Source organism: Platalea leucorodia (assembly GCF_965183815.1).
Source record: "Platalea leucorodia genome assembly, chromosome: 2".
Classification (NCBI taxonomy): domain Eukaryota; kingdom Metazoa; phylum Chordata; class Aves; order Pelecaniformes; family Threskiornithidae; genus Platalea; species Platalea leucorodia.
Genome location: NC_138824.1, coordinates 36,680,751 through 36,824,929, shown reverse-complemented (window position 1 = coordinate 36,824,929; position 144,179 = coordinate 36,680,751). Strand labels below are relative to the sequence as shown.

General features: G+C 36.6%; 1 protein-coding gene across 1 annotated transcript; it reads right to left on the bottom strand.

The window, feature by feature from the left end:
* Positions 1–37,376: 37,376 nt before the first annotated feature.
* Positions 37,377–124,849, bottom strand: PCDH17 (protocadherin 17; the record flags this gene model as incomplete). Its single annotated transcript, XM_082337622.1, has 4 exons — positions 37,377–38,059; positions 97,098–97,270; positions 97,432–97,490; positions 122,234–124,849. The coding sequence occupies 4 exons, from the start codon at positions 124,847–124,849 to the stop codon at positions 37,377–37,379; spliced, it is 3,531 nt and encodes a 1,176-aa protein (XP_082193748.1).
* Positions 124,850–144,179: the final 19,330 nt, after the last annotated feature.

Below are 144,179 nucleotides of genomic sequence, written 5' to 3'. Positions count from 1 at the left end.
TTTTGTCCTTTGACAATATGAAACTGTCTGAAAATCACTTGACATTCCTACCATTCATCTCTCTTTTTTATATAAAAATAGATACTAATAAACATTTCTTAGCATTGACTTAGAGAATGATTTCATGTCACCTATTGCAAGCTTTAGTTGGTAGTGCTAGAGTGTTGATCTTTTTCCAGCTGTTGCAACTATTCAGAATCTTGGGTACTGGACATAAAAGAGGAAACGTTTCTGGTAAATGTAATAAATAAAGGTAATGGTGCAAAGCTATGAGAGGGTCCTAACATTAGTCTTGAGGAATGTACACCAGCAAAAAACACTTGAAAAAAATCAATAGAAAGGTCTCACCTTTCTTCAGACATCTAAGTGAGCAATACTTTGGAGAGAAAGTACATAATTTGGAAAAGTCACTGTGACAGTCCTGTGGCTCTTTCAAGTGAGGGAATAAAATAACATACCTTATTTTGCAGCAGATTTTTCAAAATCCAAAGGCTTTTTCCTGTTTTCAGTTGCTTGCAGAGTCATGTTTAAGCACTTGCAGCAAATGCTTGATGGATTTTGTAGTCAGAGTCTGCCATCAGCTCATATATTTTTAGTAAAGTACACTAGAGATAGCAAACTATGCATAAACTATTACAAACGAGTTTGCTGCTCTCTGCTAGCGACTCTGCTTTCTCTTGCCTCACAAAATTAAGTTTGGGGTTTTGTTGCATCTTTAATTGTTACAATAAATCAAGGAGTTTATACAGCAATTTAGCCTCATATAATAACCAATTTTATCCCCTTATTTTTTTCTTTTATCATTTTGGTTGTGATTGATTTTTCTTTTTCCCCAAAAATTACACATTTGGTAAAACATTAATGTTTATAATGATACTGGGACTGATGCTACACCACTGAGCAATCAGGCGGCGTGAGACAACTCATATTGTATATGGGCTTCAGCAGGAAAATATCATGCAAAGCGTTTTACAAAAGCAAGTTTGGAAACTCTCAATTTTGAATCTTTAGCCACTTATGGGAGGGAAAAAAAAATTACAGTTATTTCGGCATCTAATTTCCTAAGACATCAAGTGGAATGGAAAGATTATTAGTACTGAACTACCTTTGAGTCTTTGTGCAGAAGTTTTTAAGAAAATCAGTGAACAGGAGGACCATAAAAAGCCAGGAAAAATATTTTCATGATGCCTTACCTCCCAGTTCATTTATCTTGTTAGTTCCATCTTCTGGTTTTCACCCCATTTCTTTCATAGTTTTTTTGTTTTGTTTTGTTTTTGTTTTTGTTTTTGTTTTTTCCAGGAGGAGGTAGTTGGCCTCCTGCCCAACCCCCATGACTTGGAGGGCCAGTGGTTTTTGTGTCAGGGTGGCCTTCCCTTAGGCTGCGTTGGTTCAAAAAAAAAAAAAAAAAAAAAAAAAGTTGCAGAAACGACGAGCATCAGAAATGATGGAGAAAATCGGTAACGAAGTGAGGAGGAGGAGATGGAGTTGGATCGGTCGTGTCCTGAGGGGGAAACCGACGGAAGACTGCGCTGTGGCCCTTGACTCCAGAGCACGCAGCCTCGGACTGATCGAAGTGGAAGAACGATGTTCGCTCCTTGTGTGCCTTCTGGCACTGAGAGAATTCAGATTCAGATCAGATTCTTTCATAATATATCTTAAAATCTTAAACATTATCTTATCTCAAACTTGAAGTATTTATCAGAGATCCTACCAACTAGGCTCCTGTAGGAAATGAGGGTATACCATCTTTAAAGCAGTTTCTTTCACAACACTCTGTTATGGAATAAAGAGTTATTTTACATTTCACACATGGGAAACTAAAGCAATGAGAAGCTAATGAATAGACCAAAATATAATTCAGGCATCTAACTTGGAATACACATGTAATTTAGAAATCAAAATCCCCAAACTGTTATCCTTAGGACTCCCATTCAGCATATCTTAGAAATTCCCAAATACCAATGATCCTTTACTTTGTGACCTTAAAAAAATCTCCCTAGGTAACTGCAGCTGAATTGTAGCACATGTACTTTAGGCGTCTAATCTCTAACAGGTTTGAGCAACTTGGCACCCAGCCATTAAATAAAGCTATTTAGAGACACCAGCCATTCCTTTGCTTAAATTCCCTGGGGGATTTGATCTTACAGACACTCTCAGAGCATGCCAAATGCTCATATTAAAATTCTAGTATAGAGGACAGAACTTGAAAACAAACATAGCTGAAAGACCAAAAGATTAATTTAAACACTGGGAATTTGGATGCCTTAAATTATTGATGCCTAATTCACGAAGATGTATCCAAACACTACCAAAGTGACTGCAGTCAGGTGGAGTGCAATCTTTCTAGCATCTTGCTTGTCTAATATGGTGCCATATGAAAATAGCCAACAGATAAACAACATGATTTGCCGTCCCACCTGTTACAAGGACCTGATCACTTGCATGGCTGTGAGGAGGTGTCTGTCTGTACTGGGGATGCTCAGCCCAGGTTGCTCTTCTGCACACAGATACCTACAACTGTCTTTCAAAAGGGGTTCTGAATCTTGAATCTCAGTGACACACACACCTCTTAGATCAAAACGGATGTGGGATTTCAGACATTCCCTTCTTTCAGTGCCTCCCAGGGTGTACCTCATTCACCCTGCATGCTGGGTATTACGCCTTTCATTCCTTCAAACCTAACCATTTAAATGTTACAGCAAGTTTATGGGTGAAAATGAATTCCTGCTATACTTAGCATTTGGAGCTCTGTAGATGAGGAACAAATATATGGTTGGTTCTGGCATGGGTTTTTTGGGTTTTTTTTTTGGTTTTTTTTTCAGATCTGGTCCTCAGATCTTGTTTTCTGACTTTATTAGTTCGTCTAGTTAGGGAGTAAATAAAAACAAATTATGAAGTGTTCATTTAGACTCATGAGGTTTAAGCACTTACATTTGCCAAGTCTTTTGCTAGTAAGAGCAAGGTGTATCTCAGTATATTTCCAGTTAAATTTTTAAACTGCAGTTTTAATTAGCTCACAGTAACTTTTATTACTTTAAAGGAACATGCCACAAGGTAAGAGTGAAGGGGGTACATTTAACAGTGGAAGATCAGTGATATAAATGGGATTGCAGAGGGCTTTTTCCTCAGTGAGGTAGCATCTATGTATTATTTTCCTACTTTTTTTTTTGCTCTTTCTCTAATATGATCTTCACATGCTATAACACAGTAATTCCCACTTTGGCAATTATCCTTTCAGAATGTGAACATGTTGTTCTGAAAAGTTCATTGTTTTTTTCTAGTACTATTAATTTACAGTTACATAGGCAATAATAACGTTTCTTAAATTTTTCTTCCATATTTTACATATTTCAACAGTTTTTCTGAGTTAATAAGGCTGCACACTTATACCTCATAAAATCTGAATCTCAGTGCTAGAGTATGTGCCTGCATTTGCTGTGCTGAATTTTGCAGTTTTGCTACTGATTTCCACAAGAAAACAGTTTGAGGCCTAGCTGAAGATAAAAGAGATCATTCTTTAGCCAGTACATCTCAACCAGTCCATAATAACCTGTTGGGGTGGGAAAAGTTCAAGCCAAAAGCTGTTGATTTCCCTAGAGCCAATCAAAATGATAGACGCAGTGGTGGAAGATCACAGTTGACTGGGTTTAGTCCTCTCATCACTAGCTGCAGATGGCATGTAATTTAGGGATGCCCATTTGGTAAAATTTACCAGTTTCTCTTGAGATCACACATATGGGTTTACATTTAAAAAACAATTGTACCAGGAATAGCATTTTAAGCAACAGATGTAAGTATTGACAGTGAAAGGATGCCCAAAAAGTGGAATATATCCACACCAGAGAATGGAAAGAACTTGTGTTATGCTTTACAGCACTCCATGTGACATTTTAACTTTACAAAAAAGGACAGAAAATAACTGTAAAATCAATGAATACAACACTTGCCAAACCTCCTAAATTAGATATGAGCTTCTGTCTTTACAGCTTTCAAGTATTTAACATCTTTTTTTTTCCAACTTCATATTTCAAAGCCACAATCTCAAATCCCCACATAGCAAAGAACTGTCTTTAAAAGAATTATGAGCTGGGTTGATCTCTGTGCTTGCTTTGAAATCTAGATTTAGCTAAAAGGAAACACACAACCAGATTATTTGCTGTAATCTGTCCTTAATTCAGAACAGATATTTTTTGTAGTGTTTAGACTTTGACCAAACGACTGGCATAGATTTTCAGCCAGTTGCATGACTAAAATAAAATAAAATAAATGAATAATTTATTCTGCAAAGTTATCATATTAGTAAAACACCTGTCAGGTGTCACAATGGTGAACTAAGACAGTTAAAGGAACAATTATGTTCACAATAAAAATCCACCAAAAAAAAATCTGAATTTGTATAACACAGCACCAAAATTACTTTCACAAGACATTGTAACCTGACTTCCATTTTTCTGTTTAAGTGTAATTATGGACATTTCTTGATGAGAGGAAGCCATGTCTTCAACAATATAGGCTGTTAAGTCTCTCCACTCTAATATTACATATGAGAAGATAACATAACTAGCAGGTTAGGTTTGAACATGTACCTTTCACAGTGATTAGTTCTTCATTGGACACAACTGTATGTTACCTTTTTCTCAGTCTTCTGATTTAAATAACGTGGGCTACGAGACATGTAAATTATGACATGACTAAGCAATATTCTGTTTTTTCTGTTCATAAGTCTCATAGCTTAAAAAAATTCTTATGATTTTTACTGTTTTTATTTGTGAGGTGGAAAGATGGGGAATGAGTGCTCTGCTACAGATCCAGTGAATGTGAAATTGGTTCTACAAAGGAGAAGACAAACTGATCTCAGTGCTGAAATATTTATAACACCATTATGAAAAGAAGAACCAGCAATAGGACATTCAATATTCTATAATACATAGGCAAATCAGTTGGTGTCATCCACTTCTGATATGTTCTTATATGTATTTTTACCTAGAGCATTTTTTACCTTAAGCTTTTACATTGACAAACTGCTAACAAGTTTTGAGTGTGCTACTCTACAAGTTCAGAAGAGTCCTGTACATAGTCATCATGAGTCCAGGCAGAGCGGGCAGCTCTTATGTTGTAAAAAGAAGTGTGTATTAATCTAGGGAAATCAAGAAATAATATTTATGTATTTTACTTTTTTTGTCTGAACAAAGCAAAAATAAGCGTTAGAAGAGATTATGACTCAAATTTCAAAAACATATGGGAATCTTAATCTCACACAAAACCGATTCTGAGGACCGTTAGAAATGCTACAATATAATCTATACAATCAAGGTAAAACAATAAATGATCTGAGAGAACATTATAAAATTAATTTCATCTTTGGTTTCAGTTAGCTTCTTCTGTTGACATTAATTCACTAAATAAATAAATAAGATTATATCATGTTATGCTGTTCTTTTTTTCTTTTTTTCTTCTTTTTTTGCTTTCCTTGATACTTTTGGGTAGAGCTGCAGCTGGCAAGAGCTGGAGGAGACAACCCAACCAATCTTCAGAGCCTGAGTCTGGGTTGCTTAATATTAAGTGACTCTCAGACTGAAATAAACCCAGGTGCTTAAGGCTATGCATACAGTCAGGGATGAGAAAGACAAATAGTGACACTCACTGCAGTCAGTCAAAACTGTTCATAAATATAGACTGCAGGTTTGAATTTAGACTTATAATAATATTTAACGAATTCTATAACTTCTTAATATAGGTACCCTCATAATTGTTTACCTATACTATTAGTGCTTTTCAATAAGCTGCTTAGGATCTTTTGCAAAACATCAAAAGAATTGATGTGCCAATGAACTTCTGAAGCTTTGTTAATGAAGAATGATATAATCAAGGAAAACAAATTTATGATCTTCAAGGCACCAAGCAGTCTGGGAGTTCCTCATAGGTCACACCAAAAGGGGCATACTACAGACAAGGAGGAAGGATTCCTAGGCTTTAGAATCTTGCCTAAAAATGCTTTTTAAGACCTGTTAGAAATATATTCAGTTATGTCTTGTAATATATAATTTCCATGTCAGGTAGGGAGGTAGTTTGCAAAATAATATTGGAGGGAGACCTTGCAGGATAATTGAAGGGAAAGGAAGTGGAAGAACAGTGAGACCCTCTGTAAACCTCCCTCACAGCATTGAGGTCAAATCTTGTTGCTGTAACATGAAAACTAGATTTGCCTGTCTACATTCAGGATGCTTTTGGTGTACTGCTGCTTGTGAAAGGAATAGAATAATGAATCCATAAACTAAAGATTGAGCTTTGAGATGCTAGAAGAACTGGGATTATCTCCATTATCCGGTACAGTTACAGCAATTAATTTCAGTTTACATTTTGTCCTATATTCTCAACTGACCAAATCCAAATTAGAACCCAAGTGCCTAAAATGGGATGTAGATTAAACTCTAGATACTAAAACTGCAATCACAGTTCAGCTCGCATCTGATTTCAGAGGTGACCCAACATCTGTAGATGCTCCACTGTTAGATGCTAAACTCTCTTGTTTATCTAGGGACAGGTTCATCCTGCCTACTTCCAGACACCAAAATTAGGTACCTATTCACCTTAGATACCCTCTTTATAAGCTGGATACATATAGATACCCACAAAAAACAAGGCTCCTAAGCTTTAGCTTCTCTGCATTAAAACAGACCAGTTTTAATGTGGCTGAAAAAATCATCACACGTCAGAGCTGGGATTCAGATATTAGATGTCTTTCCTATTATGTTCCAAAAAAGGTTCAATTCAGAAGCTTTCTACAGAGCACATGTAACATATCCCATCAGGACTGGTTTCATCCCAAAAGATGATGTCAGAGTTCCAATCTTAGTTTATAATGGGCTAAATACTAGTACACCTTTCCCTAGCAAGCAAGAGACGTGAGCTCAAAATCTTTCAAGTCTGTTAGCTTTCTAACACAATTCTGTCATAATCCACCCCAAAGTCCTTAACTAATAGGATATAGTCTATCTGAAATATTGGCACGAACATTTTTACTGTTGACACTGATCAGGAAGAAATTCAAGATTCATTGGCAGAGACAGTATTTATTATATGTCAGTTACACTTACACCACCTCTTTTCACACAATTTTCTCCAACATGAGGCATCAGTAATATGAGGCTGCTTAGCTTCTTTTCATTGATTAGATCAATATCTGCATCTAGACTATTGTAGCTGTTTCTGTTAAACCAGGTGAAAGATGTTTTAATGAGAAAAAAAGAAAAACTTGGAAAATTATAGGTGGCAGGTATAGCACAAATTATTTTTAATATTAAAGATAGACTAAAAGAGAGAAAACTGACAGAACTGACTAAGAAACAGAAAATGGGAGGATTTTAAAAAAATGCCAGTACATTAATACAGAGGTTCTCCAAGGTTTCACATTTAACTCCATACTTTTTAATATATTTTATTAATGACTTGGAAGAGAGGATTGTGCAGTGAGGTGGAAAGATGACACAAAGTTGTCAATCGAGACCAGAAGGTACTGTGAAGAACATTAGGAGAGGAAAACTATCTGCTATTCAGTTTTATAGTTTTTGGATTCACAGATGATAATTGATTCAAAACTACCTATACTAATTGCCAAGTTATTTAGAAGCGGATGGTCTCCTAGAGGGCTCAGATAACATCATGGAAAGGTATGGAAAGACAGAAGCTATATTGGTGGAAATAGGAAGAATGTGCTGCAGCATATTCTGTGGCTTGGGATCTGTTTGGGTCCCAGCTGGAACCCAGGAACTCCTGAGACCTGGGCACCTCTGTGAATAGGTCAATGAAATACTTGATCAAAAAGGTTACCAAGGTGTTTGGAGCAATAGTGTAAAAAAAATTAATATAATGGTAAAAGCTATGAAGCCTTCCCATAAATCAGTAGTGTGGTCTTACCTAGTGAGTGCTGTACAAATTACCAGCCCTCAGAAAGATTATTCCAGAATGAAAGAGTACGGAAGAAAGACAACAATAACCAGAACTCAGAAAAAAATCTCACATAAAGCATAGCTGAAAAAAGTAAGTTTGCTAGAGGGAGGACAAAATCCAAAACAGAGTTATCTTAAATATTAACTTTGTGTCATGTGTGGACTAATAGGTTTTAATGGCCTGGAGCAACCTCTCTTTGTGGCTCTACTGGCACTCTGCCCACAGGCCCAGGAGCCAAATTCCAGCTCAGCCTTGGGCCTTCAGACACTACCTGGGCTACGTTATAGGATTACCTGTCTCCAGCCCTGCCTTCTGGATGGAACTCATCTTTATGCTGTGCGTAGCTTGCCTCGTAGATGGATCCCTTGGACGCATTCTGCAGATTGCCTCAGGCCCTGTCTCTGTCGCTGTGTCTTGCTGAGCCTGATAGGGTCCCCTGGATGTATTCTGGACCTGACCCATTGCTTGCCATGTTCGGAGCTGTTTATGGACCTCGATACCAGCCCCCAGCTCCGCCCACTGTGCTCAGACCTTGTAGGACTGACTGCATCACATCAGTAAGAGCACTGCCTGCTTTGGGGTCACCCCTGGCTGATATCCCCTCAGGGAACAACCTTCTGATGCAGTTCCTTGTTCAGCTGGAAAGCGTATCTTTAGATGTCTAACTTTAAAATAGCAAAAGTAGCTTGAAAGTCCTCATTTCTTCTACAAAACATGCTTATTCACTTGAAGTCCTGCTATGGAAAACATCTAGAACTGCCACTGTCTTGGCTGACCTGAGCATTTAGTAGCTCTCACCTAAACCCATGTGGGATGCATAAATGAAGAGTAAGTATAGATAGGTCTTCCAGATGTGTCCTGAGAATACCTAATGTACATGCATAGTCATGAGATCTGTAAAAAATACAGACATTTTCACTTAAAAATGGACTGATATTTACTGCCTTCTTCACAATAACGTGCTGCTACTTGTGCAGGAAACAGAAAGTTTTGATCAGTAACTCAAGCAGGAGAGAAGAATTTGAACAATTCCTATAGTTTAGGAAAGAGAAAGTTACTTTGTAACTTCTGTTGAAGGTGGACCCTGTGGCACTCAATGAATGGAAAAATTTTAACTTATTAAAGCAACATTTTGAGTAAGAGACATAGATTGTGACATTAGCCTACTTCTGCATTTTACATTACAACCACTGAATAAAACACTGAAATTATCTTGGGAAAACTCAGTCATCCTAAACTGTAGCATCTCTTGCCTCTTTTCTACATATCTAATTCAAGATCTGTGTGTCTGATTTGCAGTAGCACTGGAACCTGTGCTCCGAACACATAAAACCAGTTTAATGCTAAGCACGTTGAATAATCAGATACTAGCTGTCTCAAATTGGGCATTTAACTATAAAATTCTTGTTCTGCTGGTCTTCACCTGTAAAATAGTATCCCATTAACACAGCCTGGCAGGAGTGAAGATGTTGGTTGCTTAGTGTTTGAGACTCTAGAGAAGAAAGAGACTCTGATAAAATTAATAACTCAGTGTCCAGAGCAGGGTCTGAAAAATGTGCACTAAACAAGGCTTTAAATCACACATTTTGAATAATGAGAATAGTAAATGAGCATCCTCGCCAACTGGGGAGGACTAAGTGAGTGACACAGTTGATTATGCCAATGAAGACAGTGTCACAGGATGAGTTCCAGTTGCTGTAAATGACTGACATAGCTCGTGCCTTAGCTTTGGGTGTTTAGTGATTCAGTTCTCTTGAAATGAGTGTTTTATAAATGGATAAATTGAGTGTCCTTGAGAACATCCAGGGAAAGTTTCTTTCCACTTATGTTTAGACACCTAAATATAAAACTGAATTAAAGCAACCTCATTACTAACATTTTATAACTTTGTATTGTTTGATTTTTGCATCCTTAATGATTATCTTTCAGATACTTTTTTTTTTTCCCTACAACATATTCTGTATGCAGATGAACCATTATCTGTTCACATCCTGAATTGTAGTCTAAAAAGTGAAGCAGATTTCTTCTTACTATTATTGTACAGTAAGGAAGAATCCCAGTCATTGCTAATATCCATCGCATAATGCATTAGATAATTTTTTTTTGTTTTCTAGCTTCATATGCTTATCTCTTGATGAAATGTAACACTTCTTGTAAATATGATCCTCCATGGTTGCTTTTTTCTGAATTGCTTACGTTTATAGCAAAACATTAAGGTCATGTGAGGAGTTACAGTGCAGAAAACAATTCATACCTTGTTTGCTCCTGGCTTTTTCTTTTATTTTCAGGCTAGTTTATGTGTCTGACACTCTACAACTTGTTTATTTTACAACTCTGTTGCATCTTTCACAGCTGTCTCCTTGGAAACCACACTTAATTGCAGATTTTAAGGTTAAGTTGCTTCTGTTAAAAGCTGCATCTTTGAGTGCTCATTACTGTGCAGGGTGGGCAATGAATCTCTTTGGGTATCACTCTAGTCATCACCAGATTGGCAGGATTCAACTAGTCACCTTGGCTTTACTATGCTGACTGCAAAACATTCACTTTTTGACTGAGATTAGTTGAGAAAAACAGCAACAACACATTATAAAGGTTGCAGCTATAGGAAAAAAGGAGACATCTTTCTCACAAAAAGTGATGTTTTAAGCTTATGTTTTAATTTATAGAGAAAGAATGAGTATTTTCTTTCTCATTCCTGCAAAGATCTCTCATTTATTTTCAACTCTTTCTGAGTGGGTGAATTAGTTTACCTTAGCCAAAAACTCAAATGTGGTTTGGGCAAAGACCACTCCCAAAATGCAGTGTAGATGATACTGAACCAGTCTGAGTTCCTGTCCCAGTCCTCCAAAATCACAACAATCCCAACATCTTAAAATGAACCTACCCACCAGAGGCGTATCGTCAGATTCAGGGCTATGGGAACACTAGTAGGCTGAAATACAGCCTTCACATTATTTCAGACACTTTCAACTTTAAAAAAAAAAAAAAAAAAAAAATATATATATATATATGCAAAAATGAACCAATACTTATATCTTGGCATGGAGCTCAGAGGAGACACTGAACCAAATGCTGTGCTGTAAGGATACGGCAAATCATATGTAGAAGGAACTAGCTCTGAACAGTTTGGACACAAGTCACTGTACTTGGCCCTGGAGACCAGGAAGCACTCCCTTGCAGTGTGTAGCTACTGCTGTCTTTTAAAACCATCTGCATTAGGCTAAGAGAAATTACCCGAAGTCCAATTTAATGCATTATGCTAAGTTCAAAAAAAGACACAAACATTCATTGTGTTTGACTGAGGACAGAACATGCTTGAGTTTTATACAGACAGATGTATATATCATAAAATTATATATATATATTTATTTAAATAAAACCAGTATTTCATACAAAACATCACAACTGTCGAGGTAGATTTCATTCAAACAATTTACATGGACACTGTGAGACTACATGGTTTATTAGATGATATTTCTTTAAAGAAATTCAATGGTTCAAAATAAATCTAGCTCAAGTGGGAGATGATCAAGTTCAGCATTGAATTCAGTCTATAAGGTGGCATTTGTGAAAATCCTACAGCTCTCCTAAGAACATCAGAGTGTCCATAGCAGAAAACAACAGAGGACTCATTTAACCCAACATCCTGGAGGCTACAATGAATGATTAGGGGAAGATGACAAGTAGGGCAAGGATGAAGTGACACTTTCTCTGGTACCGTGCTTTCCTGTTCCAAGCATCAGCTGCTTGGGGCTTCCTGAACTGGAAGTTTCATCCAGGCCACTGTCTTTAATAACTATAGAAGGATCTTCACTTTCCGAACATTTTTTTGTACTTTCCGAGATTTATCAACTTCCTATGAAAATAAAATTCAGTCTTTAATTACACACTGTCTGAAAAAGGTATTTCTTTTTGATCATTCTAAAGCTACTGCCTGTTCATCTCCTGAGATGCTCTTTAGATGTTGTTATGAAAAATAGTGAATAAAAGTTCCCTATTCATTTACTCAGTATTTTTTATGATTTTAGTGTATTCTTCCTTTTTTTTCTTTTTTTTTGGGGGGCGTGGGTGGGGCTTTGGGTTTTTTTACTGGTTGTCTTCATTTCCTAAATCAGATTTTCTGGATACCCATCAATTTACAATTACTGTGGATGATATTTTTCCCATGTACTTTTAGAGGGGCATTTATAAAACCTAACTTTCAAAACCTGAGTGAGATATTCTACAATAGGTATCTCCAGAGGCTGAACTTTTCTTTGATCTGAACTACCTCTCTCAAGACAGGTGCTTGCTGTCTTGAGACAGCATAACATAAGAATCCATAACAATTAGAGAAACTCAGAGGATCAGTTTCCCATCACTTTTCTGTCTCTTTCCAGATCCCTGGACACACTTTCAGGGTTGCAGTTCTTTTTTTTAAGACTTTCTTCTGCAGCTCAGTAATGCAGCTGTGATGGAGCTTGCAGCTCCCATGGAATTTGCAGTTTCAGAGTTTTTCCCAGAGTCTTGTGGGTATCCTGGAATATAGTTTACCTTTTTGAGGACTTGTGGCTGTTAAAGAAAAAAATGTTTCACAGAAATGAACTTTTTAAAACAAAAATAGTCATCTATGCTCCTTACATTATCAAAGGAAAGCAATGATGGTCAGGTTTCTTCTGAACCCATGTCCATCATCACTAATGAGCACTTTTAGTAGACAGATCAAAGACTTCCATGAGGTAGGGATGGAGAATGCATTCCCTCAAATCTCAAGAATAGAAACCCTTTGATAAGTTTTGTCATATCTGGTCAAGGCAAGGAGAAACACATGCTGCCAATATTGCTTAAGAAGAGTAACCTGACTGACAGCATGACTACTGCAGGTGGCACTAGACATAAGACTAATTATTCACAAGGTGAAATAGAGCATAGTAGCTTGAAAGAATATAATACAACGCTTAACAAATATGCCTTTCAAACTCTAAAGCTGTTTGCTCTGTAAATTGTGTGCCTTCTGGTTTCTGTGAAGCATCTTGTCCTCACAATCCTCTTGCTTCTTATCAGCCTGAATTAAAAAATGTTATGTTCTTGAGCTTCCAGTGTAGGGTATCCTCTAACATGTTACTTCAAACATTTTGAATTAACCCCCCTCTGTTCATAGGCACACACTAATTAATTATATTGCAGGACCCAAAGGGCATAACACAAATTCTAGAGGAAACCCAGGGCTGAGTGGGTTGTGTCCCATGAGACCAGTCTACCCTGGAAAGAGAAAGCTAGCTCTGAAAAATGTGGACATGAGCCAGCCTGTGCCTTAGGGTGCAGGACTGGCCTCAACCTTATTTTATTTAGCAGTATAGACATAGTCTGCATGGTCTGGGTTAGGGTCGTACACACCAGTGCATTTAAAGAGGAACAAATTTTCTATAGTATTAGATGACAGTAGCCTCAAATGGCATCCTTTAGCCACTGTATGATATTATGCCCTTGCACATCATGAGAGAATATTACATGTTAAGGTGAATTTTTAAAGCATCAGAATGGAAAAAAAACCAAACAAACAAACCAAAAAACACCAACACAAAATGCCTAAGCATTCTCTTTGACATTAGTGTGTTTATATAGTCTTTGTACAGCCTTAAACTGTTGGTGATAATAGACGTTCAAAAACAAAATTATTCAAAGACCATGGTACTGTAAAAAGCTTAGCAACGGCAAAAAAATTATCCCTAAGGATTAGTTTAAATAATGATGCATTTGTATTGCATAAGAAAATATAGTTGTCAAATATTTAAGAACAGAGTAAATAAGACCATCCAGAATCTTTGTTAAAACAGCATCAAGAAGCCTTCCATGTAGCATTCATTTTATGAATCTGTGAACCTACTGACATTCTGGATCAGAGCAGGAGTCTGTTCAACATGATGTTCTGTTCTGACATGTCCAGCACCAAATATTTCATTGGAAGTTGCAATAGTTCCCTAGAGTGAAAAGTTATGGAATAAGCTGCTCATTAAAGAGGTTTCCTCTTAACTGTCATCTTTCGGAAATCATGGCATGTTCTGAGGTATGAGGATTTCATAGATTCATCAATGCTGAGGCTGGAAAGCATTACTATAATTCATCTAGTTTGGCCTTCTGTGTATTGCAGAGAATTTTTCTCCCTAATTTCTCTGTCAGGTCAATAAATAGCATAACTAATTTGTCAGTTTTTTGTATTTTTGATGCTATTTAGTAGAAAGGGAAAATCTTCTTTATCTACATAAACGAGTTAAATGGTTTTATTGGAGTTAACTATAGGGTTTTTTTATTTTTAAAGAACAGTGATTAGTATGATTGAATAATCGTGTCATTATTATTATTTTAAATTATAATTTTAATATTGTCTGCTTAATGTTCACGGAATGCTCCCACTGAATGCACATTATGAACACAAATTTTCAAAAGTGACTGATTGTTTTGGAAGCCAAGAAGGTATTTATTTAGGAAAATCTGTGCCATTTACATTTCTGCACAGAAAATTTCCAGAAGCTAATCCATCTCCCCAAAATTATTTTTCAAATGCTGTATTTCTGCAGTCTGCAATATCATCTGTCAGAATGGAAGATTCCTTCTTGAAAGAAGGTGAAAACATCCCATATGGATCTACAACTTGGGTCAGAAGTCTGAAAGGAAGGGCCAAAAATCAGACTCTCTTTCTGATAAAGCCTATGCTGAAAAATTGCTATTCATTTGCTGACAGGATATACTCCGAAAGCACTAGACAAAATGAAAATGCACATTGTGTTGTTGGATATTAAATTTATTTTATTCACAGTCCATTTCTATCTGTAGTAAAATGTTAAAGGAAATAAGGGTTCAGTTCATCCCATGTGTCATATTAGGTCCCATATAGTTCCATACAAAGGAGTTAATATAATTTTGGGGGGGAGATTTGCATCAGGACCAAACATTACCCTGTAGAAACCTATGAAGTGCATATTTAGCCATATTGTAGATCTCATACTAGCCTGGAAGTGATTTAATACAGAAGAAAGGGACTACAGAAAGGAAGAAGAGAACACTATTTCATAGTAGCCGCTTCCATTTATGGCCAAAGAGCAAAACACAATAGGAGGACGAAAGAAAAGGAAGGTAGAATAGATAAAACATCTGAAAGGTTGATAAAAAGTTGCTGAAGGTTTTTCATAGCTTTTGCCTACAGAAGAAAGAAATTTGATGCTTATGAGTTAGGCAGATAGCAGCTGTCAAATTCCTAAGCACTTGAACCCCTTCCTTGGGTGCTAGATGGGAATGTAATTGCACAACTGAAGAGGACAGTCTACATAATTAATACAAATAACACATTTGCAAAATATGCCAATTTCTCCTTCTCTTCTTTTTGCAAGAAATAACTTATTCCCTGGAAAAAATCTGTCATTCTTGAGCATCTTTTTCACCATAATGTTAGCACATCTTTTTGACAGTTTATTAAAGTTTCAAGAAGTAGTCATGCAGATTAGCCTAAATATCTTATTTTGCCTTATCACTACATTTCTGTTAAAACAGAACAAATCATTACATTCATTCATCATCATTTGGCTGTGAGGTTCCAGGATGCCAAAAATAGTAAACACTTGTGGAATCTGCAATAATTGAGAGCAACAGTAAATTACATTTTAAGTGCTCATCAAGGTGAGAACAAGGCACTTCATGACTCTTCGTACATCCTTGTTAGGAATTTTGCCAAGCTAGAAGAATGCACAGTTTCATATAGAAGTTGCTAGCTCTAACCTTCCTATGAGTGCATTTGTGCTGTACAAACACAGTGATTTTTTTGGAGATACCTAACCCAGTTTAAAAAAAAAAAGAAAGGAAAAGTAGATTGCCGTGGTTGGAGAATTGTGTTAAAACCTCTAATATATGCTGTTCTTACACTCTAATTTGATAATTTAAAATGCAGTGTGGATACCTGCTTCGTTTCCTTTAGGCTTCAGGCAGGATGAGATGTTGCATTTATCTGTAGTTTGCTACAAGAAAAGTTCCCTCTGTAAGGCGCAGCATCAATGTCTTAACATTGAATATTGACAATAAAGCAGCTGTTGCTTAGTTTGTCAACATATGCATATGCTATATAGCTAGTAGAAACACCATCAGAGAACAACTGTCTGCTTTAGAAGTTTCACTTTTTTCCCAGTTCTGCCCTTCTGCAATGCAATTTAAGAAGATGAAAAAGTTTGCCTTTGGCACTAACAAGACATATTAGAAAGGTACAATTTTTGGATTGTCTTTTAGCTGGAACACCATCCCTTGGTCTTGCAAAATTCAGTTACCATTCTAGTTATAAAACCTACTTGATCTCCTCTTGCCATAAGAAAGATACCAACTTATCCACACAGTAAATGAATTGTGTGTTGCTCCTTTGTGTATTCAACTGTAAGTTTTGCAAGTATTCCACTATGCCTGGAACTAAATAATTTTGGCCAGTGAATTCCCAAGGGGTCAAAGATGTGCCTTATCTGTCCATTTGTATAGTAATCTAAATGAGAAGGGCTTGGCCACTCATGCCCACACTCCAGTTCCTTCTTTAGTGTCTATGGAACATAAAGAATGAAAGAGAGATATCTTGTTTCTAAAAACTCTTGTTTTTATAGAAAGAAGTATCCTTTTTTTTGTTTTTTTGTTTTTTGTTTTTTGTTGTCTTCTGGTTGCTCATCTCTCTGTATTCTGCTGCAGGTGGCTCCAAAGTAGTACAGCTGAGTGGGGCTAAGAAGCAGATGGTAATAATTACTGAAAGACTTTATATAGGAGGCATCCAGGGAAAACACATGCATTAGAATACGATGATTTGTAAAAATGTGTATGGAACTCTGTGTTACACTGAATGCAAATTGCATTTCTAAGCTGCACAGGTCCTTGTTCAGTGTGGTCATATATTATCAGGTGACTTAGATAAATCTTGAGAAAGCATAATAGACACAGAGATCCACTCTGAGATACTCTGAGTGGAAATTGCTTCCCTTTTCCTTCTCTCAGCAAAGGAGACAAATGGCTTTAGAAAAAATTTTGAAAGGTTTTGTCCTATACAGATAAAAATCCAAGGCCTCCCACATATCTTGTTTCTTCTCTTTGCAGTTGGCATGGTTTGGTAAATTATTAAGTTGGCTGAGTTCTGAAACTATTGAAACTAGAAATATCAGGCAGAAATGTTACCACAATATATTTTTGGGAAAGAAAATCTGCTAGTATCTCCCCTTCTTACTGTCTTCAAAAACTGATGGACATCATGTTGGGAGAAAAAAATGACAGAGAAAAAGATAACCATGAGACAACGCTACAGGACATCTGAGATAGTGCTGGATACTCGTGTATTTAATTAAATCCATGGGTTTCTAAACACCAACTGCATTCAGTGAGACGTTTTAGTAGAAACCAGTGTGTATGCTCAGAGTTCTGACTTAGCAAAGGCACCTTTGGTGTCCTGGAAAACACAGCTAAGCGAGAAAAAGATTAAATTCAGACATGCTAACCATTTTCTTGATCTAATGAATACATTGTTGAGAGTGATGGCTGAATGTAAACCAGAAATAAGTACGTCTAGTCATTTCAGGTTTAGAATAAATCTTCATGTCTAATTTATGTCTGAGTTTTGTTTTGGAGATGAATAGGAAGGATCAGAAAGTTTCTGCTATCAGTTATTCTCTCTCTTTCTTTGTTGACAATGAGACTTTAATGCTGTTGTGCCCAGTTTGCATGTATTGGTTTTTGAAAATGAAATCGGTGACAAAGAAAAAAGGTTGTTATAAAGATACAGAACACCAGAAATAAACCCAGTAGCTGTTTATTTGTTATGATGGGAGACAAACTGTTACAAATTTGTACAAACATTTCCCACAGAGGTATAGGAGAGGGAAGACAGATCCAAAGGCTGTCAAGAGTCCTGTCAAACAGGATGTTACCAGATAGTGATTTTGATGACGAGTAAGTAGAAAGTATATTACCCCTTTGAGCCTTTTGATGCATCTGAGATGGATCCTAAGTACACTCTGTCTCAGTGGGACCTCAGGATCCACAGGGGCTGACAGGGCAGCACATCACCAAACATGGCCCATCTCACTGCCCCCACCAAATGCAAAACTTAGCATGATCTCCAGGCCATAACTATTACCTACCCATATAATACATCTCTAAACTCAAGTCCCAGCTCTAGCTCAGAAGTTTTGCTGGACTCACTTTACCAATACTCACATTTCAGCCAGCTCCTCTTTGTAATGCACAGGAAATTTCATAGAACCACAGAAGTGTTCATCGGAGGGGACCTCAGGTGGCCATCTAGTCCAACCCACTCCTTGGTGCAGGGCTATATTAGGTCAGTCAGCCTTCATTTTGTCTAGCTCAGTCTTGAACACCTCCATGGACACAGATTCCACAACCTCCTTGGACAACCTGACCAAGTACAGCACTACCCTCCTCCAGAATGTTTTCTTCATGCACAATTTTCTTTTCCCAAGCTACAACTTGTGGCCATTGCACCCTTGTTATATCATCTGGCACTACCAAGGAGACTTTGGCTGCATCACCTTTGCATCACCCTTCAAATAAACATAAGCAGAAGCCCTTAGTTTCTTCTTCACCGAGCTATATAACCTCAGTTTCCTCAGATGCCTTTCATCATAAATATTCTGTGGCCCTGATCATCTTTGTAGCCCTCCATTGGATCCTCTCCAATTTCTTCTTAGCTCTCTTAAACTGTGAAGTCCCAAACTGGACGCAATATTTTACATACAACCTCACTGTTGCTAAGTAGAAGGGAAGAATAACCTCCCTTGATCTTGTGGCCAGAGTCTCTTAACATAGCTCGGTATATAGTTTGCCTTATTCAGGAAGAGAGAGCACTGTTGGCTTATCTCCAACCTGCTGTACACCATTACCCTCAAGCTCTTTTCAGCAGGGCGTTAACTCAGCTAGTCGCTTCCTAACCTGTGTTGATGCATGTAATCATTTCTCCCTAGGTCCAGAACTTTTCACTTTTTCTTATGGAACCTCATGAGCTTTCTTTTGGTCTAGTGCTAAAGTTTATTGCAGTTGTGACATTTGTCATGGCTACAGTTACTCCTTCCAGTTTGTTTCATCTGTAAATGTTCTAAGTGCAGTTTGTGTTATTATCCAGGTCATTGAAGATGTTGAACATTATGGGTCCCAGCATGGAATTCTACAGTACTGAACTTCTCACTGCTCTCCTGAGGGACATTTAACCATTGATCATTGCTGTGGCTGAATCCAGTTAATTTTCAACCCACATAACTAACCCACCTAACTGTTTTCCCAGCACATACTTCCTCAGCTCTGGAAGAGTGCAAAAAACGTCACTAAAATCAAGGCAAATTCCATACACCACTTTCTCTTGTCATATACCCAGTCATTAAACTGCACAAAGATAACAGATTTGTTATGCATACTTTACTGTTGGAAAGTCCATGTTGAGTATTCCTGATTACTTCTCTTGTCTTTCACTTGTTTGGAAGCAGATTCTAAGAGCATGTGCTTCTTGATCTTCCCAGGGACTGAGGAGAGACTGACCAGCCAACGGTTTCTTTGATTCGCCTTTTTGCCTCTCTTAAAGATTAATGTTTCATTTTGCTTTGCTTTGTTGTGTTTTGTTTTGTTTCTTCCAGACAACATGATAGGCAGCAGCCTCACAAACACACCAATCAACTCATTCAGCATCCCTTAATAAAACTTATTGGCCCCATGATATGGAGTACACCTAACTTCTACAACCTTTTGTTCTAAAAATGAGAATCCCTTCTCCTGCCCAAACTTTTCTGGTACACACGGAGGTCAGTTGAGTCCTGCAGTATTTTCAGCATTGTCAATGACTACACTGTCTTCCCCCTCCATCAGCTTCCTTTCATTTTCCTGGACATTTTCTTTGCAAATGGCATAGCTATACAATCCCTACCTGTTTACCTTTATGTCTTTCACCAGTCTTAGCTCCACCTGGACTTCTGCTTCCTGATCTTGTCCCTAGATGCCTAAGCAATTCTTCCATACTTCTTCTTTGTTACCTTGTTGCCTTGTTGCCTACTTTGTTTTTTCCAGCTCTTGTGGACTCCCTTTGTTTTATTTAAGTTTATTGGAGAGTTGCACACTTAGCCAAGCAAGTAATTTGCCAAAATTACCAATGTTCCTGCACAGAAGATTGGGGGCAGACTTTTTAGCAGGGCCTGTAGTGGTAGGACAAGGGGTAATAGTTTTAAACTAAAGGAGGGTAGATTCAAACTAGATATAAGGAAGAAATTTTTTACGATGAGTGTGGTGAAACAGTGTAACAGGTTGCCCAGAGAGGTGGTAGATGCCCTATCCCTGGAAACATTCAAGGCCAAGTTGGACGGGGCTCTGAACAACCTGATCTAGTTGAAGATGTCTCTGCTCATTGCAGAAGAGGTTGGACTAGATGACCTTTAAAAGTCCCTTCCAATCTAAACCATTCTATGATTCTATGATTCTATGATTAATTCCTGAGCTTTCCTTAAGCTCTCTTCAAAAATCAGCTAGCTCTCTTTGACTTCCTTCTCCTTCGTGGCAGCTTCCCAAAGAGTTCCCAAGCAACAGCCTGAATAAGATGAAATATGCAGTTGTAAAATCCAGAATCCAAAATTTGCTGCTTGCCTTCCCATTTCACCTCCACGTCCTTAACTTAATCATCTCAGAGACAGTGCAACCCAAGCTGTCGTCTGAGACTGCTACCAGGTCTTCCCTATTTATGAGTAGAGCACTACCGCGGGTCATCCCTGCCAGCAGCTGCAATAGGAATTTGTTACCAGAGTAACCTAAGAACCTCCTGGACTTCCTGCCTAATGCTGTGTTTCCCTCCCAGCAGAAGCCCAGCTCATTGAAATCCCCCATAAGGACAGGAATCTCTGAGTAGGACACCTTTGCTAAGTGGGATGAGGGAGAAAGTCTCATTCACTACGCCCTCGCGGGTGATATCCCCACATTCCCAGTGTTCCTTTCCCCTCTGATCTTGAGATGCTTTCAACAACCAGGCCTGTAGTTTCATACTTGAATTCTGCGTAAAGGAGATCCTTAAGACAGAGTATCACTTCCCCTTCCCCCTGTTGATCCCAAATAGCCTGAATCCACCTGTAAATGTGTTCCAACTGCAGGTGCTGTCCTATGAAATCTCTGCGATCTTTATCACACCAGGGTCCTTTATCACACTCAGGGTCCTAGATTTCAGATGTTTTTAGGCCATGGTGGGGTTTTTCTTTTTAATTATGAGCAATCAAGAGGAAGAGGGATTATTCCACATCAGTTTAGTGCACATCCGTTGTTAGGAAAACATTCAATGAACTAGACTTCTCTTTAGATTGCCTTGGAGTAATTTAAAGTGCAGAACTGTGAATTTGTTAGTTTGTTTGGTTTTTTGAAAAGGTTGTTATTTTACTCTTTTATTACAAAAAATATTAAAAAAAAATACAGATACTGACAGCTTCTTCTTTGAGATACATGATTTACATACATGCCTTGGACATACCTGAGCCAAAGTATTCAAGGCCAAAAGTGGTTTTTTGCCTTTATAGTACCAGTAAATCTGTTTTAGTGACAGAGAGTGTGCTTGACAGCCAAAAGCTGACTTATGGAGAAGCCCTAATACTATTTCTGAGATTAAAATCATCTGATCCCAAGTGTTTGACTACATGATTGCATATAATAAGAAGGTATGGGTAATGGGAGACAAAATTTTACATGGTTATAAACTGCTATTATTCTCTATCCATTACCAGAGTTCCTAGAAATATATTTCATGCCCAAATACAAGGAAACTTTTTACCTACCAATTACATCTGACACAAGCCAGGTTGTGCATTACAGCAATTCTAGAAAAATCTGTGCCTGCTTTGTAATATTCTGTAAATAATTTTCATACATGCAGCAACTGCATAAATATTAATTATAATGAAACTACCTGCATGGACAGAGTTGGTAATTTTTGCTATTATCATATAATTCTGTATTCAAGTAGTTAACTTTTTTTTTTTTTTAACAATGGTAGAAGTGCAATTACACCATTCCTGGAGAGCTTCAACTTTTCTCCGAGGCTATGAAATATTTCCTTGGCTAATGCAACAATCCAAACTGAAGTCTGGTCCAAAAATCCCCACGACTAAATATAGTTTATCTGCAAGAACTGCCATTGAGACAGTAGTGACCAATGCCATATTTTTGACCTTCAATCCAAAAAGAAGCAGCTCAGTGCAAGACAAGCTCTTCATTCTTCCCAAAACCAGGACGGCAGTAGAAATGTGGCTTTGGGCGAGCCCACTTGGAGCACGAGTTTCAGTTTCTGCTACCTCTGGCAGCCATATAATAGATGTTCAGGGCCATGGAATATCACAGGTGATAGGACATTTGGAAATGATCCACATAAACTTTGTACAAAATTTTAAATTTATCATAGGATAAGAAGGGGGACAATGAGAATAGAGCTCCTGCCATAAACTCTGAAAAGGCAGGGAACTTATCAGGTGAAATAATTTAGATTAATATTTATTAGTTTAATGTTGACTTAGAAGAAAAGGACTGTATCACCTGGTAAACAGTCCAGTTTACTTAGTAGATCTTGCTATGTTTTCTTTGGAGATGTCCCAAGAATTCACTAGGGTGAGCTCCACTTAGTTAATTGGATCTGGCACAACTATATACTGTAGTAAAATAGGTTTTGTGTACACTGAAAATTCAGGCTATATCTAAGCTGTGAAGTTCTCGTGGTCATATATAGTTTACAAATTTTCAGTGTCTACCATCAAAGAGATTTCAGTGCCTTAAAGTAAGTAAATTTGTATTTTATCTGCCTTGGGAATGGCGGGAAAGTTATAAGAATGTAATGTGTGCGAATAATTTACAAATTAAATTGAATTAGTAACATGGAAAAAGACAGAAAGTGTTCTGTTATGTGGAAGTGCTCATTATAATCCAGTCTTCATATTTGGTTAAGATAAGGCATTCTAAATACTTATCTAGATTTTACAAGTATTTCTTCAATCTGCAAATATAAGCAGAAAACAATCACAGGGAAATAAATAATGTCTGGATGCCTTTTCAATATTTGTAATTTAATGGACTGCCCAAAATGAAATTACAGATGCACATGAAAATGAAAAACTTTAAATTAGCTAACTGTGTAGTAATATAGAATTACTCCTTTGTTATAAGTGAATACATCTAGGAAAAAGGTTTGGCTCAGAAAGTAGTTTAGCTGAATTTGTGTCGCTCAGTTTTAAATCTTTTACTTTCCTGTGATTCTTCTCCTTTTGTGTGTGTGTATGTGTGTGTGTGTGTATGTGTTTCTAGACTTTTTAAATTTTAATTACCCCATTCCGTTAAAAGATAGTCACCTTTCTCATTATGCCATTTTCCTTACTTGCTTAGAAACCCAGAAGGGAGCGTATTCTCCATTATTATTTAAAACAACTTAAAAACTTTGGCTCCTATAGGGACTTCATTGTCACACTCATTCATGTTCTACTGTAAGTGTCAGGTGCTAGTTTTGGTATGCAACATGAAATAGAAATCAAACATAATCAGACAGCTTTCATACAGCTTTTTCAGTGCAACACAATTATAAATAATCTTGAATATTATACATGGAAAGGTCAATTCATTATCTTAAATCAAGACTAGTAGTTACAGTGATACACTACCTATTTATCTAAAATTCTATTAAAACAATATGCTTTCTGCCAGAAAATATGACTTTGAAAAATCCATAGTTTAAGCAACTATCTGAATCATATAACAAGACTCAATTACACCAGGTGGTATTGACTGATATATTCGGTAATGTAATAAAGATGCCAACCCTCACAAAATTTGTTAGTTTGAAAATAGGGCAAAATGCCATTTAATTGCAAAGCTAATGAAAAAATATTGCTTACGGGATGATGAGACCCATCAAGTAGATTTATAGCGTATGACGTTTGTAAGATCTCAAATATTTCAAAAAGATTGGAAGGCTTATGCAATGGGCGATATGACTATTGTCTCTGCAGCATAATGAACACAAGAAAAAGAAGAGGGGTGAGCTCTGACATTCAGACTTGCATGGTAGAAGGCTAGAAGCTTTTTGTGTAGTAAAACTCTTAAACAGAGCATGCTGCTTCTTGCGCTTATGCAGGCACTGTCATGGCTGGACCGCCACCTGGATGTTTTGCAGGCTCCACAATTCAAAGAGATACTGCTTGGGAAGGTTAAAGACTGAGTCGGATTCAGTGAATCCAAATCCCAGCACAAGTTTGGCAGAGGACTGAGCTGGTTCTTGGGATGCCAGCATTAATGGCTCAGGGCCAGACACTAATCTCAGATGCATGGCACGTGTCGCCTCCTATCTCGATTAAGCCACGTCTGTGGCTTGCGCACACAATGCATAACAGCAGATTTTCTAAGGCATATGCTGCTTCCAATGCCATACGTCTTAGTTTAAAATCTGGTCCGTAAGGTATGACTATTTCTTTTCTTTTTTATTCAGTTGTTTGATGAGGAAATGAAAACAAAGGAAAAGGAAAGTAAAAATTTGTTAACAGCACTCACCCTCTTTTACCCCTCTGGCTTCTTCTTCGTCTCCTATTCCCCTCCTTCAAAAGGATTCAATCTGTACCACACCAAAGAAGCAAAGAAATTAAGCTAATAATAGAAGCAGCATAGGAAGATTATTTTCCTTCATTTGTTCTTCAGTATATGCAAGATATGACAGGATTCTATAAATTCACAAGTATTTACTCTTTAAGCTAATTCTGCAGTGTTGTAAAACAACATGCAAACTGCAGACTAGAGAGAAATAAGAGAGTCAGCATAGCAAAACTTGATTAGAAAGTTTGATTTGATTATCTGTTCCTTATTTGCATCACACTGCTGTTTTGCTCAGAGCTACCTGACTGGAATATTTTCACTGCAGTCTGAGCGTGGAAACTGAAGCTATCGGCAGAATACCAGGCTGCAGAAAACACACCGTTTTATGCTGGAACATTCCGGCATGCTAATTGCTGCTTTGAAAATCATACTCCAAGCATTTTCTTGCTTCATTTCATCTCCTGGTTTCGATGGAAAATGTCCAGAAATTATGTGGTTAACTTTGAAGATGAGAAATGGGAGATTGAGGGGCTGAAAGGTACCATACGAGTGGATTGATGCAGTGTCTTAATGTACTGGCCTTGAACTATATGAACTTGATGGTGAATTCAGCCAGATTAAGGAGAGTGAGAATCAATCAGTTTCTGATGGCTCTAAAAGTCACAATAAAAGGGAAAATGGTTGTGTATTTATTGTCTAAGAGCTACACAGAAGACCCTCTTGTGCAATAATAATTAAAAAGGCTCAACTAGAGAGGTTAGCTTGAAAAACACGGAACAAAAACACCTGACCTTTCCATTCTTAGAAGAAAGCCCATTAGCTGAATGATTGATTTTGTGCTTATCTTTTTTCTTTTTTTCTTTTTTCCTCAGTGTTTATTTTTCCTCTTGGTCTCATTCTCTACATTACATGAAACACCCCAAAGTATTTTTAGCTACTGGATACTTAGCCCAAATTGGGGAGGGGTAAGTGGGAGGTTAATTAAAAAGTCCTGTTGTATTGAATTTCACTTTCAATAAGCTACTTTTAGCCCTTTATGTTCTAGCAGGATAAGCACCAGAAAATATACTGCTTTTGATTATTTTTTAAATTAAAGGAAGAATCTGTATAGATTATGTATCAATTTTTAAAACCATATCCCTATTTCACTGATGCATGACCACCAAAAATAAATAAAAAATTGCAAGAAAATGACACCCCTCTGCTTCTGAAGTGTTGTAACAAAGAATGCTCTTTGCTGTCACTGCCCTGACTTTGCATAAGCTTCTCTCTTGAACACTGTAATCATATATAATAGAGATGAGATTGGTAGCGCCAGAAATCTTAATTTATTTATTGTATAAGTGTAATGCCAGCCACCTCCTGTTTTCATTATACCAATCTAATGCCAGCCATTTCCTGTTTTCATTAGACCATTGTAATGCTAGACTCCTACTGTTCTCATTAGTGCAGGACTGTGTAATGGCAACCACCTCATGTTTTCATTATAACAAAACTGTATGGTGCCAGCTGCCACTTATTTTGCTTTACAGAATAACATTTGAATGTAGTCCATACTCTTTCCAAGAGAATATACACAGAGATGTCAAGAACCTTAGAAGTCTAAGGCCCCTAAGAAAATGTTGGGAAACACCCTTCCTAACTATTTAGTCACTGGAAGAATGGCAGAGAAATTATATATAATATACGGAGAAGACATTAAGGCTGGGGTTAAAATGTTGTGGAACATGGTTAAATTCTAGCAACTGCCTTTCTGATCCATAACCTATCTGGACTTCCAGAAGAAGATAAAAAGGTGGTTGTAGTAGTCCAAGGTCTGGACTAGACTTCTAGGGAAATCCAAGTTATATTCCTGTCTCCACCACATATTGCCTGTGCAGACTGCAACCTATAAATTCTCAGTCTTATTACTCCAGCTGTGATTGATCTGGAGATAATAAGATTTTTTCTGTCCAGAACATTGGATTGTTTTGTTTGCTTTGCTTTGCTTTGCTTCTGTATTATCTATGCAATACAAATTATTTCACTTCTTGTCAGTAGTGCTTAAAAAGAAGCTGTGACTCCTTCTCTGGGGTCTTCAAATTCTATTGTAATGTTATTAAATATTAATAAGAACTGCCTGATGACACAAAAATCTTCCATTGAGAGATCTTAAAAATGCAGCTTCTTTGAAAACTGGAAAGGTTCTCTTACCAAGGTGCAGTTAAGTTGTGGTTACATTTCAAAGGATTATGGCTATTTTAGTTTTTGTAGTAGGTAACAATAAAAAACCCCTCTAATTCTAAAAGAAAGAAAAGTATAAGATGCTGTGAAAATACTGTTACTGATAAGTTTTCTAGTTATTTACTAAAAAGTTTTCATTTAGATGCTCAGGTTTCTGCTGATATTGAACATTATAGATCTCAAAAAGAAACAGTGTCATTGCTCTGTAAGTTTATGTAACTGCTATGTGGATGTCCTGTAATATCATTGCAAATAAATATCTGGTTTATGTAAGGGGGCTGTGGCCTCAGGTCTATAATGAATGAATGAACTGCGGTTTAGTCATGAGGCAGAGCTAGCACATCTACTGGTAGACATACATCTGCTTTCTCAATTCTGAAGCCTTGGGAGCTTGAAGTGCTTGCTATCAGGACCAAAAGAAGCACCACAGTGAAGGCCCTTATTCTGTACCTGACCAAAATTATCAGTTCTGCACAGTGACATTAGTTTTAAGTATTCATGTGATTCCAGCTTGTCATGTTTTATCTGTTGTATGTTTTAATGATTTATATCTTCACTGTAGCTTGTGAGGAGAGGAAAAAAGCTCCATGGACAGGTACCACGAAAACAAAATTTTACTGTTATTATAAATACTGGCACTTATATTCATTTCTCTGGAAGAAAACATCTCTTCAAAAGTATTTTTGTTCTGCTCTTCTAGTCTTGATGGGTAAGTTGTGGTTTCAAGAAAAGGAAAGTGTTCTTTGTCATTCTCAGATTGTTGTATTATTAACATCACTGAATAGAGTAATTGACAGATGTGTATAAGTTTTGTTAAAATGATTAAAAGCTCTGCAAATCATAACCTGTCAGTGTTCCCTGGGAAACAAAGACCTTTCCATCTGTTAGGGGACTCTGTAAATGAATGTAATGAGTCACCTTTAAAATGACAGCTGTCACCCGTAGCATTTGAGCCTTGAAGGAAGTGCAAAAATATAATGAAACACACATAGACCGTCCATCAAAAAATATCCTTAATTTGTTATTATTTTGATCACCTCACTGTGGGCAGGGTATAATAGCTTGTAATTTGTCTGTGATCTCTAGTGTCTGGATTATGTCCAAGTCAATAGGAAGATAGTTATGTTTAGTGATGCTACAATTTGATAAGGCACTATATGCCTGCATATATCTTTGCACATTCTCTGTCACAGTCTTCACAATGAATAAAATTTTACGAGGATAGTGGTATGTGACAGCAGCACATTTGAAAATTACTTCTTTGGAGCTGTGGAAACCCAATAAAATGGAAAATGAGGGATGGAACTGAGGGAGGTGGGGGGGTTGGTGCCCTTTTTATTCACCTGCAAAGATGGTACACCTGTACTCCCTTCCCCTTCAATATTTAAGTTGTTTTAGTAGAGGTAAGTGATTTGTCACTCCTTTGCTTGTACCATTGTTTCCCCTTTCTGATATGTTATCTGAACTAAGGCAGGTGGAGTCATAACATTTTCTGTGAAATAAAATGCAAATTCTGTTATGCAAATGGACCATTAAGAACTGAATTAGATTAAGCAGTGGTGGTAAATCAGCAATTATACTGTTTTTTTTTCTTTTTTCTTTTTAAATAGCAAGATTCCAGCACAAATAAAATCCAACAAGTCTGCAACACATGTTGTAGATCGTAATGCTAGTCACCACTAGAAGAGAAATCCTAGGGCTGCTGATGTGCTTTACTGAATCTAGTATACTTTTTACTACCACTCTGATGCAGTCTTTAAAGCTAAGGATGCTGAGCAAAGTGCTTTGACTTGACTGGTAACACAGTATATTAATTACAGCTCATAATAACTTTCATTTTTACATAATTGTTGTGTAGCTGTGCATGTTATGCCAAATAAAATCCTCAGTCTGGACTGGTGATTGTGATTAATATTTATGCTGCTGTTAAAAATGAGCATGCTTTTAGCTTCATCAATATTGAAGATTTTCTGGATTATTTATAAAATGAAACAAAAATAATTATAATTAAAGAAATCCCCGAATGGAGCAAACAAGTGGTTCTTCAAATTCAATTCTAACTGAATTTTATCTGGCTGCAAAAATGCATTCTGTGATAACCAACACATGCATTGAACAAGGATTGGTCTTTCTCCAGACCACCCTTCAAGGCTTGGAAATGTGGACTAGCATTTTCTAGTATGCCTTACAAACACTCAGGATGAAGGAAATAAAGAAAGTGAATGAGGAGAGCTGGCATCCACTTACAAGAAGCTATGGGATTCAAGATTTGGCAGCAGCACCTGGTGGCTCCCCACAGTTGAGTGTTGTCATTCATTGCCTGTAAAAGCTTGAATTTCTTCCAGGTAGAAGGTGATGTGAACAGCACCTTAGACTAGAGGAATTACTGGTTATCAGCAGACTTGTCTCAGGTTTATGTTCTTGATCCGACAGTAAGCTTGGCAAATCTCCATGAAACCTTTTGAACAAGAGTGCTTGATTCGGATGTCCTCCAATTGTTCCTACTTCTCCTACAGTTGCAGTAATATGGTGGTTCCCTAACATTTCACCTTTGCTAAAGGGATAAGAAGTAACAGGAACTGAGAGTCTGCCCAGAGCATCATATTGTCTTTCTTCCCTTATCTTGATTTCTGCCTCCAACCACAATAACGTTTGCAGTTGCAGTGGGTTTAAGTCTTAGCAGTCCAGAGAAGATTATTAATAAGTGCTGGAGAATGAATTTTTAAAAAGGTGATTTCTTTGGAAATTAAAGCACTGAATGTACTTGTTAGCATTCTACAGGCTTTACCTGGGTTTCTAGATCTTCCATTCCTCTCTCCTATTTTAGTCCACTGGAACAGGTGTATTTAGAAATGAACGGTGGTGTATTTGTAGTCATCAACAGCGTTACTCAACTGAGTTGTGCAGGAAAAAGTGTCCATGAACAAGGTTATATTTGCCATTTTTTCTGTTTTTTTCTTGGGGGGCGGGGGGGACGGGTCTGGATATTACTTTTCAAAGACTCTTACTTTTTCAAAAGGTAATTATTCTTTTCCTTTTAAAGGATTACTGTGTCTTACTTTGACATGTACAAAAAGATTAAATCAACTAAACAAATCCACTTTCTATCCACATTACATCCCTAAATGAGTCAACTACAGACTGTTAAGGTAGCATTGGAGCACTGAGTTGCAGAGAGTTGGTGTATACCAGGGAGCTTGGTTCACTTACTTACACTGGTGCATGGAAATGCAAAAGTTATTATGGAAGCATAATTACCAACCTCTGGAATCTCTTTGAGAAGAAGGTGGCATGAAAGAAGGTCAGAATCTGGACAATGCTCTTATTCTGGAGCATTCCACTACTACAAACTGAACTGAGACAAAGCCTCAATGTTTTTAAGCAGCTTATCTTGTGGTCAATGATAAAGACTTATTAACAGTTGCTAATCTCTATTCTAAATCTCTCATAGCACAACGGTACCATAATGTTATTAAAATAGTTTCACATGTATTCTTTTCTGCTGTATTTACTATATTCGCTTGGTGTTATACAAATCCTTATTCTCAATTTGGAATGAGACACAAGGGAACAGAAAATCATTCTTATAGCTAATATGGCTTTAAGCATAGAAACTCAAAGGGTATTCAGAGTAAATACAAATTCTCATCTGGTATAAGACAGTCCCTAAACATGTACTCATAATGAAATACATTGCTATGAACCATATTATAGTTAGAAGATATTAAATGCATTAGTCAGTTATCCAGAATATACATATCAGATGATTTTTTCTCATAATTTCAGTAAAAAAATCTAAAAAATAATTTCCACTAAAGATGAAATAGCTATATGTTTAGTTATCAAAGAAACATTTTAATTTAGGGCTGAGTAGTTTACTAAGTATGATAGTCCCCTTAACAGGGTTTCCCACTAAACTCACAGTAGTGAATGAAAAATTCGTTCATAAAAAGTGGTTTAATTGGAAAATAAAAATATTGGTTTAGTATATTTTAGCAACTTTAATATGATGAATTTTTAAAACACAGAATTTTAAGAAATAAATGGAGGTCTTATCTACAAATATTATGATTAATATTTTTTTAATTGTGTGGTATGAAGTGTGAAACATCTTTGAAGACAGATGAGGAATCTGCTCTAAATTCTCTACATGAGATAAATTTGCAATATAAAGTATTTTAAATGGACATATGAGAGGACGGAGTGGTGACTAATAAAAGGGGCACTTGCAGAAATCATTATAACATATGGCATCATAAAAGATGCCTGTTGTAAAAGGGTTAAAAAAATAAGATACATGGAACATTTTCCTAAAGACAGTAATAGCAGAAATAGATAAATGTCATTTTCTGATGGTCAGACAGATATGGTGTTTCTATTTTAATGTTGATGTCAGCACAGTAATCCATTTTTTATCACTTTCAAATCAAACCACTGAAAAGAGTTCTGTATGTGATTGCCCCTAAAATGATGGAAAATTTGCAGCTATTGCAAAATGTAATTGCAAATTTGTTAGGGAGTATTTCTTCTTGCAAACATATTACAAATATGTTTTCTGTAGTGCACTAGCAATCAACTGATTTCCAGATGCAACTTCAGTGTTGGTTTTGGCTTGGAAAAAGTTGAGGATAACTGACGGACTGATCCCCTAGTTCTCTGGCAGCAGTTCACTAGGTGCACTTTAATAAGATTTCCATAGAGTTAGTGTTTGAAGCACTAAATACAATAGATTTTCAGAAATAGAATTTTAATTATTCCATTTCTCAGTGGGTCAAAATATAAACTTGTTGTCCAATAATCTATATTTCAAGCCATATCTATACTCTTGCTTCTTACCAAGATAAATCACAGAATGTTTGTGGACATTTTGGAGTCTTGCCCAAATAAAAGGTATTATCTCTAGCCCAAAGAACCAAAATGAAGGAACCATGTCAGAACACTAATTTCATTTTTAAAACTATCAAAGGGCCCACAATTTCACCAGCATGTATTTAAGAAAAAAAAAATTAAAAATATATTTATTAAAAAGGAATTGGTCTCCCAATCAGGTAAAAATGTTTCCCCAAAACTTGAACTAAATGTTTTTGTGAGGCAGGCATTATCAGGAACCATCAGCAATAAATAAGCCAAGATACTGTACTCTCTTCCCTGAATGATAACATATGCATTATGGAATATACATCTCAGAAAATTATTAGATGGCTCATTAATTCCTTGTTCCATTTCTCCATGCACTACTGATACTAAGGTGACCTTTCACAAATCAAGCTATACATACAGCAGAGAGCCGTCCCTTCTTTCTATTGGAGAATTTTCATTTTTAGGGAAACATTACTAACTGAAGAAATAAGCTTTCAGCTGCTTTCATGTCTTAGACTCAATAAAGGATAAGGATAGGGTATTTATCCCATGAGTGAACACCCTGAAGCAGTTATACGTGGTTGGCTTAAAGGAGATCTAAGAATCTCTGTTTGACAGACTGGCCACTTTCTAAATGAGAAATCAATGACTCTGTATTCTGGGTAAAGAAAAGCCAGGATGGTTTATAACTTGTTCTACATATACTGTGGATCCAACCAAGCTCTGAATTACACACAGTTGAAGACAGCAAGACAGCAACATCCCATGTCCAATGAGGCCTTCAGCAGCATAAGGTACATTCTGGCAGGACTCAGCACAGACAGTGGCTCACTAGATTTTGGAATTTAGCCTGTAGAAAGACAAATATATGTAGCAGGAAAAAGGGAAAAAAACAATGGGGGTTTTCTGTGCTTAGGATAGCCAGATAATTAGATGCAGGCTGGTTTTGTTTCTGGCAAGAGACTTGCAGAAAACATGCAATGGGTAAAAGGTAATTCTGCCTGCAGGACTAGCACATATCTTCATAATACCTGTAGTATTCTGAACAAACTAAAATTCTATTTAGCTGTCAAAAGCAATGTCTATTTACTTAATTATTGGTAAAAAACAAACAAACAAACAAACAAAAGAACCCCAAATCAACCCCCCAAGTAAACCCAAAAAATCCAGTGTGGAGGCTTTATGCTATTTGGTAGTCATTGCTACAGTCACACAGGAGCAGACAGAAAGGGACACATACTCTGAGGGATTGATCATGTTGCTCAGAAAGAACAAAAACAAACAAAAAAAAAGAGGTTAATGAAAGTGTTAAATTATAATAACAAACTCAAACAACCAGACATAGAACTTAGTCATATTTTTCCCATCATTTTGTCACGTTGTTTACAGCAACATGAATAAATTATTTACCTCTATTACCTAGGCTTTTAAGAAAGACACATTTAAAAAAAACCAAAAAACAAAAAACAAACAACTCTTTACATTCTTCGGATTTTTTTCTCCACTTGTATACTTAAGCAGTTCTTTGAGAACTTATACCCTCATTTATAATGCTTTTGGTGAACTCACACCAGTGTACTAAACCAAACTATCCTTTATTCAGCTCCATGTTTCTATGAGCAAATAACAGCCTGTAGGGATTCAGCACATCAGCTGCTTAAAAGATAAACCTACCCAGCTTGATGAAAACTCTTCACCACCTTCCTGTTGAGAGAAAACGGTTACACATTTCTAATAAATGAAGCAGGAACTGTCATTTTTTTGGCAAACTGATAACTAGCTGTAACAGCCGCATTGCCACAAGTTGCTTTTCCAAAGTAATTACCATCAGGCTCCCTGTGGTATGCAGTGTTTAACACATTTCTTCTGTGTTAATGAATGCAAAAGCAGGCAACACCACTATTAGTAATTGCTTTTTATTCGTAGTCCTCATTTTCCAGATAGGTCACATTAAACACAGCCATTAAACAATAGCGGTTGAGATAATCCATACAATGTATGCTGCTTTTGTTTGGTTTTTGTGTCATTCACCAGTCATTGGTGCAACTTTGAGCCATATGGGGAGACAGGGGCTGATAAATGTGAATGCCAACCTGTATCACAACTGGGCCAGAGAAGTCAAAACCTTAATCAGGTTTCATTCAATTACACTTCAAATCAACAAATCTTGATAGCTAAAACTCCCATTTGAATTAATGCAATAATAATCACTGCCTGATGTCAAAAGAAAGTAATTAAACAATAATGAGTAGGCGTATATTATGCTAGGCTTCAGAATTGTTCTTGACCTCAGCAATTTCCCTTCCATTGGACAGCAAGCAGCTTGAAACTTTGAATGATGTATCTTGCTCCCCTATGAGCAATGTTTGAGTTCTAGGGGTAACTTGGACTGGGAAACCTATATTCTCAAGTGGCAAATCACAGTTCAGGAAAATCTTTTTCCTGACAAATATGCCAAGAAAAAAAACAGAAAAAAAAGGTCTGATTTTGAGTCCTGATTTGATTGGCCAATTGCTTAAGGAACTCCCAATTGCTGGCTTTCATTAATAAAAAAAGATATAGAATGCCTTATTTGCTATTCACAGTGTACAGTACAATTTTATTAGTTACTTAACTAGCCTCCCTTAACTCCGCCATTCTCTTTATAATCATGTGGCAGGTATTTTCTTTCAGTCTTATAAAACATGTATGTAAGGAATGAGAGAAATAACTCATAAACTTTATCTTTCATTGCTGCCTCTTTCTCCAGTGGTGATAGTAGAGATACCATGGAGAAAAAGTACTCTTAAAATTCTTCTGTGTGTAGTACTTCCTTCACACACAATCATGTTAATTTTGACTGAACCAGCAAAACTCACTTTGTATAAGCTCTGCTGGTTTACTGGTTCATTATGTATCCATTCTAAATTGTGAAACAGATTTTTTAACCTGGGATATCCTTACTGGAAGCAGTATGCCAGAGATCTACAACACAAGGCAGTTGTCAGCCAAATTAAATAAAAGCAAGATTTCCTAAACTCTTCTATAAAGCTGTGAGTCATGAATTCTGAATTACCTCAGAGTGGTAAATAAATAATTACTACTAAATACAGATAATGTGTTAAACAGCTAAAGCTAGTAAATCACTAGTGACAGAGAGCCTTAAGGTAAATTCCTCTTACATTGGCACAGCCCTTTCTCAGAATGTTGTGGGTTTATGTCTTCAGAAACATACAATGAATTGTACAATTGGTTACTCAGTGTTAAAATCATTTATAAAATACACAAATCTCCATCACTTGACTGCATTTACATACTGGCTTAGATTTTGCTGAATAATGGATCTCACTGGCAGAGCTAAAGACTTGGTGCACAGATACTGAAGTGATGGGCACCACGGAAATACGTATAAGAGACTGATCAAACAATAAGAAATCCTCTCCACTATGGAATTTCAAGCTATCAAGCTATCAAGCAAAACCAATCTTGGGTCTCCTGGCCAAAAAAAAAAAATTATATAACACAGACAACACCACATTTTAGATACATAAATTGTCCAAAACATGGAGAGTAGCTTGATAAAACATGTACAAGATCCTTTTTTTACATGTAATTGTAGACTTTTTTAACAGGAGGAGCTAAAAGCAAATTGTCAGAATGGTTGTCTCCCAAAGACAATTCGTTGTAGGACTGGCTAGCTAAAATCACCATTTAACAGCAATCCCAACATCAAAACAGGCTGTTGGGTCAACTTTCTTTTGTGAACTGATAGCTTTGTGGGATTTGAGATTGCCAACCTCTTTTATATATGTTAGTATAGTACAGGTCACATTTAATAAACCCAATACACCATTTTTAAACAATGCACTGTAGTGGTATTTCCAACAGAGTATCTGAAATATATAAGGGACAAATCCTGAGCTAAACATTTTACTCTTCTGCTTATTCTTGTTCTGTGCAAGTTCATTTTGAATGTGGGTTCGTTTTTAACTTTCATCTGAAGGCAATTTTGAATTTTTTAAATGCAATAAAAAACACCTTTAGAAAAAATAATAAAAAGTAGAAACTATATCCCAAGTTTTTCTGCAAATATTTTTCAGAACAAATGAAAACCAAACTAAAAACACCCCCCAAAATAAGCAGTATATATCTAGAACTGCAGTAGGCAATTGCACATTCTAAAGAATCAGATAAAATACTGCCTGTGCCACATTGGCACTGACGTGTTTTTCAGCTCTATGAACTTAAGAGCAAAACTTTGAAAATGGTGGCATCTATTAATAAGTCAATCAAATATCCTACATTAAACAGGCTGGCTGCATGTGTTTGGAAAAAAAACCAAGGAGGTTCCAGATGTTGGTTCGAGTGTAGTTTTTGTTATTAAACATGGGTTTGCAATAGAAGCTTCTACAAGGACTTGCACGTAACCATGACTGATGGATGTATTTGTAGGCCGTTCAGTTAGCTCCATCAGCTCACTCAAACACATTTTGAACAGATTATGTACTGCAGTACTTCGTAGACCATACATTAAACAAGAGACTTTGCTCTGAGGCGCTGCTTCCCACAATCCGTGGGGAAAAGGAAGCAGGAAAAAACAAAACTCATAGAGTTCGACAGCTACCGAGGCAACACTTGCCATTTACAATATAAGCCCAAATATTTTTGCAACACAACTATATATTAATTTAATAAAATACACAATATAGCTCTTATACACTCAACAATTTGGCTCATATGCACTGAATCTGCAATAAATCAATAAAAATATGTCATTTGATGTAAACACACTGAATCTTCTTACATTTGCACATTTAAATGATCATGTGATTTTTGTGGATGTCTAAGACATTTTCACTTTCCTGAGCTATTTTAGTGTCCACAAATGAATAAAAAAGTGTTAATAATGTTAATTTCTTTTGTGTATTACCCTTAAAGGTAACTATTTTTTTTCAAACTTTATTTTACTTCAGTGTTTTTAAAACTTATCACTACCTACTTATAGTTTTGTTGGACACTAAAACGCTAAATAGATATTAAAATCTTTTTTTTCTTTTTTATCAAGTGAATTAGCTTATGTGTGTGCAGGACAAGATGGTTTATATCATTTTACATTTAACCTTAATATGATATGAAGTGTTTTACTAATGATCAGGATATGTTTTGTTGAATAATGATCTGGAATGGGTTTTTTTTGTTTTCTTGTTCTTTTTTTTTTTTTAATATATTTGTGGCAGATAACTTTATACATACATGTTTACCACAAATGAATGTTAATGTTTGGTGTCGCTTGGACTACTACAAGAACTCTTTTTAGGACTTTCAGTAGAAGCCTGTGGTGACTGCTGGAAATCCACCACAGATCAGAATTATTCAACCCTGTTTTTCTTGGGGTTTATACGTAAACAGTAAAGTCATCATCAGCTTTTGAGGACAGTCTTAAAGTACCAGATGTATTTCCATTCCATCTTTCACACACCTTCCTATCAGATTGTCAAAATGCCACCATCTTTCCTTCTTTTGTTTTGTTCTTAGTGTACTTGACTCTGTCCTAATGAAAGTTTGGTCAAAATGAAACCAGTGTTATCTGTCAAAAAGAAAGAGCAGTGAAAAGAACATACTTGTGGGCACTTCAGATGTTCACTAAAAGCCTTAAAGCAGCATTGGTCTTCCTTCATTCCTGTAAATCTGTTACAACCAGGGGATTTACTTATTTATTTACTTTTAATCAGCAGAAGAGGAATGGAACTGCCAGCCTGTCCTTATTTTCCCCCTCACTTTCTGACGGCCACAGGGTCGCTTCCCCGACAGTCCTGCAAGAGCTTGTCTATTTCTCTCACAACTTCCTCGGCATCCACCGACTCCCTGCCTAGATCCCGGGCTGAACGATCTAACTGCTCCAGAACAGAGTCCATCTCACTCGAGTCTCGGCTCACTCGGGAATGCACATCTGCAAAGGCCCTAGCCATCTGATCTGATGCAATGAAGGGAGCGTCTTTTGACTGTTTACTAGGCGATAGATACTGACTGTCAGTTGACAAGTACTGGCTGCTTGGTTCAGCCAAGGCTCCTGATTTCACTTCACAACCATCCAGTGGTCCTTTTGTTGAGGTGCAAGGCTCAATGCATGTCTTGGTTGGGCTGCTCGATGCTGAGGGAACCTCCTGAAGCAGAGGACTCAGGGCACGTTTGGCTTTTAAGTAAGGTTTAACATTGGCAATGAGAATAGTGTGCTCTCTCTTGTCTTTCCCAAATGTACAAAAAGTCTTTTTCCCAGTGGGATTCACAGTTTCGTATGTCTCAGTCTCAACATTAGCTTCAACTGTGGGTACAAAGAGATTTGTGCGATAATCTGCATTCTCAGCCTGAGTGGCTGCAGGGAACTGTGGCATCCAACACCTGTCAGAATGACCAAGCACTCTGCATTCATCTGTGCAGTTAACACATTCTTCTTGCTCTGTAAAACAAAGGAGAAAGAGAAAAAACTCTAATTATAAGTGGATTTCTTTAAACTAATGGGTAGGCTATGATCAACATGTTGATTGGCTTACTTGATATCTGGTTTCTTAATTACGGAGAAAAAGAAGAAGCTATAATTAAAATATTTCAGAAGGATTGCATAAACCTGTTGGTTGAGAAAATAGATTTATTTAACTCTGTTCTTTGTGTATTAAAGCATTCACACAGCCCAATGGAAGTATAAAGGGGTCATTAGAGAATCATTCTCAGTGGAATTGAGCTTCATCTGTAAACTAATCTGTTGTAGAAATCTGTTAGGCTTTGTTCTGTAAAACTCATCCTAGAAAAGAGTGAACAGTACTTAAGGAACTCAAAAGGCATTATCAGGATTAATTTTTCAAATCAAATAACTGAGCAATGACTGCCTTTCTGGAAATACAAACACTTCATAAAAATCAGCAAGCTGGCTTTTCATTTTTGTCACCTCCATTTCGTTTATAATTGTTGTGTTATGTGACAGTCACAAAATAAAAAGGTTTTCGTAAAAAGCCTACTTTTCCTGCTGAGAACAGAGAACTAGAATTTTCCATCATTATGCATTAAATATAAGCTTGTCAAAAAGTGCATATTGCAATTTTATTAGACATAAGTATGGATCATGTAATCAGTTTTCCCCTTTTTTGTTTTGGTGCAAGTAAGCGAAAATGGATTTGCTCAATACATACAATTTGGAAGAATGACAAACCGTGACACATTATTTGAACTCATAATGTTTTCAGATAGGATTTCTATATTCTTATTTCTTTCAAAGAATATAGTTAAATAGGATTTTTTTATTCGCTACATTTTTAGAACATACATTTTGATACTTCCTGTTCTACAATTCAAAGACATAAAGAAAACTTTCTGCTTTAAAAACCTTAGCTTGTCTGTCATTTTACACTAATAGAATATGTTTGGGCCACAATTTACCATTTTATAATTGTGCACATGACTCTAACCCAATATCAGGGATAAGGAAAATTCCAGAAATACCCCCTAAATCTGTTTTTAGAAAACCACATCTCTGAACCAAGTTGCTTTCTTTTTCTTCTCAGTACTCTCTAGTCAATACTGATAGAATAAATCATTTTATCATCTCTATGCTGGTCTTTTGCTATTAAGCATTTTCTTCCACAAAATGGGCAGATGGGTTCAAATATTCATTTTATTTGAGGAATTTAGTATTTACAAAATGCCTGGAATTCCAGTTAGACAAAAAACTATGAGTATACCATTAAATGTAAGGATGAAACACAGACACAGAGACATGCACAACAGGTCTTCAGAAGAGCAGAACAAAATTGTTGACCCAAAGATAGGCAAAATTTAAGTGATCATAATCTTTCCAAATTAGAAAATAAATTCCTAGTAATCTTATAATATCACCACCAGATTCATGGACAGTTGCACTGCAGAAACCTGACGCAGAAGAAACACCAAACGTGATCTATGAGAATCCAATAATGTAAACAGCTTTGTTCACATTTCTAAAAAGACATGAATACATGTGACTTACATTTAAATAAAATTGTGTTATGTCACAAAGATCAGTTAAATCCAGGTGAGATAATTTACTCAGAACTGATAAGTGTTAATGATACGGTTCTGTGAAAAAGTGTCATCCTGTACATGTGCTCCCTTCCTTGAAGAGTTTAAAATCTAAGACTGGTGTAAGCCCTAAAAAAATACCGAAAGCAAGAGAGAATGAGGTACATGGAGAGGAGACCACGGTGATTTTTGAGGAAAAGAATGTAACAGAAAGGCTTTAAATATAAAATTCATAGAGGTGAGTCAGACTCACCTCTGTGCCTGGTAAGATCATGGAACAGATCTTCCTGGAAGATATATTAAAACACATGGAAGACAGGGAGGTGATTAGAGACAGCCAATGTGGCTTCACCAAGGGCAAATTTTGTCTGACTAATCTGGTGGCCTTCTATGATGGAGAGACTTCATCAGTGGACAAAGGAAGAGCTATGGATGTCATCTATGTAGACTTTTGTAAGGCCTTTGTAAGGCCTTTGATATGCCCCCCCCCCCCCCCCCCCGCAATATTTCTGCTGCTAAATTGGAGAGATATGGGTTTGATGGATGGACTATTAGATGGATAAGGAATTGACTGGATGGCCGCATGTCAAGAGTTGCAGTCAATGACTCAGTGTCCAAGTGGAAACCAGTAATGAGTAGTGTCCCTCAGGAGTCCATACTGGGACCAACACTATTCAATATCTGCATCAATGACATAGACAGTGGGATTGAGTGCACCCTCAGCAAGTTTGCAGATCACACCAAGCTGAGCGGTGCAGTTGATTGGCTAGAGGAAAGGGAGCAAGTGCAAGGTCCTGACCATGGGTCAAGTAAATCACCAGTATCAATACAGACTGGAGGATGAAGGGACTGAGAGCAGTCCTATAGAGAAGGACTTAGGGATACTGGTGGATGAAAAACTGGACATGATCCGGCAATGTGCACTCGCATTCCAGAAAGCCAATAGTATCCTGGACCGCATAAACTCAAAGAGGGTAGATTTAGATTGTACATGAGGGAGAAACTCTTTAATATGAGGGTGGTGAGACACTGAAACAGGTTTCCCAAAGAAGTTGTGGATGTCCCATCACTGGAAGATTTCAAAGTCAGGTTGGATGGGGCTTTGAGCAACCTGATCTAGTGAAAGATATTCCTGCCCACCGCAGGGGGGGTTGGACTAGATGATCTTTCAAGGTCCCTTCCAACCCAAACCATTCTGTGATTCTACGACCTCCAAGGAAAAGTAAGTTGCACGCTGGTTTTAGTGTACAATCAAAATTAGCATTATCATAATGAATAGCAACAGTAAAAGACAATCCCAACCCTGGGACTGTAACACAATGATAGAACTGAGAAGAGCTTAAGGAAGAGATTTAAGTTTGTGATGTTTGATTTTACTTCACTTGAATGAGATGGCATTGACATGCATAACCATAGAGACAACATATGTGGTGACAACTGCTTAATGAAAAGGGAGCCGTACAAATAAAGGACATTGCTACACACCTCATTCCACTCATTAGTTCACCTCCAGTAAAGTTCTCTGTATCTAGTTTTCCAGAGTTTCTACAGCATCAAGCAGATGCTGCTTAAAACAACCAAGTGAAACTGCTACTGTCTCTCTCTCAAAAAAAAAAAAAAGGAAAACACAAAATTCCACAAAAAAAAAACCCAAATAAATATATGTTAAAAGTCACATGGGGCAAGAGCATTGGAGAGGAAGGTTCCAAGCTTTAGCATAGAATAGGCAATCGTTAATACTAGCCAGGTTTGATTACATTTTATTACAGAAATCCAACAGAAATAAACAAACAAAAAAATGCCCCAAGCCCAGCCCTTTCAATGTTAGTTGTAGAATTTCAGATTTTGCAAATGCTTGCTATTAATTAATTTTGCTCTTTTTCTCTTCCTCTTAATCCTAAAGACTAGATTCATGGCAAGCTCAGCCTCTAGCTTTAAAATGGACCTATATAGTAAGGAGAAATAATAGGTGTTTTGTTTAAGATTTTCTCTAACCGGATCTAAAATTATTTTTCTCTTACGTGGAATTCATGACAATGCTGAGTAAAAGTTTTCTGGCACTTTTAAAGGTTTCCCTAAGCAATTAATCAGGTTTCCAACTAACAACTGTTTTATTTTGTAAACTTAACTATCCTTTGTATGAATTTTTGTAAATAATTTTGGTCCCTTTTTAACAAAAGATGAAAATTAAAACATGCTGAATGTTAGCTACCATAAAATGCTCAGAACTGCACAATCAACGGACCAGCTCTGCTCCTCTCTCTCTTTTCAATTATTCCATCAAAGCAGGACTCCTCTTTGCTCTTTTTTTTCTCACAGAAAAAAAAATAGCACTTCCTGTAAAACCTCCTAACCATATTTAAAGTGTCAAGAGCTCATAGTGTACTGGGAGGCCATCAGTGAACACAACTGGGAAGATTTCAATAGATTATAGCCTATTTCATTAAACCACAAAAAGGCCATCTGTAGATGGGAAACTCTTCCTGACTTTCAGGTAGTAGTTCTTTGTCATATTATCTTAAAATACATTAAATAAATGTTCATATATTTATATACAATTCTCTGCTACCTACATTGGCAACATATATATATGCATATGAAATATACAACTGGAACATTCTATTTCGACATTGTCTCCTATTCTAAAACTTAACTGAACTTTATTTGTTTAAAAAAAATAATAAAATTATTCCCCTAACTGAAATTGAAATAAACAAACTTTAAATGAAAGGTAAAGACCAGAGTTCTCAACCACTGGGAATAAGTTAACTACACTAGGTATTCAGTACTGTGTCAAAAACTACGCTTTGAGATTTTTCAAGACTGACTAGGTTAATTTTGTTATAACCAAGTTATGTTCTACGATTTTAAATTCTTAGCTCTTATGCATGTTCCTACACATATACTGGATATGAGGATAACTTTCACACAGTGTTTACATTATTCATTACTGTCAATAAAAATACAAAGTTTGCTGGCTATCTCTAAGTAAGAGAGATATATCATATAGCAAATATATATTATATATATTCCATACCATGTCTTCCTTCCCCTTCTCATTTCCTGCATTTGCTAAAGCAGTTTTTATATTTGCATTCATACTCACAGTATCGACTAACTTTCCATTTCTGCTCCCTGGGCATCCTAGCAGTGACTGAATTAAATATGAAGCCAAAAAAGAAGAAGAAACAACTACTGAATGACCTTGAAGTGAAAACCACCTGCATTGCATGAGCTTTGGTGCTCTAGTCCTGAAAATCTGTGTCTTTTCACTTCACTCTTTTATGTCACATCGTAGGAAACGGATTTTGAGTATTGATTATCATACATTATAAGCTGCTTGTCTCACCATTAGCCTGTAATTTTGACTGCTACAGCTAGCAGACAGTGAAGAAAATCGAACAGGCACTTTTGTACTAGCAGCAGAAACTATAAACATGAAGTGAACTATCACCACCAAGGGCCAAATTAGTATATATGAGAAAACAGTATCAATTTAAAGGTAAATATATAAATATATATATGTAAAATAGGTCATACACTGTGCTGTACAGCAAGATGTGCTGGTAGAGTGATATGCACCATCGGTCTTTATCTCTATACTTGTCTCCCTCCTGTTGAAAATAAACTCCTAACAGTGCAAGTGTGTACAATAAACAGAAGCAGCCTAGAGGTTTTCCTAACCCTCTGGAGCTTTAAGGGTAAACAGTCACAAGTGCTTTATGCACTTAGGGGAGAACATACACTAAAATAGAACTGCTAAATTATCAGCTATAGAAAGAGAAGGAAACAAGGTATCTGGAAACAACAGTCACCTAGATAGGAAATGTATACTGGATGTTTTAAGATGGTGTAGGATGAAAGTTATGTTGGCAACATATAAAATGCAATGCAAGGTATGTATTTTGGTGCAACATAAGACATATCTTACATATTCTATATCACTAGAGGAGCTATATTTAACACCTACTTTCTGTGGCAAGCTTAAAGCAAAAGATACTTTTATTATGCTATCTTTAATTTCCTATGCTTTTCTCACAAATATTGTGAACAAAATTAAATATGGGTACTGATTTCACCCTAAATATATTGCACTATAAAGTTAATTAATTAATGCTTTAGATAGCTGTCTCCTTTCAATGGCTAAAACTGAGATATCTTAGTTTGACTCACTAATTATATGAAATGTGCATAATGATAACAAAGAATAAACTCAAGAATTTTTTTTTAAAACAGTGACTCAATGTAGCCAAACTGAGTTAATAAATACAATATTTTTTCTAGTTTAATTGGACCCTAATTATTTAAATTACACATACATACACAAAGCAGAAAAGCAAATGAAAAGTAAACAATCCATGTACATAAAACATCAGCATACAAACATTTTCAATAAATATTTCATGTACTACGTTTATAAGATGAAGAACACTATACTCTGTATCAAAGTACTACACATAATTTAATAGTAAATATCCAGGCTTGTGTATAGGAGAAATCAGACTTTAAATATATGTATATGCACATATACATATATGCTTTTATATATATGTATATATGTATATATGTATGTAAATATATGTATATACACATATATTTAAAATCTGATTTCCTCTGTACACAAGCCTGGACATGTCCCTACACCTAGACAATCATACAAAACCCGTAAATGATGTTATTGAATTGTATTTGACATTAAACAAGGCAGACGGAGTTCAGATCATTTTAATTTATAAGATTTGACCTGGTAAATGATCATTCAAGTGCATTCTTTTCTAAGAACTTTTTACTTACAAAATATAAAAAAATGTAGCTTTGTATTACCATATGTTCATCAATGAAGGCTAAATAAGAATATGGCTAGATAAGTCCATGAATAATACTGAATATTTTCAAATGTCAGTAGCTTTTGTTATTTTTTATTGTCCTAGGAAATGCTAGCCTATCTTTCAGATATCTTACTTATTTACTTTTTTTTTCTGTTTCAACAGATGGCACCTAGTTTTTACTATCGCATAAACACTTCCTTCTAATTGAACTTTTTTTTTCTTCTTTTCTGTAAATATAGAAGCTAAAAAATAATCATTAATTTTCAGGGATGTCTCACTGGCTGACTCAGTTGACTGGAATGCCTATCAACCAACAGCTCAAAATGAAAAATAGACTGGAGGACCCATTCCAAAAATGTATGTCTTCTTCTTTTGAAGAATGCAGTTTCATACTGCTGATACGATCTACCTTCACTCTTGAAATGCTCTATTCTTCATTGCATTACAGAGTGAACAGCAATGCACATGTTTTCTGACCCTTGTTTCACATCACAAAGAAAAAGATCTGCCTTTGAATGCACGCATAGAGTTCACACTGACTTCCCTTGGAAATTGGTTCATTTCACCCTTGATGTTGTGAATTTGTGTTTGTTATTGAAAATATTTCCATTTAGAATTCACTCAATGAAACAAGGTGTAAAATCCTTTGTAGCTTATATTTCTCTGGTCTAACCACAAACATATTATGTAAAAAAAAAAAAAAACACCAGTACTTTCTTTAGACTAATAAAATAAGGTATGAAAAATCTGTATTTTCTGTACATATGTGTAAACAGATGGAAAATAAATGGCATCTAATGTCTAATAGGGAATATAAACAACTCTGCCTTTCAGAACTTCAGTAATTCCTGTAATATGACCAGAAAACCTCCCAGAATTGATACGAAATGGTGTCTTATCTTTTTATTTGAGACAGGCGGTTGCCTTTACTAAAGAACTGAAAAGAATATAAGTAGGTATTTATTAAAAGAGAAAAATCACGGGCTGCTTTGACATGTCCTAAACACTGGGGCTATATGACACTTCTGATGAGAATGATCAGCTAAAGTACTACTTCTGTGGTTGGATTCCTGTTTAATTACAATTGATTTTGACATAAATGAGCAGAGGTAAACAAATACTTCTATACACATGCTTGCTGTTATTAAACAGAGCTGTCTCCAGTCTGAGTATTTATATTAGCTTGCCTGTTTAAAGGCTCCTTTCAGTTAGGCAAAGCAATTATGTAGCTTAGATTAGCAAAATGGCTGGCACTAAAATGAGAAAGGACTTCCACTTTTTAAAATCTCTTGGATCTCGTGGTCTTTTCCGGATATTATAACTACGTGCTTCTAAGATCTATAATCCTTACACAGTTTCCTCGTTGTTGGTTGTTGGGGTTTTGCTTGGGTTTTTTTGTTTGTTTGAATGTTTTCTGGACACAGGATAAAGAGAATATATTTTTTATATTGACATGGCATAAAACACTTCAAAATCAATAAAAAGATGGTGGGCCTATGGATTTAATTCTAGTTCACATTTGTCCCAAATCATGAATATTGGAGGAATATTTCACGATTACATGGAACACTAAAGAACATTTAACATTTTTCTTATGGAAGTATGCTTTAAATTCATGCTTACAATTTAATGGCAATCACATATTTTTAATTAAACACAGAATAAGAGCAAGAAAACATTTCTGTTACCTGAAAATTTTCCATCCTCACAGCGGGCTGGTCCACAGATCCCAACAATGGGTCTTTGGCCTCTGCCTTGCTGTTCTGAAGGCAAATCAGACCTGTGAGTCACAGACAGGGATAGGCTCTGCTTCCAAAATTCACAACAATGTCAAAACTTCCACAGCAGAAAAGCAATTTCTGTCTGTGGCCCAGGCACAGCTCATGGCCCTTGAAATTTTTCACTGTGCTTCTCAAAGGTACAAACACGGAAATTTATAGTTGGCAGTGAACTGAAAATGTCTGACTAGTAAAAAGGTGTCTCATTTCTTCCTGTCAGAGCAGAAAGAGGAGAGGCTAAGAATGGACACTCGGTTTTGGTTTCCAACGTATGCCTGTAAGTCAGACTGGCACCTACTCTAATCTGCAGTAAAAAGACCATATGAGAGTCATGAAAAGATATTTTGGCCTCTTCCCCATCCCACCATAAAAAACTGTTCCTAGCCCAGGGCTGCAGGGAGGGAACATGCAAGGGCTAGCTATGCCAGCCCTGCATTTAGCTGAGATGCTACAAGGAAACTTTAGTAATCTGACAAATTCATAGTTTTAAAAAGTAAATCTTTGTAGTAGAGCTGTTTCCTGCAAAAGAAGAGAAACAAAACGGCAGTAATTAACAGAAGAGAACAGGCTTGTGGATCTGTTAGAAAGAACATTTTAATATAACACATTTTCCTACTCTTGATGAAGGCAGTTCCACAGATTTTACAGTGGGATTGCTTCAGTACTGGCACCTAAAAATGCAATGACTCTTAAATCTGAAACCTAAGTGAATTTGTGTAATCATTTGCAGAATTTGCATGATATTCACATTGTTTTTTACTAACTTCACTGCAAGCTAGTCATAATTATAATATCAATAATTTCCATGTCTAATTTGTAATATTTAGTAAATACTAACACTGTATATTGTACTGTGGCAATGTTTAGTAATCCAGTCATTAACCAGGTCCATTGTGAGGCATCCTATACAAATATTAATAGATTGTAGTTAGAGACAAGAGGTAACAAGTGATTATGACTAACAAAAGCAATGAATGGGAAGGAAAGACAATGTTAATGAAAATACAATCATGCTGTTGACATTTCCCAAAAATACCAATATAAAAACTCCATAATTTAAAGAAGCTATCCCAATCTGTCACACTATCAAGCCACCAACAATTAGCTATATATTACACCGAGCCTTCCTCACCAGCTGCCAATTATCTCAGTATACAAATCTTTAATTAGAAGGCACCAAGGTTTTTGCTTTGTAAGCTTGTCTGAAATTTGGATATGACAACTTGTTTACAGACATTGATTGATGAGGGTGCCACTGAGGAGAGAGAGACATGACAGGCTTCTGAAGAAATCTGTTTCTATGTTCTTTTGATGGCTCTCTTTACATCCTGACTACAGGTAGACTCTCTTGAATGGAAGTTTGTCAGGTTCTGTGTAGAAGCATAATTTTGTCCAAAACAGAAGCAATGCAGTAAAGTTTTTCAAATGCTCTCAGTTTTCCTTTACAAAGCCTTACAAAAAGTCACTACAGGCTATATGGATGCTGAACCATTCAAAATCTGGCCACTTTGGTGAAAGAGAGTAGTTTCTTCCACATTCCTGCCAGCATGCTTGGATTTACATTCAAAATCTCCTTTACCAGACATAATGAGACCATGTCTGTTTTATACTGATAGAAGGAAAAGCCCACTGGGTATCATTATCTGTTTCAAAAGGTTGTCGTATATGGGTCATATACTTTGGACTTCATGGGAGGTACAATGCATCTGGCAGAACAGGAGGAAGAACACTTTTCATGATGCTGCTCTCAGAAAAACCCTCAAGTTGTCCAGGTATCTTAAGGAACTCTCACTTGGACATACAGATACAGAAATATCTTCTTAGGAAAAAAGAAATTATTTAAGAGTTTTACATAGAGTCTCCCCTATGCTATGCTAAGTAACATATTCATTATTGTTTGATTAGATGGTGCCCTAGACTATTGTTTAGCAGGTTGCTGGTGTTGTGTTTTATTACCACCTTCAAAAGAGATTTGCAGAATAGGATTACCCTTATGCCAATTTATGAAGCACCCGCATTCTCTTAGGAATTTGAGTTTCATAATGCTATCCTACTTAGCTTTCTGCCTGGATAGTGCTGCAATTAGATCAATCAGAAAGAATAATTAAGGATGCCTTTTTCAAATCTGACTCTGTAAATAAAACTAGTATGGCAAAAAGAATTGTACATGTAAACAGATACCATATTTTCAGTTTCTCCATGAACTGTAAATTAATTTCTGAAAGACACTTCCTGAAGATGACTTCAGAATTTTCACATCTTCCTTTCCCCAGATCCTTTATCAAGAACCTTAAGTTCCAGATCACTTTCTTATATTTCAAGGATAGAGGAGATTATAGATATTAGCAACACTAATACAGAAAATCTCTCCTGCTAGTTACTTTTATTTGCAGCAGCTGAGCTGCTCAACTGAGAGTCACCTTTTTACTTGTCCTCTTTGCGTTTGTTACAGCTTCAACTTTTTTATTGATGTTGGAGTACTGTGATGTGACAAACATACCTTTAAGAAAAATTGGTAATTTGGGAACTATTTCCAAAGATGTTGTCATTATGTGTTCATTGTTTTCACTAATATCTTCACTTTTTAAGGCTGCTAACTGTTAGAAGCTATTTTTCTGGTCTCTAGCAACCCCTCATCTGAGCCATGTTCTTATAAAAAGTGTATTTTAGTCCTGGAGATGATAGACTTAAAGGCTAGTTACAAACATCACTGGCAAGTAAGATGCAATCAGGGTAATTTCTCTTAGCTGTGCCCTCAGCTTACTTACCTGTACACCCTACAAAGGAAATCCAACAGTGAGGCAAAGCAAGTAAAAGATGCAGCTGCTACCTTTAAAGCTGCTGAAGGATTCAGAATATGTCAGTCAGTGTCAATCTATTGACTTCCTTTAAGAAAATCTTTACTCTGTAGAGGTGATGATACTACACCCCTAGAAATGTGGCAGACATGCTATAAAATGCAGTAAAACCTATTCTAGACATGGATCATGATCAGCTTTCTCAGGGTATTTAAAGAGACATTTTCATTTACTGGAACTTATCACTACAATATTTACTTGATTCAGAGTTTCATGAATGTTTTCCACCATGACTTGGTTTTAATGGGTACTCCTCCTCTCAGCCTTTTTGTTCTATTGGAAAGAAAAGGCAAGAGACCTGTATAGTTATTACTGGCTTGAATTCTTAGTGTCACAGATAATGGGAAACAGAGAAAACTGAGCCCCAGTATCTACTGCATGGTTTTTCAAAAACAGCCTCTGGGTTTCCTAATAAAAACGTAGCTTTGCTTTGTTTTTCTTTAAGAAAAAGGATTGCTTTAATTCCCAAGGAGACAAAAATTGTGTGTGAAGCACCATATCTGAAAGCAAGGCTAGTCTGACCTTGAACACATTCTGTAAGGAATTAAGGTAAGAAAAAACTGTCTTAAAAAAAAAAAAAACAAAACAACTTTTTTTTTTTTTTAAGTCCACCTGTTACAGCACACACATAGTATGTATCCCACTTCTCAGGTATCTAAGAAACAGTTTAGCAGAGCTCTAAACTTATTTGTAAGCTCTCAAGTGACTCTCTGCAGTTCCAGCTGAAGATGGATACAAGGCAGCTAATTTGCTACCACCAAGGGAAAATGTTATAACATAAAAACATTCCCTCCCTTAGCTTCAAAACTGTCGAGTGCCTAGGGAGCCTGACTATTTGTAGAGTTGATACTATGCATATGCTTCCTCTGTAACTGTTATATGCATACATCTGGCATCTGTCTCTGTGTTAAACAGACTTAATTGTCACCAGTATTACTATGTAAAAAACCTCTATCCTAGATGGTTAATGTAAAAGAAATAAATGAAAGGATATATGTGATTTTTGTAGAAGAAAAACCATTTTGCATTATTGGCAATGTATGCAAAGAGCTCTGCACTATGGCTATCAGCAAAATATTTTAGCTCTTACTTCTGAATAACTTTAAATAGAGATTACACTCTTTTCTTAGCATGACATTTGGCACTTTGTACAGTCTCTTAATCAAATGATATTGTTTTAGCTGGAATTCCTTTTTCCATTTATTCTCCATTTTTCTTTTTTTTTTTCCTTTCTTCACTGTTGATCCTCCTTCTTTTACCCACATCAGACTTCAGAGGTTTTAATCATTTGCCAGACATAGCTGGATCAATTCTGAAGATATGTCATTTCTTTTTTTTAGGTGATATTGGGGGGACTCTACATGTTAGTATGTTATTCAGCTCACTGTTACCAGCAAAGTCATGACTCAGGCAAAACACTTGATTTCAGATTTCAATATATTTTTAAAAGATCAAAGAGCATGGCAAATCTTGTTCTTTGGTTAGGCAGACGATGCAGAGCAGTAATACTCTGAAAGACGGAAGTAGCTGCATAGAACTAATACTAAATTGAAGGATTTGTGAAGTTATTTTAACCTTTGTGTCAATGTTCATCTCAAAACCCCCCAGCAAAGTAAAAAAAAAATACTTCTAATTGGGAAAACACACAGAAATGAGTTCTTCCTGTAAAGTCTGATAAAAAAATGATAGTGATTTGACATCTGACATCATTCATGATGGCAAAAATGAAATACGCTCAAGGTGCTTCTTTTACTAAGATTTATTTCTTTGAGCAAGACTATAAAGCATAACCCTTCCTAAGGCAACTGTACCTGCCTAAGTCTATTTAGGATTCAGGAAAAAGGTATTCCTACAGCTGAGATCTTCTGAAGAGCCTGGTTTCCTCCTACCATGTGCACTAAATCCTAGTGAGCAGGAAGACAGGCCATAGTACTTTCACCCCTCCTGCTTAAGCTTTATTATCATGCAACAGGGAAGCAAACCAGAGAGAGCTTCCATCTAATCTGCTATTTAGGGGAAGAGTTCTTGTCAATCAAGGGACTGAAAAAAAACACACAGGAAGTAGACTCAGACGATGAATATTAGTTTCATCAGATGCCTAACAGCAGCTATAAGAGAGAAAATAATTGCATTCAAGAAACAGAGACAGCCACATAATATAATTTCTGACAATTAAAATTAGACTAGAATTCTTATGCTGTCTCTAGAGGCAATGGAGAAGGATGGATTCAAAGAGCCATTCAGAATGTCAGTGATAGGCTCCAGATCTAAAACACTTCCCAGATAGGCCTACCTATCTTCACTGAATATGCATGGAGTTGATGTCCTAAAGTTATCTACCTCTGTGTTAGAGATGATACTTTTCTATTAGCTGTCTTAAGCTTTTCAGCACTCAGAAACTTGTCTGTTTTGAGTCTAAGGGCCCAATGTTCCCTAATTTAATGTAGATGGAATTTAGGTGTGTAACTCAGCATCATGAGTCCCCTTTTCCAAGACGTGCTCCTAATGTATGTTGTCCTTCCATTGGTAGGAAAATTGGCCCCTTGCAAGCTAATAACTTAGCGATTACATGCACATATAACTTTTGGGATTTCCACATAATATTCATGCAGTATCTAGTCAGATCAAGATTCTTGGTATTTTTCCACTGAGCTATTTTCTTGCAAAAGTAAAGCAACTTTTCTTCTCCCCTAATACTGTGCTACCCTGCCTATACCAAACTATTACTTTTTTTTACACAATTAAAATTTGTGTCAAAAAGTGCTGCATTTTGAATGCCTGAAGGAACACATTGGGATTTGCTGCTCTTCACTGAGGCACACTGTAGCTGATCCACTCCCTCCTTGCAGCTGCAGCTCTGGTTCCAACAAAGTTCTTGTGAGAACCATAGCATGGAGTGGCTTTGCTGATGTATAGGTGTTGCCACCTTTACACAAGCAAGATGTTTGATATAGCGTGAAGTGGCCTTTTTATTTTATTTTATTTTATTTTATTTTATTTTATTTTATTTTATTTTATTTTATTTTATTTTATTTCTTTATTTCATTATTTCCAGAAATTTAGCAAGAGAAATCCAGATCAGCTGATCAACTATACTTTGTCTACAGAGCAAGTTGGCACCTTAGATATGACCAGAACACCATCCTACCTCCTGCTGGAATTTAGAGGCAGAGAGCCAACGTCCTTCTTGCCAACTCTTCTGTCCAGCTATACCTTGCTTTTGCAGCCCAGGCTTTGTTGGCTCACAGATCTAGCTGAAACACAGCAGAGTACTGGATACCTTGCAAAGATGCTAAATTCCAATTTTCCCTTTCATCTACAGTTCAAACCTACAGATATTCTGCAAATATTACTAAAGCACATGTTTAGCTTTTGCTTAACTAGGAAAATAAAAAGAAGGGAGCTTCATGAATCATAGCCCATATTTATGTACCAGATTTTTCATACCTACCTGCCTGTCCTGAGAGTACAGAATTGCTAGCCTTGGATTTTGGAGTCAGATTTTAAGTTATCTGAGATGCCCAAAAGTAAATCACAGTATGTCACTTTTCTCCTTTCCAAGGAGAAAATAGAATTTATTGACGTAGAGCAGCATACCTGGAATTCCCTCCAGTCACTGATTCCATTCTCGGAAACAATTCTGATCTCAAAATTCTTATTTTAAAGGTTGAGTAGGACTGAGCTCTTCCATTCATTAAGTCTGTGGCTTTCAACATCAACCCAAATATTCCCTCTTTAAATAAATTCTCAGTTTATATTTGGCATGTGTTTTTTAATTCAACAACGTTGAATCGGTATTTCTCAGAGGGTCAGACTGGGATGATAAACAACTGTGAACAACTTTGTTCATAAAACATCAGTCACAGTCCTCTGAAAAGCTGACATACTTATTTAGTAGTTAATTTTTCTCTAACCATAATCAAGTGGAAAACTAATGACGGTAATCCTGTAGATATATCCTGTGATATATTACCACAGCTACATTTAACCACTACAACCTATTGGTCAACATGATATACAAAGAAATTCAAATGCAGCTTGATGTTACAAACTGCCTTTAACATTTTCACCCACAGTTCATTGCACCTGCATAACTTCAAGAAGTATTTCAGACCCATACTGGACAGAGTGGTAAGGCTAATATTCACAACATATATTGGGGTAGATATTTTCAGTTTTAGAGCATGTTTTTTTTTGGGTTTTTTTTTTTTTTTTCCTACTGAAAAAAGCTAAGGGCCATTAAAAAGAAAATAATCATAATAAAAAATCATAGAAAAATATAAAACTAGCATGGAAACATAAAGGACAATTCTTTAACAGGTTAACCACTCTGAATAAAAAGAAGTTATTATGTATGTCTGATTTTCAAGTCAAAAAACAAAAGAGAAGAAAACATATGTTAAATCTAAATGTTTATGTAAAATGTCTTCCCTAAAGTTTCCTAGGATTAATTCAGTAGAAATTAATTTGTTTGCAATCTTTCTTTGAAAAAAATCATGTCTAAATAATATATTTATTTTGCTTACTGTGAGAATCTGTTTTATAAAACAATCAGCAAATGTTATCCTTGAATATAATTGCCTATTTAATTTGGAACAGGAAATCAAAGTGGAGTAAAAATACAGAATAAAGCATTTCACACAGAGACAGATATGTATTTTTCTGTCACTTTTTATTTTCTACCTTTGGAGAGGAAAATACAGCATTTTCTATGAGCTTTCAGTGTCACAGTTAGCCTGCTCTAGCTATGATGACAACATGCATCTTTGATGACATGGATGAATACATCTAAAATTCAAGTCTTCCTTCTAGCAAAACTAGCTAGTTTTGTAAGTACAGTAAGCCTGTACAGAAGGTCAATGACAATCTGCCTATTAAGGCCGACTGTTTGTAAGTAGTAAGCAGCATTTTCTTGTTAGGATTTTTCTCTCTGCTTTGCTGTCTGATTTCTGCAGGGACGTGCATCTATTTACGATGCTAAATCTTGTTGTTCATCTTTTATGTCTAACATATTCTTTGTTCATTTCCTAGAGGTAGACAAACAAAACTGGTGTTGTCGTTAGCATTCTCCAAAGACACGGCCAATGCAGATCTAACTAATCCCCTCCCACTTATTAATCAGCAATCAGTGTCTGCCAATAGGATTTGGGAATCCCATAAGACAATGTTTAAAGAGAAGGGTTAAATTCAGCTTGTTTAATGACATTCTCTGTTCCTGGGATCATTCATCATATTCATGGAATCTGTTCCATGGGGGGACCTAAGGCTGCCAATTAAAATAAATTAAACTAGATGGACAGCCATCCAAGTGAATGAGATTGCTGTCATGATCTGAAGTAACTTTATTAATGGTGAGAAGCTATGTTGGTACAGACAGTTCTTTTAATCTCCTCCAAAGACCCACATATTCCTTGCAGAAAGTTGCATTTGGGAGGTATCACCTCTAGAGCTAAGCTCCCTGAGAAGCAATCATATTAAGAGAAACCTGCTGGGGTACTTGATTTAACATTAAAGTGAATTTATCAGCTACTCCCAACTTTTTGAGAGACTAATTGAATTATCAAAGGCTGCAATGGGGAATGTAAAGCCTTCTGAGAACGGATCTGTAATATAGATAAAACCCTTAACTCGTGCCATGTGATTCTCCTAAAATGTAGTAATAGCCTGGGTGCTAAAACACACCCAAAATTAAAATTTCTTTTGCCTATCTAAAGCCTCTCCCTACCCACCAAAATCAAGGGAAATACCAAGTGTGTAGGACAGGAAAAAGACAAAATTATTTTAAAACATCTTATTTATTCTGTGTCCTCTTTCAATGTCTTTAGGTGTGCTGGGTGCTCGATAGGGTAAGTTCTATCAAATTTGTTGTTCAGCTGTTTATAGTGTATATTTTAATTTTTCACTTTTTATAGGCTTTCAGAAAAAATATACAATTTCTCTCATTTTCAGTGGGATCACACATGATTAAAATCAAACATGAATGCATCATCTTCCTGAACTAGGACATATAATAGTGACAAAAAAGTTGCTATTAGTGCAGATGTTAATTTCAGCTGTGAAAATTCATCCTTGCCCAAAATTTTGCAAGGTAATTATCTAACAAATTATTTTTATTTTTTAATTGTGTCTCTTTGATGTACATATAGGTTTGGAGTTGTAGAACAGATCCTGGCAAAAGAGACTAGTGGATTGGGGGTGGGTGAGTCTGGCAAAGTTACAAGACAAAGGCAATTTATTTTATCTCACTGCCACTTTGTCAGAGATCACCTTCATATACATACATAGAGATAAGTGTTCACAAGGATATTGTTGAATCTATACTATTGTGCTGGTTTTGGCTGGGATGGAGTTAATTTTCTTCACAGTAGATAGTATGGGGCTATATTTTGGATTTGTGCTGGAAATGGTGTTGATAATACAGGGATGTTTTAGTTACTGCTGAGCAGTGCTTGCACAGAGTCAAGGCCTTTTCTGCTTCTCATACCACCCCACCAGCGAGTAGGCTGGGGGTGCACAAGAAGTTGGGAGGGGACACAGCTGGGACAGCTGACCCCAAATGACCAAAGGCATATTCCACACCATATGACATCATGCTCAGCATCAGCATATAAAGCTGGGGGAAAAAGAAGGAAGGGGGGGAGATGTTCAGAGTGATGGTGTTTGTTTTCCCAAGTAACCATTATGCATGATGGAGCCCTGCTTTCCTGGAGATGGCTGAACATCCACCTGCTGATGGGAAGCAGTGAATGAATTCCTTGTTTTGCTTTGCTTGTGTGTGCAGCTTTTGCTTTATTTATTCAACTGTCTTTATCTCAGTCCATGAGTTTTCTTACTTTTAGTCTTCTGCTTCTCTCCCCTATCCCACTGGGGGGGGGGAGTGAGCGAGCAGCTCTGTGGTGCTTAGTTGCTCGCTAGGGTTAAACCATGACAATTATAGAGACAAAGCTCTGTCTACAATACATACATTTTCATACATTTGTCATACAAATGTATGAAAAGTACCTAATTACTCTATTAACAATTATAAAAGTAATTATAAAAGTAAAAAAAAAGCCATGTTAAAATTGAAAGTATGAGAGTAAAGCTCGCAAGACTTGCATGACAGAACAAAAGATACAAGCCTAGCTTTGACCCTGTAAACCTCCTATGTTGCAATCAAATGCAGTGACAACAAGCTGGAGGTGTTCACTGCATGAAGAGGTGAAAAGAGGTGATTGTAAGGAGTGTGAAGGCAATTCTATATCCATAATGCATTCATCCCAGAGTACAAGGACATCTGTTAAAATACTTTCTCTTAACAAGCAGCTTTAGAGATACTTGAGTAAAAGCAGGTAAAGAATCACAGAGGATAATTTAACAAGATGCTATAAGGCATTAGAAAGGAAATATATTGTAATCTGATTTTATCATAGAAGTGTGTCCTGTCCCATGAATACAGCTGGTGATAATTGTGAGTAATTAATAATTATACCAAGAACCACCTGCTTATCTCTCATGCACAGAGCAAAATTTGTAGCATTCTCAAAACACGCTGGTGGTGTTTGCATTTTCCCTTTCACTTATGGAGACCTCCCAGAGACATGCAGAATCCATTGCTCAGTGAAGTGGACATGGGAGTAGATCAGGAGAAGCTGAGGAGCTATTAGTTGTCTCTAATTTGTTCTTCTAAATAGAAATTGTCTGCTTAAAGAATATGAGAAGGGGAATAAAAAGATAACTCCTCGCTGCATCAAATGCATATATGTTCTTTCAGTATTTGCAAATCAAATGTCTTGCCAGAATCTCAAGAGCCTCAGAAGTCAGATTGCTTGTCCCTGATTTTTGGAGTGTCATTTCACTGACAATTTCATCTTCTGACTTTCCATCTTATACTGAAGGAAGTTTAAACTTTTTCAAAACACTGAATAGTTTTGCACATTCACTGGTCTTTCATCATCTTTGTTCCACTAATACTCCTGGTCATGACAGTTTTGTCCTCCTTGAGCTTCTCCACAGGGCTGTTAGTCTACATGTGCTTGATTCCTTTCACTAGACCTCTTTCTCTTGCACTGTCTACAAAGATAACTTGCTAACAATAACACATAGTTCCATGAGCAATGCAACTAATTAAAGCTTATTTTCTGTAAATTTTTGTATTATTATTGACTAACATGTCTCGGGCAGCACAGCCTGCTTGAAGATTTCTCAGTAACCGAGGCATTGTTAATGACTTTCTTCAGTCAAGAGTCTTCAGTGTCTAATAATCCATGACATCAGTTTTTCATTTATATTGGGCACTTATATAGTCTATTACAGCTGTCTATATCCACAAAAATTGTGGAAACTTATTTTTGAGGCCTGTGTTCTTGGATAGATACTGGTTCAGAAGTTACAGGTAATCAGGGAAACAGGCAGACACAGATTGCAATTTCATGGAGTTATTTATAAAAAAATCTGAAAATGTATCTAAAAATCAATTTTTTTTTTCCATAACTTGTGTTGAAAGACTGGTCTCCCTACATAGGATTTTGTTTTTCTTGAATATCCGGAAGGCATCTACAAGATCATGAATGCTACCATAAACTACTTACTTATTGGTTAGGTTTTTCAAGTATCCCTTTCTGGCCAAATCAATGTAAAATATATTTAAATGACTTCTCATTGAGAAGCAGATTAGCCTGATTAAAAAGATTCACTAATGTATCCAGGTTGATTCTGACGCTGAAGTAACTCAACCACCTCCACTTGTCATGCAGTACTGCTTTGTGCTGTTCACATAGACAGGTACATGGACATACATTTACATGTAACTGAGGAACGTAAGTGGAACATAGCCCCAGATTCTGACACTTGTGTGCCTCCAAGGAAGGTGTCCATATGCCAGATAGGTGTCTAACTTCCTGTTATAGTACATGGAGATCTACTTAAGAGTCAACACCACACACATGCTACTGTAGATAGTTACAGTTGATCTGAATCCCATTGCTAATTAGGTGTATGAATGTGGACCAAAATTGCACTCCAAATGTCTAAATATAGATGTAGGTTACCATCTTTAGGCAGAACTACTTGAAAATACTTGGTTGCCTACCCTAAATACAGTCTTCTATAACAAGACACTTTGCACAGAATTTTGGCAGTGATTATGAACAGAGCTGCAGAACTGACATCTAATTGGATTCTTTGTGTTTCTGTGTTAGGAAAGTTCCATTTTGATTAATCAGTCTTGCTACCAAAACGTGCTATTTCTTTCACAGCAGTTTTCAAGAAAGCTGTTTTGAAATTTCATGGAAGACATGCTCTAGCTTGTCGTGCCCAGCTGTATTACATCACGCAACAACACACTCACACATGATTAATGAAAACCATGTCATCCTACAGCAGTCAAGAAAGAACTAATTTAAGTTAACGTGCTTATATTCCTACCCCTTCCATAAGGAAACAGATCTCCTAGTGCTACTTTAAAAAAATTAAGCAGATTAGCTTCGGTACTCTCACATTTGGAGCAAAGGACAAGGAGAAGTTTCAGGAAATTACAAGACAAAATTAACCATAAGAAGCTAACATATTTCTATCAGATCAAAATATAAAGATTACGGGGTGAAAAAGCCAAAAGCTGAGGAAATACATCTGCTGAGAACTGTTTCTCTAAATCAGAATTGCAAGTTTAGACTTATCATTCTCCAGCATGCACTATATTATAAACCTTCAGCCCACAATAAATATAACTTGTTTGGATACAGTTTTAAGTAGCATCCAAGATCAGCTCACACAAGGAAGGGAATTTTATGAATAGAAACTTTCAGGTCAACAAACTTTAAAACTAGCTAGCTTAAGCATGCCATTTTCTACATGAGTAGAAAAAAATCTTTTAAAATAGAACATTTATCAATAGGTTATTCTGAAGGATTCAAAGCACAAACAAAAATTTACAAGTATGCACAAAATACATGTTGGCAAACATGCAGTAAGAGGGAATGTCTGGTATATACCTGCTTTGCTGAAAGGCAAAATCCTATTAAAAACAAAATAAAATAAAAATAACATCAGTGATTATAAAAAACTCCCAGTCCACCTTCAAAAACAGTTTCTTTTCCTCACTAAGTCACAAATCCCTTTAAGCTTAACTTTTAGCTTATTTCAATGGTTGTGGTTAAGCTCAGCTGTATTAGGTGTGGCTTTGTTTGTTTGCTTTTTTCCCTTTAAATTGATATTAAGCAAAACTGGAAAAAAATGTTATGTAACACAAAAGAAGTTTTTTCTCCAGTAAGCTCTAAACCAGAATGCATTTCAGCACAACATTTCTACTTGAAGATTGTTTTACCAGTATTAGTTCTGTCATAAATATATAGCAAAATTACGTAACTGTAACCACTTCCGTATCTAAAACTAAGAATTAATTTTGTTTTGTGGGAAAAAAAGAATGTGATAAATTTTAAAAGATGTCCAAAACTGGACTCTAGCTAAGGCCTAACTTTAGTTGTTCCACACCTCCAGGATTTTACTCAAAAGAAGGTGCACTGAAATGAAAACAGTGGTAATTGTTATCCTATGCATGTCTAGAGGATCTCCTTTTAGAAATATATATGCATATCTGTAGAGATGAACAGAAGAAATACCTTCTGAAAAGTATGTTTGCTTTCATGAAATATAAACTATTGCCAAATATGTGAAAAGGAAAAAATTATTTAATAATTATTTTTATTTTCTTTTTTTATTCTTCATTCTTTTGTTTCTCGTCTTGTTTTTCTGTCTGTTCATGTTTCTTTTCCTCTGTTCCTCCTTCAAAACATGTAATACAATGCTCTATTGATCATTGATATACTGTTTTCTGAAGTGTCCACAATTTTACTTTTTCATTGAGTAAAAATATCCAGAACTAAAAATAAGCCACAGAATTAATCTCCAAAGCTGAATAAAACCTGAATGGTTATCACCTTTAGTTATTTTAATTTGCATATTGTAATCAGTTCTGTTTTCCTCATGAAGTACTGATTTAATAAATTCATAATTGTATACTGACTGCAGTTACATGACACCAACTGAGACATGGAGTCAGTCACATGCACTCACACAGGCAAAAAGCAGACATAATGTTTCAAGCTTTATATTTTTGGTCAGGTATAGAATTTCTAACAATATGGACAGGCAGATTATACATGAAAAACTTTTTCATTCTCAGCTAAAATCTGTGTCTTGCAGTAAAGCAAGTAATAACAAGACAAAGTATTTCATGCTTTAGCAAAAACTGCCTTTTCAATAAATTTACAGTAGGTAGTAATGAGCTATATTGTGCAGTGTTTAATCTGCTCTAAAAAAAGTGGAAAAAAATTCTTCTGCCCAGCTCTCAGGTATTAAGTCCGTACATCTTTTATGTTGACAGTTCAGCTTCAGGCTATAAAATAGAAGAACCTGTTTTACATCTACTGTTTAAAACAAGAGCAGAAAAACTAAACCTCCATCAATCTGCTGTCTTCATTTTATGGCTTATCTGTGGCAAAAAATGAATCATAAGAAAGATTTGTTCTGATTCCACAGACAGATCCATCAACCCGTTGGTACCTGTGAACCATGCTTTTCTATAGAGATTGGTGGTAATGGCACAGTTGCGGTATTAAACATACTATAACATTGAGCTACTGCTGTTCACTTGCAATTACACTAAGGATCTGTAAGAATGTATCTAGAAATGTGCATGCACATACCACACACCCAAAGTAATACAAGTTCACGTGGTCATTTTTTTCACATCTATACCTCTTCCAAATAGTATACTTTTTTTTAGAAGCTCTATCAGGACCAAAGCAAATAGAATAAGACAGTGATATAATTTTGAATATTGTTTTCAGAAGAAATTTCTGTCCAAATCCTTTGAATATGAAATGCATACAAATATGTGGTTTCTTCGTCAAATTACTTGTAAGCTCTTCAAGAAATAACACAGTCAATCGAGTTCTGAGCTGTGACTTTTTAAGCTGCGACTTTTCAAAAAACAAACCCTACAGAGCTTTATAATCTCACATGTAAATTTTGGATCACAAGAGAAGACAGCCAGCAGATGAAGTATTTGCTCACCTGAAAGAAGCAGTTCAACAGATTGAAGTCTACTTGTGATGGTATGTAGGGTGAGGATAGCAAAGGAAAGCAAAGTCGGGAATGCTTGAAAAATAAAATATTTTTAGTTAACAAGAAGAAAATTAAAATTTTGGGGAAAGGATTCATTTCACATCTGAATCCCTCTGCCAAAATGGTCTCTGATTTTATCTTAACCCTGTGAATAGTCATCTCTGAAAAAGTGTGGTAGCAGTTGCATTAAAGAACATGATTCTTTTAGTTAAGGGCCACTGCAGTGTGTTCAGGAATAACTCCCATTGGGGTAAATAATCTAATAATCAGGGTAAAAAAGAGTGTACACTAGTGTATGCAAATGACTTAGGGTAGTAACTCTGCATGTAGTTTCAGTCCCCTTTTTTAGACAGCTCTGTCCTGACAGCAACCTCATAATGCATTCAAACCCAGTGCCAGAAAATACCAACTAAGCGGAGAAAAATTTGAGACATTCTTAAAAAATGATAGTTCAGTTTGCTTTAAAGCATGACACAAGTGTGAGAAAAGGGGACAGAAAAACACACAAGTATAGTTTAGTGACATTTATTCTATAAAGATTGTGAAAAATGTATCTTGTATGGATTATTTGGATATTTGCAAAGAATGCAAAAAACAGCTAATTACATAAGCTATCAACAGCTTCCCATGGAAGGAGCTTATAGGGTTTCTGACCTGATATCATATTCATTTAATCTAATTTATGAAACTGCTTGAGGAAATATTCAGCTGCTTTCTGAAAGACTGACTTGGGGATTATTGGAGCTGTATAATTGTTCAACTGATCAGACTTAAAAAGAAACATTTTGTTTTACATTAATCTTGCAGAAATGGGCAATGAATTTGAGAAATAGATTGCTGTCTAAAAGTCTTGCCAAAAAATGTCTAGCTGAGAGCAACCACAACTACTTTTTTTTTTTTAACAGTCTCATTTTCTTATTTTCAATCTTTATTCAACATCTGTTCTTTCCCCCTTCCTCTGTAACATAATTATGCGGAAATCCAGCATAAAACAGGTTGAGCAGTTAATAACAGGCAGCTTAAACATTTTTTCACACTGATGCCCTGCAGATGTTTCTTTCTTTTTCTTTTTTTTTCCTTTTGCTTCTCATTTAATTTGTATACATTCCTTTCCTGATTTTGAAGTATGCTCTCACAACATATGGAAGTACCTGAAAATAAGTCTGGGAAATGCACATGTTCATAAGGCCCTTATTGTGATAGGTAGTGCATTTAAAGGAAGACAGTGAAATTCAAAGTTTGTCCAGTTGAAGCAGAAGGAATTTGATTGAGATTGATAGTCTCTCACCACACTCACTCCAGAAAGACTTCCAGACCTTTTAAAGACATTCTGTATAAAGGTTGACAGTCTTTCAGTATACGTCTATGTATATGTTTTCCTTTCTCCACAATAGGTTCATTTTACTTTTCTATATTTGACATAAACTCACTACACATCTCAAAAGTAATCATGGCTACATGATAAATACTCCTCATTTTGCAGTACTTCATTCCAGTAATTAGCACTTGACATTTAAACTAAAAGAGGTGGAAAAATGTTATACTGACAGATGTTCAAAAGGTCCACTAAAATATAAGAGTTCCTCCATGCAGAAACAGGTTCAAGATGCTGTTTTCCCTTGAATTTCCAAAGAGTTCACTGATTAAGATAAGTAAAGTATCCTAAGTCATCTGGAAAAAAATGTCTAAATAAGTTGGTGTTAACTGAGAAAATAGTACTAAAAGTCTAGTAAATCTTCACTTTAGTTCACACCAGAAAAGAGGAAGTTAAAAATTACAAGACACAAATATGCAAAAATAGAATGGATTTCGTTTTATGTGATACATGTAAACAAACAAAGCACAGTAAGCGTAATTGAATGTACAACCTATTGTAATTAGAGGATTCTATCTTCAGGTTTGCATAAATACCTTAACTGGAATTATTTCATGAATGTTGAATTGGTTTATAAAAGATGAATCCAAACAACCCTGATAAGGGTGAACGTTTTCCCCATGGGTTTAGTAATGTATAAGTCCTCACATTTGCATTCTGAGGACTGAATAATCTCGGGTTTTTTTCACAGTCACTGGTTTATTTTTATATTGGTATTTGAGGCAACTATTGTATATTTTCCATATTTTCTGGCAGACTTGTGTAAAAAATGTTGATTTTAATATTTTTTCCACCCTGCCTGATGAATGAAATTTTTACTTTTATATGGAGTTTCACTCACATATTTATCATATTATAGTTGGACGAGATACTATTCTTTTTTAACGAGATACCATGTAATCCGATGGCTCCTGCTGGAGAAAAAATATCTGCTTTCATTTGTCTCACAAGAGGTGACGAATAGTTAAAAGCACAGAAGACACATGTAAATTCCTAGTTTATCTATGAAACATTTGTTCTTTAAGAGGGTCACAGAACTGCAGCTTCTAACCTGCAGGGCTTAAAGTAAAAGAGAAATTATGCCTTTGCAGTAGTAAAGTAGGTTTGACACAGATGAGTAAAAGAATGTTTCTTAACTAAACATGAATTTAAAAAAAAATCTGAAAGATTAATATCTTTTCTTTGGGCAAAATTACATGTTACAGATTATGAGATTACTTCATTTTCCTTTGTTCTTCTAAAAGATGTCTGGTTTCACTCCCAGGCAGAAGGTTAAAAAAAAATTTCAAATTAAAACGAAACAAAACAAAACAAAAAAACCTTCTCCAATTTCAAATCCCCCTTTGTGATAAGGTAAGAAAAAGCATTTGATTTTTTTAAACAGTATCTAATGCTAGAAGCTGCTTTAATAATGAAAGGTTATATGGATAGCTTCTGTAATGTGCCCAGTCAAGTTAGCCATAAATATGTGCATACCTAACAGAAAAATTCTTTTGTAATGCAAAATTTTACTTTGCAAAAAAATAATATTTCCATGAAGGAGTTCTTCAGCATATGCTTGAAAGGACTACCTTTATAGTTTCACTTTTAGATTATTGAAGTTGTAGAAAACTCTTTTTGTTCCACACTGTCCTCACCTGCTCCCAGCAAAGGAATCAAAGCAGAAGAGGCAGTTTGGAAGCAGGCAGGAAATGCTAAAGAATGTGAGAAGAAACCAAAAGACACCCTGCATCTGGTATGTCCTGAAATTACCTTGGAAGTCTGCTTAGAACTACCTGCCATGTAGTGTGCTGCTACTTACTGTGTGTTCATGTGTGCCTAGAAAATTTGGATTCTTGGAACTGATCCAGCCAGACTGCAATTTAGAGTGAAGTTTATTAGCTTGGGGGCGGGGGGGGGGGGGGGGGGGGGGGGGGGGGAGAGTAAAAAAAAAAAAAGAGCAAAGAAAAAAAATGAAAAAATACAACAGCATCTTCAATACAAATACAAAAATCTCTTTTATATGAGCTTGCTATAAATGTGCTATGGTTTATGGTAGAGTTTTTCTGCACACCATCATAGTCTGTATGAACAAAACAGTAATGCAATACTGTATTGTTGCACTGCAGATTAGATCCTCAGCCTCACATAACCTCTTCCAAGTGTCATACAACTTTCTTCAGTTTCAGCATTTACTGATAAGAATTCTACTAAATAGATTACTATAGTAAATTATATGTTCTTAAAATGACTAATATCACCAGAATCATGACTTCAAGACATCACAAGGACATGAATTCATAACATCAGGAGGAGCAATACACAATACTGCTACTGACAGTGGATGTTCAGTTGTTAAATTTTACATACTCTTTGCATGTATATTAGGATAATTCTGGGGAACTAATTTTGTGCAAAACCAATTCTTCTTAGATTTAAAGTACAAGAGCAGAGAACAGTTATTTCTTGTTAGAAGAAAAAATCCTTTCTATACATGAAATTCAAGATTTTTTCCTACTATTCACCAACAACAGAGATTTTGTAATTGCTGTTAAGTAATGTTTCATGTGCAGCAGTAAATATATGATTACTATATATACACAACATCACTTCAGGGTTCTACCAGACATGATAGCTATCAGAAGAAAATAATGTCCTTTGTAATCTTTGCAGCGGGAAATTTTCCTCGTTTTAAAATATGTTATTTACAAAGTTGACAAGACTCAATTAGACACACTAATATTTTTTGGCTTCTTCTGCTAGAGCCAGTCTGCTCTGTAGTGAGCTTGCAGTTCACTAGAGGTCTCTAAAAGAAAGATTTCCATCTTGTTTTCTTGGATACCCACATGATGTGTACCAGCAGACTGGTATTTCACATGGCAAAATTCCTCTTGAATATCTTCAACTCTTTTTTTTTCCCCTTTATTTTCTGATATTTCATTTCAATTCTTTTATATTTTCAATATTTGTGCTGTTCTACATATTGTGATAATTGTCTTCCTCCTCATGAGATCTGATTTGTATTCTTATCTCCAGATTTCATTACCTTAAGAGTTTTCTGACATTGTTGTCAAAGTTCTCAGGAAATAAGTTTGACTTGATATTTGCTGCTTGAATCTGTAGTCCTGTAAACATACAATTCTGTGCAACTCTGTATGTATGATGTTAATGTTATAAAATATATATTTATACACAGAACAAACTCTTCAGGTATGATAACTTAATTTAAAATAATAATGCCTATTTATGGAGGTTTTATTAAAGAATTGAAAAAGGAGTTCACTGATACCTTGCTTATAATGGAGTGGAAAAATCCTGGGTTTGGGACGTTTTGACATAAATATGGTCAGAGTCCAGCATTACCCTTGCCTTCTTGCACGAGCCATTTCATTACAGATGTTCTGCCCTGACCTTTGGCCTTCTGTGTCAAGAGAGGACACTAACCTACAAATGCTTCAGATTGGCCATATCAAGAACTTTTGTTAAAAACATAGTTCATACTCAGAAGGCTTCCTAGACTGTTCGATATACTTAAGCAATAAGCGCAAGCTATGTGTCTACCGAAAGTCCTAAAATTCAATATAGCTATTCACCAAAAAAGAGGATCATACCCTAAGAAAATGGTGATCCAAAAACTCTGAATTATGCCCTTTGCAGTTTAGGAAGACAAACAATGACAACTGGAAGGTGGTGGGTACTGATCCTGGCTAGAACAGACAGTCAAATAAAAGTCATCTCTCCTTTCTTTGCAAAAACAGTATTCTAATAAATGCTGAGATTCACCAACTATAATAAACTGACATTCACTATCCAATCATCTAAATCCTGAGCAAGCTCAGGAAGATGTTAATTAACAAAAAAATCTAAGCAAGTTTAATATTCTTGAAAATCAGTCTGGACTTGGGTCACAGCATAGACTTGACAGTACACTAGTGGTTGATCTAAAGAGAAATATAAGACATTCATTATTCTTATATTCCTGTATCTCTGCATTATTTAATACTGCCAACCATCAGATCTGTCTAGCTTGTTTGATCTAGGGAGAATATGTTATAACTTTTTCTCAGAAATGAGCAATAATAGAACCTATCCTCCACAACTAAGACCTGCACTTGTGGTCAACAGCATAATTATCAGTGTAATTTCAAGTCCCAACTATATATCATGATTAGATGATATATCATATATGTTAGGTGACATAATTCACATGATATGGACTGGAAAGCCAACAGCTTGCATGTAGCAGACAGCTTTACCTTTCTTTATCTCAGGAAAATTATGCTACCTTCACCAGGGAGATACATGGACAATACCAGCACATGAAGGAATATTTACTAGTTCAGCAGTTAATTGTCCTAAAAGACTCATAGAAGTATTGTGAAGCTCTCATAACTATACTGTAGTCTCCTGGGGCTGAAATTGTACCACTATAAAGAATAAAATAATCTGTGTTTTGGGAAGGCTACATTGCTTAGATATGTAAATTAAGAAGTTAGCCTTTTTTACGCTCCCTACCTACTCAATAGAAAAAGAGAGGCTCTTTCAGAGGGAAATTCAGTTTAAATTCTTAACATAGAGAATAAAATACATTTGTAGTAAGCTCTCTCTCTTGTTTGGCTACCAAAAATAAAGATGACGACTTGTTAACCTCATGAAATTCGATACAGTCAAGGGCAAGGTCCTGCACCTGGGTTGGGCAATCCCCAATACCAATAGACTGGCGGATGAATGTATTAAGAGCAACGTGGAAGAGAAGGACTTGGGGATACTGGTGGATGAAAAGTTGGTCATGAGCTGGTAATGTACGCTTGTAGCCCAGAAAGCAAATCATATCCTGGGCTGCGTCAAAAGAAGCGTGGCCAGCAGGTTGAGGAAGGTGATTCTGCACCTCTACTCCACTCTAGTGAGACCCTACCTGGAGTACTGTGTCCAGGTCTAGGGTCCCCAGCACAAGAAAGACAGGGATCTGTTAGAGAGGGTCTAGAGGAGCTCCACAAAAATGGTCAGAGGGCTGGGACACCTCTCCTATGTAGAAAGGCTGAGACAGTTGGTGTTGTTCAGCCTGGAGAAGAAAAGGCTCCGAGAAGACCTTATTGCAGTCTATCAATATATATAGGTGTCTTATAAGGAAGATGGGAAGAGACTTTTTACTAGGGCCTGTAGTGACAGAACAAGGGGCAACGGTTTTAAACTTAAATAGGCTAGGTTTAGATTACAAATAAGGGAGACATTTTTTATGATGAAGGTGGTGAGTCCATGCCCATGGTAGGGGTTTGGACTAGATGATCTTTAAAAGTCCCTTCTAACCCAAAACACTCTATGATTCTATAAATCACTTACTTAACTTTTGTGTTCTTTGTTAATATGAAGTTGTCACAAAAGACAACCTATAAATAATATGTTCCCTTTTTGCTGGTTGTCTACAAAACTGTCTCAGTCAAGCAGAAAGTGATCTGCCCTTGCTCAAGTCTTCACTTCTCAGATGAAATGTCATATATTTCAAGATGACATTTCATAGTTCAACCAGAATTACAAATTTTAACTAGAATTGGAGTCCTTTGGGACATAGGCTACCAAAAATGCATTAATTCAAAGTTGAGACACTCAGCTGTTTTCTCCTTCTAGAGAGAAAAAGAGAGATCTTAAGTTAAGAGCTTAATATACCACTGGGAGGTACTCAGATACTGCTGTGATAAGTACCAACAGAATGAATAGGAATATCTAATACATCATAAAAGCAATGTGGGACTTTCAGAGAACTACCTGCTCTTTTCATGATAACTTGGCAGCATATGTGCAATGCGTGCATATATATTTACAATCTTTTTTTTTTTCCTACTACACAGTGATGATAGCGATCGCCTCTTTTGTGCTATGCCCATTTGACAAGCCTGATTTCTTCAGGAAGAGATACATACCTTTCACTTCCAAATTGAAAATATGGCTGAAAGGTCTGGATGCTTTCAAGTTACGACATTTTGCCAGAACAAACAAGAATATTAATCATAAACATGAAATAACTAACATGAACAAAACTAGCAACAAACCATCCTGCTGGATGGTAGCACACTGGAATAAGTGCAGCATAAAGATTAATATATAAAAGATAAACAGTGAGGTGGATCACAGAGTGCAGTTACTATTATACTTTTTTCCTGTTGGACTGTTGTTTCAAAGAGCAAATTTAAAAAATAATCTGAAAAAAAAAACATTAAGAGATGTTTAGGGCAGGAAGGATTTGGGGCCGTTAACCTTGACAGAGCTCTCTTTGCCCTAAGCAATCTTTGTGCTTTCATAACACGAGCCACCAATGTTCATTTGGAAACTGAGATGAAAATACAACTGTATTTCACTCATGGACTAGTACTCATGTTTTGTTAGATGTACCCACTTAGTCACTGACATAGACTCACTTTCCCAATGCACCTTAAAAGAAAGTGCAATTATTCAAATGTGAAAAGTCTATGTAATTTTTTTTTTTCTTGCTCATGTATTCCAGTGATTTAGGCTGCATCTAGGATGGTCATATAATCACCTTCAAATGTATTGCCCTAATCTATAGAGGACTGCCAAGAAGCTGCAAACTTAGACTTCTAAAAAAAGAAAATTACATAGCTGTAAACAAGGACAAAACAGTACACAAAATTTTTCCTAGAAATAAAAAAATAAGATTAGAAACAATGTTTCTGATCAGAAAGAGTCAAACTAATAGAATGATGTTAGTGAGAAAAAAAGGGTAAGAAAGAGAAAATGAGGGAAAAGTGGTGAAAAGATTAAAAAGACACGCCTTACACAAAATAGGAAAAAAGGTGACCAAAAGGCAAAAAGCTAATGATAGGATCAACAATAGAAGCAACATACCACAATTAAGAGGCAATAAGAGGAAAAATCAAATAGCAAGGTGCAAAACAGTATGTGACTAGCAGAAATGATCTAAAATACTAAATAAGAAAGATAGAGACAGTGATAGCGTAAGAAAAAATATGCAAGAACACCAAAACACATGAAACAGAAGGAATGTTAAAAGTAAAATGCTGGGGGAGAAATGTAATGTAATGATTGGATCAAAGGAGTGTGGCAGAAGTCACATGAGTGTTACTAAGAATGATTAAGAGTAATAATATAACGGTGATGATGATTGCATTGATTTGTTTTAAAAAGTCAGGAACTAAGAACTGTTATGATGGAAATGAAATAAAATTCACAAAAAGAACAATTTAAGCCACTTGAAAATACCACTAATATCTGTGCAATCTGACTAAATGTATACTTCCTAATGCATATTTTAGTGTCCATCAACAGTACATAAAGTATTACACAGAAATGCATGCATGGTAATAATACAAGCCTAAACCATTCAGCTGTATCACAAATAATAATTATCTAGGACACTAAAAGATCATGGCAAAAGCTAATCTAATAAGTCTTCCATTATCCTTTAATACTTTAAAACTGTGCCGTGAGCTAAGCAGTTGTCAAAATTGAGTTCTCTCTACACCGAGCTGAGTATCAGTGAAATAAACAGAGATCATTGCTGAGCTCTAATTACAAAAACAAATTGTTCTCTCTGTAATCGAGCTGAAAAGGTTAGTCTCCTTCTCCTCCTGCCCCCCCATCAGACTTTATGCTTTTTGGAGGCACAAAGGCGTATGAAAGATCATATGTCATTTGTTGAGCAGATAGGAATTGTAAGAGATAATAGACATAATAGAAAGACCCCACCAGATAACACTGATTAGCTGCTGCCTTGCAGGGATGAGGTCACAGAGAGCACAGTGACTACTTTATACCAGATATTGTATTTCATTTTAACTCAGCTAATGGCATACTCCCTTCTCTCCAAAGTGCAGTGGCTAAAGTGTGGTCTACCAGATAAGTGCAATCCATGGCTCTCCTCCTTCTGAAGGGAGTTACAGACTGCAGAGGTTACACAGAAAGGCACAGGGGATCTGTTCTCTGCTCAGGATCATATGGACTGCCATTCTCCATATCCCATATGTAAAATCTGCAGTTGTAGATACTCCACCTTATGCAAATATGATCTAGCATAAATATTTATGGAAAGTTGACTGCATATGGATTAAGGGATTGCATCAGAAGACTGAGTTCAGATTTCATACTGTGAAGTACTGCCCATATGAATGTCCAACATGAATGGAAGTAGAATAGCTCACTACTTATCATGTCTTCTAAGTTTTTATTCATTCTTACTGGGGAAAGATCACATGCTATTTGTTTTCCAGCAATAAAGTCTTACATTGATAGGCGCTTTGATGTCCAGCTCCCCACTTCCCAGCCCTCTTACCAATATTTTTCTTCTATCACAATCACAGATTAGCTAGTGTCTGGCACCAGTATAGATGTTCATGCTTGAATATAAAATGTCGACTGCATACTAACAACCATGGTTGCCTGTACCACCACTTCTCTACAGATATGTAATTCATTTCTTGAAAGAAATGCTATTACAATGCAACTAAATATAACACGTCTCCTCAGCAGGTATCACTGTGGTGAGAATAGCCCATCACAGTCAGACTGTAAAAATTTGTTTTACACAAGCCAGTCTCTGCTTGTTCATTGTCAGAGACAACATATTTTGCATCATCACTTACGTTGTTTTCCTTATCTGGCATGATAGTTACAATCTATATTTCTCAGCTCTGTGCCCCAGGGACTAAAACTATCAAAGTACAGGGAAAGAAAATATGCTAATAAAAATGCAGTACCAACCCATCTCATGAACAGAACCAGAGTCACCTTTGATTTCTGACATGCTCACAGCCCTATCCAAGACAGCTGCTAAATTACTACTTTAAAACAGTGAAAGCCAGCATCAGAAAAGCTCTTATTTTATGAGTAACTGGTACCTAACACACACAGCCTAGCTCGGGTAAGAATGCCGATTCATTATAACTAGTACACAGTTTTGCATATAGAACTCAAATCAAATAAAAGATTACCAAGAAACTTTATTACAATGGCAAAGCATACAGTTCCTTTGAATGATGAATTACAAAAACAAAAACTGAAAAAAGGCAATTAAATCTACTTAATTCCAACTTCCTACAAAACTACACCAGATCTAAAAATTTAAGGCTCATTTAAAGCAAATGGAGTGGGTCATTAACAGCTTATTGAAGATGTCAATCAACTGGAGATGTGGGAAGAATTTAAACACATGCAAGTACTGGCAGTCCTCATGCCAGATTTTTTTCTTGTTGTTCTATTAAGGGGAAAATTTCAGTCTTGTACCCCTATTGGAACTAGAAATCCCTCCCAAAGTAGATTTCCATTTATAATTCTTTCATAAAAATATCACCTCTAATACTAGAGACATTAGGGAGCCTCATGCTCTAGAAGTATAATGTCTACCTTCTTTATCTAGACTAATTAAATACAAATAATTTTAAAGTTTGCTATTAGCACCTTGGGATTTTTAACACATTTAACTAGGTGCATTTTATCTGCACTTATATTTCATTTGCAAATACTGACTGTTATAGATTTTGGAATCTTTAAAATTCTTTTACATTTTTTTATTTGTAGTACAAGTCTGAACTTTCTGTTTGGAAATGAATTATTTCACGGTAGCCATTCACGGTTTGCAAGAAAAAGACATTATTCTTTCATATCCTTCTTATAATTGTCCAATTTAAGATGGGAGAGCATAAAGGCATTACTCTAAACAGAAGTAAAAACTAAACAGAAGTAAAAACTGAACAGAAATCTGCACTGTTTGCTCAGCCCAGAATGATGAAAGTACACATTTACTGGGGTAGTTATTAGCAAAATGGGACTTGTAATCTGATTAGGCCTGTAATACAAACATAAAACAATAGAAATGAATAAAAGTGGAACTTTTAAGTTCTTATCTGTAAATAAGATTTATAATTAAGATGTCTCCTTTAAAATACAATGTAATATGAATGCATTTAGTTTAAGAGTTTGATGTCTCATACTTTACACAATGATAGTTTCTATCTTGCTGTAATTCTGGTTTGGTAATTTGAAAATCTAATCTACTGCTTAAACTTTAAGATCTACATTTTTTGCATACTCAGAAGGGGCATTCATTCATCCTGCATGCAAAACAAGTAGCTTACATTAAAAAAATAAAATAGGACAAAATTGCAGGAAGAGATATTGTAAATAGTTTGAGAGTATCTTGCAACATCTTGCCTATATCTAGCATGAACTCTTAGCCAAAGGATGTGGTTTTGTTAAAGGGTGAATGAAGACCTTTTATTTTTTTTCTGTTGCAGCATCTGTGAAAACGCACATGCAAAATTCTGTGTCAGGATGTGCCTAATTCCAGAAAACTGTATAAACTACAACAAGCTAAAGTAACTGTCCACTTCTTCATTTAGTCAAAAATAAGATTTTTACCCAGAGGTGTAAAAAAACCATTGCAGTTTCCATCTTTTTGTTTTGCTTTAAGCAGCTTTGCAGTGTGGATTCCTGACCTTTTGGACTAGCAAACTGTTGTGGTTTAACCCCAGCCAGCAACTAAGCACCACGCAGCCGCTCGCTCACTCCCCACCAGTGCGATGGGGGAGAGAATCGGAAGGGTAAAAGGGAGAAAACTCGTGGGTTGAGATAAGAACAGTTTAATAATTGAAGTAAAATAAATAAGAACCGTTAAATAGGCAAAACAGAAACCGTGCACGCAAACAAAGCAAAACAAGGAATTCATTCACTGCTTCCCATCGGCAGGCAGGTGTTCAGCCATCCCCAGGAAAGCAGGGCTCCATCACGCATAACGGTTACTCGGGAAGACAAACGCCATCACACCCAATGTCGTCCCCCCCCCCCCTTCCTTCTTCTTCCCCCGGCTTATATACTGAGCATGACGTCATATGGTATGGAATAGCCCTTGGGCCAGTCTGGGTCAGCCCTCCCCCCGGCTGTGCCCCCTCCCAGCTTCTTGTGCCCCCGGCAGAGCAGGGGAAGCTGAAAAGTCCTTGACCCGTGTGAGCGCCACTTAGCACCTATTTAGCAACAGCTTAGTACTACTTAGCAAGAACCAACGCATCAGTGTATCATCGACATTGTTCTCATCCTAAACCCAAAACACAGCCCCATACTGGCTACCAAGACGAAAATTAACTCTATCCCAGCTGAAACCAGGACACAAACATCATTAGAAAAGACCTAGTTCTGACAGAAGCAAGCTTCTCCTTTCTTTAGGCTGTGGTTCCACAATATGTAAAGTTAAGCCAGAATAATACTGCCTGGCATCCACTCTGAATGTGTTTCTACCCTGTTTTAACGTTATAGTGAGTAGGTTCAAGTGGCTAAAAGAACAGAAAAAAATATCAAATAGTTTTCTATTCAGTTCTTCCTGAACTGGCTTGCTGCAGGACCACATGAGCCCTCTCTCCTTTAAAATCCCCAGCTGGAGAAAGGGGAACATACCAGGACTGTTTAACTGATTTAGACCAGTTAAAATTGTGAAAGTAACTTTCTAACATCGGAGAGACTGTGATGGACCACGTGCTCATCAGGAGTTAACACTTATCATGGACAGTCACTCACATTTTTATCTCTCCCTTTAATGTTAAAAGTTTCCTTCTTGTTTTAAACACATTAATGCTTTCCTAGGAATTGTCCTTCCTAGGCAACAGCTGCTTCCACTGCCAAAGCAAGCTGGTCACAGAAGAGATTTCCAGGATGTGAATTCTTTACAGTACAGACATGAGTCTCGTCATGCAATCTGGGACCACATGCTTACCACATGCATTACAAAGACAGTATAAGTATAGCTGCTATGAGCCACAAACTGATGGACCTTAGCCTTGCACCTGCTTCTTCAGTAATATCATCACAAAGGTGTCACAAAACCTAAAGTGTAAAAAATAGTTGATTCAAGGTCAGCCAGCTAAAGAACGATGCAATGATGGAAGAAAAAAGAACATTCTGAATATCTATACGTTAGGAACGTCTTCTGTTTCCTTAAATTATATACCATACGCTTACTCAAATAGTACAAAGTCTCAAGATCTCATTAGACATACAGAGAAAGGAACAGGTATTCCTTTTTTTTAGCTCAATAAATATTGTCTTTTTTTTTTTTTTTTAAGTTGGACTTAATAGCAACCATCAGTGTGATAATCTCTTCCTGCTCATACTGTTGTAGTTAGCATCATGTAGAAATCAGTTGGGGACACAAGCATAATATGCACAGAACAAGAAAATTAGTTGTTTAAAAGGACAAGCTACTACAACTTATCATATCAACAATTCATATTTTCCACTGGTTCTCAATTTACTTTCAATGCCAGTTCAAGAACCTGGCCATGATATTTAAGGCTTTCCTGAGCAGGATGCATCTGAGAATAATTCTCTGTTCACTGCACAGTGAGACAGCTGTGTCCCTCTAGGCCACTCTCGCGAGTGTGAAGCTCTCAAGACAAGAAATGTTCTCAGTTGATGGCTGTCATTTGATGGAAAAGACACATCACAAGAAATAAACACGGGCTCCAGTCAGATTCTCCTACACTAAGGAAGTAATCAAAGCTAAGAATAATAACGAAACTAAACAAAAACAGAAGCTAAACAGCAGTAAATAAAAACTGCCACATCTGTAAGCTAAGGGTTGGAAAGCCGAGCCTGTCATTAACACCTCCATGGCTACATCAAACTTGCATGGTGTGGATTTACCCAGATGTACATATTGCCTCTGGCTCCCCGCCCGCATACCTAATTCCCATTCTTCTAATGGAAACCAGGGTGCAAAGAGATAAAAATTAATTCAACAGAGGTGTGGGGACTCATCCTGGATTTTGCCCCAGTAAGCAGCTGAGCACAAGCAGGTTTCATAGTTTGGTCGCGTCATTATCTAAATGATTGAGGTCGTTGGTTCTCACAGGCTGTGATAAGAGGCACCTGGAAATGGGATTAAGGGGTAGGTAAGATCTGAATCCTATGGACTTTAGCATACTGTACTTAAAAAAATGAATGTGCTGTATCTTTCTTTGTCTTTTCACTAGAAATATGACCGAAACATTTTTTACATCCTCATGCATTTTACAAGGAAACGGGAGTAATTTTGTTTCCCTCAATATAACACTGTTGTCAATTTTTATTTATTATTTGCCCAAACTCACTCTCCTTGCACACTATTCCTACAAAATAGTTGGAAGAGCTACTTTGGAATCAAAACCATTTCTGCTGGATAGAACAAATGGCAGGACATGCTTGAAGAGTTACACGGCTTGCAGTCGCCACTGAGAATAAAGCATATAATGCTAATTCTCAGCATGCATCAGGATGGAATTCAAGCTCAGCTGAACAGAGTTGCAGGTATCCTTGTCTACCTTTGAGCTGTTCAACCTAACAGTGCAGTGTACCATAGCTTTACATTCAGACCTGTTTTGTTCTTTTCAGTAAGGAAATCCTGAATACAGGACTGATGGCATTGCTTGTTTGAATGAGCAAGAAAGCTATTAACGGGACATGACTGTGTCAAATAGTCCACAAGTTTCAGGTTTTATTGTAACCTCTTTTTAAATCAGAAATGGAAAGAAGTTTGCTTTTCCTAAGGTTTCAGATGAAGGAATTTAAAATAAATACATATTGTAACTGAATGAGAAAAAAAATTAAAACTTCTCAGATAAACTGAGAGATTTATATCCTTGCCTACGAAGACGTGAGTGACATTCTGTGGAGCTCAAAACATTGATTCCTTCTCTATGGATTCTTTGGCTGGATCTGGGTTAGTAGATGTAAAAGTGCCACAGCAGGAAACTGTCTGTGCTGTGTAACTACTCTACCTATAATGTCCATGCAGCTAGAATGATACTGGGCACACCTTTGACCTGGGCCAGCTATCATTCTGCCAGGCTGTTTCAGACATGATTCAGAAGTCAGCATAGTCAGGAATCACAGCTGTGTGATCCTTCTGCTTAGCGTAATGCTCTTCCTGGATTTTAGCTTGGACCTTCACAAAAATTCTGTGAAAAAGAGCCTTGGTAATTACAAAAGCAGGTGACTTTTCTATGCTGCAGGGTAAAAGAGACTACAAGTATGTCTGTGGCCAGATCATGCAGCTTGGTTTCAGGTTCAGAGAACCCTTGCAGTCAGACTCCCTATGGTTTATTTGCACAAAGTAAGGCTATGAGGGTTGTTACCTGACAGGATCTGACCAACGGTGAATAAAGATGGATTACCAATATGCTTCTTTCATGTCTTGTGACTCTTATTTTACCAGACCCAGCCATGAAGCTCCAGAAAACTCCATGAAGCTATGGCAGCCTAGTTAGGAGCCACAGCAACCCAAACAGATCCCAGTGCAGTCCATAAAGCAGGAATGGACATCAGGTGGACAAGCAGCTCAAAGTATTGCTTTGATGAAAGACCTCCACAACACACCAGTGAACAGCAGAGCACGTAAGATCACATGTACTTCTGTCTGAGGCTACACTGAAACACTCCGGAAAATTAATCCTTATCAATTAAACACGCAAATTTAAAGATTTGTTCAATTGCATTAAATCACTATGTGGATATTCTTATATTCTTATTGTAATACTCTTATTCTTTTCCTTATTTTTCTTCTTATTCCTATTCAGAACTAAAATGCTTCTGATTCACTTTACTCTCATTCACTACGGAATTGATTCAAGCTTAGCCAAAGTAACTGTATTTTAAGCCCAGATAAAGATATCTGTGCAGAGATTTAAAGTGATTTGACTAATCGACCTATAATGTTAATTTGGACAAATTTTCACAGCTTCTCCAATATAGAAAAAGACAAAAACATTAAGACTTGTGCTAGAATGAGAAAAATATAGTAATAATAATGGATATTTGCTTTCCTGAGTCAAATTCTGCAACAATAACTTGTGAAAGATTTCTACAAGTATTTTTCCAAGGGCCAGAAATGTCAAAATGACAACAGGGTAAGGAACGAGCCTAAAATAGGTATTTGGCAAATTGCATAACAAAGGAACAATAAAAATATAATTAAAATATTGTCTTTGATATGCATTATTACTAATATACCAAGCAAAAATGGTCATTGCCACTACATGTACTTAAAAATGTTCTTCCTATTTCCCAAAACTGCCAGGAAGTGTGAGAATAAAAATCAGAAGGAGATGAAAATACAAAATTGGTGGCAGTCATTGGAGACTACCAATATAATGTGGATTTTTTTTCCAGACAAAGGAAGCAAAACATCGCATTTTTACTTGAACGTTAGTTACAGGTATAACTATAAAGTGTCTCTTTCATAAAAATTCATTATGAAGAGGTAGACTTGAGTCAATTGAATGACAAGTGAAAGATAAAATTCAAGATGAAAATGAGACAGCTATGGATCTCTCTATAATTGATTTGGAATAAATGTGTCATCTTTTTTTATTTTTTTTTTTTTTCTGTCTTTCTGTTATGGCCTAAGAAAGAATTGAAAATGACATCATATTTCTGTAACATTTCTATATTTCTGCAGAGATTCTGTTTCTACTTTCTGATTTTAGACGCTAAAGCTCGTATACTTTTTGGGTTGAACATTGACTTAGATAAGAAGAGGGTATATTTTAATTAGTAACCAAGGAAATGTTTGTAATGAATGGAACACATCCAAGAAGGGTAGGCGTCATGCAAGCCAGAACAGAAAAAAGGCTGGTGACATTTGAATTGGTTATAAGAGAGTGTTTTCAAATTAACGACAAGTGACAGGAGTAGAAAAGCACGTAATCTCAGATAACATGTCAGCTAAAGTGAAGTCACAAACTGTACACTCAAAAAGGAAAAAAAAAGGGAAAAAAAAAGGCCAGAGTGAAAGTTAACCGTATTTGGAGAGGGAATAGCAAAGAAAAACTTCAGTAAATAAAATCCCAGTTGAACAGGGCACATAAAAATTGGTAACCAGACCAAAACCAAATATTTACTTGATTCAATACATTTTTTTAAGTCTAAAAAATAAGAACTGCAGCAGCTGGTTCTAAGTGAGGAATGTGATGTAACAGATACCTCACAGAGGCAGTAGAAAGAAAATACCCAGCAGAATCCAGTGTAATTATAATGCCAAAATACAAATTATATAGGAATGATGAAGTACACTGCACTTAAAACTAGTCGAAGAGTTCATAAGAGGATAAACGTTGCTTACTTGATTTAGTTTTTAGCATTCAACAGGCCACATTGAAAATATAATTTTCTACATGCTATACTGTAACGCTGAGCATAAAGCACTCAAATTCAATGTCTCTGTAGAAAAGACAAAGGTAAAAAAAATGACTCCAGTAACATTCAACTTAAAAAATGGGAACTACCTGAACATGACAAAGCTTTTTAAAAGGAAATTGAAAACGACAACTAAAAGACTAAATGCTTGCAGATAGCATGACAGACTGCTTAAAGATACTATATTAGGAGTTCAGAGTAAGCGTATACCACTTATCCAAAACACTTTTAAAGGACAGAAAAATAGCCAGCATGGTGAAACATCAGAGTAAAGGAGGCCATTATAAGTAAAAAGATACTCGTAAAAAAGTGGGAATTGTGTGCAAATTAGGAAGATAAAAATGCACAAAGTCAAACAAATAAAATATTGCAATATTGTAGGGAAGGTTGGAAAAGGTTTTGAAGATAATTTCTTCATGACATAGCAAGTAATGAGGAGAATTTTTACAAAATATCAGAAAAAATGAAAGCCTGCCAGAGAATCAGTGGATCAGTGACAGAAAATCAGCATATAATACAACAACAAAACAAGATAAGGTCACAAGTACCCACCCCACAAAAAAAAAAAAAAAGAAAAAAAAGAAAAAAAAGAAAAAAAGGAAAAAAGCTTTAAAAAGAAGGAGCCTAGGGAGATTCCCACAATGCAGTTGTTTTGGAGATAGAAATGAGTCATAAAAACTGCCTGTAACTGAAAGATTAATAGACTAAATTTTAGAGAAAATGGGTAAAATGACTCCTAACAAATCAGCAGACCATATGGAACCCAAATATGAAATTGGAATGTTGTAACACTCACTTAAATTAGGTTTGGTACCAAACAAATGTAAGTAGTAAAATCTGAGAGTGATTGTGAAGAGCTGCAAATAGATGTCATGCTATTGAATGACTACAATAAAATGGCACATGAGATTCAGTGACAACAAATGCAGGTAATGTACATGATGAAAAACAGTAACAACTCTCAATATACAAACTATGGACTCTAAAACAGATCTTCGTATTATTCTGGACAGTTAAATGAAGACGTCAGCTCATAGCTCATCAAGAGATCAGTTAGAATAAGAAGAAATCTTGGAAAAGGAATAGAGAATAAAACACAAAACATTACTTTGTTTAAATCCACAGCTGCTGTGTCTAGACTTCTGTATGCACTTCTGCTTGTGCCATGTTCAAAAGAATATAATAGAACTGAAAAGATAAAAAAGGGCAGCGAGGATGATCAAAGTTATGAAAAGGCTTTTGTAAGAGAAGAGATTAAATAAACTAAGATTTTTTTAGCTTGGAGAAAACACAACAAAGGGAAAATACGAAAATATTTTTGAATCGTAATTGTCACTCAGAAGACTAATAGGAAACAATTATTTACTCTTTCTCATAAAGCAAGAACTAGGCACCGCCAATGAAATTATCAGGTGGCAGGTTTCAATCAACAGCAGTAAGTTTGTACACACACCTAAGTAAGTTGTGGAGATCATTGCGCAGGACTTTATGGATGCAAAGTGTCCATAACACAATTAGACAAATTCATGGAACAAAAATCCACCCAGGTTTGATGGAAAAATGTCTTTTTTATTTTCTTGCATTCTTTTCTTTAGATCCTTAATTGCACAGGGGTGTAATTGTCCTAAAGTCTTTGTGCAATCACTAGAGAGTGACAGGAAATTCCATAAGGTGACTCAGGTGTTACATCTAGGTGGATGATTGAATTACCTTCAGCTGGTATAAGTGAAGGGCATACATATAGTACAGTTGCCCTAGACTGCATAATAAGTTGTAGTTTGTTACCTAACAGTTACTTCCACGTCTCAGCCCTTAATAGACAGGTTTGCTTTCATATGTTTTTAAACTCCTACAGATTAATATCTTACATACTAAAGAAAATGTTTAAATCAGTGTGGTAGTCGCTGAATCAGTGCTTGCTCTGCACCTTCCCAGGAATTTTTATTGCTGTTGCTTTCATATCCATTATTCTGAATGTCAGGGAGCTATTTTTAAGTACTAGCTTAGTTCAGTTTAATAACAGATATTAAAATATCTGCACCAGAAAAATTAAAAGAATTTCTTATTAAGAATTTAGTTTCATAAAATCAAATGCGTATGTAGCTAACTGCATGACTGCTCCAGACAAGATACATTTTACAGGAGTAGCATTTTACAGTCTACGCTAGAGTAGTGGTATAGAAAAAGACAGATGGGACCAGGATTATCAAAAGTCACAGAAGGTATACAGTTAAAAATTTCAAATATCCAATAGAAAATTTGGCTACCCTTTCAACAGTTTTTTAATATGATCACTATTATTACTAAATTATTGTTTTAAGCTGAACTTCCTTCCTTTTCAAAATCTGATCTGTTCTAATGTTTTCATCAATAGAATAATCATAATATTTCTTACATTTATTAGAATGAAGTTTTCTGATGATTTTCTATGAAAGGAAATAAAAAACTTAGTTAACTTTCAAAAAGCTGAGGGGTCTAAAGCCCAAATCAGAAACAATGTTAAGGGACTAAATTGGTCATTATTGACTCTATTGATGTATAATAGTACAAGACAACATATAGAGATATGAAAAGCTGTGTAAAGCTGTAAATTATAGAAAGTTTGATACTACTGTCAGTAATGCACACTTTTGCCTTCCCATTCTGTAAACTAGATAAACTTGGAATATTTTCTGAACTGTAAATTTAACTGTGAATAGCAAAGCATAAATTAGTATAATAGATCTTAATCTGAATTACATTTCCCATCATTTCTGAAACAGAAATTTATAGTCATTAAAAACTGTCTACTTAAGGGTTTCACAAAAATCTTGAGGTTTTCAATTATAAAATGGGTGGATTTTGTTTGTTTGTTATAAATTTATTCTCCATCTTCTCTTCCTCTGTAAAAGTAATTAGTTTTTTTTTTTTTTTTAAAGAAAAGGTTATGTTGTGGATAAGAAAAAAGGAAACTAAACCATCAGAAGGAAGCAGTCAAATTTCCCAAAGTAAACTGACTACGTTGAGGGGAAAAAAAAATCCAGATGAGACGTTTGCTCCACTACTTGTTTATCAGTTAACAAAGTTGAAAGAGCAAAGACAAAAGCAAAAGACAGTCAAAGGTATTTGACTAATGTACAACATGTAAGATTTACTCTCTGAGATAGTTCTGAGGGGCACTTACAGAGTTAAACAGTTATTAGGGTTACCCTGAATGTGAGAAGGTATGTAACACTTCCTTGACAATCCCGTTCGATTTGCCAAAAATGCCATTCAATCTTTATCTGTGTGAGCCTTGTAAGAAAGCAGACTACGCTCACTATTAATAACACTGATGCTGAATAGCAACTTGTGAGACCAGATCTATATTATGAAGTATTGCTGGCAAACCTATGTCATCTAGAAGTGTGAAAAAAATGACAACCCCAGTTCACACAGCTATTTGGCAGAAAACTCTGACATTCACGTAGATATATGAATATATATTTAGTTTAGTTTATCTCTTTCAGGGACACAGTGTAGAAAGGTTAGAAGGAGACCTCTTTGTGCCAGCATGTGCAACGTCGCTAGCAGCTGGCTCTGGTGATGGAGTTGAGATGAGAGTGGGAGGCGTACTCCTGCAGGTAAGCCTCACCTTACCACCAATCATGGCACATACTATAGTGGGTGTGATATAACAGGATAGACCCCAAGTATCTTAAATAAATATTTACTGAGATTTAATAGGATTGTTACTGTATGTTTATGAAATGCCAGTTGATTCTTAAATGTATTTGCCAGGGATTAACAGCTATTCCAGAATCCATTGCTATTTAATGAACATACAAGAACTGTCTTAGATGTAATAAGAAGCTAGGTTTAATAAGATCATGAATTACTTCAATTCACCAAATGATAAAAATTTACTGAAGATTAACACTATATAAGGTACAGATATCTTACATAGAGGTTAATCCTTAAATTAATATGTTTGTATTCATCCCTTGGTATTTAATTAACTTAAATTATAATAGTTGTAGCGGTCAGATAAATATGTTAATTTATTTTGATTTTATGTAGAGGTCCATGTAATCTAAGACCATTCCTTTCCTTTCCTGTGAGTCATTTCAGTAAAGCGTTTCAGCACATAGGGCTTTTTAGAAGCCAAAGTACAGGTTGATCTCAGATTCTAATTTTAAACCTCCAACACGCTATTCTTTATTGCTTCTGGCGCCAGCAATTTAGCCATAAGAATTCAAAAGGAAAGCGAAATAGATGAATATTTAAGCAAAGCATCAAAAACTATGAACCTTACACAGGCACCCAATTTTGTGAGTGAAGTAACAGTTCCCAACTGCAAATACATGGAAGAAGGAACAATGTCTGTGCAAACTGAAATCGTATTTCTCACATGGAAGAGAGATTCACCACCTCCACATCATGACTCTGATGAAATTGGAAAGATTTGCTGAATAAATTAATGATGATGACTCCAGAATAAACTTGGGCTGGAACCATTAACACTTATACATGAATAGACACAGAAGCCAAAAAGTTGGTATAAACAATGGCCAATGTGCAAAAAGCTGGTTCCTGCAAAAACACTGAACTGCAATTCATCTTTCATAACTTTAGATGTCTACAATTATTGAACTACATCTGAGTTAGTCATCTTTTACTGACAGTAGAGAGGAATAAGCATTTGAGGGTGTGATTCACTTAAAACAGGTCAAATGAATCATGCTCCAGAAGTACCTAATGCTCTCCTCATTAATTCTAAAGTGCTTGTCAACTAATTAACTGTAAAGAATCAGAGTAACTAGCTCAGAGGTAGGTAAGATGGTAGGTGTAATGGCAGGGACAAAGTTCCTGAGAACTTGTGACTGTTTTTCCCTTCAACAGGGTGGAAAATGTAGAGGTTTGGGATATTAAGTTTCTTTTTCTTTTCTTAACTAACAAAATCTTGAGGTCTAGGTTTTCCAGTTTCCTTGTACTTATAGAGGACTAAATATCTAAGAGAAAATCTGAGCCTTAGTTTTGAATCTATTTTGGAAAGGTAAAATTCACTCTAAATGAAGATGCCCTAAACTTATATTTCCTGGATTTTGTTAAGATTGTGAAGCGTATTTTTAGCTGTCTTGAACTTAAGAAGTTTTTTCACTTTTGCTATATATTTTCCAGAGTACTCTGTTTCCAAATCTTGCCAGTAAACTGAACAAAAGCACTAAATCCCTAAGTAAAAATATCATCATCTATATATTGTATTTTATTTTTGTTCAGCTACAAAAGCGTATGCAAAAGAATGATGTTACTTGACATTGGATTTAAAATAAAAAGTTATGTTTTGTTTATTTATAACAATAAATAAATAAATATCATACTGTGTTGGTTCAAAATGGGCAAGGTGGTGCAACTCTCTTGACTCTGATGAACCTCCACTGCAAAACCGCAAACACCTGTCTGATATGGAATGCATTCCAGTTTAGGATTACTTAATTGCAGCTACTCTCTAGGTAAAATACAACTTTTGTTCACTTTTGGCGGAGAATTAAATTCAACAAAAGCACTCTACCTCTAATAGTGGGCAGTTTCTTGTTTCTTAAGAAATCTGAGTGTTTTGATTACTTGCTTTTTTTCTCTGTTACATGTTATCTTCCCACATCTTAAACTTCTAAGCTATTTTTTTCCTCTTTCTTCTTCCTGTAACTCTTTCTCTCTCTGTTTTTCCATACTTCTGTGTATCAGAAAAAGAATCAAGTTTACAATAAGGAAAGCACCTGTATAGTACTTATCTTTCAAATGTGCTTGTAAAAAGTTTAAATATAAGAGTTGTCTTTTTAATAAGTGATGAGCCAGCTACTGCTGTCATGTATACCTGTGAAAAGCTGCAGAAATGTAATAAATTTACAATGATCTGTAATTCTACTGATATATGAATCTATATCTTTAAAGAATTTAAAGAAATCTTTACATTTTACATAGCAAATAAATTTTTAGGCTTGAAATAGTAGCTTATTTTCTCTTAAAGAGGTTACACATCTCCTGAGATCACTGTAAAATCATACTGAATTACTGATGGGGTAAGATTTCTTAAAAACAAGAGGAAGCTGGGTTCCCAATTGTCACTGATCATCTAACCTGTCTTCGAGAGACTCTTTTCTTGTGTCAAAATTCTAGCAACATAAATATTTCTGCTACTCTCTATATACTAAGAAAAAATGTGACTTTACACAAAGTAAAACACATAAAATTAAAAATAAAGGAATAAAATTATACATTAATAATAAAGAATGAATAAACAGACATCTGAATGTAATATGGATATTATCAATAGTTCTGTATAAAGAAAAGCTATCCACAGGCAAAATTCACAACTTTTATAACTGTATATCAATAACAAGGCTTAAACATCTCATGGGATTTTATTTTCACAATAAATACGAGGAATACAGAAAATTTTGAGATAAGATTTATTTCAGAAGTCCAAAGTATTTAAATTCTGTTTTTATCTGGAAATAACCATACAATGATAACTGAGATGATTTTACTGCAGGCCTCAAAGTTTTTGATACTTCTGTCCAAAATTTACATTTTCATTATTGTTTTTTTATTGTTTGAAATTTGTAATAAATGCTAAACATAAGTGCCCTGAGTTAATATAATAGTGCTTGCTTTGGGGATAGTTGCAAGCTGTAATATATTTTACCATACATTACTATGTGAACTTTACAGCGTAATTCCATCCAAATATACATTTTGAGAATGTCCTTATTTGTTTATTATAAGCCTGAATGCCAAAGAAAAAAATGTTTTATGCTATTATATGGTATCTCCAGTGATTTAAGGATATGCAGTATCAACTTTACATTATCTTTTTTATTTTAATTTTTATGGTCCAATTCAGTAGTGTGCTCTGGTTACTCTGCGGTACTCTTGAGAAGCAAAAATCAGCCACAGCACACTGGCAAGTTACGCTGGGTTTTAAACTTTCCTCACAGCAGTGGCTGTAGTGTTCAATGTAGTTTTCTTTCTCTCTACTCCATGCACTTCCCTCAAAAATGCCTGCCTTTCCTATGCACCCAGGTATTCCTCCCTGGGTACCATCCAGGTATTGTTGGGTCATAATACTTCGAATTGAGAAAAGAGAAAAGAAAGTGCTACCTGACATAACTCAGGGTCACATTCAACTTTCTATGTTTCATAAGGTAGAGACATATCTTTCTTACAAATATTTTAGTCAAACTGTTTTAATTTGCCTTTTTTGAAATTATTTGCTTATGGGTAAACGTCAAGTATATAAAAGAAATCAGGCTGAGAATTTGATAGAAATTGATTTCATAGACTATTTTACAGTTTTTTCATGGAGAAAAATATTCATCCTTTTTAGGAGTAGCCACCCAAAAATGACACATTAGTGGGGCCACATAATATGATTTCCCACATTACATGTATAAAATTTCTACTGTAAGTAAAATATTCCTATAAAAGAGCTGTGAAGCTGGCACTTTCTGAAATTATTATAAAGGTGCAGTATGAATTTTATATACCTCAGGAAAAAAAAAATAAAAAGAATCTTCAAATAAAACTGGTAAAGTGGAAAAGAAATACCACATGCTAAAACTTAATCACCCACATGCAGTATAGGACTATTCGTATTCAGCTGTGCACACAGTTCCAATACACACTTCCCTAGGCCACACAGATTACAGATGTGATGCAAGTTTTTTCACAGTATCAGAACAGACACAGTTCCACTTGTGTTTCTGTTGTTCTTAGTCTGTATATTTGACTCAGAGCTTGGAAGGTTGTTTAGGCTGTGTAACTGCCTAGAGATCATGTTCAGTGTGCAACTTAAATTGCACTTTTCATGTACAAACTGCATGCATTTGTTCAAGTAAAAATTGAGTCAGATGATAGTAAAATTCTGGATGAAGAATTTAATTCAAAACTCTGCGAAATATTTAAGTTGATAGACTACCCTCTAAAAATCCAAGGTGCACATCCCTATAATATTTAAGCAGACACTGCAATGATATTGTTATATATATGTTACATATATGTATATATACGTATATATGTATATGTACAGTACTATGCATTATTAACTATATATTAAAAACCTCATTTTTTTTCAATACTGTTTTTCAACTGTATACTATATTTTAGATTGTAAGCTTTTGCCTCAGTGTTATTATACTTGCCAAAAAAAAATTATGATGAAAGTAGTGTTTTATGTAAACAAATTTATGAATTATTCTCATATTTGCAGTTTTAAAACAAGCATACAATGTTTTAAAGCTTTCAATTTTCCATACTGTTAAGGTACAAATTCATATAGATTACAAAATCAAATTTTCAGGGACATCAGTTAACGATGTCTTATTTCTGTATTTCCACATATACATGTGTACATAAACACACACATACTACATATACATATACAGTATTAATAATATTAAAAGAAATAATAAAAGATGAAGGATTTTTGACATGTAGTCACATTAATATCCCCACTGATTTACATGAGACAGTTTATGTATAAAAAGCTGGAATAATATGGTCTTAAATTTAAAAAATATATTTACTTGTCTTAAATAATGGGTTTTTTCCTGTGCCACATTATGACTTGGTTATACTGGGCATATGCTCCTCTCCATCTCATGCTGCAGAGGGGAGCAGATGGAATTAAATATAGTTTGGCATGCAGCACAGGGGCAGCCACGGAGCAGTATTTTTTAGTAACACGCAGGCACGACCAGCTCCATATACATTAGAGATGAAACACAAAAAAGGGCATGTCACCTTCAGGAAAGGGTAGTAGTCAGGGAACATCTGTTATACACGCAGTGTTCCCTGTAGAACGAACTGAAACATGATGAAATATGCATCAAAAGTTCCCTATGCACTGAGGTACATTAAGTCCCTTTCAAACCATATGAAGCCCACTTGGGGAAGGGAGGTTATTTGAGTGCGGCAGCTGGAATAGGAGAAAGCAGCAGCAGGGAACGGAAACCAGCTGTTCTGCCATTCTGGAAATCAGGATGGGCAGTAGGTGCACAGAGGCTGATACATGGCATGCGTATATCACTGATGTACAGAGAGTAGACAAAGTTTCACTGAGCAGTAATTAGTGGATCATGCTGCAGCTCTGTCTCTGAGCAAAGTCCAGGCTAAATGCTGAGTAGTACTATATTATATCAGGGATTCTTGTGAAGCACTACATAATCCACATTCCCTGCAATTCTCTAACATAGTGAACTCTTCCCCTAAAAGATGTTCTCAGACAAAAGGCTGCAGAACAGGTCAGTGCAAATATTCCCTTTCAGTATGTTTAACACAGGACTAGACAGTATATCGCATCCTCGCATTTAATTATAGCACCATAAAAAGCAGGGCTAGAGTGGATCCTCTGGCCCTGGGTAGGTTAAAATAAATCTAGGTTATTGCTGTCAAACGTGTATTTAACCTGCTTTAAAAACCACCAAGAAGGGGGATTCTTTAACTTACATGGGTAGCCTGCTTCAATGCCTAGCTATCTTTATAGCAAAGTGCTCCCTCATATGTAACCTAAATAGCTCTCCCAGCAAATTAAATTAAAAGCAGAGGAAAGAAAAAGCAATCACTATCCTATTTATAACAACTTTTTATATACAGAAAGACTTTTACGATGTTCCCCCCAGTCTTTGTTCATTTAAAGAAACACAAATTCTAAACAAACACTTCTTTCAAACTTCACCCACAGGCCATGTTTCATAAGCCTCTATTTTCTGCTGTTATTCTACCTCTTTGTTGATTTTGAATTTGTCCAGATCTTCCTTAAAAGTATCCTTACAAACTGAGTACAGCGGCTGTGTCACTAATTAGTATGCTGCAACTCTGGCCCAAATTAAATTATACCACTTTTCTCCCTCTGGAAACCAGGGCATAGGAGAAAAGTAGTATGTACACAGAAAAAGCGCCACAAAAAGGACAGACTGGATTACTGTATACAGAAATTAGGAGATACTCTTTGTTCCAGAAGAACAAAATACAATTAGTATTATTCCAACTGAAGCATTACTGAATGGAATAATTAACTCCCATCTCTTATTTAAGACACTTCTGTTATGTCTTCCCCAGCTGGACATAAAACTATTGATAAAAACAGTCCAAGTTCAGGTTTCCAGCTAATATGCATTAGCTTTACAGTAACTTCATCTGAAGAATAGTCTTTCTTTTTGGTAACAAGAATGTGGCTGGAATATGCAATGGGATTGTGTCAAAACTTGACTGCTATTGCTGTTTATCATAGTTGTATTTTCTGCTGACTCAATAAGAGGAGATACAATCATACAATGATGATTTAAAATGAGAAAAAGAGGAGAAGATGTTGTATTTATTTTGTCTCCTTTATATAACTGAATAAACATACATACTCTTGTTGTATATATATGTTTTTTAAACTATAATTCTGTGCAAGCTTAATTAAAAAAACCTGTAAGTATACCATACAAGGACGGTTTAAGACACAGATTAAGAGGCAGGAATAGACTCTCAAGTCCCGTTATAATAGTTTCCATGATATTAAGTATCCCTCCAATATATGAATATGTGTCCTAAAATTTTCATTAACAAAAGTAAGCACAGGCAGAGAACATCCATTTACCACCCAGGGAAATGCATAAAGCCTGAAACAATGAAAACTGTCTATTTCCTGATTTCCTTGTTTCAAAAGTTGTTGATCTTTCTGTGCCCCCACTTTTCTTTCAATTTATAAAAAGAATCTGAAAAGAAGAAATGTTAGCTGAAGATAATGATTTTGACATAGAAGGGCCTCATCTTACTGAGAACTGCAAATCCTTCTCTTGCTCTTCTAGTGGGAATAAAGCAAAAAGATAACTTATGGATTCTAAGCCTTCCAAGAACAAACTGCAGTACAACGACTGTGCTCAGCCCCAGGAAAGGCGGTGTCAAAACAGAGAGTACAGAAAGGAGTTAATGAGATTTACACTAGTGACAGGGGAGGGATATCCTGCTTTGTTGCCTCTAAAGTAAAGCATGAAGAAATGAGCACCAACAGCTACAGCACCCAAATGTTAGAATTTACACTCACATCTCGGACACAAGACTTATGGTAACAGACTTGTGATCTTGAAGTGCATGTTATACATCAGTCTGCAAATAAGCGTATCAAAGAAAACTCTTCTAAAATGTATTAATACTTTTACTGGTACAGTCTCGACCTCTTAAGGTGTTAGTAATGATATACCTAAATTGATTTGGTGGTGAAGCTTCCAATGCAAACAAAATACAGGGCAAATATATAGATAATTTTCAACCACTGAATTAATTTGTAATTATAAAATAAGTAGAAATAAGGGGGGGGGGGGGGGGGAAGAAATGAAATTACCTGAAAAATGTAGCATAACACACCAAGTGGTACACAGGCGAAGCTGTGCCAAATGGCTATAATCCCTTCTTTGTGTCACAGTGACATTTTGTATATGTACGGATGCAGAAAGTTCTTTTTGCATGTTTTGAAAGTCAGTTATAGAAAAAATCCCCCCTAATTTGTGGCTAAATACATTAATTAAATGTGGGATACGCTATTCATAAAACTTCACTGCTACCAGATAAATGATGATAATAATCTGCCAGATGCTGAAACATGCACCTGATTAAAAACCTGGTTTGGCAGAATTCAACTCCAGTTGAAAAGCAGAATAATAGGCAATAACAGGTGGCAATAATAGGCTAAGATACTCTGATGCAAAGTGTATTCACTGTCACTTCAGCTGCCAGAATATTTGGACTGCTTTTCTATTTTGTATCAATGAAGGCAGATAAGTAAGTAGTTGAGGCATTAAGCTAATCCATCCCTTCTCCATTAGAATGCCACTTCACTTCCTTTTCTAACTTCTTTTAGGACAAACATCTGCTTCCTCAAACTTCTCCTTCCTCACCTGGATAGCCTTGCTTGAAATCCAAATCTGCTCATATACTTATGAGGAAAGCACACTACAGAGGGAAGCTATGCCTGGGAACACTCCCATCTCTAATGAGGAAGCACCAAACAAATTGGACTCTGCTTTGAAGCACACCTGATTATCGTTCAACCTGACGTCACGCAGTGTCACTCACAAATCTAGACTCAGTATTGAAATAACTAAAATGTAAAAAGTGAACCTAAATTGACTGGTAGCCTAGTAGGCAGTCTAAAAATAGAACTTAAAACCAGAAAGGTACTCAACATAACTGCAACAGGGGAAAAAATATCCTTAATACTCTGACTAAATAAAAGTTGGTAGATAGAAGAGTTTTGTCTTTTTTTTGCCCAATTCCATCATATAATTTGCTCAATACATAACACAGTAACAGATATGTCATAGATGACTGGGTATTAACATGAGAAAGGTTATGACAGTCATCTTTATAGCAAAGGCAACTGACCTGTATTCCTCTCTCTAGTTCATTAACTTAGGTTCTAAAGGGAGAATATTATTCTGATCTCTCAAAAAAGGGCATTACAGAACATTTGCACAGCCTAGCTCAGCCTAGGTAAAGAAGTCTTGCAAAGGTGTTACCTAGATCATCTTTAAATGAGTGTTTGAGATCAAGGCAGTTAGAAAATTTGAACTTTTATGAGTATTCCTCTGACTAAAAGTGAAATATATTAATTTAAAAGTTTAATACCAATCGAAGTTTCAATATTCCCATTCACCAATGACTTCATAAGAAGGGTGAGACCAATAATAATATTGCTAATTGTCTTAAATTCAGAAGTATTGTTTCATTGAACAATGTACTTACAGCAGAAAAGTAGGAAGGAAGTGCTGGCAGTGGCTTAAATGTCATGATGAATTTGTTAAACACACTGGAGTGGACATTGAACAAATATAAATATGGTCTTATTCTTCATAAAAGTCTGTAATTCTACATAAATTTTCAGTATTAAATTAAAAATCCCACTATTAGAATGAGGGCAAAATCAAATATCTTCAGGCCACTGATAACAAATTTGGTCAATCAGAAGCAGATAAGTTAACAGAATAGATAAATTAGTTTTTGTCCTATGTTAATCTTCATCTAGGATCACACATGTGCTCACATAAAGCACAGAAGCCAAAAAAAAGGAGAGAGAAAAATACCTGGAAAAGAACAAATGAGAGGGGGAAACAAATCTCATTTTGTGGGGGTTTCACCTAACTGTTTCCAGAATTTACAGTTCTAGAAACAGATACTACTACTAAGTCATACTAAGAAAAGGGAAGTGACTCTCAGTACAATTAAGTTGCTCTTGTAGCTTGCCTGGATAATAATTAACCAGATGAAAGTGAAGAATGGGTATTGTGTGCAAGTCCTGACATACAACAGCAAGTTAGAATCTTACCTGACCGTGTTAGGGGTAAGCAAGTTGGAAGGGACGATAGTCCTGGACATAAAGACTCTTAGGGTGTGTCAGAACAAGTAGTGTAGTCTGACAGCTATTCACATTCTGGGCACAGAGAGAATGTGATAGGAGATGTTCTGTCCAGGGGAAAAAACCTACGGGAGGAAGCAATGTTGAACAAAATATTTCACAGGTTGTGTCAGCTCTGGGGAGACTCCCAGCCTCCATCAGTTTCTCAGCAGAGGCCATCACCAGCTCTGAGAACTTTGAAAAGAAATATTTCTCCACAATCTTCTTTTTCCGTTATCTCATTAAGCTGATGTACTCATAAAAGAACCCATCATCCCCAATGGCATGGAAAGCATTGGTGATGATTTCAGACAGCAGAAATTTGCTTGATGAACTTTCTGCACTTATCAGTCTAGACTGATTCTCACTCAGTTAAACAGAATGGATTTTAATTATCCTACAGACTCAAGCAAGATTATGGCAAGAAAACCAGTGGGTAGTTCAGAAAAAAATCTTGGTAAAAAAGTCTGATAATTTCTGCTCTGCTAGAGATGGATAATGCAGGATACTTGATTTCAGGGATCATTCTTGTTTAGAAATTGAGAATATACATGTACAAGTTACTACAGACTTATTCTGTGAATGTGTTCAGTGGACAAACTCAAGTGTTAACAGTATTCATAGAGATTCTATAACGCTGATATAGTTTTTATTCCTAAGACTGTTGCATGCAGGACTGCATCAGTAGTGACGCGTATGTATTTTTGTTGTGATGATGGAGAAAGAAGTATTATATTTTTAAGTTATATTTAATATCTCTTTTTTTTTTTTCCTGAAGATATATTCCAATTCTTTTATACTAGTCACCTATATCTTAGATTAAAATGGTGCCATTCTACAGAGAAACCTGGTGAGCCATAGAGCTCCTAGAAGATTCTCTGACACCATCGCTGAAGAGTTTTCTTTTACCTTTCCTCCAAGGAGGTGCCTCAGTTTTTTGTTTATTCTCAGGATCAGTGCTACTGTTAACGAGGCAACAGCACATGCAGAAATGCCCCCTCTGTGGAATGCAGGTGTGAACGGCAAGCAAATGTGTTGAAAGATGCAATGCACAGTAATAAAGCAAAAATTGAACAACAAAGCTACCAAATTTGCTGATCCCTTGAACATTTTTGACAATGACATGAAAATGTAGATTTTTGTTAAAGCAAGAAAACACAGACAGCAAAAAACAAAATTAAAAGGAAGGAAAAACTACTGGGAAAATCTAACAAAGATGATGATTTATGAGTAACTACAAAAAAGCCCATAATTGTATATTGTTTTACAGATTATAATGTAAACACATCCATGATTTAGCAAGAAAAGTATAAAATGCACATCTTGCTGTTGTACTGCTTCCTTGTAGATATCATTTACGGCTTACGATATAATTTTCAGCTTTGGATATCCTTTCAAGAAATAGATATTGCTGTTATACTTAAACAATACCAAACAAAAAGATTATTCTGTTATTTAAATATAAAATGTGAATAATATATGCTACTTCAGGTGGAACAAACAGGTAACTTGACAGATGTATTCAAAACTATTAATTCTTGTAAGACTTCTAAGTAGGGTGATCTCAAACTGTCCAAACTGGTGATGGGGTTTAAAGTGTCAGCCACAGAAGTGAAAAAAGAGAGGTAAACAAAACAAATCTATCTAAACCCATTCTATTGAAAGAGTAGCAGGCATATGGAACAAGCTGCTTAGTAAGACAGCTGATTCAGATAGCACTGGAAAGCTTAAAAGACAGCTAGATATTTTTATGCAGAAAGTGGCTTGGAATTCACAGAAAGAGGATAAATCGTTGAGATAACTAAAATGGGACATGCTTATTTTAACACAAGACTTACTGTCTTGAAAACTTTTATTGAGTGGGGCTTTTTTCTCCTTTCTTTCCATTAAGACCAAGTGATGAGCTTTCATAAGCATTTCATAATGATATCTAATGTGCATTATCTTTTCCACTTGTGTGAATGTTTACAATCACCACCAGACAAAACTTGCTATCTGGAGATATTTTCCTTGAAATCAAATATTTTAATAGTAAACATACTGAAGCTTTACCATCCACTGTTTTCACTATTTTAATGCAAATCATAAAGTAAGCTTGATAGCCTTCCATCCTATGCTGAAATCAGAAGATGTCTTGTCTACAAAAATTATTTTTTCATAAAATTTCCTACTTCTCTATTACTGATAGAAGCATAATTGGTGTAGTGCTACTGACACAATTTTTGTCTCAATATGACCATTTAATTTTAAAGCTGTCTAGGCTAGAGTTGCTCAAAACTGTAGTTAAACTACTGGTACCACTAGCATTCTTATTACCACCATGGGTAGAATTGGACCCATGACAATAGTGTTTGGAATTACATGCAGAGGATGTCAGACTCAAACTTAACTCATTTTTAAATTAGGAATCTCAAGTCAAGATCCTGAACTCACAGTTAATCCTGATCATTTTTTTAAAATGCCAGAAAATCTAATAATTAGCACTGTTCTAAAAGCAGAAGTGAAACTATTTTAAATATCTTTAAACAACAATAATCAAGCTTGAAACTTTGCTACAAAATAGTGAATTCCCTTCCCCGTGCACAACCCAGAATGATGACAGAACTACAACTTCTGATACTGCTTCAGGTGCTGCTGTAGACAATAGTTCCTAGCAAGCTGTCCATCTCCTTTTCCCGGAAAAAAAAATTCTCTAAAGAAAATGAAATCTTTTTTCTATCCTAATCATATATATCATATTTCTCACCCTCCTTCAACTTGTCTTGTGACTAAAGAAAGTAATTTTGTTTATCTTCTTTCAAAAGAGAAAAGTTACTTTGGGCTAAGAGCCCTAATTGTACTAAGCTCAATGACAAGCAATCATTGATTTCATTGGGAACAGCACATTGCGCCACATTTGTCACTGCAATGATCTGTAACCCCATAAGGTGCTCACTGCAGGTTCAGTTTTCATAATATGCCAATGATTTTATTACAGCACACTTGAGACGGAAGAGATCATACAAGTAAACAAATGGATATCATTACCATTTGTAATTATATTTGGAGAAAAAAAAAAAAGAAAAGAAAAAGAAAAAGAAAAAGAAAAAAAAAGTAGTTTATCTCTCTATCCTCATCATTTTTTTTTCGCAGTAAGAAAATTCACATAAACACCTGCTGCTGCAGTTCAGTGGCTGACAGTACTTAACATTCACAGTTCAATATATGTTTAAGAAGAATGTGAGGAATTCATATGAGCCACTGGAATAAGTTGTTTCTTAATGACTAGGTCCCCTCATCTACATATAATGACAAGTGCAAACCTCTGCATAACTCTTTGCATTACAATGAAAATAAGCAACAGGAATGGTTGGCTTACTCTGCTTACTAGAGTTTTTATATTTTGACCAGCATTGGGCTTGATGCTGCTGGACAAAATCCAATATTATGAACTCTGGCTATTCACCCTTTTCTAGAAAAACACACATTTTTAATTTAAGTAGTAAATAATTTTCCTAATGAAACTTTTAAAATTTTAGAACTCTTTCATGGCTATACATGCTAGATAGAAATCCAGAGATTTTTGTCTTCTTCTTACAGAAAACTGAGAAAATTAGACACACACTCAAACAGCTTCTTAAAAAAAAAAAAATAGTCAAGTACTGCATCTTTATACAGATCAATGTCCAATTATAAGCAGAGAGTTGCTGTGGCAAAAGGTCAGGAAAAAGTAATCTTTCTGGCTTTTATTACTTGGAAAATAAGGTCATATATGAGGTCAAGCTTCAAATATATACAGAATAAATTATACTGCAGCATTCTAAATATTCTACACAGCAAAAATTATATTGCAATCTCAACATAATCAGAAAAATGAAGTTGAACATGTATTTCCTGATGACTGTGCTACAGATCAGACTAGGCTCTAAGGCAAAAAACCTAGGTCCAATTAATCAACATTTAATAAAAAGCTTATAATATATTTGTGCTTAACTATAAATGTAGCTTTTTATTAAGGCTGACTTATTTAATAATCTTTTAACTGTCTTTAACACCAAATCACCTTCCCTACAACAAGCTAAAATAATAGCAAACATACAAAACATTTAAAAATAACCCAGTGCTGCACTTCCTTATTGCTTACAGCCTAGAAGCAAAACAGAAACAAACACAATGCTGGAGTACTCAGTCTGGCTGATGCTTTTTAAAAAAATAGTGCCTCTTTTGAAATAAAAGACCTCGTAATTAGATAAAACATATCTGGAAAAAAAGTAATTGGACACAGAGTTTGAGGAAATAAATATGCTTGTTTCTCAGAACGAATGCTTGCAGAGAGCACTGTCATTGTCCTGATATAAGTCATTTTAGCTGTTTCACAGACACTCATCTTTGGTACCTCCACAGGATGTGAACGAAATTATACTGAAAATCAGATTATGTTATTATTTGACACTTCTCAAACAACTATTAATTGTGAAATCAACATTACACATAGGAAAATACATCCATGAAATGAAAACATCTTCTGATCCATTTTTACTCTTGTCTGATATCCCAAGTCTCTTTTTTCCTCGTCTCCAAACCACGTGAGGAATGTAAATGACTGGCATTCTTTTATCTGTTGCAGTCACGTCTAGTTTGAATTTCCAAATCACTCTTTGGCAGAAGGACTGTATATAATATATCACAGGCAATGCCAGTGGAGATAAAGTGTATTCTAATCATTTTAGAAAAGTACTAATTTTTTTTTTAATCTACTTTGGATACTTGTGGTTTCATTTCATGTTCATTCCGAAAGATACTGAGCGTTCTTTGCTCTGGGCTAGATACAAGATTTACTGTTTTCTCTGATAGTATTATCAGTGGGCTATTCCACCCTGATAAACTGCAACACTAATAGCTTTATAATGACGGCTTAAACTTTACGCTTTTGTAAGCATTGGAGGCTTCACTCACCTTGTTCGAGTGGCTGGCTTTTAGTTGAAGTAGTTTTCATCTTGAGTGCCTCCCTAACAGACATGTCACAGCAGGAGCCTTTGTTAGTGTCTTGGTCACTGTCAGCCTGATCACTGTCCCCATGCCCGCTGTCCCTCAAGCTGGCTCTTTCTGGATCCTTGAACGTGGAGCTACTGAAATACATATTAAAAAAAAAAAAAAAAAAAAAAAAAAAAAAAAAAAGAAAGAGAGAGAGTTGTATTTACTTGTTCTAAGTTGAATTGTAATCTCTGGCAAAGCAATTTTGACAAGAATGCAAATGGGGAAGCCGAGAAAGTTATTTAATAGGCCTTACCTTTGAACAAACTGCTGCCTGCTGCCCATGTAATTGGGCTCTGCGGGAAAATTGTCTGTCTGTGAAAGAGAAGGAAAAAAATACGTATAGTTGTACACTGGACAAATCTCCTGCAGAGCAACAAGATTTCCTAGAGGAGAAATGATTAATAATTCAAAAATTCCCTTAATCTTCAGATTTGTACATTTTAATTAAATTGGAAAACGCTGGCATGTAATTATGTGCTCAGAACAATTAAATGATTCCGGTCCACAAATTACCTGCTAAAGTAAACAATGAGGCTCCAATAAGTGGCATTCTCTGTTAGTAACCTGACAGATGACACTGTTTATGTTTTTTCATTAGTTAGATATTAAGAGTGATGGTTATTGAAAATGAGAGAAAAAAATTACTTTTGCATATTACAAAAGTGAATTATTCAATAATACTAATTTTTAATCATAATTACATCATCTACTGAGATTCTGAGGCCCTTACTGCTGTAATACAATTTCATATATTGCTATATTACTCTTGAACTGGAAAAAAAAAGCAAAAAAAATCAAGAAAATTTGTGGCTGATTAGCTGTGGGGTTTGTTTTAAAAGCTACTGAAAAAGTGCAAGTATGAAAATATTTGGATTTTCTCACTTTAATTTTCATCAGTATTAATAGCTAAGTCAGAATAATGAGAACCACACATGCAAACAAGAACATTAAATGATTGTTGTAGACAAGTTGTTTTTAAAAGAAGATACTTTCATTAAGTCTGTCATGAGTATATTTTTAGCAGCATGAGCTAAGTAACTGTAGAAGCAGAAGTATTTACAGCATCCAGACCAACATGGAGTCCTGCCAAAGGGAACTGAATTCCCCTTGTATCATCAGCTGAAATTCTTTGGGAGAAAGAGAGACTGCATCTTTCACAAAACTCCATATACTGTACATTCACACACGTCACTTCTTGCAGCTGACCTAGCGACAGAGCTTCTACTGTTTTCTGCATCACTTCATATCACACCACTATGCTTTGCAGCAGCTATGAGTTTTGCAACAGCACCTAGCGTATCAGTATCAGTAACACAGGCAGCGCTCAATTAATGGAGCAGAAGGCTCAAGGTAAGGTTTAATGTCGCACAACAAGTGTTTACACAAGTGACTGGTCTCCTAGATATTTGTTTTTCCCTGCCACTCCTCACTCCATTTTTTTAGCTTTGTTTTGGTTTTGTAGGTAGGAAGTTATTAGAAATATTTGCTACTGCTTGTATGGTTGGAATATTGGAGCTCGGAAAAGACTCACGAAATTAGATTGGAAATTTAACAGTCGTCTCTGCTGTTTGCAACAGAAAATAGGTAGCCACCTGCCACTCTCAAGGTACTTGTGAAATATATGTGCTTATATACCATGGATATCTTGTGTGATTTAGGGAAGGGATGGAAGATAAAGAATTATCTTCTGTTCAGCATGTATGAAGTCAATTAACACTGTACTTTCTTCTTGTTTCTAGCTAAATCCTTTGGTTCAAAAATTAGGATTATAACACACATTGACTTCACATTTTGAAGCTGTTTCTAATTTAAGCTGTGGAGTACATAGCATTGTATATGTCATTACAAAAATAATCTGATGTTTTATTAGTGAATTTTCTTTTATGATAAACTGTATGACAGAATCAGGTTTTATTTGTTTTCAAAATACAGCATAAAGCACATAAATTACTTATAATTCTAAATGATTTTTTTTTCATACCAAAATTGCATGTAATTTGGAAATCTGGGTGTTTATGTCCAACTAGGGGCTTGTTCTTCAGGAGCATTATTAAAAGGTGGGCTTATGAAAGTTCTTAAATACTGCCTAAGAAATGCAAACAATAGGCTATATTACAGAAGGAAAATTCTGAAGATCTGGGACATCAAAATCAGTGTTGTGTCACTGCTTTTCAAAGTCAGTGTTTCAGTAGCTGATGATTTCAGCTACAGGTATCCACACTTTTTAAAATTTGGCCACTTCAATTAGGGGGCAGTTTAGTGCTTTGCGCTTAAAAGCAGACAAGATCCTGGGTTTAATATATGCCATTAGAATAAAAGCTTGTCTTAACTTTTAACATGTTTCAAGTTGTAAAAACAAACAATGAAAACAAAAAAAAGGAAGAAATGGAGGCACAAAGATAGAAATTTCAGCATTCTTATATGTAATCTCTTAAATGTAGTATATCATATTTTGGAAGCAGCCTTAATTCTGCTGGTTTTTCTTGTCTCAAATTTTAAGCTAGCATCTCTCTTGTGCGCAGAAAATCCACCCTATATATACACATATAATCATTATGACACTCACAGAGCCTGATACTTCTCAACCCAAATAAACCTTTACAATTGCAGAACTCAAGTCTATTTTCTAGGTCTAATATCTCAACTACAGATGCCCAGGAAAACTGACCTTATGCTTTTACTTACGTAAGAACTCTGCCTCCTCCTAAACACAGCCGCTACTAGAATCAACATTTTCATTTTTCATGTCTTTGTCAGGCAAAATGCCCACTATAAACTGCCTTTTCATCAATTCTCTGCCATTAGAAGTTGCACTTTTGCCCTGGAATTAATTATAGCACCTCCTTAAAGGTGGTGCTAAGAACTTATCTCTAAGCTGCACCAAAGTAAGTCATACTCTTTGTTTCTGCTTTTTCATAGCAAAAAAAGCATTTTGCACACCCTGGACTAGCCAAAATATAAATTTTAAAATAGAAGTTACGACCGCAACTTAGCTGCCGTCCTAAAAATGGGAGCTGCTTCTGAGAAATTCTGTATTTATGGTAATCATTAATGACCTTTAACTCAATAATAATTTGAGCAATTTCCATCATATTGTATTTTGCAGCAATACAAACAGTTAGGTGCCATGTTACAGTGAGTTCTCTGCTGCAAAAGAACAAATGTACATACTTAATAACCATATACAGGCACAGAGCTGAGAGTTCTTTTCCTTCTGCTCTAAAATCATTAGACCTTCTCCTACCAACTGTGACAGTGTGATGCTTGCGTTGACCTGTAACAGCACCCCAAGATACAGGCAGCAAAGAGAGAATTGCTTCATGTATGATAATATTTGTACAAAAATTGGAATAATAACCAAACATTTAATTTTAAGGCTAGGCAGTTTAGAGGAATCTTAGAATGGTGAGCATCCACTTCACAATGGAGTACAGAGAGATGCAAGTCTAACTCCCTTAAACACTTTTTTTTTTTTTTAATCCCAGTTGAAGTGAGAGGTCATATACTTAAAATTTTTACACTTCAACATCTATAGAAGTGATATTACACATTTCAGCTCATGCATTAATCATACTTCTTTACATTGCATAGCTGTAACTCTAAGAAATGAGTGCTACTTTAAAAATCAAAAAATTAAAAACAGCAAATAATAAACTCTTTGTTCTTCTCTGGGTATACAGCCCTTTCCAGGAAATCAGAACCACTGTGTCTCTCTGCCTGCAGTTTTAAGGTAGGTTTCAGTTTACCTGCAGATAAGCATCTAAAAGCTAGTCACCTACTCTAAGCTAATCAGCTAAGATCCCTCTATAAGCATTAGAGACATACAAGATAATTCATCCCATTTTGGACATCTAGCTTTAGGTACATACTGCTCCTGGAGATTACCTTCTCCAGTAACTATAGGGGAATCTAGATGACCAGCAAGATGTTCAGTGTAATAGCTAAAGCTAAGAAAAATGTATCGGATCAGAAGTGAATTACATGGAATTACAATCTCCTGATAAATAACCAAAAATTACTCAAATGCCAACACCGTTAACCTTCTGAAGAACAAAATAAAACAAGCTCCACCCTCAGCCTCTCCCAAGAAAATCCCCAGAAACAATCCATCTCTGAAAGTCACTGGAGTTAAATAGTAAAGACGTTTCCTGTCTCTGTGATTCAAGGTTGAGGGCTGGAGTATCAATTAGGTCACAAACTACTAAGTTACAAGTTCTTCAGTAAGAAGAAAACATACTGGGACAAATGGTCTCTAAAACTAAAGCACAAGCAGAACTGCCCACTGCCCTGTTTAGATACCAGAGAATTAAAAAGCCTGTGATGTCAACCTAACTCTCCATAGATCCCCTAGAGAAGAGGTCCTGTTTTTATGGCTCATTTTCACAGATTAGTGGAACCAGTTCATTTCCAATGACAGTATGCTGTTAAACCATTCAACAGATATACTTTTTCACAGTTGCTACAATGGCCCCTTAAAAATACTTTCTTCCATCTATCTGTCCTAATATGTGACTCTAGAGTAAATTTGAAATTTTAGGAACACTGCCATTACTGCGATGTTGCAGAAAAATTCTTGAGTATTTCTGTACATACGTTTAATACAGCTTTCTCAGAGGATGAAGCTCATAAAAAATGCCATTTTGAAAGAGATCAGAACTCATATAAACCTTTCAAAAGCTGCCAAAATTTAAAAAAGAAGGTTACTACCTTTCAGAAAATATCTTACAGTTTTATTATGTTACCTTTTTCATCAGGGAGTTGAGGAGGAGGAAAGTAAAAGAACAGGAAAATTAAACTTGTGCAAAATACCATTTTACTAGCATGGGGTTTCAGATGTGACAACATAATTGCTACAGTCTAATAATGTGACTCGAATCATTTACTGGCCAGTGTTTGCATGAACAACATACAGAACATCCTTCAAGTGCTATCATCAACTGTCTGTGAAACCATTCATTCTATTACAGGTGTTAGGGCTTGTGTATTAAGACCACACAGGGCCTTAGATAAACTACAATTGTTGCTAACTATTACTCTTATATGGTGAATTTGGAATACTGAATTTTCTAAATTCAAAATAAAACCATTCAGAAGTTTGAAAGTCAACTGTTACGGTTCTACTAATTAATTCTAGAATGGCTATGGTTTCCAAAAGTTTCATTTAGAGAAAGGAAAATGAAAAATTACGGCCAAGAACAGAGTATCAGAAACAAATTCCTCATAAAATCCATTAACCTTAAATAATCTCATAAGAAAAAAAAAAAAAAAAAGTGAAAGCTTCATCACTGGAAACAGTTTAAAGCAGCCTGGGCAAAGCATTACACAATTAATTATGGGGAATATTCTTAGCAATCGGCTACATTAATCTCTATTCCTTTTTTTTTTTTTTTTTAATAAGTTCATGTTCACAAGGTATATGCATTTACTTCTGTTGAATTTTTTTTTTAATTATTTTTATAAATAAAAGGAGTTCCACTGTGGCTCTGCACACATATATATTTTTTTCAAAAAAAGTTAGGATTAAAATTACGGCCCCATATTAATCAATCAGATTTCAGGGATTCTACTACTGCTCACTAAGACAACTGTAGAGGACTTCACAAGGCTTCTGCTTTCAAGAATTCCTATAAAAAGCAGGCTGTCTATTAAAAATTATAGGTTCCTAGCTATTGTCCTTTTTTTTCTTTTTAATTGAAATCTTTTTTACACTACAATTCTGCAGATGTCTAGCTATCTTTGCTGTATTCCATACTGTTTGAATAAAATTAGAGAAAAATGAGAGAAAAAGTGTTCAATTTGACAGGTCTCTCTCTTTAAAAAAAAAAAATCTTAAAATCAACATGACTACAAAGAAAAAGACGGGGAAAGTAAGAGAGAGAAAGAGGGAGGAAGAGAGAGAAAAATGCAATATTTAAGTATTCTTGACAAATTATGCCCAGAAATAATTGTCATATTAGAGAAAGATGTATTCTGAAATGAAAAAAAAAAAAAAAAAAAGATTTAAACATTAATCAGATTTATGAATATTAGGCTACTAGAATATTCATAATTTTTTCTCAGAATTACAAGAACAAGTATCACATTTTCAGAAATGATTCAATGCAACTCCATTTTATGTAGGTGTTCATACCTGGAACTATAATAAAGCAAAATGTCTTTGCTGACTCTAACTTCTTTTTAATTAAACATTAAATGCAAAAATGAAATGAAACATCTCTTCTATTATCAGACTGTCACTTAATATCTAACTCAAGCATCTTCTGTGTCTTTTCTTGAAAAGCTTAATTCTGAATATTCACTCTTCCCCCACGAAACAAAGATCTTATATAACAGCAATCACTTTTCAAGACAAAAGAATTGTATTCTGCCAACTCTAGTTTTGAAAGAGCAGACAATTGTCTTCATTTTGTTAGGAACAGTTTGTGTTCAACATAGTACAATTTTTTACAAAGACTCCTTAGTGTAAGACTGCCAGTGCGTGTATATATTAGCCTGAAGTAGTAGTTTTTGATTTCACCAGACTTCCTTCATTAAAAAAATGTATTAGCCCAATAGCAAAAAAAAAAACAAAAACCAACAAAAAAAAACCCAAACTGGGCATAAACTTCTAATAAGATATTCTACCTTTTTGAAGGACAAAATTAAATAGGCTGCTTTAAAAATCTTGTCCTAATATGTGCTCGTCACTCTCATTCTCTTGAAAATATTTTTGAGACATAATTTATATGACATGTACATATTTGGGAAGTTTCATACTTGCTGCAAAATGTGTATTTTGGTGTTACAAGACCTACAGTGTGTTTATGTGAATTTCTGACATATGCAACATTCTTCAAAAAGCACACTAAAACCACAGGGCAACAAAAACAGGCAGATCCAGAAGGCAATATCATTCACTAGGCTGCTGTACTCTTTACTGAAGAGTGTTGGTGGCTTGTTTTTTCTCTTTCTCTTGAATGAGAAAAACAAAACTATGAGAGAAAAGTCCTGAGCTATTTAGGCAAATGCACCGTGACTTCTGAAAACTGAAACTCTGGGGACAGAGACTACCATCCTTTTCTGTAAGTAAAGGAATGAAGATTCTCCCCATATAAATGCCTGGTCCATGTACTATTTTCTCTTAGCAAGTACCACACCTGTTAAAAAAAAAAAAAAAAAAACAAAACTGATTTATTGCTTAAGCATTCATATTAAAGTATTGCAGATATTTCAGTTGTGTTTGTACTACGGGCTTACAGAAAACAATTATGTCTTAAATTTTTACAAGGGTTTACTCTGCAATGTACAAGGCACAAAAGACAGAAGCCTAGACTGTAGGGATTTAATACAGTGCAAGGATTAGAAGTCACAAGGCCCAGGCAAGCTTCCTCTCACCTCATTGATTGCACCAAGCCTGAAGGCTGAAGAAGCTTAAAAGGTCACTATAGAGAGACATATTTTTAAGTGACCCTGGTAAAAAAGTAGACTTAAAAGACACCCAAAAGATGGGGTGAGACCAGACCCTGATCATATTTTTTTAATAAGAAATGAAAGATTTAAGCCTTTCAGGAACAAATTTGCCTCTTCTTCAGTGGGGAAGTCAGTTTAACAAAAGCTTTCAACTCCTCTGACAGAACAGATGCAGGGTATATGTTTAAATGCAGACTTCTCTCTCTAAGAAAGACAGGACTAGGAAAAAGTGTGGAAGCTGAACCCAAAACTTCCTTCTACTGGAAAGGGAATCAGGAAGTTTTTCTGAACCAAACTCGAATTGCTGTTTGTTTCACAATGGTTTCAGGTTTCTGAGCCTCATTTTATTTTGCACTGGAGAAACATGAAATGTAAGCATGTGATGAAATTAACATGGTCTGGGGGGAGAATGTGGAAAGTTGTCAAATGGGACTAGGAAAATATAATTGTAATATGAGCTCTTAAGAAATGGGACTAGGAAAATATAATTGTAATATGAGCTCTTAAGATAAACTACTTCTTGGAGAAGGTGCAAGATCAAAATGTAGGAAGAGATGCCAAACATCACACCACATAAAGAGCTCGAGCTGAAAGTACAATAGCTCTGTTTCTGCTATCACAATGTCAATAAATAAACATAATGAAATTCATGACACATTATTGCATTGCTCTGTATTGCCTCTATTCATTTAAAAATGATGAACACATTTAAAATAATTCACAGCTTGTCAGACACCTGTGAGCAGTGTAGTTAGACTGGTGCTTTAAGAGGAGGCATTCGTGAAGATCTTATGAGAGAGCTTGATATGACTTATATCAAAGTAAAGATGGAAGTATGGGAAAACAGAACAATAACTACTTCACCTGAATCTGCTAGTACAGTTGCATCCAATATATTTACACTCTTCACCAATGATATGTACTTACTGAAGCTACTCTGTCAATAAAAAACACATTAAGAACCTTTTGAAAGAGCTTCCCTGTCAATTAGGCTGCAAATACATTCTATCGCTCCAGTTTTCCTGTCAATTTAATAAACTGGATCATATTAACAGTACTGGCTTGTCAATAAGGCAAATCCGAATCCTATTAATGGAGTTATACTGCCAATATAATCGGCTTCCTATTTATCGAGCTCCCCAGTATTTGGGAAAGCTGTGAAATGGGATTATAAGGTTAGGTTACATACATCTGTCTCTACGTTACATAAGTATTTCAGGAATTGTATCCTGTTGTGTAAAGAAACACATGTAATCACGTTTTTCCATTACATAAACTTCAGATGACAAGATAGTATAATTGTTTACCATTGCTGAGAAAACATTAAATCATCCTCATTTATCACATTATGTTTCCCGCTTGCTGTAAGTAACACTGTTATTTTATAAGACAGTCTAGTTGTATGCCACACATATAGAACTGCTAAGAGATGCATGCACTCCACCCCACATGCACAAGATAATATCGCTCCAGAAAATAAAAGGAAAGAGATAAAACACTTTTTAGGAACAAAATATGAAGCACTCCACAATTTCAATGCTTATTTAGCCCTTGTACTGTGCTGTATAATCTTGGTGGAACCGAGGCTTGTAAGTATAATTCTAGTGTAACAGAAACCCCTGGAAATAATTAATAAGAGGTAGTAGTTCATGCATAAAAAAACAGTAGAAGTTCAGCAAGTCTTCTATTTAATAGAAGCCTTAATGAAGTTGAACATTAGTTGCTTTTAACCACATTCAATATTAAATAACTACTTTGACTGGATTAGCAGAATATACAACAGACCATTAAACCTGATTATATTAAAAAAACCTTTTGCTTGAAAAAAAAGAAGAAAGAAATTGCATTAAAATGTACTGGGCATTCTCTTATCAAATTAACTCTCTAGGTCTAACTTGAAAACATGGATTTGAAAAACATGGTCCAAAATGACCGGTAAAGGTCAATGAATCAAGTTGCCAATTATATTTTCTGGTAGCAGATGGGTGCAATGAAACCTAATGATTGAATTTGAAACGCTTTAATGCACCTTTTATCTATGGCTTCCACCATGTTGAGTCTACCTTAGTATTCCTAACAGATATTATGTTTACTGCATAACAGACTCAACTACAATCAGCTAACTAGAATGAAATCTGCACTTATCACAATATCCAGCTTATTCTAAGAATATCATACCATGAACTCAAAATAACAATACATTTGGGAGTGTATCTTTGATACCATTAGTGTTTTTTTTTTTATTTTTCATTCCAATCTACGTGCTAAATATGAAGTCTGGAAATTAAGACATTAAAATTAGATGGAAACTTAAAAAATAATGCCTTGAAATTTAAAGAGATGATCATAATATTTGTTATAATTTCAAAAATATTTTTCTCTCCTTGTGTTTAGAACCCTTTTTTCTGTATGGAAACAACCTTATATTTTCTTCCTGTCTTTCATGCACACAGATACTACAGCCCAATTTTGAGCTCCTGGCATTTTATTTTAAATTTTGAGACATATCTGAAAGCTCTTACTCAGCAGGAATTCCCAGTGAAGCCAGTAAGTGTAGAATTTGTCCTATTCTTATCACTGCTGTTTTCCTGTTTCTGAGAGCAACATATCAAAAATGTTTTCAGAACAGATAAAAGCTTATAAACACTGCAATACTATATGGTGGAGAAGGGGATCAAATTATGGCCTTTTAACACTGACAAACTGTTTTGTAGTCATAATATTTAGTAAGGGGAAACGGAGACACTGGATATTTTAAATCTGTTAAAGTTAGTATAACATCTATCCACTATGTTCACCTTCTTCTGTCCAACCCATACTCTCACTAAAGGCAACAATAAAACTCCCACAAGCCATGACCTGAGGTCCGCTGAAATCAATGGATGTTTTCAAATTGGTTTCAATAGCCCTTGGATCAGTCTGCTTACTTCAATTATGGGATAAGTAAGTCTTTACATAGCGTGCTACATTCCCACAGATCCGTACGTTGTATGCTGAAGAAAGCTGCAAAGGAGCAGGAAGAAGATTACAATAGTGATAGAAAATGAGAAGAAACTTCTCATATGTAATGTATTCTCAAAATGTTATATTCCTTTATCCCAGCATATGGTCTTCTCTGTGGACAGCATTTAAACAGATTTGTAATGGCAGTGACAGGGAAAGGTGACTAGCTAGGCAGCAAACACTCTATGTGGCACAAGACTCCAGTTCTATGTTTCTTCCCCACAGAGTGAAAAAAATCAGCAATGAAGATAAAGCAGGACTTGATTCTGACACCACACTGCCTGCACAGAAAACACACATAAAGAGGAACTCTGAAGTTTTCTTCCTAGGTGACAATCAGAAGAACAGAGATAAATCTAGATCAACTCTGTTCTTTTAAAGCTGCAACCTTATCCCCTTCCTCTTCCTAAAATCCTTCCCCAGAAAAGCAATGATTCACTTAAATTCCTTAAATTAACTTACATTATTACCTTTTGTCTAATTTCTTATTTCAGTCAGGCAACTATTTATTTCAACATTTTGTTAAAAATCCCCAACAAGGTATTCTATAAACATTTTGTGACAGGATACAAAGCCCTACTTTCACACAAATACCTTGGCATAATTATTTGCTCTGAGCACTAGAAAAAGACACACCACTAAATATGCTGCCAAAATAATGTCTGAATTTATGACAAAATAGTAGATCATCAAACTTTACAGCCTCACATGCCTGTGCAAGGAGATTTTCAACTGTAAAATGGTGATGAGTTGATTTATTATTTGTGACATAAGATAAATAATTTAGGCTTGCACAAATTTAGCAAGAGGTTCTGTCCCTAAATATATTTTAAAGCCATAACAGTCACGTGCCTATGATGAGGTACCTCATAAAATGGAAATTTTGATCGAATACACCATGAACATAGTAGCAGTGGTCAAGTAGGCTTGGACAGAAAAAATAAGGTCTTTTGGTTATAGGGCTTTGCATAACTGTCCATAGGTCTGTCACTTCACTGTTAAGCTACTGCAATGTCTTCATAAAGGACTCTATATAGTTGATTCAGAACAAGTGAAAAAAATAGTTATCTTGATAGGATCACCTCATCTTGAACACAACACCCACTTATCTAGGGATCTCCACAGGTAATCTATAAACTCATAGGTATTTAGGGGCTGACTTTGACCTGTAAATTCTTAACAGCCTGGGGAAAAAAAAAAAGTTCTGGATTACCCCTCTCATTATAGCTTGCTGTATTGAGAGTCTGAAATCAGATTTTGCTGTTAAGATAAGGAAGATCTACATAAGAAATGTTCTCTGCAAAGATTCCAGGATTAGGAAAAAGTCTTTTTTCTGTTCCAAACCAGTGTTGGTTTGTCAACATCTAGGACACTGCTGCAAGTTTCACCAGGGTAGAGATACTCAAGATGAATGCTATTATTTGACTGAGGGGCTAGTTAGAATACAGTGATTAAATTATGCGTTTGCCTCTGTATCTAATTAGCAGGATGCTCACCCAGCATGTGAGCACCTTTTTCAAAGAGAATGCATGCAATGGCAACTGAAGGATGCATATATATATTAATTTTTTTTTTTTTTTTAGTCATGAACTTTCAAAGAAAATAGTTAATGCAAAGAAAATAGTTAATGCAACCTACTCTAAATAATGTCCACATTACAAAAGTCCCCAAGCCAACATTCAGAAGTGTGTGTCGGGGAAGTCTCTTTCAAAATGGGAAAAGAAATGAAAATACAACAGGTACAGCACAAGAAATTCCAAACAAAAACTCAAGCAAAGGGGAAAAAAATAACTTGTTAAGATCGTTCACACTGCTCTTCCTGACTATTCAAAACGGATAATGTGTAACACAGACTAATGCTGCTCCCTACAGGTGGATCATGAGCCCACATGAAGCCACACCAACTTCCAACTTCACTGGAATTCAACATGGAGTTAGGTGCTTAGCTGCAGAGAGTAATCTCCAGGAGCGTAGCCTTTGCATGCAATTCTTCTACACATATGCCCTCAAAACTTGTTTTCAGGTAGAAAAGCTCATTAGGGGATAAATTAGATTATTTCCATGGAAAGTTATTAATTTACATAATTTCAAGGCCACCTTAACTTACTGTTGCTTCTTTCTAAATACACACACCGTTGTGCCATTGGGAATAAAACAAAAGCCATGCAATACTACGGGACTATATACTACTATATACTATATACTATATACTATATACTATATACTATATACATATAGTATATACTATACTACTATATACATATAGTATATACTATACTACTATATACTATATACAATACTACTATATGGCCTACAGTTCACATCCAACTTTATTAACTTCACTGTAAATTCCTAAGAATGAGCAAACTTGGGTTTGTTGGTTGTTTTTGTTTAAATGTTCTCAGGCATAAAGTCCTTCATAAATGTCCTTCTAAAATATGCTAAAATCAAGAGAAAACTCATTCATTTTCCATGAACATAGAATTAGGGTCTTACTCCTAGGACCTTGTGTATCAAACTTCAGCGTAGAGGCTTTCCAAGGTAATGGCATAGAGCCCTATTCCTAAAGATTTATAATAGGATTGCTGCTTTAATCTTAATCACAGCATACCAAACAGCACCAATATAATGATAATCCAAGCTACGAGCAACCTTAAGAACGTGCAAGAAATAGACAGATACTGGTAGGAATTAATCTGCCATTTTCACACATCTGCCCAAGGGAGGTATTGTAATTGCAAAAATTTACTCCTAGACTGCTGAGACTCACAGTAATTATGCTTCTTTTTTAATAGAAATAGCCACAGGTAGTAAGAAATTGGGTTTTGAGATGGGGAACAGGGCATGCATTCTACTATGTAATTGTCTTTATTATAAAATACTATAGAAAACCTATGGCTCAAAATTTAAATCAGAACAAAACCTTTCCTTTAAATAAACTCTTCTCCTCCCACGGCTATTCAACATGTATGCCTCTTTCTTCTTTTACTGTTATCAGCAAGACCAGTATGACTGCAAGCAATTTATCTTTATCTAAAGATCTTTGCCAATACTAACCAAAATTCCTGAAGCTTACATTTGCTTAATAGAAACAGCTTTATCTTTCTTTACTTTCATGCAAGTAAAGTAGACTAACAAGTAGGTCAAAATCTGGAAATCAAGCTACTTGTTCCTAAGGTTCCTTTGCCAGTATCAAGGGATGAAGAGAAGAGTGTGTGTGGTCTACATATATTTTAAATGAACTGAAATTAAAGTTTTCTTCAAGATTCTGGAAGCCTGTTTGAAAATAATGAGCACAGGAAAGTACTTAAAATAAGTTATTTCATGCTTGAAGGAATTATTATTTCATTACCGTCACATTATCACGATAATGAGACATACTGTTGGGAAAGGTCATATATATGGTGGTCAATGAATAAATAATAAAATAAATTCATCCAGTTACTTCTGCCCCTTGCAGTACTATACCCTGTTAGGCCTGAAAAGAAGCTACAGGTGGTTTAAACAGACAAAATACATTTACAGATTTAGATAAAATGAATACTATGCATTGAAAGAAATAACATAAAACATGTTTTTCCCCTTCTTTTTCACCCAATGGCTACAAAGGTGACTGATCCGTTCCTTGCCTTGGAGCTATGAGATGCAAATTATCATGTGCTTTTTAATACCTAACACAGTTGATGGAAGCAATTGAATGCTGATTATTCTCACATGTCATATGACTTATGCCTCCTTTTCAACATTACTCTCAATCCTGAAGTCTGATAGCAGGATAAACAATTTTAAGCAAGATGTCTAACTTCCACAATGAGGTGGAAAATGAGGTCCTTCCTTACCTATACTCTTGTCTCAGGAGAAAAATGACAATATCATTTGTCTCTAAACTTGATGCTTTCTAGGCTGCAGCAAAAGGTGCAGATTAACAGCATCTTCCAAAACACTGTTACACAGCTATGTACAGATCATACATAACATAAAAAAAAAAAATTAGATGCACATTGGTCATTAATAACATCTTTTATACAGCTAGATAGTTCTTCTGAATCCATGCTGCTCTCTTGTCTATGCATCTCTACATATGCATTAATACACACAGTTATATTATCTGACATATAGTCTAGAAATCTAGTTTTCAAGTTTTCACGGCTACCATTTTTAAAAGGCTTTTAAATTCATTATTTTCCAAGCACTCTAAATTCCAGTATATTCTTATTGTCATTTGATCCACTGAAATGATGAAGAGCACATTTGGTACTTTTGGTACTTTACAGCTGTGGCTGGATAATCTTGCTCATGATCATCAAAGCAGAATTGTTTTTATGATCTTCAAATCTGCATATCAAATTATGCAAGTCTACGCGAAAAAACAAAAATATCAAATATTCAGACATCAGGACTATCTCAATAGAGTACTAGAGAATGCAGTTGGAGGCTAAGTGAAATGAACAACTTTTGCAGCTTTGCAGTGTTTTTAAAGCAAAGGAGAGAAGCAACAGGGAGCAGTTCAGCTAACACAGACTCACATATTCTGGGCTGAATTCTGCACATGCTTACACACATCAGCAACTCTGTTCCTGTAGGTGATCTATTTAATTCAGTAGTGTTATTTGCCTAAATTAAAATATTCACCGAATAAGTGTTTTAAGGATCGTGCCTTGAAAGACATAATACTAATGCAATTATACATATATGTTAGTTTCCATAGGCCTCGAAATTACTTATGCACTGGTTAAGGACACAATCCTGCTCTTTCTAGATTTATGGAAAAGCAGTCTTTTCCTCAATACCAGTAGGAACAAAGCCTAAGTGCTGAATCTGAGGTGTGTTATTAAAACAATATTTTTCTTGTTACCTTTAAAATTTTAAAGAATTTAAATATTTTCATTAAGAATTAATGAAAATTTGTTTAGCCCACTTCAGCTCACCTTTTTTTAAACTAAGTTGTAGCTAAACAATCTTAACCGTAAGTGGTTGCTTAGCAATCAGCAAAGAACGAGACAGAAATATAGTAAGTAAAGAAACTGACTGACATGTTCTGTTTGAATCATGGCATTCATTAAAACCAGCAGAATAACACCAACAGAAGTTTGAAACAAAATTCTATTAATAAAAGAATACATATAACTGTCTTAAGGAACAAATTATGCATTTAAAAGCTACAAATTGGGATTCACATGTCTGCTCTCTATAAAAAATCCTTTAGCTATTATTAAAAAAACATTAAAATCCTTCAAATTTTGATGAAGCCATTATTTACCTTTTGTTTTTAATTCAATTGTCAAGTGTGCTTCCAATGATTTTAAAAACAGTATATATCTACAAAGCAAGCAAGAGTTTATAGCTTTGAAGACTTGAAATTGATTTTTAATGCACCAGCTTTCAAACACTACAAAGGCTGCTCTCTGCTGATAAAGACAGTAAACAAGAAATTGTCCTTTAAATGTTCCCTTTAATGTTTTTCTTTAATTAAAAATCAATCAAAAAACATTGCAACATTAAAAATTTTAAAATTAAGACATTAAAAAATGTTTAAGGTTTTTGACATACGACGCATTCAAACTAGAATGAAAACTTATGTTACTTTTATTTACTTGTGTCAGACTTTCTTTGCACTGTAAACATTGTTAATCAAGAAATGAAAACATATAAAAGTAGTTTATCACTGAACACAGCTATTTTTATTGAGTAGAAATGTTAAAAATATGATGAAATAAAACTAGACATTATAAAAGTACTGAAGGAAAACGCTTTTTTAATACCTTTAGGTTATTTTAATATATTCCTTTCCTCTAATCAGACCAAAGCCTATTTATGTAGATTAGTTACATCTAGAGTCTCATTTATCCAACCTGTATTTATCCTTTGATCACAAAGCTTGTTAACTTAAATGGTCTTTTATTGTTATGATTCGTTTTCCCATAATTATGCAGTTTAACTGCCTGATTTTTTTTGAATAAATATATGCAAACGCGCCGATCATATTCAGCAGTGTTATGCTGGATGCTCAATGAACTGTAAGAGCCATTTCAATACAATAAAACTGCCTGGAAGTGTTCCAGGGCAAGGACTGCAAATACCAGTAATCATAGTGTCACTAGAACTAGTACAGGCAAATACAAGCGTGTCACACATATATCAATAGATGGTCTGAAACACTGCCTGAAACTAATTTCGCATGTCTGTCACTGCAAGAACTTACAATGCATCGATCAGAGGTCCCACCCACACAGCTGAAACTGTGCATTTGTATCTTGTAACAAGGCTTTTCCTTTCCCCTTTAGAGTCCTCCTTTGGCATGCCATGGAGACTGCAGCACGCAACCACCCAGCAGGTAACAGGATACGATTAGAAACTTTTCTATTACAGGTAAAAGTATTTTATGAACCAGAGGAACTCTGATCTGATACATACATCACAAAGTCGGTAGAAAGGTCCATGGCTAAAATAAAATACTCTTCACTTGAAAGATTTTACTTGCCTAGATCGCTTATAGCATACTAAATTGAAAATAGATCAGCATGGGACTGATTGTCTTGAGGGCTGAAAGATGAGATATACTCTCACTGCACGGAAGTGAGATGCAAATTGATCTTTATGCTATCCTGTACAAGTAACACTAATAACTGGCTGAAACTATGCAGTAATATATTTATATGTAGAGGGACTCCTCAATTTTGAGGACACATCACCAAAAAAGGAGCTATCTTCTCATCTCAAGCAAGTGAGAGATGAATTGATTTTATGCTATCTTTTCTCTATAGGTAACAACACTACCTAGTGGAAGCCATTCAGTAGAAGAAAGAGATGCTTCTTGTGTGACCTTAATAAGTAGGAATTGTATCAGCAGCCTTTGGGATTTAGCTAGAAAATATATGACTGCTCAAGGAAGTTATTTAAAGCACTGCCCAATATCCTAATTAACAGGGACATTCATAAGAATTTTCTTGTTTTGAATGTAGAACTTAATACTGAGTATTTTATCTAAAATGCTTAATAATTTATCTGGTTTTTTCTTTCTCATAGGATTTACAGTAATTAATCTAAAATATTCTTCTGTTAAAAAAAAAAAGTCTACAGCATACTAAAAAACAAAGGTTGCACTAAAAGGACTATGACAAATATATTACTAGGGCTTAGAACACACCCTGGCTAAGATTTATGGCAGGCTGTACACTACCCCATTTCATCTCATCATATCAGCAACAGCAGCAACAACTAGTTAATCTCCCTGTTGCCCCCTTAAAAACATAACAAATGAAACACTTAAACTCAAGGAACTTTTCCCCAAAATAATTTTGCCACTCTCTTTCTTTTTCCTTTTTTTTTTTCTGTTTAGGTAAGAGCCTGCAGTCCCCTGAGAGTTTCACTTGTTTCCTATATTTTTGAACCCTTTAGCATTAATTTCACCATTTCTCTTCTTACAGCTGAAGTAGAGATACAATTGAAAGTATAAAGCTCTCAGGCTATCATCTGCTCCAAAATTCGTCCCAACTGCTCTACTTTGACCTTTTGACATGAAAGGATTGCTTCTATACTTTTAAAGATAAAAACAGAGCTGTGTTTCTGCTCCAGTCAACAAATCATTGTTTAAGTTCTTTTCACAGAAAATTCTTACCTGTTGGAAAATACTAATACTAGTGTCAAAATGTCTTTTCTTTTTATGTGCCAGCACTCCTCAGTCTTGAAGAGGTATCTCAAGACCTCTGCCATGCATCCTATATGTTTTCTTCAGAAAGAAAACAACCACCCATATACATACGCTTTTTATATGTAGAATGAGTATCTTGCATAGCGAAACCTAAAACTAATTTGAAAAGGCATTTTAACTTTCGTAGAAACAATGAAAGAGAAATTAAGCAGGATCTTTAAAAACATATGTGTAAGTATTACCCAGCATGTTAATGTTTCCTGGGGAGGAAGGTAGTGAAAACGAAGAAAAAATGCTGCAGAAGAAAGAAAAAAAAATTTTTTTTCATTTGAAAACAAAATCCCAACTGGTTTACAGTCAAACGTTGTGGGTCATGAAGAAATTATTTTTTTAGTGACATTTTTGCCTCATTAGTGAAGCCAGCTTGTATCTATACTTTCTTAATACCAAGTGATATTTGCAAATATTTTACATGTACCTAATGATAATTTTCCATGTAACAATATTTGCTGAACTTCAAGAATAATGCTGTATTTTGCACACTTTCAAAAACATGAAAATGTGAAAGTATGTATTCAGCAATACGTTCAAAGGAGTTCTTGATTTCCTCTTTCAGCTGCACACCTGATTATGTTACAGTTCACATCATAGTTACAAAATCTTCTAAATTCCAGGCTCCTTAAACGTTTGTAAAGAAGTTGTAAGAAAACATCACAAAAGGCTGAAATCTGAAAATAAAAGGCCCAATCATACTATTCTTAGCTGCACTCTGTAAGGCTCTTAGTCACAATTTACTCTTGAACCACTGAAATCATTGATGAAGTCAAAATTATGCTATTGACTGAAATATGAGTAAGAACAGGCCTTTTCATCAGTGTGGGCAAGGATAACAGAAACCAAATCTATTGTTAAAAGATAACTCTTCAAAGGATCAGTCATCAAAATTGCACTGGTAATCACAAATTTGTGTGGATTTTCCCATTTAGGATTAGGCAGTGACAGTGAGCACCAAGATGAGGAAAGCTCAGACAACTTTAAGAGCCATTGAGAGCTGTGATGCAGTAAATCCTGCATGACTTGCTTCATGTTTTTTATTTTAACTGCACTAACTTTCTTCAACTCTTATACTTCATAAAACAGCAAGTTCTCCAGAAACATTATTATTCTTAATTTATTGGTTAACGAGAACTTATGTTCTGTCAATATCATTTTTTTTCTCATAATAACAATATTCTACTTCAGACTCTTAAACTGTGTTTTTCTCTATTATGTTTATTGTTCTATATTATAGCATTTCATCTTGGAAAGTTCTTTAGATTTCATATATTTCCTATACATCAGGAACGATCCTTTTGAAATAATATTGCTATAAACAATACCAGCAAGGAGCTTACGATCAAGACCTGAGCAGATGTAACACAAAATAGGAGCCCAATTCTGCTTTCTCTGCCTATTGCAGCAGCCAGGGCGGATGCCACAGTGAGCAGTATGTTGCCAGATCTGGTCTGAAAATATATGTACTTTGTGTCACAGTACTATGCAGTGTATCTTGACAAAAATGAAATAATGCTTCACAAAAATATAGAAAAGATCCTGTCCTGAAATTCTTACACAGCCAACTCCAGTATTGACTTCATTGAATAAGCAAAACTAAAGCTACAGAATGGCGTAACAAAAAATCATACTAACTGCAGACTGTATTACAATGCAAACATTCACAGGAGTTATTTTGCAAGGCGTCTAACCTTGTAAAACACTGTAAAAACTACCATAATGCATTTTAGCCAGGTAGTTCTGACATTTCATCTGATGACTATTTAGTGTCCTTAAATACAGCCCTAGAATATGCAGCTGCAAAATTTTGGGAATTATAGAGTACAAACCTGCAAACTTGCAAATGTGTAGAACTGCCCCAGTATCCTCTTGGTGCAAAATGTTAACTTCTACTAGCTCTAGTGAGAGAGAATAATATTCCTCATTTGCAGCCGAAGATACAGAAATAAAAAATTAATACCTCAGTTTTCAGATAGGAATTTAAACCACTGAGAACAAATGCAACTTCTATTAGGAAAGCTGCTTCTCCTTATACTGCAGCAGCTGCAGACTTCTTTTCGCAATCTTGAAATTTCTGTGCTGAAGTTTCTCAAAGTAAAGCATAGAATAGCATATCTAAAGACAGAGCAGCACTAATATAGCTCATGTTTTTTATTTCCCCTGAAGACTGTCTTCTTAGGTACTACTAGACACCTGGCGAAGAAGCTGCACTGGGACTTGACAGTAATCTGTTGACACACCATAAACATCAGGTGCCTGAAGTACTAAGAATGATTGTACTTTATCTTAAAATGCTACAGGACTGCCTAGTACAGCAGCAACAGTGATTCCCAGCTTGAGAGCTACTTGCAACATAGTCATTCTTTATTAGCTGCTGTTCAGCAAAAGCTGTGACCACCGTTTTCTTTATTCACTCCCATCCCATTCCTGATATATTTACAAACCTCTCCAAATTGCACCAAAAGTGTAATAATAAATAATCTCTAGGATGATCAACACTCCTTGCATATGTAGATAATTTTCTACACTACTGTTACATCACTTCGAGGAACCTATTTCTAGAACCTATTTATTTAAAGAAACTATTTGTTTCCCTTTATCCATCCATTCTTTTATCTATTGGAAACCTGCAAGAAGAAACTGCAACTTGTTCACCCAGGGAAAGGCGAACTGATTAACTCAGAACTTTTTGGTAGGAGAGAGATGAACATACATGTGTATGTCTCTACATGATATTTCTTTCTCTGTCTGCTCTTCAAAATAAAGCAAAATCCTGTTTCTCTTAGTCAGGTGAGTAGGTCAGCTTGATTTACTCACCAAAATGAGATGAACAGAATTTGCCCAGTAGTATTTAAGGTCTAGAGTAGACAGAAATCTTCTTTCACCCACATATAGTTTCCATTTTCTCCTGCTTTCCTCTTTTTTCTCCCCAATAAAAATGAATAGTTTGAAGCTTAAGTGATTCAAAGGTCACATGGAATTTTGAATCTGGCGATGAGAGTTGTATAGCACTGGACTATATTTATATATCTTTAACTGACTTGTGTTTGAAAGCATTGTTTCTAAAGTATGTTTAGAATATGATTGCTGAAGTTAAAAGCAATGAAACGCGCTAAAGTTTAGCTGTTCTGACTTTCCAGTGTGTTACTAAACACTGCTCTTCATCCACATCAACCTCATCTGCACATCAAATCACAAATGGTCTATTTTCAGATGCCCTAAGCTCTTGCAAGTCTCTTGTGCCAATAAAAGCTGGAGGTATACTGCATCCTTGGCTATCCATCCAAAATTTTATACATATGTATATGTATACATGTTTAAATTATTTCATTTTTATGGTACTGAAGAAGTTCATTGATTCATGTAAGTAACATATGCAACCATGGCACATAGGTGGATGCTACAAAGTAGTGAGTAAACACACAATTTGTTAAACTGTGTGACTAATGTATAACAGAAGTCATTTAAAGAGAGGTAAGATTACACTGCTCTTCCACATATCAGGCAGTATTTTCTTCAACTGCTGGTCATTTTGGGTCAATCTGACACCCATAGTCACTAAGTAACACTTTACTCCACAGGTGTTCATTGATATAAATTGGGCTATCTGTAGAATAAAATACTATTCAGGACAAATAAGGGAATCGTAAAGCGTATTGACTTGACTAGCTCTTACTGCAAAGCAGAAAAAGTGTTATGCACTCCTAATAAGAGAAAATTTGGATCTTTCCAAGAAAGAAATTATTTATTTGATTTTAAATATTTATAGACTCGATTGGATGTACTAAGTAATAATATAATATTTAGTATGTGTATATATATCCATGGATATATAAATATATACACACACACACACACACATATATATATATATAAATATAAAGTTTTAATAACAGGCTCCTGCTAGAGAATTATGTCATTAAACACTTGCTAAGAAAATCAGAGTGAGGAAAAGCAGTTCCATTGTATGAATTATATAGTGTGAGATTATCGTGGCTCTGTAATATATCTGGAAAAACTAAAGTGAATATTCACTAGAGAACACTTACACAATCATTTACCTTTCCCTTACTGAGGTAACGAAGAAAACCGCTTTTCTGAATTGACTAATGAAAGGAGATTATAAAGTAGCTGTTTGGATTCTGTATCTTTTTTCCACTGGCTATACCTTTGATTCCTAACTGTGCAATTTACTTTTCCAGACACAGGTTTCCCGGAGTGATTAAGGGTATAGTAGATCCAGAGAGAGCGCTGATCCTTTACTATTTCTTCCTAAGTTTGCAGTTTGAATTTTACATGAGGCAGAAGTACAGGACCAGACACAAAGTAGTATCTACATTCTAAATGCAAATTTTATATAAAATTTACTCCAGGGATGTGGAGATGGAGAATACAAAATGTATTTTAGTAGAGCAAAATTATAGTGAAGAGGATCAGATTTTCTCATCTAGCTACTTTAAGTCTGTGCCTTTCCTAACTAGAAATCAACTACTCTGTTTCATATTGTGTATTTGTTTTGTCAATATACCTACAAAATATAGTATCAATAAGTATGTTTGAACAGGTTGTTCACTAGGGAAAAATTCATGTTTCCTAATCTACTGTCTGGACCATCTAAACATCTAAAACACTCTGTGTAGATGTTCAGGGACAGTAAAAACAATATTAGATATACCAGTATGTGCTATGAGGAGTTACGGTTAACATTTCCCACAGTTGTCATAATAAAAACTGTTATAGAAACCACAACACACCTTTTTAAGGGAGGAAATTCCTCTTTTAGCTTTATATAGATCTCAGGAAAAAAAAAATCATGATTGATATTATACAGTGAACACTGTAAAAAAAGGAATCATATTTTCCATAGGGATTTTACACTACAATTGAATCTTTACTACTCAGTAGCATCAATACATTAATTAATTGCTTTATATAGACATTACATGGTTGTAGGAAAGTATAATTTTCTGTCTTTTAGTAACTATTACACTTGTCAGTAAGAAAAAAAATGTGTTCTTTTTTTTTAGCATTCTGACAACTCCATTTTACAGTAAAAAAGTTGACATTACTTAAACAAGTGTCATTGAAAGTTATTTGTTTCTTAAAGCATGAATTATAAATCAAATTATCTCCGGTTGTGCCCTAACCTAAACTCTTTCCTGAAGTGTCACTTTTTGTTAAAATCAATTTCAGATTTTAAGTATTGCTCCACTCACCTAATTGATGGCAACACAAATTCATGATAGGCATAAAACGAAATTGTTTCTGTGACACAACTCAATAGTGGGTTGAGGATTAGTTCACAGTGACCTTGTACAGACAACCTTTTTTTCTTTTTTTTTTTTTTTCTTTTTTTTTTTTTCCCCCCAGTTATAAATATTCAACTTACAGGCCGTCAGTTACTGGAATTTTGGTTACTTAACCTGCCAATTACCGATGGCCACTTCTATTTAGTTTAAAACATTAGATGCAGCTGGCAACTAGAACATTCGGTGTTCACAGACCACAGGGTATGATCACTCAAAGGTATTATGAATTTTCTTTTGGTACATCAAGTGTCTACAGTGCAACTTCTTTCCCACTAGCTGCATACACAAAATGAGTCTGTGTCACTTCTGATACACTCAGCTCATTCCCCTATGACTCAGAACAGCATATTAGGAGAACCACAGGATAAAACAGATATGACATTTCAAATATATTTAATAGTCATTATCCAGAGCCTGCTTTCAATCCAAACGTTAAAAATCACTTTGGAACATACCTGTAGTATTTGAACATTAAGCTGCATTAATCATGAAGTAATACTTTAAATTAAATCAACTGGAGCCAAATTCTGCCCTCAGCTTCATTCTGCGAGTTCACTGCTCTGGAATACATCTTCTGAGTTTGGACTTTAAACTACCTGCTAAAAATGAAGTCTTCTTTGATTAGCACCCTATATCCAATGGTCCAAATTCTGCCATTTCTCACATTCACAAAAGTCAGTAAAGGACAGTGTGGATATAACTGGCAGCAGAATGCAGCCCAGCTGTAATTTCTAAATGAGTTTTGATGGAAGAAAGAGCATGTAAGTCTTTCACTATAAAGCAATCACCAATATTGACTCAGGCTACTGGAAATCTGACTAGTTGTTTTGCTATTTTATGAGAGGATGTGAGTTTTGTTAACATTTGGGGGTAGGAGGGAATCACCACATACATTTTCTTTCTATTTGACTAAGCAAAATTTTCAGCATTGAAGGTTTAGTTGTTTATGGGGAGAGGAGGAGGCAATGGGGCCCCAATGATACTGTTCTGCGTCAAAAAAAATAAATATTTATGTATATATATTCTAAAGAAGGAAATTAAAAAAATTAAAAACATACATCTTGGAAAGATAGCTCATATTTACATACAGGATTGGAGGGCTATAATACACTGTTGCAATAGATGTCCTCAGTGTGTAGAGTTTCTCCCACGTCCTGTTACTTACTGCAGATGATATGACTGCTTCAGAAATGCCCACCCCCTTCTCGACCCCACTTTGCTTCTCCACCAAAGCAAAGTGAAACCTGTGGAAGCACCCACCTCTGTCTGATGATCTTCTGGGAAAATACCCCAGCGTGCCCCAAACGTACTAAACGCCTGTCTGCACTCTCACATGCACCTCTTTTGCACTGCCGTAACTCTGTTTGTTTCAGTGGGCATTTACTTTAGAATCACACAGGAAACACCAGTGTGACAGCAGCACCAGACCCACCAGGTGTAGTCTGGTTCCACTTTCATGAAGTCCACCTCTCTTTAGTGACTTGTGTTGGTCCCTTCAGTGGTGCCTTACAGCAGATTTCACTGCAGACAAAAGGTGAAGTTAAACCAGCGTCTAAAGTGAGGTCCAGGGTATTCTAAAAGTCTCCTACCTGAATTATGGACATCCGGCTCGGGGGAGCCTCGCTGGCGTTAGTCCCTTGCCCTGTGAAGCTGGTGTGGCAGCCCACATGTCCCTGGGGTACAGTCAGGTTGTTGGAGGCGGGCTTCAAGTACATCACCTCAGACCTGGGAGAGCTGAGGGGCAGGCGGGTCTGGTAGTCAAAGTACATGGGTGAGGTGGCCAGGGATGGGCTGCTCACCACGTTCATGACATTGAGGGGGCCCCGGCTGTCCTCACCCTCACTGGGCACCAGCATAATGTCATTCTTGCTGATCTTCTTCTTCTTGCCCTTGCCCCCTCCACTGCCACTGCCTCCTCCTCCCCCGCCACTTCCTCCCCCTCCTCCCAGCTGAGGGTGGCTATACTCGGCAATGCGACAATTATAGGTGCGGATCTCCTTGTTCTCTCGCTTGCACTTCACGGCAATAGTGATCATGGCAGCCAGCAAGATGATGGAGACAGTGCTCAGCGTCACGATCAGGGGCAGCGACAAGTCCCAGTGTGGTCGCCGATGCTGCTCGCCATTCATCTGTGGCTCGCCAGCCTCGGGCAGGGGCCCCGCCAAGGCCCTGACAATGAGCTTGGCCACTGCAGAGAGGCTGGGCTTGCCATGGTCACTGACTTTTACCACCAGTTCAGCCACAGGGCTGAGCTCCTCCCAGTAGGGGTGCAAGGTGCGTATCTCACCACTAGTGGGGTCCATCTCAAAGAGGTGCTCCTCATTGCCTTCCACAATCTCATATGTGAGGCGCCCGCTCTCCCCAAAGTCACTGTCCAGGGCACGGACGGTGCCCACAGGGTAGCCTACCCCAGCATTGCGTGGCACCTGCAGCTCAGCGGTGTCGTTGATGAGGGCAGGGAGGACGATGAGGGGTGCATTGTCGTTGACATCAAGCACAGTGACGCGCACCGTGGCATTGCTTTCGCGGTGGGGTGAACCCGAGTCTTTGGCCAGCACACGAAACTCAAAGTGCTTTGTCTGCTCATAGTTGAAGCTCCTCAGGGCATAGATAGCACCATTGGTGGGGTTGACGGAGACATAGGTGTAGATGGAGACGTCGCCCACATGCCCAGGCAGAATGGAGTAAGAGACTGTCCCATTTTGGCCCAGGTCGGGGTCCTGGGCCAAGACAGAGCCCAGGTACTCTCCAGGGATGTTGTTCTCAGGCACCTGTAACACATAGAGGTTCTTGCTGAAGCGGGGTGGATTGTCATTCTCATCGAGGATCCGGACAGAAAATGACTTGGTGGAGTTGAGTGGGGGGTTGCCTTCATCACGTGCCACTATGGTCACATTGTACTCATCCTGTGCCTCACGGTCCAGGGGCCGGTCAGTGACCACAGTGTAGAAATTGTCATAGTTCTCCTCCAGGGTGAAAGGGATGGCTCCAGGCCCGCCACCACCACCCAGCACCCGGCACTGGAGCTGCCCGTTCTTGCCCGAGTCACGGTCGGTGACCCGCACCAGGGCAATGACAGTGCCCGGTGGGGCAGCCTCACTCAGTGCTCCCTGGCGAACGGAGACAAAGCCAATGGTAGGCGCATTGTCATTGCGGTCAATGAGGCGGACGGTGACCTTGCAGTGAGCAGGAACGGGATTGGGCCCCAGGTCCCGAGCCTGGACATCGATCTCAATGAGGCCACTTTCCTCATAGTCCAGGTTGCCCTTGACACGGATGAGGCCACTCTGCGGGTCAATGCTAAACAGGTCGCGGACGCGCTCGGGTGCGTAGCCACTGAAGGAGTAGAGCACCTCTCCATTGGTACCCTCGTCGGCATCGGTGGCATTAAGGTCGATGACGGCAGTGCCCAGTGGTGCGTTCTCTGGCAGCTCTACCACATAGGAGGCTGCCTCAAAGACGGGGCTGTTGTCATTGGAGTCAATGAGGCGCACGTTGATCTGCACTGTGCCCGAGCGGGGTGGGTCACCGCCGTCCAGTGCCGTTAGCACCAGGGTATGGTGACTCTGCTCCTCACGGTCTAATGGCTTCTGGATGACCAGCTCTGGAAACTTTGTGCCATCACCACGGGACTTCACATCAAGCGAGAAGAGGCCGTAGTCATCACGGGTGAGCAGGTAGGTGCGCAGCCCATTGTCCCCAGCATCCGGGTCGTGGGCGCTGGTGAGGGGAAAGCGTGTGCCCGGCGCAGCATTTTCTGAGATGTCCATGTCCACTTGGTCAGAGGGGAACGCCGGTGCGTTGTCGTTCAAGTCCTGGATCTCCACCTTGATCATGCAGATCTCCTGGTCGTTGGCAAACACCTCGAGGGACAGCTGGCACTTGGCACTGCGCCGGCACAGCGCCTCGCGGTCGATGCGCTGCTTGGTGTAGAGCAGCCCGCTCTCCCCGTCCACGTCCAGGAGGTGTGGGGCCGAGTTCTCCAGCACCCGGAATGTGGACTTGGGGCCGCGGCCACCGCCAGGAGCACCTCGCTCCACAGGCAGCATCCCGCCTCCTGCCGCGCCCGTCGCCAGCCGCGCATCGCGGCCAATGTTCCCGATGACCGTGCCTGCTCCCTGCTCCTCCGGCACCGAGTAATTCAGGTTCTTCAGCGACAGGGCGGGAGCCCAGCAGAGGAAGAAGCAACAAATGGAAAGGTACATCCCCGAGCAGGGGTGGGGGTGGCAGCAGCTGCAGCGGCGAGCAGGGTTTGTCCCCGTCTTCTCTGCCTCCTGCGCTGGGTTTGTTCTTTCTCCTCCTCCGTCGGCTCTCTCTCTTTTTTTCTCTTTTTTTTTTCCTTCTCTCTCCCCACCCCTATGTTTCAAGTTTCTGAACCTGTTGCTCTAAAACATCTGCAGAGACACAGGATGAGAGGCAGCAAATGGACCATGTAGCTCAGAGGGAGGGAGCAATCGGGGGGCTGGAAGCAGGGGGAGCAGCTTCGGCAGCGTTTCAGCAAGCGCTTGCCGTGCTTGCAGTCCCCTCGCAGTTACTTCGGCTGTCCAACTTCGGCAGTGGGAGGATTTCAAAAATCAGAAAATTTGCAAAAGATCTTCTCCTCTGGGCAGGCGAAGCGTTCCCGATCCTTGAATCCCCGCAGATGTACAAAGGATAATAAAAATAATAACAATAATAAAAAATCGTGGCAGTGGTTGTTTTTCTAAAAACGATCAAAAAGATTTTTTTTAAATATGTGTATCTATATATACATAGGAAAAGGGGGTGGCCACAGGTCTGTAGGGAGGGGTAGAAAAGGTTATTTGCTACTCATCGCTTGTGATGCGATTGATGGAGTGGAGTGGAGGGGTGGGAGAGAGACAGAAGGGGAAAAAAAGTCTCAGCTTGTTGTTGAAGCCCTCTTCGTGTGCAGTGAGAGGCAGTGAAATGTCTGATTGCACCGCGGGGTTGTTGGTTTTCAGGGAGTGTTTTGCTGCATTTAGAGATCTAATCTTGCATTGCTTGCGGCGGAGAGCTGCATCTCGCTGCCATCGGTATTTCCCCCCTCTCTGTCTCGTACACCCTCACTCTTTCCTTCCCGAATCAGAAGAAGAGGGAATAAGGATTGCAGGGCAGGAGGAGAAAACAAAACACACAAAACCCCCCCACCAAAAACTAGTGTCAGGATTTGTAGTTTCCTTTCTCTCCCTGTACTACCAGCCTCCCACTTGTCCTTTTGTAGGGAAAAAATTTAAGAAACCCACAAGCTGACCGTCATCATTAGCAGTAAATATATATTTTGAGAGAAATCACAGGCTGTGCTCAATCAGATGCATACTTGGGTTTCTTTAAGACAGGCCAGTAGCCGCCGCCACCACCACATCCTTTCTCTCTGTGTATCTATGCGTGTGTGCGTATGCGTGTCTGAGGAGCTGCACTTTTCTCGATGCAGTTTAATTCCAGTTTGCTTTTCTCTCCAGCCGAGAGGAAATCAACAGGCAACCCATGGCTGGACGCATAGATTAAAAAGAGAGAGAGCAAGGAGGGGGGGGGGGGGGGGGGGTAGAGAGAAAGAAAGAAAAGCCACCACACACACACTCTCTCTCTCTCTCTCTTGGTCTCGCTAAAAGGGAAACAGTCTCTGTATTCACAGGGCTGCACTGTCAAGTGCCTCTCTTTTCTTTCTATTCAGCATCTCCTTCCAATGACACTGCCGCCTAGTCCTCTTCATTTAGGGGAGGAGAGAAAAAGAGGAAAAACAATCCTGACGATGAATAAAGTGGGAGATCTCTTAATCGACTGATTCGCTTATATTAAAACCTATGCAGTTCTGCGATTGGTGTGATGCATTTTTTGCAGTCCTTTCAAGCTTTAACAGTCTCTCTGGGCATCTTGGTACAGGGGAAAAGAGCAGTGGCAATGCCAGATGCGTTCCCCCCTCTCTGATATACCTTTCCCAGCGATACGGTGTATAGGTAAATATTGGGGAAGGGTAACTAAATTTTATTTCAGGTTCTTTTAACAACCAGAAATAAGTGAATGGCACATCCAGAAATGCAGGTGTTTCAATCTGCTGGGTGAGTCAGATCCAGCGAAACAAATCACATTCACTATCGCCTCATGTTCCTCCCTTCACAGACATTAGTTGCAGCTTCTTCCTAACGCTTCTCTGACTCACTCTATAGACAGGGAAAAAAAAAAAAAAAATCAGATTTATATTTTGGGGGGGGGGGGGGGGGGAGGGGAAAAAAAAAAAAAAAGAGAGAGAATGGGGGGGGGGGGGGTGTCGGATCCAGCTACACTTTTACTATACCTCTTTCTCCGGGAGACTGAGGATCAGGAAAACAAGGCTGTTATCCACTCACTGGCACAGAGGCGCGTCTGTCTCTTGCTTTGCTGAGTGTTTTTAACCACCTTTCCTCAGTGTTATGTGTGAAATAAATCAGAGATCTTTCATATTAAAAGAAAAAAAAAAAACAAACAACAAAAACATAGGTTCCCAATACATAGCTCACAGATCTAGTTCCGAGTCTCAGTTCTGCACTGTTTTTTTCTCCTTTATTTGAGTCCGGACCCAAAGTACACAGTTAATTCTGCAACCTGTGGTAGAGAGGCTTTCAAAAGAAAAAGAAGAAAAAACAAATATTCTTCTCTGCCTCATTGATGGGTGGCCCCTTTCAAACAGACGGTCGCCAGTCTTAGCCAGACAGCACGCGAAAGGAACGCCGATTCCCGATAAACCAGATCCATTTCACCAGCCGCCCGCAGGTAAGTGGAGAATTCAGCGAAAATTCAACAGTTGGAGCCGCTCTCTGCCTCTCTCTCACTCTCTCTCTCTCCCCCCCCTCCTCCTCCTCCTCCTCTCCGCCTCGCCTCCCTCACTGCAGCACTCGCGGGGCCGCCGCGCCGCGCCGCGCTCGCCCAGCGCCGCTCGCCGACTGCCTCTATTCACCTCACGCCGCGGCTTAAACATTGATACGGATTCCCCGCCAGCCAATCGGCGGCGGCGGCGGCGACAGGCCCCGACGCCCACCCGCCAATGGAAAGAGGCGGGCGGGCGGGGGGGCGGAGCCGCGGCGGGCGCTGGGTGTCATTGATTAGATCGGTTCGGTGGGAGACGCGCAAGGTGCGAAGGGGTCGGGCGGGCGAGCGAGCTGCCGTGACTCGTTGCCGCGCACCGCACCGCAGCGCCGCGCCCCCGGCCCCCCGGCTGCTGCCGGCTTCGCGTTATTTATTTACGTATATCTCCCCCTCCCCCTTATTTATCTATTTTTAGGACATATTAACAAGTCTTCCGTGATGACGGGTGGGAAAGGAAGGGGGACGCGACACCCCCGCGCTCCACCAAAGCACTGCGAGGGCGAGGACCTGACTCCGCGGCGCGGTCCCTGAGTCCGCCGGGGGCCCGGCGCACCCCCTCGCCGCCCCGGGGATGCATGGGGTGGGGACCTCCCCCGCCACCGCCGCCCCGGCCTTGCGGGAGCCGCCCCGAGCGGGTCTCGCCGTCCCCGAGGGGCAGATCCTCAGCGCGGGAGCGTCCCCCCTGCCCGCGGGGCCGCGGCGCGGGGGAGCGGGGGCCGGGCGCGGCGGCGGCCCCGCGGTGCGGGGCTCGGGGCCGCGGCAGCGCCCTCGCCTCCCCTCCCCGCCCCGCCCGGCGCGGCGCGGCGCCCGCCTCCGCCCCCGCCGCGGCGGGAGGTTCTCGGCCGGGGGCGGCGGGCGCCGGGGGCGGGGGGAGGACTGAGGCTGGAAAGGTGAGTGCTCGGATTGCCGGAGCGCCGGTCTCGACCCGTGCGTACCGAAATGAAGCTGCCATTTGTGAGCTGCGAGTGACGAGCGTGTAAGTAGCATGAATCATTTAGGGGGAAAAGGAAAAAAGAAAAAAAAAAAAAAAAGGAAAATCGGCTCTGGAGCAATTATAAGACGCTTCTGACAATTATTCTAGGAGCGGCTCTTAAAAGATTCAGTTAAGGAAGCTGCTCTTTCGCCTTGCTCAGTAGGATAACCTTCAGTCCTTTCTGAGTTATTATGTCCATAAAAGTCATTTAACTTGGAGAAAGTCTTACAAATTTATAAATTCAAATAAGTGTTCTTTCTAGACCCACCTTCCCGTCCTGAAGACCTCTTTGTAGCTTTGCAAGGGATTAGTTTGCCATGCAGAACGAGTCTGCTAGTAACCATTCTAAAACTAATGCTGTGTTAAAATGCAGTATTTAAATAAACTATACATACCTTAGTGGCAGCGTAAAATCACTACTCTAAGATGTGCCAACTTTCTGTGTGAGAGTGGCAGACAAAATAAAGGATATGTTTACAAAATGGGCTTTGCTTTCTGAATGAGGGCTTCAGATTGGCTGATGAAACTCGGCGTATTCGGCTAAGTCACTTACTTGGAGAAGTCCCCTATAAAAGCAGCACAATTTTAAAAATGGAACAAACACCAGAGTAAGCCCCTGAGCTATCAGGAGATCTCGTTTCACTGTAACTTGAGTCCTGTGCTTTCCTTTCCTTATGCCGTAGCCTACGCCAAACATGAAGGATGTCCAGAGATTTTCTATGCAAGTTCTGCTAATTGGGGAAAAATAAGGGTCATTGCAATTATGTAATGGCTCCCTCTAGCGTGCTAGAGATACTGCTGCATTTGGGGTATAAACTCTGTATGTGTGCCTAAGTGTGTACACATATGCTAGCTAACTCTAGTTTCCTCTCTGAGGGGGCAGGAGAGCACCAGCAGAATAAAACAATAATTTCACTATTACAGTGGCATAAACTATTATATTTATGACAATGTTTCTTATGGTTCATTTATGTTAAAAAAAGCCACAAAACCCAAGATGAATTTGACTTTTTTTTGGAGGAGGCTAGTGTCTCCACCACTTTTTTTTCTCCAGCCTCGTGAATGCCTTTCTTTTTTTATATGACTCAGCATTACACAATAAATACTCTGACTCCACAATGAAGTCAATACACTTGAGGGCACTCTGCAGTTTGTAAAACAGGTACTTGGGACTCTGAATTAAGGGGAAAACTATATAACCCTTTATGCAAGTAACTGGAGCCGTTGCTTGTAAAATCTGCCTTTTTTTTATCAAACATCTTGCAGCTTATAACATCCCATTGATACCAACGACATGCCTGGAATACTTAGAGGAAAAATAAAGTCTGAATCACTAGCACTAGATCCTCAAACCTATGACTGACTACCAGGTGATTATCATAAATGGAACGCTTATCCCCTGCCCTACAAGTCACTGTGGTTTTTAGTGTTAACTTCAACAGAGCTACTTTTTAATACCCGTTTTCAGGTATGGCTGATTATTAGCAATTTCTAATGATTTATTGGAAATCATATCATCTTGACATCTTTAAAAATTGTGGCTCTTAAACCCAATAGAGACTTAGGTGCCTAACTGGAAAAAGCCAGATAAAAAATTATGCCTGCATATGAATATATGCCTCTGCCAGGCTGATGTTTGTTACATCAGACAGTTTATAACAACAAAATGGCATTTATTGATTTTAATCCACCTGTGCAAGTAATGAATATTTTATTTCTTCGATGATTTTACCGTATATCTAAAATGCTTTTTCTGTCAAATTTGTAGCACACACTGCATATTTGATAGCTTAGACTGCCATCATAATTTTCTATACATTCATCAGGAAATTGCTGTATTTTTCACATAGAAAAGTCAGAAATAAAATGTATGAAGGTAACGCCAATGAGTGCCAATAATACCTATATGCTGTGTCATGTCACTGTGTATTGAATATATACTGTATATTTATTGGGAAAAAAGTAAAACAAAATAAAAACAAAATTAAAAAATGCTTATTAACAGCTTGGTGAGAAAGCTGTACTGTGGAGAGGCTAATGCATAGTCAAAATGCAAATCCTTAATAATAGGAATACACATATAGATGGCTTACAATATCTGACAGAACAAGGAAACACATTAAATACACTGCATAGGACAAGCTCAACAAAGGAGCAATGTCCAGTATAACAGCCCTAACAATAACCCATAATATGGAGGGGTTAAATTATGCTTTGGAAAACTACTTTTTGATACTTGAAATGTTTGTTTATTGGAAGCTATAGTCTGACATCAACTAAAACAACAGATAGTAACAGGACATATCTCAAAACCAACTTTTTAAAAAATGCTGATTAATCATGAACATAGTACAACAATAGTCACACTTTTTTTAGGAAATTTTCATAACAAAATCTAGTAGTTTATTATTCTGTCTTCAGCAAAGACAGGTAAACCTTTCTACTTTCAAAAAAAGGAAATAAATAAGAAATATCCTCAATCAGAAGTGTTGAAATGAAAATCTTTAGTCTCAGAGTGGAGGGTACTTAAGCATAGCACAAAAGTCTCAGAACAAATATCCCTAAACAAATAAAAGAAAATAGGAAGGCAAGGAAAAGATCAATATAGTTAAATGTCAAGGTTCAATATTTAAGTTATCTGAGCCTAAAATGTATCATTGGGAAAGCCCAAATCCAATCATCTTGAAAACAATAGAAAGAAGTAAAATTAGAAAGGCCAAGGAGGGAATTTGAGGAACAAAGAATCCATATATAAGAGAATTAATTACCTGCTAAAAACCAAACATATGCTTTATCAATATGAGGAAGCCATGACAGAACTGGCGGGCCTGTTAGTTGGCCAGCTATAACAGAAAAAGTATTGCAGAGAAATTAAATTTCTGTACTCTAGTACTCATAGCAAATGAAGACATTTCCTCAGGTCAACTTGTTTTTTAGTAAAAAAGATGAGATATGGGTGTGTACTGAGGTGTCAACAGAGAGATTCTTAAAGAGCAAAAAGCATCTAACTAAATGGTAGTCATCAAGCGTTCTTACAGAATCTGAAAATGAAGTAAATGAACTGTTAAAAATATGCAGTCATTAACATCAGTTACTATGTGTGAGGATTAAAAGGTACAAAATCTGTTTCATTTAAAAGGACTAAAAGGGTGATCGAGGAATTATGGTGTGGCAAGCTTTACTTTTAGTACTAGGAAAATTAGTTAAAATGACAATTAAAAATAGAAATTATATGTTATCTAGAGAAATGTAAGTGAAGTACTGTCCAGAAACTCAATGAAATCAATAGAAACCTTTCCACTGATTTGATTCATCCCATAATAGCGAAGTAGTATAACTTACATAGATTAAAAGGACATTTCTTCTGTTTATTAGTATTGTTTCAAAGTAGCAACAGAACAATAGATAAAATTACTTTTGTTGCTTTGTATGTAAGCAGTTTTATGTCAATTTAAATGTGAGTCCACACCAGCAAGACATGTAGAAGAGAGGATAGTTGCTGAGAAAGGGAACAAGAAATGACCGGTAGGTAAAGGCAAGAGAAAGTAAATGACTGCAAATGATGTTAGTGGACTAATGGAGGGGCGGGAACAAAGAAGAGGGAGAAACAGGAAGAGGGTGCTGAAGTGAAGCATAGGGCTATGTAAAAAGAGTCCAGGGAACAGGAATTAGCAAGTAGGACATAAGCCTGAGATTGTCACTGAAACAGTTGATACCTACATCATCTATCTAGCTGGGAAATATTACATTTACAGTTGTACCTTTGTCATTTTGGAAATAAACAAACACAAAAGATTCATTAGGCTTACAAAAAGGGTGACTTGTTAGGCTACAGGTAAGTGGCTTATGACTTGGATTCTCATGCCTCTTTTCAGGCATGTTATCTAATGACTGTTTAGCACAGAATATAGAAACATTTTCTTCTTTATTACAGTGAAAACAGGACACACTTTGAGATCAAACACAGTGTGTTTCAAACAGACTAAGTAGAAGTTTTCTTAATGATTTAAAAAAAGAAAGCAATTTATTTAAGAGCAATCGAACTAATGAAAACCAGTTTCCTACAAGTGTGTCTTCTAATTTTCCCACTGCCACTACTACCAGCTTCCTCCTGTGTCTTCAGTGACAGTTACCCTGCAGATGTGAGTGGCTGGCTGAGAGGGACGTGCTGCTGAGCCAGGCAGCAGCTGCCTGGAAAGGTACAATGGCTACTTTTCCTTCTCTCAGTTAGGGTATCAATTTATCTCCCATACATACCCAGCAACTGGAATGAAATTTAAATTATGATCACCTTTGAAATGTCTGTCCCACTGGCAAATTTGATTGAAATTGGCCAGTAGGTCACAAGTTGCTGGGCAGAATGGCAGAGATACAGAGAGACACTCAGGTAATGGTCAAGTGGGCTGTTTGTTTACTTACATAGCCTCCTTTAAATAAAACTAGAACATTAAAAATTAGAACATTTTAGCCATTTTATTATAATATGATGCTAATCCTGGGGGTATGATATGGCACAGTAATATCATCATATGATATCATTTGGCATGTTGTCATAATACATGCACTGATATTACCAGTGAGTTAGGAATATACTGTGTAAATATAGGCATTAGATTGTGTAACACAGAATAGAAAATATTCACATTTTCAAATAAAGGATATGCTCTGAAGCTTTTAGAAACTTTTCTGAAGTAAATATTTTATGGATTTTTCTTAAACCTGGCAACTTTTGTTTTCATGGTAAATTGTATTAAAACCTATAGACTTCAGCAATATGTTTTGTTTCACTGAATAATGAAGTACTTTACTGATGAAAATCTGTTTTGTGAATTATTTGTGACAAGTTTGTTAGAGATTAGAGCACATGCAACCTTTATTATTATAATGGTTTAAATATTTGTTTAGAAATTTATAAATGTCATTAAAATTCATTAAATATTTGTTTTAGTAGATGGTGGTTAGTTTGTCTGCAGTTATTGTAAGCTAATGTCTCCTACATCCTTTAAAGATTATATGGCAGGACAGGACATCTGTCTTCTTGTTTCCCTCTGGCTGAGGCCGCACTCTGGAAAGGGGGGAGTTTGTGCCTTCCCTGAGATTGCACAAGTGAAGAAACTTATGGAAGTGCAGGATAAAAAAGGAGAAGGAGAAAAAAAAAAAAGACAAGACTGAGCAGAAACTCCAGAAAGTGCTGAGAAAAGCAGGGAACATTCAAGTATCAGAGGGGAAGAAAAGAAAATATTCTCTTGGGCTTGGTGAGGGCACAGTGAGTAATTCTCTGCAAACCTGTGGAGCTGCTGGACTGAGACCGTACATGGATGAACGGACCTGCTGTGTCACGACAGTGCAAACCACAGGATAATCATCTACACCCTTACTATTCTGTCTCACTTTGGATGTTTTATGAAGCTTTGTTTTGTACTGAAATCTGATCTTTGGGGTTTAAAACTTTTCTGGGAATGCTGGTAGTGCTTGCTTCAAGGAAAAGGTAGAAGCAAATCCAGTTCAAAGATCTGGCTAAGTGACATACCTTGTGCAGATGGAAGTACTGGTAAAGTACCAATAGAGGACAAAGTTGGAGAAGCTGAAATTAAAGTAACATTTCAAGAAGACCATATCTGATGATATGAAAGGTCAGGAGAGTCAAAGAAAATGGGAATGCAGTCTGGACCCTGATGAAAGTCTTGACAAATGTATTTCATGAGAGCAGTCTAAGGGCAAAAGCATGTGCTGCATGGAACTATAAGAAAGATGCTCTAACAAGTAGACTTTAAGGTTGTGCTTAGTGAGGTTAGGTATGGAACAAATCTTTTTCTTTCTCTTCATTAAAAAAACAACAAAAGAAAAAGGCTAAACAAACAAGATTACTGACCCAACAGAGTCTGAGAAAGCTGCTGGATATTTCTCATGTTTCTTATTCAGGAATGTCCCTAATAATATTAAGATGTTATATTAATAATATTAATAATAATAATAATGAATAATAATAATTTAGAATTCACTGAAATCTCAATATAGTGTGTCCTAGACCTCCTTTAAGAAGAAAATAACTGCACCTTCTAAGTTACAATATTATTGAGAGCAGGCTGATACTATTGTTGAGTCAAGTTGAATCTCTGGCTAACACAGCAGAGTGAATAAGTTTTTTAACTGGAACATCGCAGGCTTCCCACATTTCACACCTTCAAGCTGCAGGAGGTTTGAGTCACTTATTCAAAACATTTTCCTAAATTTTAAGCGTCAGGGTATTGCTTCTTATGGAATGGTAGGTTTTTATTGTTCACTCTCTTCTAATATTTCAGTATTACAATTGCTTCAGAACTAACGTTTACTGGCAGTAGCCAAAGAATTGTGGTAGAGTTCAAGGCATCACTTTTTCCTCTCAAAGCACTACTTAGAGGTTGAAGGCCATAACATCAGTCAGACACATCACCAATTTGCTTGTGAAGGCAAGACCAATGTGTTTGTGGAAATTCCGAGCTGGTGCTGCCACCTCCAAATAGGGGCAGGAAGCAGAGGACTGAGAAAGACCAAAATAATTTAGATGTAAAACACTACATATTCCCGAGTCACATAAATTCATCTCTGCCAGTATTCATACAGTTACTCCTCAAGTGGGATGAAGGTATCATGGTCTTTGAACTTCTGGTTTCCAAGTGCAGTGGTTAGTTTCCTGAAGAGAATAAGCCTGAACTGTAAGTGCAAAGTAATCTGTGTGTATAAATTTGCAGGAGGTAAAGTTCCTACTGGAAACAAAACCAAAAATATAAAAAAAAAGGAATTAAGCCAGCTTTCTGATTGTCAGTTATTTCCATATTTTTGTCATTTTAGTTTTTCTAAGTTAGCATTTTGCACCCACCAACAAAATTGCAAACTCTCCCTAGGGTTTATGAAATTTCTTATATGTTGCATACTAAAGATTCTACAACCTAAATTTGCCTGTTATGCAACCCTTTTGTTTCCAAAGTATTCCCTTATTCAGTTATGCAGTTAGTAGCTTTACTTTAAACATGACTGATTGCAACACTGTAAACAATTCTATTGCTAAATCTCACAGTGAAATAGAATCCCATTTACTCTCTCCTAGCTGCAATTTCATAAGATTAGAAAAAAAGAAAAAAAAAAAAAACACAAAACAAAAAAACAGGTAATGAAACTGTCTTTACTCTCCACCCCAAAAGTCCAGGGACACAACTAGGAATAAATAATGATAATAAAAAAATCTGTTGAGTCAAATGTCACATTTGTATGGTTGCTTTTAAAAGGCAGCAACATCTTTAGACTTTCTGTAGGTGAAAACCTTTCTTCGCTAGTTTACACATCTATTTGAAACCAACCATTCCGTTTTGTTCCTGCTAACCTTTTTCATTTGTATACTCTTGTGTGAGCTCCAACATAAACAAGACTCGTAAACAGCAGACTATAGATAAGCTTTCAAAATGTTATGTGGCATTTTACCCACATATCTGTCAAGTAAAAGGTTAGAATCTTCACTTTTTAAAGAAAAACATACCAATTAGCAGGAAGGCAAGGCTGTCTAGAGCATGAGGTTTTCAAAGTTTGACACGTCTGTAGATGCAACACAACCCATTTATTTGTATGAAGCTCCCTTTCATTTTCTGATGGTGAGTGAGGATCTGGGGAGGGCCTGAGTTCCAAAGAATTTGCAAGTGTTCACAGGACTTACAAGATGAGGCTCTTTGCCTGGTGTGTCCAGTATAGCTACAGCTGGATAACGGGATAGCAGATGATTGCTTCGCCTTGTTTACCTACAAAATTGAGGCCTCAATACTTGCTTCAGTGGCATAATCATCAAACAGGGTTGTCAAATGCTCTTATCCCCAGTGTGCAGGAAAATAAGGGAGACTTGAGGCCTTGCTTCCTGGCATGGGGTAGTGGGACTGCAGGTCACAGCAGAAGCTGGAGAGTGATGACAGCAGCCTATGTGGGGCCACTGGTCCTGGTCCTGATGCGGCATTGGCAGCCGGCGCTCAGGGACATGCAGGGCTTTGGCTTCATCCCCTCAGCACATTGGCCATCTGAGATGAGCTGACCTGACAGTTGGCTGCCAGCACAGAGCAGCAGGAGTTTCTGCCCCCCTTAGAGCCAGGGGCAAGCAAGAGAGAAAATTATGTTTCTAGAAGTCATAATTCCCTTCTCCATTTGCTCCTGGGATGGTGCTGCTATGCATCCCCTTTTCTGCAGGCAAACTGTTGTCTTACAGTCTTGTCATAAGAGATTAGTCAGAATCCAGTGCTATAAAAAACCCAGAACCAAATGGAATAACCAAGGTGCAAAATTAATGTTTAAAAATTCCTATAACATGCTGCAAAAATACAAACAGATCCTAAAATTAAAACATGAAATACTGTATCCTTGAGACCACAAAAATTGATAGTGAATTTATCTGTCTTTATGAAAGACAACTTAAAGAGGCTCGATTTTGTAAAATTGCAAAGTTTCCATGTCCTGCAAATTAGGTTCTTTAAGGCATCTTATTGATGAGTACATAAAATAACTTATTACTATTTAAAAAAAACCCCACATATTGTTGAAATACTTATATCAAAATAGAAAGAGAAAGAAAGAAAATCAGGAAAAAAAAATAATGCAAATACAAATCCTAGTTTGTATTTCTACTGTTAGGTTTTATCTGTTAGATACCAAAATAGTTTTTAGTTTTATACAGGAAGGTGTATTCATGGCTGCTGCCCTGAGGAATTTATAGTGTCAATAAATTAACATAAATAAATTGCTACAATTTTCTGTTTTATTATAATATCTTAAATTGTTAGCAGACTTAATGGCTTTACATACATTTAGAGATAACATCTGAATTGCAAATAAATCACTACAAAATATATGTTGCAGACAGTTTTTATTTAATGTGCACCATCATTAAGTATTTGAATGGCTAACTTCTGCCATTCACCTGTTCCACTAAATGTGTCCACTGTAGTGTGTAAAAGGGAGTGTACCATATTAAGATGAGTAATATTTTAAATTAAGATTTGTTTTACACTACAGGTGTTTAATTTGGATCTAATGATTCAGTTATGTTACTAAAACAGGACAGTTATTTTTAATATATTTATTCAGATGTAAGGACTATATAATTGTTTTTTATCCTTTTTTTACTTCTGTATCTCTTAATAACTAGTTCCTGTTTAACATGTAGTAAGTCCTATTAAACCTAAATTAGATGCTTTTTGGAGGATTGCTATTTAAAGTTCTATTGAAGAAGTAAAATTTACTTCCTAATTAACTACTTAATTTACATGGCAAATTAAGGGCATGTAAACACCTCTGGGGCACTAGAAGATGCCATTTTGTTATGGTGAATGATGACCCGGCATCAGTTATATCCTTATTTCTGCGGTGACGAGGCCATACACCCTCATTGCATGGGAAACGCCAGCTGACAGGGTGCTGCAGTGCAACTCCTCCGTAACACTGGCTGCCACCTGACATGTCAGAGCATGAAGCCTGTCTCAGGGTGTATCAGTCAAGTTCAATATCTCACCCTTATCTGAATGTGCTTAATGATTCAGGGTATCGAAGAGATCGAATCCTTCATGAAGACTGGTTGACAATTTTGCTTTTTTGTTGCAGTAGAGCAGTCTGCCATAAATATAGTTTATCTGGAGAAGGACCTGACACCTTTGGTGGACAGACCCAGTAGAGTGGAATGAAATCCCACAAGAAACAATGACCATTTTACACCTCAGCAAGTTTCTGCTTTCGGTACAAGGCTTTTCTCTTTACTTAGCTTGCTTTAATGGAAATATATAAATTTATACGTAGGTAACTTTAAATTATTAAGACAAAACAGCTCACACTTTTCTCTTTGAAGCAAGGATAGCAGAACAAAATTAAAATAGATTGATTTGTACTGCTTGATACATTAATATTAGATATTCTTGTGCTACAGTGATGCATGTCTATCAAAAACCTGTTTATTGGAGAAAAGAAGACCACATATGACCAAAAGAAAGGTAAAATCATTGCTAACAGGCGGTGTCAGGGACCTAAGTTGTATGAAATATATTAGGTCACGAAAATGTCTGAATTTAGACATTATTGAGCTCTTATTACAAGACATAATCATATAGAAAACTGCTGAAGAAGTGCATTTTAAATTGCTTTGCTATTTTCTTCTCTAAGAGAAAGTGGCATTCCTGATCATTGTCTCTGCTCTTTAAAGGCTGTAGTCATGTTCGTATAGCATTCACTTCTTCAGCAGACATAAATTGACTTTACGGTATTATAGCTGTAATCCTGATTCTGCTCTCTTGCAGAACTTTACCAAGTAACTACTCGTTGAGTTTTCTTACTAAAGGCTCATCAAAGCACAGCCAGATTTCAGCCTTCACCTACATGATTATCTTGTTAGCATTTGGCCCGTGTGATGCAAAAATCAAAGAAGTCCCCAAGCAACTGGAGTTATAGAGAAACCCATTTAGTTAATAATGAACTCTGAATCACAACTTCTTTCAGGTTTTTTGTTTCTTTTTTAACCAATGAGTGAGGAGAATTCTAAATTTTAGCTTTTGACTATGAAGTGTTTCATATAGCAAGCTCTTCCATTTACAAACTTTATGGGAAAGAGTTCACAAACAAGGGCCATTGTTTATTGTCTTGTAGTAAACAGCAACTGTCTGACACAACTGGCTACAGTACCCTGGGAATTGGGCTCAAACCTCTGAAAAGCCACTTATCATATAGTAAGTGCATTAAAAAAAAGAGTAAAAAATACGGAGTAGATTCACAGGAGAGTTTTGAAAGACCTCAAAGAGACCAAATTGTCTATGCTGCCTATCTCAAAGAGTTTAAAATAAGAAATAATACCAAGTTACAGCTGGCAGACCTAAGCAATACATCACTAAAAGTCCACCTGCACGAAGTATATAGCTTCTACTAAGAAACAAAGTTTATTTGCAGATTAACATTTAATCTCTTTATTCTGTTTGGTGAAAGTATTCTTTTTCAGTATGTTCATTTAGAGCTGAAGCTGTGGATGCTCTCTGGCAGATTCTAATACACATATTCTCTTTCCAGTCAGCAGAACAAAAAGAAAAATGACAATAGTTAATGTTCACATCTGATCACATAAAGGGAACAGAGATGATTAATAAATAGAGTTATGCAAATACTAATACTTTGGGGGACTTTCTGTTCTGTATGACTGGCATGAATTTAAAATTATTAAATTACTTCATAGTTGGCTATAGTATAACCAAGACCTAACTCTTACCCTACTGAATAGAAGAACAAATTCTCATTAACAGGTCTTGTCTGGTATTAAGCATATGTATGCAATTAATTAGGAAGAAAAAGATGATAAAAACATGTGCTTTTTTCCTTCTGTGGGGTAAATAGAAGATGTCAAGTCTAACAGTAATGCAGCTAAAATTTCTAATGCATAAGGACAATTATTTGGAATATTGACCTGCAGAATAAACAAGTATTGAGGTTTTGTCATCCTTTCTAAATGCCACAGCACTGAAAATCACACAGGGACAAAATTGGAATGTTAATTGGAAAGATGCTGTGTTCCAAGGAAACAACAAGGAAACTGAGACCCATGAGCTAAAAACCAGTGATGACTATTGGCAGATCCTAAACAAAGGCATACACCTTTTTTCTTTCTTTCTTTCTTTTTTTTTTTAAAGTAAAAATATCAGAATCTCTTTACATCATTGCTTCTGTCCATACAACGCTTTTTGCAAAAGCATAAATGAGAATTCACTTCCAATTATATGTTGTTTATTTGCAGTCAAACAAACAACTTTGAGTAATTTGCATTGAATAAATGTGTTCAATTCATTAGAAAGGAAAGTCTAGGAGACAGGTAGCCAGATTTAAACATGGGGAATAATCTTCATCCTTCTGAAATCAGATAGAATCTTGCCATTGATTACCATGGCAGCAAAAGTACACAGTGTGATACTGAAAATAGTTTTTTTTTTTTTTATCTTAATGTAGGTGAGCACAACAATGATTTCATTTGCAATCAATAATTTATAAGATTTCTACTATACCAGCCAGAGTAAAATTCTTCCAGTAAAAGGTAATGTAAATTATTTGAAATTAAGTATGGAAATATACTAGGCTGCCACACTGAAATATTGCTCTAATTTAGTTCAGAGATATGCTGAAAAAGTAGTCTGTTCCAGTGGATTTAGATTTTTTTTTTTTTTTTTTTTCAAATAAGATACTTTCAAACAAAATATTTAGACTTACTTATTATCAACACTGACTCAGTTGCACCACAAAGTGGAGAGTAGAGTCTCTGGTACATTTTTACTAGGACCAGTGCAATCACACCTGACATTAACAGGTGTGATCGGATTTAACAGGTAAAAAGATGTGTTTTAGTTCTAGAGGTCAATGTTTCTAGCATTGTTGCTGTATTTCAAAGAAAGAATAATAAGCAAACTTCTGTCAACAATGTTAGAGCAGATAGATGAAGAGTTGGCATGCATTATAGTCTACACCTCCAGATATGTGGAGTATATGTCACAAATAATGTGAATGCATATTTGAATTTAGGCAGCTAGTGATCAGCGTAACATGTTGAGCTCTCAAGCAGATTAATTTCTATATCACTTTATGATGACATATTTTTATCTCTTTTGCTATTTCAATTACTTTGATAAATTGGGGAGGGGGATTGTTTTCCCACAGTAGCATCAGATACAGAAATTTTTAGTGGATTTTTTTTTTTCTCACTTAACTCATCTACGTGTTACAGTTTAAGAAGCATGCTGCTAATTAATCAAGTTAATTACATATCAAGATGCAAACCTTGTGTGGTCAGGCTTTTTTTTTTATTACTTGTTCTGTTAGTGCTTTTCATAGCTAAGCTAAAAGAAATGGATCACATACATCACATTTGCTTTAGAAAGAGTTACTGATTTGCTGCTGCAAGTTTTTGCTTCCATTTCCCACTGCTTCTGTCAATAAAACTGAAAGCAGTTGTCCTTAGATGCTTCTGATATTATAATATCATCAGCGGTAAAGATTTACAGACATTAATTTAACTGACAATAGATTATGCAATCTCGTTGCCTAATAGCTGAATTATGGGAAAGATTTGTATGATAAACAAGCTGAAATCCCCCTTGCCTGAGGGAACTCCTTGGAATAAAAGGTTCTGTTCTGTCTGTGGCTTTTTTTTTCTTTCCCAGCTTTTTTTTTTTGAGAGAAGAGAGATTAAACTGCTGACATAAACTTTTTCCCAACATTTTAAATTGATATAAGCCTTGCCTATGATTTCTTTCCATGATCCACTTTATTCTTTTTTGTTTTACGGATTTAGGTGTACCTGCCTTTTTGCAGTAGGAGCTGTTTAGTTGAAAGGCAGCATATTTATTTCAGAATTAACTATGGCTCAAGCCTCTTTTGACAAAGTCACAGAGCTCATAGCATGCTGTCAGGGGTCTTGTCTTAATAAGAAACAAAAGTATGCTTTAGTCCATGATAAAGTCCAAGCTGTGGTTTAAATATGTATCAGCTGGTTGTGGTCAGCCTTCAAAGGAAAGGCAATCTGGTGAGGGAATCAAAATTGTCAAGTATATCTGACTCACATGTAATAACCACTATTCCTTTTCCTTTGCTTGAGTATAAATCTGGAGGAAAAGAGAACTGGAGACATTTCTGTTGTTTATTTAGTCTGAATATATTTAAATGCTACTCTGTATGTTTATTTACAGTGTGGTGCAAGATAACAGAGTAAATTTCATAAGTATTATTTCTTCAATGTCATTGTTATACCTGCAACTTCACAAATGCCTCGTATTTTCAAAAACAAGACTCTTGCCCCAAAGCACTCATAACCAAATTTACACAGAATGCATAAAGATACCTGAAAGAGAAAAGTGAGGTTGGTTGGCACGATAGAGCAGAGAGGATATTTTAGGCACTGAAAACAGTTTTGGGAATAGAAATAGGAAGTCATGCATGAGATATGAATACACACAGTAGGCAGGACTGTCTCTGAGCCAGGAAAGAGTAAGGACTCAGTCCAGTTGTAGGCTAAGGCAGACTCTTGCAAAGCCTTGAAATTGCAGAGGAGATATTTGACCTTGTAGTGTAATGAGACAGAAAACCACCTGAGGGACTGAGACATGACTTGACATGATCAGAGTGGTGAACAAGAAAGATAACCTTGGCCGCAGTGTTTGGAATGGACTGGAGGAGAGAGATTAGAGGGAAGAAGGTTACAGTGGCTAAGAGGTCACAGCAGGTGAGAGATAATGAAGGCATGAAGAAGGGAGAAAAAAAAGGGGAATAACATAAGATACTGTAGATGAAGAAAAGATATGATTTGGCCAAGAAGCCCATATTTGGACATTTGAAAGTCAATGATTATGTGAAAAGAAAAAAGTATTCAAGGATTCTGCTGTGTTTATTTACTATTCTGCTGGCATGCTGCAGCCCACTTGCTGTAGTAAAAGTCACAAAGCTATCTAGATCATCTATATCTTTATCTGTCTCTACACATTCACATGTATTGATAGATAGCTATTTTTATATTTTGACTGTAGAGCAGCAATATGGAAATCAGGTGACACAGGTTTATTTTTCTCACTCTACCACTGATTGGCCCTTTGATCTTGGACAGGTTCTGTTTGCTGTTCTACAGTTTCTCTGTCTGTAAAACAGTGAAAGCAGTTCTTTCCTTTCTTTGTACATTTATAGATGAAAAAGGATAGGTACTGTTCAGTGGACTTAGAATTCTCTGTAAAGCTCGGTTAGAAGATGCCTCTGGGCCATCCCACATGGACACCTTCACAACCATCACTGGGATGCGATGGTCCCTTTATAGTGTCAGCATACCAATTCCAGATATTGGGGTGGGTCTGGATATGTTTGGGGTTGCAAGAAAGTTGAAAAACACTGTGCCCAAGTAGGTAGTTTTGACTGGAGCTGTAAGAGCTCAGCTGTATCTGAAGCCATCATAAACAAAAGACATTTGCAGACGTACTTCACCTACCAGTTGGTTTGGGGGATTATGCGTGGCTTTGAAACACATGCTGTCAAAAGACAGTGATGGTATTCTTCCCTGAGAATGCCTCATTCAACGTTCCAAAGGACTTTTTAAAATATTGGTAAAATAAGACATAAAGCAGACAAAATACTTGTTGGGAATTTCAGCTGGGAGTACCAATATATTTGGAGTGTCACAATTCTAGTTCAGAAAAGCTGCAAACAACAAATGATCATGCCATAGAAGAGAGAAAAAAAATCTAGCTGGTAAGTTAGCCATAAGCCTAGGAAGCAAGAGCACCTCAGCAATAAACACAGACATAATAGTGACTATAATTTTTGCTAAATCACAGAGTTAAACTCTGCACTGATGAGTAAAAAAAAAAAAAAAAGGTGGAATCTGGTAAAGGATATTCTTTCCCTTGAGGCACTCTTACCTTAACAGTCTTTTTTGTCCTGCTAGTGCTGAAACTAAGATCCCAAGAGGATGAGGAAGAGGAGGGAGTGCTGAAGGTGGTTATAGCTGCCAGTTTTTCCCCAGCTGAAATTCTGAGTTAGTCAGAATTCCTGTGGAGGTAATTTCTGTGGCTCATTCCTCCTGGTTTTCTTCCTGTAAGCTATGGATATAGAAACGTGTTTGCAATGGCTGCTGTGCAAATTAGTCAATATTTAGAAAAAAAAAAAAAAATTAGAGATGAATAGTGGCATTTAACATTAAAAGAATGGACCAG